This window comes from Hemiscyllium ocellatum, chromosome 28, assembly GCF_020745735.1.
Source record: "Hemiscyllium ocellatum isolate sHemOce1 chromosome 28, sHemOce1.pat.X.cur, whole genome shotgun sequence".
In the NCBI taxonomy this organism is placed as follows: domain Eukaryota; kingdom Metazoa; phylum Chordata; class Chondrichthyes; order Orectolobiformes; family Hemiscylliidae; genus Hemiscyllium; species Hemiscyllium ocellatum.
Window position 1 is genome coordinate 4,584,876 of NC_083428.1, and position 144,179 is coordinate 4,729,054.

The 144,179-nt window shown below is 45.3% G+C and overlaps 3 protein-coding genes across 6 annotated transcripts in view; 1 reads left to right on the plus strand and 2 right to left on the minus strand.

Moving 5' to 3' along the window:
* Positions 1-26,923: 26,923 nt before the first annotated feature.
* On the plus strand, positions 26,924-31,261 carry c28h6orf120 (chromosome 28 C6orf120 homolog). Its single transcript, XM_060846414.1, has 2 exons — positions 26,924-26,992; positions 28,232-31,261. Exon 2 carries the CDS (start codon positions 28,278-28,280, stop codon positions 28,824-28,826), a length of 549 nt encoding a protein of 182 aa, XP_060702397.1. The 5' UTR covers positions 26,924-26,992; positions 28,232-28,277; the 3' UTR covers positions 28,827-31,261.
* A 4,763-nt stretch (positions 31,262-36,024) lies between these two features.
* On the minus strand, positions 36,025-82,554 carry cilp2 (cartilage intermediate layer protein 2). 4 transcript variants are annotated; one of them, XM_060846508.1, is made up of 9 exons: positions 82,330-82,554; positions 76,509-76,616; positions 72,110-72,379; positions 70,855-71,037; positions 68,275-68,433; positions 59,774-60,088; positions 57,919-58,027; positions 56,003-56,151; positions 36,025-47,663 (listed from the first exon to the last, which is right to left on the minus strand). In XM_060846508.1, the coding sequence occupies exons 1-9, from the start codon at positions 82,400-82,402 to the stop codon at positions 45,283-45,285; spliced, it is 3,747 nt and encodes a 1,248-aa protein (XP_060702491.1). In that variant the 5' UTR covers positions 82,403-82,554; the 3' UTR covers positions 36,025-45,282. The 4 variants fall into 4 exon arrangements, with proteins under 4 accessions (XP_060702491.1, XP_060702490.1, XP_060702492.1 ...); XM_060846507.1 differs by having other exon boundaries at positions 76,509-76,619; XM_060846509.1 differs by lacking the exon at positions 68,275-68,433 and having other exon boundaries at positions 76,509-76,619.
* Positions 82,555-101,177: 18,623 nt separating this feature from the next.
* The window catches only part of yjefn3 (YjeF N-terminal domain containing 3), a 51,744-nt gene continuing 8,742 nt past the window's right edge, over positions 101,178-144,179 (minus strand). Inside the window, exons 3-6 of the mRNA XM_060846427.1 lie at positions 112,375-112,485; positions 105,127-105,240; positions 104,418-104,565; positions 101,178-101,377 (exon numbers count right to left, since the gene is read on the minus strand). Of these exons, the coding sequence (XP_060702410.1) occupies positions 101,178-101,377; positions 104,418-104,565; positions 105,127-105,240; positions 112,375-112,485 (573 nt within the window). The remainder of the gene's footprint in view (positions 101,378-104,417; positions 104,566-105,126; positions 105,241-112,374; positions 112,486-144,179) is intronic.

Sequence of the window (144,179 nt, forward strand, 5' to 3'; positions counted from 1 at the left end):
TGTTAGGAGAAAGTGAGGACTGCAGATGCTGGAGATCAGAGCTGAAAAATGTGTTGCTGGAAAAGGGCAGCAGGTCAGGCAGCATCCAAGGAGCAGGAGAGTCGATGTTTTGGGCATAAGCCTTTCTTCAGGGATGAGGAGAGTGTGCCAAGCAGGCTGAGATAAAAGGTAGGGAGGAGGGACTTTGGGGGGGGGGGCATTGGGAATGCGATAGATGGAAGGAGGTTAAGGTGAGGGTGATAGGCCGGAGAGGGTGTGGGGGTGGAGAGGTTGGGAAGAAGATTGCAGGTCAAGAAGGCGGTGCTGAGTCCGAGAGTTGGGACTGAGATACGGTGGGGGGTGGGGAAATGAGGAAGCTGGAGAAATCTGCATTCATCCCTTGTGGTTGGAGGGTTCCTAGGCGGAAGATGAGGCGCTCTTCCTCCAGAAGTTGTGTTGCCATGGTCTGGCGATGGAGAGGCCAAGGACCTGCATGTCCTTGGCGGAGTGGGAGGGGGAGTTAACGTGTTCAGCCACGGAGTGGTTGGGTTGGTTGGTCCGGGCGTCCCAGAGGTGTTCCCTGAAACGTTCCGCAAGTAGGTGGCCTGTCTCCCTAATGTAGAGGAGGCCACATCGGGTGCAGCGGATGCAGTAAATGATGTGTGTGGAGGTGCAGGTGAATTTGTGATGGATATGGAAGGATCCCTTGGGGCCTTGGAGGGAAGTGAGGGGGGAGGTGTGGGCACAAGTTTTGCATTTCTTGCGGTTGCAGGGGAAGGTGCCCGGAGTGGAGGTTGGGTTGGTGGGGGGTGTGGACCTGACGAGGGAGTCGCGGAGGGAGTGGTCTTTCCGGAACGCTGATAGGGGAGGGGAGGGAAATATATCTCTGGTGGTGGGGTCTGTTTGGAGGTGGCGAAAATGACGAAGGATGATACGATGTATCTGGAGATTGGTGGGGTGATAGGTGAGGACCAGTGAGGTTCTGTCCTGGTGGCGATTGGAGGGGTGGGGTTCAAGGGCCGAGGAGTGGGAAGTGGAGGAGATGCGGTGGAGATCTTCGTCAACCGCGTCTGAGGGGAAATTGCGGCCTTTGAAGAAGGAGGCCATCTGGGTTGTCCGGTATTGGAATTGGTCCTCCTGGGAGCAGATGCGGCGGAGGCAAAGGAATTGGGAATATGGGATGGCGTTTTTACAGGGGGCAGGGTGGGAGGAGGTGTAGTCTCAGTATTTTCTGTTAACCTGATTCCAATAAAGTCAGATGTCACATGACACCAAGATATAGTCCGATAGGTTCATTTGAAATCACAAGTTTTCAGTGTGCTCCTCCTTTGTCAGGTAGATTATAACCTGGTGCTATGTGACCTCTGACTTTGTCCACCCCAGTCTAACATCGGATAAATTGCAACTTTGTGTGCTTTTCTTAAATCGTTAACATTTTGGAGACCCCAGAAACAGTGGGGCTTGAGAATTAGTGTACATTCCTAAGTGGGTTGAAACAATTTTTAAAATCTTGTCTGTACTGAGTTCTAGTCCATTAATAGTTAGTAAAGTAGGTGTATCATCTTTATGTCCCCTTCCAGGTATAGAGCTGAAAATGTGTTGCTGGAACAGCGCAGCAGGTCAGGCAGCATCCAAGGAACAGGAGATTCGATGTTTCGGGCATAAGCCCTTCTTCCTGAAGAGGGGCTCATGCCCGAAACGTCGAATCTCCTGCTCCTTGGATGCTGCCTGACCTGCTGCGCTGTTCCAGCAACACATTTTCAGCTCTGATCTCCAGCATCTGCAGACCTCCCTTTCTTTCCCTTCCAGATACATGCTAAAATTCAAAATGGACCTTTTGCTAACTGACATGAAATGTTTAATGGTTCGCTCCTGACTCTACACCTATCCTTATCTTGAAATGTTTTTAATATCTTTATGTGCACTACCTAATATGTTATAGTTACTATTCAATCAAACCAATATTTATAAACAGATTGTTAAATTTATTACTCTACAATATTTAATGTTGATACAATCAGCCATTGAATTCATTCAACGTTCAATTTTTTGACTCTAAGAGAATCAAACATTTTGAGGAGCAAATGAGAAAATGAGATGGTTGTTAAAAATCAGTCATGATCTTCAATGGAACAGGTCCAAGTGGCTACGTGATCTCCTCAAATCCCTACAGTATGGAAGGAGGCCATTCAGCCCACTGAGTCCACACCAACTCTCTGAAGAGCATCTTACCTAGACACACCCCTCTACCGTATCCCTGTAACCCTGCATTTCCCATGGCTAACCCACCTAACCTGCATATCCCTGGACACAATGGGGCAATTTAGCATGGCCAATCCACCTGACCTGCACATCTTTGGACTGTGGGAGGAAACCAGAGCACCCGGAGGAAACCCACGCAGATGCAGGGAGAATGTACAAACTCCACACAGACAGTTGCCCGAGGGTGGGATTGATGCTGGTGCTGTGAGATAGCAGAACTAACCACTGAGCTACCGTGCAGCTCCCTCTTACTGTATTTCTTTCCTTCGCTGAAGAACCTAACGTCTGTTTTAGACATCCACCTTGGATGCTTGAAAAGTGAGTAAATACATTTAGCAGTGGTGCCAGTTTCCGCACAGATACATATCCCATTTTCTGCCCCATCAGGTCTGATTTACTCAAGGGAAGATGAAAAAACATGGCTGATTGCAGGAAGCTATAGAAATTGAAATTGAAAGTTTCTTAAGTGAGGCAAAACTGACATTAAAATGGATAAGTTACATCCTCTAACTACAGAAAATTGATCACAGTTTAAACAGCCGTTGGAATCATGGTTAACTGCTGTCAGGTTAGATGTGGAGGGGCCTTGGACAAAGTTAAAAATCACACAATACCAGGTTCTAGACCAACAGGTTTATTTGGAAGCACTAGCTTTTGGAGCATCGCTCCTTCATCAGGTAAACCTGGGTGGGATGCTCATCAACGGATTGATGCAGACGCATAGAATTCCTGACCGGCTGAATGACCTCTCTCTCCAATGTGGGGATTCTATGAATGAATAATTTATCCATTAGTCAGAACTGTTAATAACAGATAACCCGGTCAGTGTTATCCTGCTTTTGCTGGGAACTTACTGTGTGAAAATTGCCTGCATTTCAACAGCACCCAGTAAGTAATAAATTGCGCTCGAAGCCATTTGTGACATTCTGATATTGTGAGAATAGGTTCTCTTTCACTTTTCATCTTAACTTGTTAATTTGAAATTGAAATGCTGGATGTTTTGATTTTAATGACACACTGCCTCATTCTCAGCCTCCTGTTTGAGACAGACTGCCCAGAGTCATAGAGATGCACAGCATGGATACAGACCTTTCAGTCCAACTCATCCATGCCGACCAGATATCCTAAATTAATCTGGTCCCATTTGCCACCACCCGGCCCATATCCCTCTAAACCCTTCCTATTCATATACCCATCCAGATGCCTTTTAAATGTTGCAATTGTACCAGCCTCCACCACTTCCTGGGCAGCTCATTCCATACACGTACCACCCTCTGTGTGAAAACCTTGCCCCTTAGGTCTCTTTTATATCTTTCCCCTCTCACCCTAAACCTATGCCCCTCTAGTTCTGGACTCCCCCACCTTGTCCCTAAGCCATTTACTAATGGCCCTCTTTGCCTGTAGTCTCTCCTTGGACATTCCAAAGGCTAGCTGAATGCCGTCGGAATGTTTTCTTTTACCCAAACTAAGCAAATGCTGCACTTTTCAACTTTGGTTCTTTATTTTTTTCTAATTCAAACGCAACATTTGGTACCTGGGCAACTTTGTACCTCAGATGGTGCCTGGAATGGCCACTTTGCACACTTTTCCCTGTCCTCCTGTGTCCCTGTGCTTGAGTACGTGTGACAATAAACCGAATTTTAATCTAATTCTAAGAGCGATTTACTACTCCCAAGTTTTTCTCTGTCACAAGCAGTTCTCCAGCCAGCTCTGACATCCAGTCAAATTAATTCACCCTTTTATTCAACACCCCTAGGCCCCTTTTGAAAGAAGGTTACTTTCTGATTGCAACAGGAAGGATTTTGATCACACAAACCATCCTGAGCAGCGGAGAGCTACTTCTGGAGTCTCTTGCCAAATAACCTCATTCCGAGTTAGCCAGAGGCCCCTGTGGAGCTTGGCAGCTGTGCAAGAATCTTAATGAACCCAGGGCTGGGTGCACTGCAGCCCAATCTGATTTCAGCTGGAAAAGGCTTGCAATGAGAAACCTGCTGACTTGATTCATATTTCCCTGACCTTCTGCAGAAATTTTAAGATTTCACATCCCAGGTGTTTTTTTTTTAACAAATTCTTGCATAATTATTTTGGTGTCAGACTGACAAAGTACTGGAAGAAAGTGAGCACTGCAGATGCTGGAGATCAGAGCCGAAGAGTGTGAGGCTGGAAAGGCGCAGCTGGTCAGGCAGTGTCCGAAGAGCAGGAGAGCTGACATTTTGAGAACAAGCTCTTCTTCAGGAAACTGACCGTGTGCTGTTCCACATGTGTTTTGTGCTGGATGATGTTAACAGCTGGGGATGGGTATCAGGGTGAATTTAGTGCTGAGGGCACACGTAATGGACAGAGGGTGGCATTCCCCACCCTACCACCATCCCATCAATCATGCTATGGCCTGTGCATGGACCTTCTACCCTACTACCTCACTGCTGGGGGACTTTAAACAACCCCAGGGGCTTCATTCTGCTGTTACTGGCATTCACCCTGTGAATTTCTTTTATTCACTCATGAAAGGAGGGCATTGCTGGTAAGGCCAGTGTTTATTGTTGAAAATGTGTTGCTGGAAAAGCACAGCAGGTCAGGCAGCATCCAAGGAACAGGAGATTCGACATTTCGGGCATAAGCCCTTCTTCAGGCCCGAAACGTCGAATCTCCTGTTCTTTGGATGCTGCCTGACCTGCTGCGCTTTTCCAGCAACACATTTTCAGCTCTGATCTCCAGCATCTGCAGACCTCACTTTCTCCTCCAGTATTTATTGTCCATCCCTAATTGCCCAGAGGGCAGTTAAGAGTCAACCACATTGCCTGGAGTCACAATGTGGGCCAGATGGAATAGGGATTGCAGCTTCTTTCCCTAAAGGACATTAGTGAACCAGGTGGGTTTTGCTTCACCGATTGGCAATGGATTCACAGTCATCATCAAACTCTACATTCCAGATTTTTATTGAATTTAAATTCTGCCATCTGTCATGGCGGGATTTGAACCCAGGTCCCCAGGACGTTACCTGGGTCTCTGGATTAACAGGATCAAAAAGTATGGCGCTGGAAAAGCACAGCAGGTCAGGCAGCATCCGAAGAGCAGGAGAGTCAACATGAAGGGCTTATGCCCGAAATGTCAACTCTCTTGCTCCTCGGATGCTGCCTGACCGGCTGTGCTCTTCCAGCACTACTCTCTCTCCAGCATCTGCAGTCCTCACTTTCTCCTAGTCTCTGGGTTAACGATCCAATGACAATACCACTAGGCCATCACTTCTCCTAAAGGGGCCTCCCTCCTGCCCTGTTTCTAAAGGGCATTTGGTGCCTGATTAAAAGATTGGGAAGGATATGTTGGGTGGGGGTTGGATGATTAGCAAGTGCTGCCCTTCCCCTTGCTGCTGAGCCCCCTCCTCCAATAAACACCCACCCTCCCCACCCTTCGTGCTGTAGTGAGCTCCTCTCTTCCCACCATTGTTCTCCTGTGCTATGGCAATCCAATGGTAATGGTGTCCAAACAGCAGCACCCACAAGTGCCAATCATTGGAGCTGCTGGATGCTGATTGGCTGCTGCCTCTTAGAAGGTGGGACATCTAATCCGGGGTCCATGACGCTGGGCAAGGAATGTTCTTGGTTCCCACCCACCTCGGGGAATGGGGTGGAGTCAGCCTTTCCTAAAGAGGCAATGACAGTGAGGAAGATCTCTATCACCTCCCCAGGACACCACCCATTGGAACAGGGGAGGCCAGTCAGGTCGTTTAACTGCTCCACTAATTAATTAGATTACAGCTGATCTGTATTTCAACTTCATCCACACTCCTGGATTTTGAGGCTTATGGCACACTTGTTTAACAGTAAACTATCAATGTTAAGTTGACCTATATTCTCAACAGCTCTTTGTGGGGAATGAACTCCAGATTTCCACAGCCCTGAGTCTGGAGAAGTGCTTGTCAGGGGGCAAACTCTCTGCTGGCTGGAGTCATACCTGACACACAGGGAGATGGTCACGGTTGTTGGAGGTCAGTCATCTCAGCTCCAGGACATCTCTGTGGGAGTCCCTCAGGGTCGTGTCTTAGGCCCAATCATCTTCAGTTGTTTCATCAATGACCTTCCCTCCATCATAAGGTCAGAAGGGAGGATGTTCACCGATGATTACACAATGTTCAGCGCCATTCTTGACTCCTCAGATACAAAGGCAGTCCATGTTCAAATGTAACAAGATCTGGACAATATGCAGGCTTGGGCTAACAAGTGGCAAGTAACATTCATGCCACATAAATGCAGACCATCACCATTTCCAATAAGAGACAATCTGACCACTGCCCCATAACATTCAATGACATTATCATCACTGAGTACTCAATTGTCAGCCCAATTCTGCAGTTTATCCAAGTCGCCCTGCGACCTGCAACATTCTTCCACACTGTCCACCACTCCATCGACGTTAGTGTCATCTGCAAACTTACTAACTCATCTATCTATGCCTGTGTCAAATCATTTATAAAAATGACAAACAGCAGTGGTTCCAAAACAGAGCCTTGTGACACATCATTAGTAACCGGACTCCAGGCTGAATATTTTCCAAGAACCACCACTCGCTGCCTTTTTACACAAGGCCAGTTTCTAATTCAAACTGCTAAATCACCCTCAATCCTATGCCTCTGAATTTTCTTCAAAAGCCTGCCACGTGGAACCTTATCAAATGCTTTACTGAAGTCCATGTATACCACATCAACTGCCCTACCCTCATCTACATGCTTGGTCACCTTCTCAAAAAACACAATGAGGTTTGTGAGACACGACCTGCCCTTGACGAAACCATGTTGACTATCTCAAATCAAATTGTTGCTTGCTAGATGATTATAAATCCTATCTTTTATAATCCTTTCCAAAGCTTTTCCTACAACAGATGTAAGGCTCATGAGTCTATAATTATCTGGGTCATCTCTAATGCCCTTCTTGAACAAGGGCACAACATTTGCAATCCATTTGCCAGCACACTCCTGTGACTGTAAGATCCTGTCCGTATCCTCCCTACTCATATCTTCTTGTGCACTGAACTACATCAGAGGTTCCCATCCCCCTGCTGGGAACACCACCCCGTGCAAGTTCCCCTCCAAGCCACTCACCATCCTGACTTGGAAATATATTGCCGTTTCTTCACTGTCACTGGGTCAAAGTTCTGGAATTCCTGCCCTAATGGCATTGTGGGTCTACCCACTGCAGGTGGACTACAGTGGTTCAGGAAGGCAACTCACCCCCGCCTTCTCAAGGGGCAACGAGGGACAGGCAATAAATTCTAGGTCTAGAGAATGACACATGCATCCTGTGTGTGAATAAAAAGCAAATCCTGGAATTCCCTCACCAGAGGAATTCTCTCTATTGACCCTATCAATTCCTTTAATCAGTCTAATCCAGATGATTCAGTTTTCACAGAATACAGGCAAGTAATGCAATCTACATCCCTGCACAATGGGTGCTCAGGTGTCCGTGGGGATTTGGGTGTCTGTGAGGGGAGTGGTCTCAGGGTAATGGGGGTAGGGACCTGTGTCCATTGTGGGGTGAGAGGAGTGTAGGAAGGATTTCAGGGTGGCTGGTTAAGGTGTCAGTTTTATAGTTACCCAGGAGTCGTAGTCCCTCAAAGCCTCTGATTCAGGTTCAGTGGTGGGCAATCTGTCGACGGTTCTGGCTGCTGGGTAACTGCCCATTGGGGTCTGTCTGCTCACCAGTAACCAGGAGACTGAGAGTTAATGCCCAACACATCCAATAGTGACTCCTTTAACCCTAGAGGCTCAGTCAGAATGTGGAACCTACATAAAGAGGAGCTGAGGGAATTTCCACAGGGATTCATTCATAAGTGAGTGAGGAGAGGGGAGAGTATGTTAATAGGGTGGTGTGAAGCAGGTTGGGAGAAGGCTAGTGTGGGACATGTAATATGGACTCGATGGACTGAATGTCCTCCTGTTAGCATTGGCTCTGTGACTAAATAGTGGAAATATTCCATGAAATGTGAAGCTGTGAAAACAACAGGAACCTCATCAACAGGCGGCTGCAGTAGGTGGGAAAGCCCACTATCCCCGATTGTCAGCTTTGTCTCAAGTCAGTTCCTGATATGTCTGTTCAAAGGGGAGGTGGTCCTGACACTGTTTATGAACCAAGCTAAACGCTGGGAGTTCCCCATTTGATCCAACTCAGTTACTATCCACAGGCTGCAAGCACGAATGCAAAGTATGGTTTGATTTCTGGGAAGGTTTCTGTAAGTGGGCAAGTGCAAGGCAATGTAAACAAAACTAAACCTTCCACGGTGTCAATCAGTCTTCCCTGACATCGATCTTCTTTGAGGCAACCTCAGCTGAATCTTTAGCAGACGGAGCTTCGTGCTGCTACAGAGGGAATACCGTCCCTCAGGCTGGACCGGCCAATGGAATAAGCTGAATAAACCAATACCTGTCTGCCTTCCTGAGGAAGGGGTTTTGCCTGAAACATTGAGTCCCCTCCTCCTCAGATGCTGCCTGACCTGCTGTGCTTTTCCAGCACCACACTCTCGACTCTAATCTCCAGCATCTGCAGTCCTTACTTTCGCCTATCTGCACATTGCAGAGGGGTGTTCATTCTCCTGTAGCACTATCCTGAGAAAAATAGGAGTCACACGACACCAAGTTATAGTCCAACAGGTTTATTTGAAATCATCTGACGAAGGATCGAGTCTCTGAAAACTTGTGATTTCAAATAAACCTGTCGGTCTATAATTTGGTGTCATGTGACTTCTGACTTTGTTGGAATCAAATTAACAGAAAATACTGACTAGGCTTGTGTACTTAAAAATAACTGCTGAAAATGTGTTGCTGGAAAAGAGCAGCAGGTCAGACAGTATCCAAAGAGCAGGAGAATCGACGTTTCGGGCATGAGCCCTTCCTGAAGAAGGGCTCATGCCCGAAACGTCAATTCTCCTGCTCTTTAGGTGCTGCCTGACCTGCTGCGCTTTTCCAGCAACACATTTTCAGCTCTGATCTCCAGCATCTGCAGTCCTCACTTTCTCCTATTTAAAAATAACTGCTGTTTATTCCAAATGAGTAAAATTGAGGGACCTAGGGGTGCAGGTTCCTAACTCCTTGAAAATGGTGTTGTATATAGACAGGGTGGTAAAGAAGGCACTAGACACCCTTGCCTTCATTGGTCAGAGCACTGAGTACAGGAGTTAGGACATCATGTTGCAGCTGTAGCCACTTTGGGAATGCTGTGTACAATTCTGATCTCCCGACTATAGGAAGGATGTTATTAAACTGGAAAGGGTACGTACAATATTTACAAAGCTGGAAGATTTGAACAATAAGGAGTGCACCTGATGAAGGGGCAGCAGTCCAAAAGTTTGTGATTTTGGACTATAATCTGGTGTCTTGTGACTTCTGACTTTGTCCGACCCAGTGCAACACCGGCACCTCCAGGTGAAAGTGAGGGTGGGCTGGAAATTGGAAGCAAAACTGATAAATGTTTCCAGAGGGAAGCAGCAATGGTGATATCATTGATATACCAGAGAAAGAGTTGAGGGTTGGGGGCTGGAATAGGACAGGGATAAGGAATGTTCCATATACCCACAAAGAGATAGACACAACTTTGCATAATTTAAATGTCATTTAGGTTTGAGATGAGGATTTATTTTTACTCAGCGGTTGTGAACCTACTGCAGAAGGTTGGGGAGGCTCAGTCTTAGCGTATATTAATTGTGGAAATTGGTAGATTTGATGCACAGGTTTACAGGCTGAGACAAAGACATTGAAGTGTTTGATCATCATTATCACCTTGAATAGCAGGGCAGATTCAGTGGGGCTGAATGGCCTACTCCTGTTCCTACGTTCCCACATGAAGAATGTTTCTTGTATGAAGTGCCAAAGAGAATCTACTGAACACAACTCACTCTCTAATTGGTCTCTAGGTAATTACCATTGCTACACCAGTCATCCATTCTTCATGAGGTCTACACGCCTTTCTAATTGTCCTAGTGAGGGATTAACTAGGAGAGAGTAATAATAATTACCTAGGAGAGAGGCACAAGTCTATATAACAAGGTAAAGTCTATTGTACGAAAGCAATGAGTATAATTAACATTAACTAGTTAGGCATTGTGACAATTGTCAGGAGTCAGGAATATCACATCTGTCTCTATCAGGACCTTATGTAAAATTAACTGTTTCTCCATCCAAGGTCTGAGTGATATTGTTAGATTGAGTGGAGCTAATGTAACTTCAACATTAACTCTTTCAGAACCATTATCTTAGATAGCAACAGCCAACAGCATCAAGTGAGTGGAGGGACTAACAGGAATTGTAGCATAGCTAAAGGTCTCTAGAGCAGACCCTTCTGGGTGGAGTATTCCTGATGGCTCTGTATTGTTGGGGTTAAGTTCTGCCTTGTGCTTTCCCTGAAAGTGTGAACTGGTAACGCAGTGACACAGACAATGGGCAAGCCATAACCTCAGTGAATGCTGCCAGTAATATTCTGGACCTAATTTAAACTCTCTTGGACAGCGGTAATGTAACTGGACTAGTAATCACAGAATCCTACAGTGTGGAAACAGGCCATTCAGCCTGTTGAGTCCTCACCAACCCCCTAAAGAGCATTCCACCCACACCCACCCTTTCCCTGTAACCCTGAATTTCCTATGGCTAAGCCACTCAGCCTGCATATCCCTGGACACTATGAGCAATTTCCCTTGGCCAATCCACCCTAACCTGCACATCTTTGGACTGGGGGAGGAAACTGGAGCACCCGGAGGAAACCCATGCAGATACAGGGCTAATGAGCAAACTTCACACAGACAGTCGCCCAAGGCTGGATTCGAACCCAGGTCCCTGGTACATTGAGGCAGCAGTGCAGCACTCACCCAGGGACCCAGGCTAATCCTCTGATGTGGTTCAAATCCCATCGTGGCAACTGGTTGGAATTTAAATTCAATTAATAAATCTGGAATGCAAAGGTAGTCTCAGTGGTTGTAACCAAGATAATTAGCATCAATCATTGTCTAAAAAACCCATTTGGCTCATTAATGTCCTTTAGGGAAGGAAATCAGCCATCCTTATCTGGTCTGGCCTACATGTGACTGCAGAGCCACAGCAATGTGGGTGAGTCTTAAGTACCCTCTGAAATGGCAAGCCACTCAGTTCAAGGGCAATTATTTACTGCCTTTCCCTTATTTCCCACAGGGCAGTCAAGAGTTACATGTAGGCAAGACCAGATAAGGATAGCAGATTTCATTCCTTAACAGACATTAGCGAACCAGGTTGTGGTTTTGACAATGGCTGTATGGTCACCTCTTCATTCTGGATAACTTTAATCATTTGCTGTGGCAGGATTTGAACTCATGACCCCATAACAGTTTAGGATCCTGAATTACTAGCCCAGTGCCATTGCCCAGTGCCACCACCTTCCCTGAATAAGACATAGGCAATAATGCTGGCCTTTCTGATGATATTCACACCATAACCAAATAAGAAAAAGTAATTGGGTTTGAAATTAATTACAGTTGATCTCTCTACCTCCAGACTAATTCTCTGATGAGAAGCTGAGGGATTAAGAAAGAAACGGAGGAACAATGGGGAAGGAAATCTGACAAATTTGATTCAATCTAGTTCAGAAAGGGAGTGGGAATGGAAGTTAACGTTATGGGAGAAAGAAACGCCAGGGAAATTTCCACAATTTAAATCCTAAATTTTAAATTCCTCTAACCACAGTGTACTAGTTTTAGGCATGAGATGTCACAGTTTCAACAATTCACTTAATGAGCTGGAGAGGTCTGGTGGCAATTGCAGGAACACGAATCTTCTTAACAAGTTCCTATTACCTGCTCTAACTCTAACTGATGTGTAAAGGAGGTTGACAGTAAGTTGTCACTTACACAGAGTGGAGCAGAGCAAAACATTGGGCAACTCATCCTAAACCTTGAGATTGTCTTTTTCTTGTCACAGCTCTCCGACTTATTTGATGCAACAACAACCACTTTCACTTATTAAACTCTCTTCAATTGCAAAGACATAAAAGGGGATTTATTTTATTTCCTCAGGAGAAGCAAATGGCCACTTGTAAATCCAGCCCTCATTGCACCAACCGCAGAACCCAGACAAAACAACACGGCTGCATTCTTTCTCAAACCGCTATATGAAGGTGCAAGTATTTTCAACAGAACTGCAATCTCTGGGCCAAAGAGCAGACAAAAGGGTTTGTTCATGTCGAGTGTAATGAAGAAAACAGAGGCACTTCCACTGTGATTCAGGGAAACACAAGTCTCCCCGGAGTGGCTTTAATCAACTTCGTGTGTCAGGTTTATTCAATCCTGTCCACTGTTGAAACAGATAATCAGGGTCCAACTCCAATTCGGGAAGCAAGTCACTGAAGAATTATTTCCTTTGAAGTTTATTCCACATATATACATTAAAAATAAGTCATTTAACCTGAAAAAAATGAATAGAGAAGGAATCTTCAATATGAAGAAAACTGTGCTTGCTTTCCAAAATATTTGACCTTCCAGTGTATTGAAATGTGACTAGACTCCCTGCATAAAGATCTACATTCTAAAAAGTACAGAATGAGGCCATTCAGCCCAGCATGCCAATGCCAACCTTTTGAAAGAGCTATCCAGTCTGTGTCATGCCTCTACTCTTTCCCCAGAGTCCTGCGAGCTTCTCCCCTTAATATGTCTCCTCGTGTGCCCGGTCTTGCTCACAATATTCCAGTCTAGCCTGAAGCAATGCTTTCAGTGTGGCAGGTTCAATGAGATGTTTCATAAAGGTTATGATTAGATTACTTACAGTGTGGAAACAGGCCCTTCAGCCCAACAAGTCCACACCGACCCTCCGAACAGCAACCCATCCCCCTACACTTACCCCTTCACCTAACACTACGGGCAATTTAGCATGGCCAATTCACCTGATCTGCACATCTTTGGACTGTGGGAGGAAACCGGAGCACCCGGAGGAAACCCACGCAGACACGGAGAGAACGTGCAAACTCCACACAGTCAGTTACCTGAGGCGGGAATTGAACTCGGGTCTCTGGCGCTGTGAGGCAGCGGTGCTAACCACTGTGCCACCGTGCCACCCATAAATGGAGACCATTGGAAGTTGAAACCACAATAATATCCTTCCTATAACTGGGTGATTAGAACTGGACACAGTAATACAGAAGAGGCCTCACCAATGTTCTGTACAACATCAACACGACTTCCCAACTCCTCTACTCAAAGGGCTGATCAATGAAGACAAGCATACCACCCTCTCCATATCCTTCCCATCCACTTTATCCTGGTCCCTCACAACCTTGTCTACCTCAGTCAAGTCTTCCCTCAGCCTCCTCTGTTCCAGGGAATACAATCTCAGTCCATTCAATCTTCCCTCCTAGTTGCAGTTTCTGAGATCCAGCAACATCTTTGCAGCAGGCTCTGTGTCTACATTCTCCCTGCTGGGCTGGGCTTCTCGCCACACAAATCGATTTTATCGAAGTATCTCTGAGTTACAACATGGAAACATGTCTCTATTAGCTCAGTCATCACACTCACTCCCCCTGCTCCTCTGAAGCCTTTCCCTTTATTCACTAAGACAATCTGATCACAGAAACATAAAAAATAGGAGCAGGAGTAGGCCATTCGGCCCTTTGAGCCTGCTCCACCATTCAATATGATCATGGCTGATCATCCAACTCACTCCCCTGTTCCCACTTTCTCTCCATACTCTTTGATCCCTTTAGCCCTAAGAACTATATGTAATTCCTTCACAAAAATATTCAATGGTTTGGCCTCAACTGCTTTCTGTGGTAGAGAATTCCACAGGCTCCCCACTCTCTCAGTGAAGACTTTTCTCATCATCTCAGTCGGATATGGACTACCCCATATCCTTAAATCGCGAACGGATAGTTTTTCTCACAAGCACTAATGCAGTCAGTGCAATCTGCAGCCTCATGCTGTGTGTTAAAACAGACTCTTTTTCCCAATACTTATTGGCTACAAAGAATTTTGGTGGGTCCTGGGGTTATAAAAGGCGCCATGGAAATGCAATTAATTTCAGGTTTTGCATTAAGAGTTGCCGGTAAATTGTTTTTACACCTCATGAGACAATCTGCTGGATGTCTAATGGAACAGTGCTGCGTGATTTTTATTTTGTGAAGGAGACAGAAAGAGTTGTCTGGTCTAAAGAAGAATAGGTCTGTGACCTCACATCTGGCCTGTCACAGAACAGACAGAGACTCGAGTCAACAGGTTTGAGGATTGAAGGAAGCACTGATTGCAGTAAGAAAAGAAAACAAAAAGAATTACAACTGGAAAAGAGATGTTCACAGGAATAAATGCACATTCCAATCAGTTATCAGGATTGCCAGGAAGGAACAACAGGCTCTGACTGATGGAGGTCCCTTCTATAGGTTGGAGACCTGGGGTGTTGCAATAAGTTGTCAGATAATAGAATACAGAAGAGAAAAACTCTTGCATTTGTAATGTAGCAGTTACAAAACGTGTACAGCACAGAAGCTGGCCATTCAGTCCAACAGGTCTCTGCTGGAATTCATACAACCATTGATGGAGATCTGGGGGCAAGGTGCCTTCCTTTCTCCATCCTCTCGACCGGGTCAATGACTGACATTACCTCAACTACAACATGAGCAAATATTGTCTTCTCCGTGTGCAGCAATGCCCACGTGCCTTCCTCATGAGAACCTGGTGACTGCATCAGAGGGACAGAGTAGGAGCAGGTCACTGTAGATACTGGAATCTGTACTGCAAACAACAAACGCTGGAGACCCCAGCGGCTCAGGCAGCATCCACGGAGAGAGAGCAAGCTAACTTTCTGAGTCGAGATGACTCTTCATCAGAGCATAAGGATAGAGGTTTGTTTGAGTGAGGACTGAGTTTAATTACATTGTGAAAGTTATTTTAAACCTGTTAGTCATATTCAGGCAGTCTACTCCCACTTATAAAATGGATGTGTTTAGATCTGCTAACCCCAACCACTCCTGCCATTTTACTTCAAACAGAAAATTCCTGCCAACATAACTGTAAATGTCATTGTAACAATGTGGAGGATTGAACTGAATGAACTCAGTCTATTAATTTGTGGGCGGCACAGTGGTTAGCACTGCTGCCTCACAGCGCCTGTAGACCCGGGTACATTTCCCGACTCAGGCGACTGACTGTGTGGAGTTTGCACGTTCTCCCCGTGTCTGCGTGGGTTTCCTCCGGGTGCTCCGGTTTCCTCCCACAGTCCAAAGATGTGCGAGTCAGGTGAATTGGCCATGCTAAATTGCCCGTAGTGTTAGGTAAGGTGTATATGTAGGGGTATGGGTGGGTTGCGCTTCAGCGGGTCGGTGTGGACTTGTTGGGCCGAAGGGCCTGTTTCCACACTGTAAGTCTAATCTAATCTAATCTAATTAAAAAGATGAAAAGACCTTGGATACTGTAAATCAGAAACAAAAGCAGAAGTTGTCTGAAAAGCTCAGCAGGTCTGGCAGCGTCTGTGAAGGGAAATCAGAGTTAACGTTCAGGGTCTGGTGACCCTTCCTCAGAGTGGGTCACCAAACCCTGAAATGTTAACTCTGATTTCTCTGCACAGATGCTGCCAGACCTGCTGAGCTTTTCCAACAAATTTTGCCATTGTTTCAGTCCATTAATTCCCTCCTTCTCCCTCAACATGACCTGAACAGTAATTAGACTAGGGTGGTTCTCAAATGTCGACAGATCTGACAAGATTTCACCTCCCCTACAGACCCAGGCTGCTCAAAGATTGTGAGGGGTTTTTGTTCAGTTTGATTTCGGCATATTTTCTGTGAGTACACTGCAGCCGGGGACGACACAACACACCAGCAGGGACCAACTTGTCAATGTCCAACTGAACAGGAGAACCCAGTGATTCATTGCTAGCCTCACCTCCAGTCCCCCACACCCTGGCTGCTTACATCCAAACCATTTGCTGTTTGTGTCACAACTCTCAGGAAGTTCAGCAAATTGAGTAACTCAAACGCCTGCTCCACCACCACGGTCTCACCAACTTTTCTCATCGGTTAGCATTGCTGCCTCACAGTGCCAGGGACCCATGTTCGATTCCAGTCTGGGGCGGCTGTCTGTGTGGAGTTTGCACATTCGCTCCATGTCTGCATAGGTTTCCTCCCACAGTCCAAAGATGTGTAGGGTAGGGTGAATTGGCCATGCTAAATTGCCCCTGGTGTTCAGGGATGTGTAGGTTCAGTGCATTAGTTAGGGGTAAATATGGGGAATTGGGTAAGGGGAATGGGTCTTTGTGGGTTACTCTTCGGAGGGTAGGTGTGGTCTTGTTGGGCCAAAGGGCCTGTTTCCACACCGTCGGGATTCTATGATTCAATCCACAACCTTAACCTTCACTACCACAACTTTGTTCCTGACAAGACTTGGAAGGCTGAAGAATTTCCCAAGGCTTGAGATAGACTCAATGTGGAAGATCCCTGCTCTTAGTCTCTAACGACATTCCTGGGGAAATTCACAATCCAAGAGAGAAACAGACAATCGACACAGAAATGGATGATCAAATCACTCTAGAATGTAACAGGTCACCCAGTACAGACCAGGGAACATTTAATGATCTCCAGTAGGAAGAAGGTATCACAGCAATACTGTGCACTCTACCACACCTTAAGGCCATAAGACGTGGGAGCAGAAGGAGGCCTTTCAGCCCATTGAGTCTGCTCTGCCATTCAATGGTTGATTTGATCATTCTCAACTCCAGTTACCTGCTCTTTTCCCAGAATTCTAGATTCCATAAGATATAGGAGTGGAAGTAAGGCCAATCGACCCATCGAGTCCACTCCGCAGTCTTGTCCATTAAACATCTGTCCATCCCAGTCTTCAATATACTTAGTGACCGCTCTCTGCAGTAAGTAATTCAGCCAGATTCTGAGAGGAGAAATTCCTCCTCTTAAATAAAATAAAGAACTGCAGATGCTGGAAGTCTGAAACAAAAACAGAAATTGCTGGAGAAACTTAGCAGGTCTGGCAGCATCTTTAAAGAGAGAGAATGGAGTTAATACTTCAGCTCCAGTGACTCCAGAATTGTTTTCTTTCCACAGACATACTGAGTTTCTCCATCAATTTCTGGTTTTGTTTCAGATTTCCCCTCATCCCCGTCCTATCTGGGCAAACACCCCTTATTGTGAGATGATGATATCCTCTGGTCTGAAACTCTCTCACAAGGAGCAACCACCTCTCCACACCCACTGCCATCTGACCTCTGTCTCCACCTATCTGCTCATTCCTTTTCCCCTCCACCCCTGTCATCTTTTCCTGTCTGCTTCTAGTTCTGATGAAGTGTCATACCAGATAACTCTGATTCTCTCTCCACAGCTGCTGGCCAGATCTGCTGAGTTCCTCCAGCATCCGCTGTGTTTTTACAAGATTGTTAATACAATCCATCCAGGCTGCTGTCTCTGTTTGTGGTATTTTCTAACCAACCTGTTCAGCTGTGTTATTATGTACTTCTGGAGCAGCGGGGGTGGGGGGCACATGATCACAGGTAACTGATGCTTAAGGATGTGAGTGATCTGGATTGTCTATGATCATTCTCTCCAATACCCACCCTCAACAAGCTTCTACATTCCTCTTTGGAGGGCTTAGGGAGCTTGGTCTAGGTTTTCTTTGCATTCAGGATAACACAACAAGAATTTAAATGGGACTGCCACACGTTACAGTTAATACCTAATGACATGTTTGCTGCTACTGCTGTTGCTGTTTATCTCTTTCTGACTTGAAGCCTTCACCATGAGCTCATTATCTGCCTCCCCATCTGGATCTTGTTTAAGCAAAGATTACGTAAGATTCTCTCCTCAGCTCTCCCAGGTGATGTCTGTTGTTCCCTGCAGCCCGACAGCACAAACTCCTGCTGAAAGAATGCAATATAAAAGGGAAACGGAACACCACGGCAGCTTGCCAGAGACCACAAGAACATCAGCAAGCCTCTATTTTGCTCAGTTAGCGCTTTCTGTCTAATTGAGACCTGCCAGGATTTTAGCTCAACACAAACTGAAATTCGAAGATAAAACAAAACATTTTGAAATTGAGAAAAGAGAGAGTTCTGAAAGCACACTGCCTGACCTATGGAGAGTGAACCAAAGCTGTTTTAATGGGACAAAGTGAGGGCTGCAGATGCTGGAGTATCAGAGCTGAGAGAGTGGTGCTGGAAAAGCACAGCAGGTCAGGCAGCATCCGAGGAGCAGGAAAATCGACACTTTGGGCATAAACCCTTCATCAGCAATTCCTTATTGCTTGAAACGTTGATTCTCCTGCTCCTCGGATGCTGCCTGACCTGCTGTGTTTTTCCAGCACCACACTCTCGGCTCCATTTTAATGTTTACCATTGCTTCAAAATCTTTTTTTTTAAATTCATTCACAGGATGAGGGATTCACTGGCTCGGCCACTATTCAGTGCCCATACCTAATTGCCAAGAGGGCATTTAAGTGTTAACCAAATTGGCTTTGGAGCCATATGTAGGCCAGACCAGGTAAGATTGGTAGTTTCCTTCCCTAAAGAACATTAGGGAACCAGATGGATTTTCCCAACAATTGATTCGTGCTCATCACTGATTCTTAATTCCAGATTTTTATTGAATCCATTACCACCATCTGCCATGACAGGATTCAAACCCAAAACATTACGTGGGTCTCTGGATTAACAGTGATACAACCATCAGGTTGTCATCTGCAAATCTTCCTGTCCAACTTTCTCTCCTATAGCTGTAAAATAGGTAGCATTCTGTATCCTCCAAGGTAACTCCAAACTGGATTGAAATCCCACTCCGGAGGATTGAGCCCATGATCCGTGTTGACATTTTCAGTGCAGTAGTGAGGGGGTGCTACATTGTTGGAGTCTCTCCCCACCCACTCAGATGAGCACAGGAAATTCTCAGCCTCAGGGGTGGAGCACAAAGGGAGTTCTGCCCAGGTACTTGGCCAACGGTCATCCATCACAAACGAAAGCAGAAATCGCTGGAGAAAGTCAGGAGGTCTGGCAGCATCTTTAGGAAGAAATCAGTTAATGTTTCAAATCTTCATCTCCAGACTGGAAACATTAACTCTGCCTTCTTTCCTCACAAACCTACTGAGTTTCTCCAGCAATTTCTTTCTGTGTTCCAGATCCCAGGCATCCACAGTTATTTTACCCCACATTGAACTGGCTATTATCACTGAGATCTTTGCAGTGTACACATTTGCTTTTGTATTTGCTGTGTATGGAAGTGACTATATTATGCCGTTAAGCATGATTTTAGTACATAAAACCATAAGACATAGGAGTGGAAGTGAGGCCATTCGGCCCATCGAGTCCAATTTGCCATTCAATCATGGCTGATGGGCATTTCAACTCCACTTACCCGCTTTCTCCCCGTAGTCCTTAATTTCTCGAGACATCAAGAATCTATCAATCTCTGCCTTGAAGACATTTAGCGTCCCGGCCTCCACTGCACTCTGTGGCAATGAATTCCACAGGCCCACCACTCTCTGGCTGAAGAAATGTCTCTGCATTTCTGTTCTGAATTGACCCCCTCTAATTCTAAGGCTGTGTCCACGCCTAACGGTAAAAATTTCCTAGCGTCCACCCTTTCCAAGCCATATATTATCTTGTAAGTTTCTATTAAGTCTCCCCTTAAGCTTCTAAACTCCAATGAGAATCCCAGGATCGTCAGCCATTCCTCGTACATTAGACCAACCATTCCAGGGATCATCCGTGTGAATCTCCGCTGGACACGTTCCAGTGCCAGTATGTCCTTCCTGAGGTGTGGGGACCAAAACTGGACACAGTACATCTGGCTATACCAGGCAAGGTCGGATTTCCTTCCCTAAACAGAATTAATAAATCACTTGGCGATCTCAGAAGCCATCAAACAGGAATGGAAGTCATCTTCAGCCCCAAGAGGCTCCCTACGAAGGGGGTATGTGCTGGCTTGTGTCTGCACATATGGAATTAAATCACTGATATCTTATACTCTTTCACATCCCTGTTTCAAATTCCAACTCCAATACATACATCTTGTAGAAAACAAAGCTTTCACCAGTGTCCAAAATTGTTCTGATTTCAACTTTAGACTTTCAGCATGTACCATTCATTCAAAAAGCAAAAATACTTGAGGAAATCTGAAATAAAAGGAGAAAGTGTTGGAAGTGATCAGCAGGTCAGGCAGCACCTGGGGAGGGAGAAAGATAATTCATGTTTCTGGTCACTGACATTTTCTGACAGAGCAATTCTGGCAAAATGACATAGATCTGAAATATTAACAATATTACTCTTGTTCACAGGTGTTGCCTGACCTGCTGAATACTTCTAAGATTTTCTGTTCCATTCTAAGCTGTGCCTTCACTGTTTTATTCGGCAGCTGTTGGTCCGAGTGTCAAAAGTTATTTTATTTTATATATTGTGTGCAAATCCCTGGAGCCTGCTCATTTGCTGAGTTTAAGGTAATTAGACTGTCACTGGGTCTGTAAGAAAGGGAGTGTGCAGTGTTGTTTTGTCTGTCCCAGTGCATAACAGGATTTATACTAAGGCCCCAGGAGTTGCACATTTGCTACATTGTGCTTGTCCTGAACCTTTCACTCATGCCATGATAGTTAAAGCATCTTCCACTTGACAGGTGGCATTGAGCTTGAGAATTTTCTCTTGTCTTCTCAATTTTAGTCACTGTGACTTCCAGCTAAGTTCTCGCCTGTAGTTTTATAAGGTGACCCACTCTCGATGGCTTTGATCGGGATCTTCCTTATTTCCTTGGTGCTTCCTATACTTGAGCATGGACTGACTGCTGATACTCACTCACAGAATCTATCGAACAGAATCCTACAGTCTGGAAACAGGGCATTTGGTCTAACAAGTTCCACTCACCCTTTGAAGAGAATCCCAACCATATCCATCCCTGTAACCCGGCATTTCCCACAACGAATCCACCTGACCTGCATATCCCTGAACACTACGGGCAATTTAGCATGGCCAATTCACCTGACCTGCACATCTTTGGACTGTGGGAGGAAACCAGAGCACCAGAGGAAACCCACACAGACATGGGAAGAACATGCAAACTCCACACAGACAGTTGTCCAAGGCTGGAATCAAACCTGGGTGCCTGGCACTGTGAGGCAACAGTGCTAAGTACTGAGCCGCTGTGCCGCCAATATTCCCATCGGTTAGCCTATTCTGTGTTAGCCTATATCACATGAACATACAAATTAGAAGCAGGAGTAAGTCATACATCCATCAATGATGCTCTGTCATTCAGTTAGATCATTGTGGCCTCAACTCTAGATTATGATCTGCCCAATAGCCTCTCAGAGCCTTGTTAATCATCTGTGTGGAAACAGGCCCTTCGGCCCAACAAGTCCACACCGACCCGCCGAAGTGCACCCACCCAGACCCATTCCCCTACACCTAACACTACGGGCAATTTAGCATGGTCAATTCACCTAACCTGCACATTTTTGGACTGTGGGAGGAAACCGGAGCACCTGGAGGAAACCCACGCAGACACAGGGAGAATGTGCAAACTCCACACAGTCAGTTGCCTGAGGCGGGAATTGAACCCGGGTCTCTGGCGCTGTGAGGCAGCAGTGCTAACCACTGTGCCACTGTGCCACCATGCCGCCCACTTTAATCACTTCCTTCGAGTGGGTCAGAGTTCCAAAGACTCATGACCTGAGAGAAAAGGTTTTTTTATGAATATGAGTTATTTATTGTCACATAAATGTTTTAAACATCAGTGAAAAGTGTTTTAAACATAAGAACGAGGAGCAGGAGTAGGCCGTCTGGCCCCTCAAGCCTGCTCCACCATTCAATAAGGTCATGGCTGATCTTTTCATGGCCTCAGCTCCACTCACCCGCCCTCTCACCATAACCTTTACTTCCTTTACTGGTCAGTGTTTGACACCACCAATCTGGTGCCATTTTAAGTTAGAAAAATAATAAAAAGAAATTGCATGAACAGAGTTCATCCTCTGTACAACGGAGTCTTCAAACACAGCTCCGGGGTTTCTGCAAGATGTCCTGGGCCTCACAGAGTCCCTGCTCTCTGTACAGCAACGACAATCTCGCCATGGTCCCCACTGTAACTGTAGCTGGGAGTTCTCGCTCCGGGCACCACCTCTGCCACAGTGACCCGCCGCTGCTGCCAAGTGTCCCTGCTCTGGACACCACCACCACCACAACTGATGACCTGCCGAGTCCACACTCCAGCTTCTCCACATCATCAGAAGATGAAGCAAAGAAAAGAAAAGAAAGAAAAAGACAAAAAAGGAGAGAGAAGGATGCGGCCAGTTTGGAGGAGATGGGCTCAGGAGCCCCAATACCATGCCAGAGCCGCCATCTTTGTCCTCACCTTCACCTTCAACGGGCCACCCTTTATTTCTAATTTATTCTGCTCTAGTTCTAGCCTCAGCATCTAATGTTCTGCATGTGGACTCTGCAGCTTTTGGGACTCAAAGTCAAGTTCAATAATTTTAGGGTCTGAGGACCATCTCCCATGTCTTTACCCCAGCCCCCACCCACCGGGCCTTGTCATCACATGAGCTACCACCACAAACAAACCATTGTCAGCCACTAATGGTCACAATTAGCAGTTACTGACTCCCCCAGGCTGATCTTTATCCATTTTCTTCCAGTCTTCAGCCAATTCAATTCACTCCACATAATATCAAAAAATGGTTGGAGGCACTGGATACTGCAAAGGCTGTGGGCCCTGACAACATTCCAGCAGCAGTGCTAAAGGCTTGTGCTCCAGAAATGGCCACTCCCCTAGCCAAGCTGTTCCAGTACAGTTACAAGAATGGCATCTACTCGACATTGTGGAATGTTGCCCAGGTATACCCTGTACATAAAAAGCAGATCAAATTCAACCAGGTCAGTTACCGCCCCATCAGTCTACTCTAGATCACCAGTAAAATGATGGAGGGTGTCATGTATCACTGCTGAAAATGTGTTGCTGGAAAAGCGCAACAGGTCAGGCAACATCCAAGGAGCAGGAGATTCAACGTTTCGGGCATAAGCCCTCTCCTGTTCCTTGGATGCTGCCTGACCTGCTGCGCTTTTCCAGCAACACCTTTTCAGCTCTGATCTCCAGCATCTGCAGACCTCACTTTCTCCTGTCATGTATCACTTACTGGTATGACAACTGTACCATTCAAGATGGGAGATGGTTACAGAGAGTGGTGAACTTGGCCTGGACAATCACAAAGGCCAACCTCCCATCTATAGAAGCCATCTACCAGGCCCGCTGTCAAGCAAAGGTCGCCAGCATTCTCAAAGATCCATCCCACCCTGGCAATGCTTTTCTATAACCTCTACCATCGGGGAGAAGGTACAGAAGCCTGAACACACGCACCAGCCGGTTTCAAAACAGTTTCTACACAACTGTTGTTAGAATACAGAATGGATTCACAAACTCTTGCATTCGCCTGTACCTGTGTTTTGGTTTTTTGCCACTGTTTACCTATTATTTACGATCTGTGTTACTTAACTCTGTGATCTGCCTGTATTGCTCACAAGACAAAGCTTTTCACTGTGCCTCCATACAAGTGACAATAAATTCAATTCAATTCCATTCGATCAGCACCTGCTCAGTTTATGTTCCACCAGGGCCACTCAGTTCCTGACCTCATTCCAGCCTTGGTTCAAACATGGACCAAAGAGCTGAATTCTAGAGGGGAGGGGAGAGGGACAGCCCTTGACATCAAGGCTGCATTCAAATAAGTGTGGCATCAAGGAGCCCCAGCAAAACTGGCATCAATCAATATCAGGGACAAACTCTGTATTGGGTGAAGTCATTCTTGGCACACAGGAAGGTAGTTGGAGATCAGTCACCTCAGCTCCAGGGCATCGCTACAGGAGTTCCTCAGGGTAGTATCCTAGGGGAGAAAGTGAAGACTGCAGATGCTAGCGATCAGAGCTGAAAATGTGTTGCTGGAAAAGCGCAGCAGGTCAGCCAGCATCCGAGGAGCAGGAGAATCGACATTTCGGGCATGAGCCCTTCTTCAGGAATGAGGAGAGTGTGCCAAGCAGGCTAAGATAAAAGGTAGGGAGGAGGGACTTGGGGGAGGGGCGTTGAAAATGCGAGAGGTGGAAGGAGGTTAAGGTGAGGGTGATAGGCCGGAGTGGGGTGGGGACGGAGAGGTCAGGAAGAAGATTGCAGGTTAGGGAGGTAGTGCTGAGTTCGAGGGTTGGGACTGAGACAAGGTGGGGGGAGGGGAAATTGGGATGGGGTTTTAAAGGGGGTAAGTTGGAGGAGGTGTAGTCTAGGTAGCTGTGGGAGTCAGTCGGTTTGTAGTAAATGTCCGTGTTGATTCGGTCGCCCGAGATGGAAATGGAGAGGTCTAGGAAGAGGAGGGAGGAGTCTGAGACAGTCCAGGTAAATTTGAGGTCAGAGTGGAAGGTGTTGGTAAAGTGGATGAACTGTTCAACCTCCTCGTGGGATCACGAGGCAGCGCCGATACAGTCATTGATGTAGCGGAGGAAAAGGTGGGGGGTGGTGCCAGTGTAGCTGCGGAAGATGGACTGTTCCACATATCCTATGAAGAGGCAGGCATAGCCGAAAAGACCATTCCCTCCGTGACTCCCTTGTCAGGTCCACACCCCCCACCAATCCAACCTCCACTCCGGGCACCTTCCCCTGCAACTGCAAGAAATGCAAAACTTGCACCCACACCTCCCCCCTCACTTCCCTCCAAGGCCCCAAGGAATCCTTCCATATCCGTCACAAATTCACCTGCACCTCCACACACATCATTTACTGCATCCGCTGCACCCGATGTGGCCTCCTCTACATTGGGGAGACAGGCCGCCTACTTGTGGAACGTTTCAGAGAACACCTCTGGGACACCGCACCAACCAACCCAACTACCCCGTGACTCAACATTTTAACTCCCCCTCCCACTCCGTCCTTGGACTCCTCCATCGCCAGACCATAGCAACACGATGCTGGAGGAAGAGTGCTCAACTTCTGCCTAAGAACTATAAGGGATGAACTCAGATTTCTCCAGTTTCCCCATTTCCCCTCCCCCCACCTTGTCTCAGTCCCAACCCTCAAACTCAGCACCGCCCTCCTAACCTGCAATCTTCTTCCTGACCTCTCCGCCCCCACCCCCACCCCGGCCTATCACCCTCACCTTGACCTCCATCCACCTATCGCATTTTCAACGCCACTCCCCCAAGTCCCTCCTCCCTACCTTTTATCTTAGCCTGCTTGGCACACTCTCCTCATTCCTGAAGAAGGGCTCATGCCCGAAACGTCGATTCTCCTGCTCCTCGAATACTGCCTGACCTGCTGCGCTTTTCCAGCAAACACATTTCCAACTAGTATCCTAGACCCAACCATCTTCAGGTGCTTCATCAATGACTTCCCTCTATCATAAGGTCAGAAGTGTTCGTCAATGATTGCACAATGTTCAGTACCATTTGTAATTCCTCAGATACTGAAGTAATCTGTATTTAAATGCAACAAAATTTGGGCAATATTCAGGCTTGGACTGACAAGTAGCAAGTAACATTCGCACCACACAAATACCAGGCAATGGCCATCACCAATAAAAGACAATGTAACCATTGCCCCTTGATATTCAGTGGTGTTACCATCACTGAATTCCCCACTATCAACATCCTGTGTGTTATCCTTGACTAGAAACTCATCTGAACTTTCCATATAAATACAGTGACTACTACAGCAGGTCAGACGCTAGGCATGCTGCAGTGAGTAACTCACCTCCTGAATCCCCAAAGCATGTCCACCACCAAAAGGCACAAGCCAGGAGTGTGATGGCATACTCCCCACTTGCTTGGATGAGTGCAGTCCCAAGAACAGTCAAGAAGCTTGACACCATCCAGAATAAAGCAACCAACTTGATTGGCAATACTTTCACAAGCATTTAGTTACTCAACCACTGATGCTCAGTAGCAGCTGTGTATACTATCTATAAGATACCCCTCAGAAAATCACCAAAGATCCTGAAACAGTGCCTTCTAAACGCACAACCACGTCCGTCAAGAAGGACAAGGGCAGCAGATACATGAGAAAACCACCACCATCAAGTTCCCCTCCAAGTCATTCACCATTCTGAATTGGAAATATATCACCATTCTCTTAGTGTTACTGGGTCAAAATCCTGGAATTCCCTCCCAAAGGGCACATAGACTGCAGCAGTGTAAGAAGACAGCTCAGTATCATCTACTAGGGACTAGTAGAGGGAGGGGGATAGGGGATGGGGAGAGGGATGGGGGGAGGGGGATGGGGATGGGGGATTGGGACTAGGCAACTAGGGACAGGCAATAAAGGCTGGCCACCAATGAACAAAATCCCTCTTATAACACATGAAAGTACTGACGACATGGTCTCTCATGCCAACCTGAAAGTGTGGACTTGGTTTTAGTTTGCTGCCATATCTGAAACACAGCACCTCAGACAGTGCAGCACTCTCTCAGTGGGTGTGTGAGCTTGGACAATGTGCCCAGGGACCTGGATGTGGAAGCTGCGGTGACCGTCCTGGAGTATTTTACAGTTGGGACCTAGTGGTGGCCGAGTCACTGATATTCCCCTTCCCCATTTCCCCCTCCCCTGAACATCCCCTCAGCCCCTCACCCACACCCCCAACACCACCCCCTCCCCCCAGTCCCTAACAATATAACTACTGCAGTGGTGACCTCCGGCCGACAGGTGGAGCCGGTTCACGGAGGCGGCAGCAGTGACGGGCGGCGCCGCTCTTGGCCTCCGGCTCCTTGATGCAGGGAGCGGTTCCGGGAAGCGGGAGCGGAGCGGCCGCGGGGGTAAGGCCCGGGGCTCCGGGGCGACGCTGCTTCCGGTCAAGGCCCGGCCTGGGGCGACGCTGCTTCCGGTCAAGGCCCGGGGAGGGGGCGGGGCAGAACCGGGGGTTTGAGAGTTGATTACGACCACACCCTCCCCCCACAACACCCTTCCCCCTCTCCCCCATTCTCCCCCTCCCCTTCCATCCCATCCCCCCTCCCCTTCCCCCCTCATCCCCCATCCCCCTCCCCCCTCATCCCCCCATCCCCCTCATCCCCCTTCCCCCCTCATCCCCCTCCCCCCTCATCCCCCCATCCCCCTCATCCCCCTTCCCCCCTCATCCCCCTTCCCCCCTCATCCCCCTCCCCCCTCATCCCCCCATCCCCCTCATCCCCCTTCCCCCCTCATCCCCCTTCCCCCCTCATCCCCCTTCCCCCCTCATCCCCCTCCCCCCTCATCCCCCCATCCCCCTCATCCCCCTTCCCCCCTCATCCCCCATCCCCCCTCATCCCCCCTTCCCCTTCCCCCCTCATCCCCCCTTCCCCTTCCCCCCTCATCCCCCATCCCCCTTCCCCCGTCATCCCCCATCCCCCGTCATCCCCCATCCCCCTTCCCCCCTCCCCATCCCCCTTCCCCCCTCCCCATCCCCCTTCCCCCCTCCCCATCCCCCTTCCCCCCTCATCCCCCTTCCCCCATCATCCCCCCTTCCCCCATCATCCCCCCTTCCCCCATCCCCCCTTCCTCTTCCCCCCCACCCCTCTTCCCTTATATACCCCACAGTGCCAGTCGCCTTCCTTATCCCCATGTCCCTGCACACCATTTCTATTCAACTCAACATGAAATGTTGACTCTACTCCTTTGTCCAGAATGTTCTTTGACCTGCTGAACTTTCTCAGCATGTTCTCGATTTATTTCAGATCTCTAGCTTCTACAGGAGTTGTAGATGCTATACACCTAGATGCTATTGGTATAGTAATAGATGCTTCTATTACTATACACCTCCCTCCAATGTGAAGGCACCAATTTAAGGACCATTTACTATCTGCTTTCTGTCCCCTCAACAGCTCACCCAGTTACTATTTCACAATCTTCATTTTTATTTTCCACAAGGCAATCAATAGCCATTTGTATTTGTACAGAGAACATTTGGGAGGGATAAAGGGCAAGGTTTCTCATCTTAAGTTCCATCTTGCCTTTCCCCAACCTGGCTAATGCAGCAGAAGGGAAGGAGTTAACACAAGTCTCTACTGTTATTTCCACAGATGCTGTACAGATGACACTGGCTGGTTCATCATTTCTGACAGAGTCATGTCTCTGGTGTGCGGGGTGCTTCTGACGGTGTTTCTGTGCCAGCTGGTGCTGGGTACATTGGGCGGATCCTCTGCCAGCGAGCCAGTCTCGGACGACTGGATCCTACTGTATGTGCACCACGACCAGATTACACCCGGAAACTACACCTACTTGTACCTCGAGGACGCTGGGCGACTCGTGTTGCGGATAGACAGTTACCGGGGTGATGCTGACCTCTATGTCTCCGACTCCACCCGATACCCCAGTTTCGATGACTACGAGCTGCAGTCGACCACATGTGGCCCGGACTGGGTGGTAGTGCCCCCCAGGTTCCACCGTCCGGTGGCTGTTGGTGTCTACGGGCACCCTTCACACCTGGAGACGGAGTACGAGATAAGGATCTACCTCGACCAAGGAGTGATCGAGGACCCCTTTGCTGAACTCTCCTATCCCACTGATGAGGGCACTGGCGACGGGACCCCGGGAAAGACAGTACCAGAGGAGAAGTCAGTAATGTGGACCATAATGATTGGGATTCTTAAGCTGGTGCTGGAGATCCTGTTTTGACTGTGTCCCCTCACAGTTTGTGTGTGATGTGGACGGGAAGACAGCCATTTTCAGCTACAGTGCAATCAGAGCTTTTCTAACATCCGTCCCTCCTTCCTCGCACAACTCGGTTGAGTTTATTGTTTCTTTGATTTCAAATCAGTCAAGTTTAATTTTGAAGGAATGGTTTGTTTTTCATTTGTTCTCTCCTTGGAGGGATGATCCAGACTTTGTGTTAATGTACTGTGTCGTGTTATTGCCAGATGGGACACCAGTTCTTGTACTTTTGTAGGATACCCAATCTCCTGTCTCCATTGTATCCATTTCCCATAAAATGTCTTTTCTTTCAGTACCACGTCTGTTCCCAGGATAGCCTATCTCCAATGTCCCCTCTTTTATTAGGCACATGTTATTATCATAAAGTGTGCAGTACTTTAATTTGTTTTGTGAGGCCTTTGCAGGAGCTGGGCTGGGTGTTTTTCCAGAGGAGACATTATCCCTCACCTTTTTGTCCTGTGTTCCATTCCCCGGGGCATTCTCTCATTCTATCTGTGCTGCATTTGTGTTCTGGGATTCTCTCCTTGCCTGTCATTAGCCTGCTTTGTGGGAATACATATCTAAACTTGTCTGGTTTTTTGGCATAAGTTCCCTCTGTTTGCACCATATCCATGCAGATTTTGGTGCAAAGGTACTGTACATTTTCTACATGAACAGAGCAGTGCAACAATTCATTTAGAGTGGGCTTTGATTTCTACTCCGATATATTGCAAAGCGATTCCTTTACACAGGCCATGTTGCGGTAAAGACACTCAGCAAATTGGAAATGGATATTTTTATAGAATTCGTTGGAATTATGACTTGTCAGGTGTTCGTTGCCGATTGGTAGGCAATTATTTTTCATTTTTAGAGAGTGAAACCTGGGAGAAATTGAATGGTGGTGGGCATTCTTTTTGAGAATGACTGTCAATAAACACGATGATTGCATTGACCCTGGAGGAGGGTATCATGTTTCTTAATCATTTGACAAAGTCCCCGGGGAAATGGAAATCATTGAAGACCCGAGTTTGAGTGCTGTCTAGTAACCTGTGGATGCCGGATAAAGAAGGGTCATTTCTGAACTACCTTTTATTCATAACCAATGAAATATTTATGAAGTGCAGATTGCTCACAGCAAGGTCACCCAGGGAAATGGTCGCCTGTGCTGCCTATAGCTCAGCTGTCTTGGTATGACTCTGTTTTGTCCCATGTTCACTAATCCAGTGCAGTTCATCTATGACACCCATCTTCCAACTTCACCTAGACCAATCTCTCTGCTGCCTTATTTAATGAATAATCAGTTTTTTTTCATGGTGTTGGTTGAGGGAGGAAGGTTAGCTGAGACATCACGATAATCTCCCTGCTCTTCAAGTAATCTCAGGGAATTTCAAAGGACCTCAATTTAGCATCTTATTTGAAAAGTGGTACCTTTGCCAGTGCAGTCCTGCCCTGGGATTGTGGACTGGAGTTACTGGAGTGGGGCTTGAAACTGTGACCTGACTGTGGGACGAAGGTGCTATCCACTGACCCAAAGAAGACAAGGTGGAGATAAGGCCGTCTCTCTCTATCTGAGCTTAGAGTTGTACATTGACAATTTTGGGATGGGCATTTGAAGTAACCAGTGTCCATTTAGTACTTTCAAATTCAGCTTCTTTGACCTAGTGGGATATCCAAAACATTTCAGAAAACTGCTAGTGAACAAAACAAATAGACTGCAGCAGTTCAAGAAGGCAGCCCCTCAACACCTTGTCAAGGGCAACTAGGAGTGGGCAGTAAATGCCCACCCAGCCACTGATGGCTGTGCCTCACGGGTGAATAAAAAACCCCATAAAACTGCCAAATACAAGATGACCAAAAAGAGTATAATGACGAGGTCGAGAGAGAAAGACATAGAGGAAAAGAATTGGAGAGAGTAAAGATCCCAGAGAACTCAACACAATTAATTCCTTGTGCCTGAACACTAGGCTACTTCACCAGGTGTGACTCAATTGCAATTGAATTTAGATTTCCAAAAAACAGATTCTCCTGCCAAACTGTTTGCTAAGCTGTGTTTTTAAGACTTGAGGAATTTGAAGACTACTCTCCGTGGTGTTGAAGTTGTGGAATTTCAAGAACGCTGTTACCCAATTGGCTTACGGCGAGTTGTTTCGAAGGTTTGGTATTTGAAGATGAATAAAGGTCTAGTGTTCTTTGGCATGTAGTATTCCACTCTGCAGCCCAGACAGTATGCCTGTGTTTCTCATTAACAGCGTTAACCTTGAAGAATTAAAGATGATGAGTCAACTTGTCACTGACCCCTCTCACCACAAGGCTCCCAAGTGTCTTCCCTTCAAAAGAACAACCTGTCCTTATTTTTATTCCTGTAAAGTGAATGTATCACGTACTGGAAATAATCAAGATTAAACATGTTTTGTTATTGAGATGTGAGTAAGGCGTTGACATGATCAGTTCACCAAATGCATTGTTCGCTGACCACGGCACGATTTTGTGCGATGAATGTTAATTTGTTTTGTGTAGAGGAATATCTTGCCAAACCACCCGCCTCGAGGAGTAAATGCAACTCCCGTTGAATAGCACGAGTCCCATCCAAGACTGTATAGGAGTAACTGGCTTCAGCTTAGTGATTCGGAGCTATGTGGGGAATGGAACGGGGTGTGTGAAGATTACAGGTTTCTTGAGTTAACATTAAAAATAGAACAGGAGTGGACTATACAACTTTGGATCCTTTATCTTCATTCAGTAGAATGTTATACTTTCTCCCAACTATCAACTCCTTCCCTGTCCTTAACAATAGTCTGAGGCTACACTTGACTCTTTCCTTCTATCCACACCATGACTAAGACAACGTGTTTTCATTTCTACAACATCCATGCCTTTCCCCTCTCTCTGGCCCCATGTTGTTGAAGCACCTATCTGTAAACTTGTTACCTCTGGACTCGACTATTCCAGCACAGTCTCCCACGTGCAACCCTCTAAATTTGAGATCATTTGAAACTGTGTTGTCAGGTCTTAACTTGCAGTGTGTCCCATTCTCTTCTCATCCCTGTGCTAACTAATCGTGACAGGCTCTCGGTCAAATATTCTCTTGATTTTAAAGCTCTCGTTGTTGTTTGCAAATCTCTCTATGGTCTTTCTCCTCCCATGTTCTATAATTTTCTTCAACCCAACCGGCATCCAAGATGTCCTCTATTTCTGGCCTTTGTGCATTCCCAGTTTTAATTGCTCCACTGTTTGTGCTGTCAGTTTTCTGGGCTAATGCTCTAAAATTCCCTCACTTTCAGCTCTCTACCTCCCAACTTCCTTTTCTTCTTTAAGACACTTAAAACCTACCTCTGTTTAAGCTTTTGGTTGCTTGTCCTAATATCTCCTGCTGTTTTATAATACCCCTATGAAGAGCTTTGGGCCATGTAACTATGTTAAAGGTGCTGTATTAGTTTAGCAACGGCCCTTTCCACATGGTTAAAGCAAGCAAGATGTCCCTTCATCTTTCTTCATCTAGTGATTCTTATTATCTGCAAGGTGCACTGCAGAAATTCTCTAAAGATCCTCAGACAGCACCTTCCAAACCCATAACCACCTCCATCTAGAAGGACAAGGGCAGCAGATACATGGGAATGCCAGCACCTGCAAGTCACCGACTTGGAAATATGTCACTGTTCCTTCACTGTCACTACGTCAAAATCCTGGAATTCCCTCCCTCAAGGGATTGGGGGTCATCCCACAGCACATGGACTGCAATGGTTCAAGAAGGCAGCTCACCTCCACTTTCCCACTGGGGCAACTAGGGATGGGCAATAAATGCTGGCCAGGCATAAATAAATAGAAACAATAAGTAAATGACCCTGATCCAGCTTCGCATGTAGAAACCTATCACTCTTCCCCTTTATAACCCAAGATCCAGGGTTATTGTAAGAAATGGTTGAGGGGGGATGTAGGGTGGATGAGAATGTAAATTGTATGTGTTCTTGTTTGTAGCATCTTGTGGATCTTATCTTTAAATTCCATGATTTGGTAATTGACAGAAGTGCCAGAGGCAAATAAATAGTTTTACACGGCGAGCTCTTGTGATCTGAAATTCGCTGCCCGAGTGTATGATAGAGGCAAATTCAATGTATGAGGACCCGAAACACTGAAATATGCAGTTATGAGGCCATCGTGCTAAAAAGCTTGGACTTTCTGACCTTCGTTTTTATTTTGTTACAATAAACATCTTCCTTTAACATCTCACTCCCTCACCATCCAGGACAGCCATCCACTTGAGGCTGCTACATAAGGAAGTTTTCAGATTTAGAGTCGTAGAGCTGTACAGATCCTTCAGTCCAACTCGTTCATGCTGACCAGATATCCCAACCGAATCTAGTCCCACCTGCCAGAACCCGGCCCATATCCCTCCAAACCCTTCCTATTCGTATACCCATCCAGGTGCCTTTTAAATGTTGCAATTGTACCAGCCTCCACCACTTCCTCTGGCAGCTCATTCCATACATGTACCACCTCTGGATGACAAAGTTTCCCTGTAGGTCTCTCTTATTTCTTGCCACTCTCACCCTATACCTATGACCTATAGTTCTGGACTCCCACACCCCAGGGAAAAGATCTTGTCTATTTACACTATCCATGCCTCTCATGATTTTATAAACCTCTGTAAGGTCACCCCTCAGCCTCCGTGCTCCAGGACAAACAGCCCCAGCCTATTCAGCCTCTCCCTATAACTCAAATATTCCAACTTTGTCAACATTCTTGTAAACCTTTTCTGAAACCTTTCAAGTTTCACAAAATCCTTCTGATAGGAGGGAGAGCAGAATTGCACACAGTATTCCAAAAGTGGCCTAACCAATGTCCTGTATAGTGTATCATGACCTCCCAACTCTTGTACTCAATACTCTGACCAACAAAAAGCATACCAAACGCCTTCCTCACTATCACATCGACCTGCGACTCAGCTCCTTGAAAGTAATGAATCTGCACTCCAAGGTCTCTTTGTTCAACAACACTCCCTAGGACCTTACCATTAAGTGTCTAAGTCCTGCTAAGATTTGCTTTTCCCAAAATGCAGCACCTCACATTTATCTAAATTGAACTCCATGTGCCACTGGATGGCCCAGCTGATCAAAATCCCGTTGTAACCCGAGGTAACCTTCTTCACTGTCCACTACACCTCCAATTTTGGTGTCATCTGCAAACTTACTAACTATACCTCTTATGCTCACCTCCAAATCATTTATATAAATGATCAGATTAGATTTGATGAAAAGTAGTGGACCCAGCACCGATCCTTGTGGCACTCCACTGGTCACAGGCCTCCAGTCTGAAAAACAACCCTCCATCACCACCCTCTGTCTTCTACCTTTGAGCCAGTTCTGTATCCAAATGCCTACTTCTCCCTGTATTCCATGAGATCTAACCTTGCTAACCAGTCTCCCAAGGGAAACCTTGTCAAACACCTTACTGAAGACCATGTAGATCACATCTACCGCTCTGTCCTCATCAATCCTCTTTGTTCTTCAAAAAACTCAATCAAATTTGTGAGACATGGTTTCCCAAGCACAAAGCCATGTTGACTATCCCTAATCAAGCCTTGCTTTTCCAAATACATGTACATCCTGTCCCTCAGGATTCCCTCCAACAACTTGCCCACCACCAAAGTCAGGCTCACTGGTCTATAGTTCCCTGGCTTGTCCTTACCGCGTTCCTTAAATAGTGGCACCACGTTTGCCAACATCCACTCTTCTGGCACCTCACCTCAACAATACAAATATCTCAGCAAGAGGCCCAGCAATCACTTCCCTAGCTTCCCGCAGAGTTCTAGGACGCACCTGATCAGGTTCTGGGGATTTATCCACATTTATGCATTTCAAGACATCCAGCACTTCCTCCTCTGTAATATGGAGATTTTTCAAAATGTCGTCATCTATTTCCCCAGATTCAATATCTTCCAGGTCCTTTTCCACAGTAAACCCCGATGCAAAATATTCATTTAATATCTCCCCAATTTCCTGCTGCTCCACACAAAGGCCGCCTTGCTGATTTTTGAGGAGCACTATTTTCTCCCTCGTTACCGTTTGTCCTTAATGTATTTGTATTCTTTGGATTCTCCTTAATTTTATTTGCCAAAGCTATCTCATGTCCTCTTTTTGCCCTCCTGATTTCCCTCTTAAGTATACTCCTACTGCCTTTATACTCTTCTCAGGATTCACTCAATCTATTCTGTCTATACCTTATAAATGCTTCCTTCCTTTTCTTAACCAAACCCTCAAGTTCTTTAGTCATCCAGCATTCGCTACACCTACCAGCCTTCCCTTTCAGGAATATACTGTCTCTGGACTCTCATTATTTCATTTCTGAAGGCTTCCCATTTTCCAGCCATCCCTTTACCTGCAAACATCTGCCCCCAATCAGCTTTTGAAAGTTCTTGCCCCTGCAGTCTCTAGAACAACGACCAGTTCTTGACCTCCGGATTTCCGAAGTTCCGGATTTCCATCGTCCTCTGTGTGAAGGACATGAAACTTGTTGGGTCAGCCATGATCCTATTGAATGGTGGAGCAGGCTGAGGGGCTGAATGGACTATTCTGGTTCCTTTTCTAAGGACTGCTTACTGTTTGGGCTAAGATTTAAAAAAAGTTTACAATGACCAGATGATCTGTTGTGTACTGGTTAGGGGATAAACATTGCCCACTTCTCCCCGCCATTTCTTCAATATTTTGCATTGGGATCCTTTACCTGAGAGGACCTGGATTTAATATGTCAGTTGAAAGGCAGTATCTGATTGTCACTAGACGTGGCATCAGTCTGAATCTTTTCCAAGTGATCAGGTTTAGAATGATCTGATGGGCTTGTGGACACAGATTCAATTGTAGTTCTCCAAAAGGCATTGAGTAAGTGCTTGAAATAAAAAAAATTGTGTGGAAGTGGGGAAAGATCAGGGAGTTGGGAATAACTGGACTGCAGATTGAAAGAGATGGTAAAATCCTGTGCTGTATTCTATCATTTTACTGCTCAAGCAGAGAACTTGCATGTACGATATTCTCTCTCAGGTGAGAGTGTAATCTTGGATGGGAGTGTTCTGATTATTGCTCCGAATGAACTGAATTCAAACGGGGGATGAGATGCAACCTTGTGTTCTCTCATGTTCGTCCTCATTCACTGAAGGATCAACAGCAGACATACTATATGGACACTGTAAGGTGTTTCCCTCTTCTCTTTATTGAACATATTTCAAAGTTACCACGGTTCAGTAAATAACATGAGATTGAGCAACTGGCTGAGTATAACAATACAATGGTGATAGGTGCATCAGGAAACAGAGCAAGTCACAAGCAAACCACCAAGTGAACACAATGGGTCCAGGGAAACAGTACCGTGACAATGTGGGAGCAATCCCCTTCACGCAAAGTTAACTGGCCTAAAAGGAGCCAATCTCAGTCTTGGAGGGACTGGAGAGGTGAATAGCAAAAGAATGAGAGGGAAGGGTGAGAGAAGCTTTTACACACTGATCTGGAGTGTGCTGCCTAAAAGGTGGAAGTCAATTCAGTCATATCTTTCAAAAGGCAATTGGACTATCACTTGAAAAGGAGAACTTTGCAGGGCTGTGGGAAAGAAGCTGGTGAATTGGGCTGCTGTTAAACAGCAACTGTCATCAGACTCTAGGATTGGAGCAGACCATCTGGCCCCTGGACCATTGACTGTGATCTGATGTCTGATCTACCTCTGCTGTCATATTGCTTGAGAGATATGGACGCCTCGAGTTTAGCTCCCAACATGTGCTAATCTGTGTTCCTTGCATATTGTCTGCAAGGGGAGTTATAGAGTCATAGAGTCATACAACACGGAAACAGACCCTTCAGTCCATCTTGTCTGTGCCGACCAGAAATCCCAATCTGATCTAGTCCCTTTGCCAGCACTTGGCCCATATCCTATTAAACCCTTCCTATTTATATACCCATCCATATGTCTTTTAAATGTTGTAATTGTACCAGCCTCCACTACCTTCTCTGGCAACTGGTTACATACATGCGCCACCCTCTGCATGTGGGAAGGATCTCGTGTTCTTCAAGGCCAGATCAGGCGTTCAGCCCCTTTTGTCCCAGTAAACCCATAGTACCTTGATTAGCATGAGTGTGCAAATACTAACAGGTATAATATGTGCGTATGGTTGTGGGTGTGTCTCTGTGGCTGAATAAGTTAATAAGGGTGAAAGTTTCAAGCAGAATTGTAAATTGTTTCTACAAGAGTAAAGACAGGTCAATGGTATTCCTTACTCGTACATTACAATACACAGTTCAATACATTTCTCATAAAAATGACAAAATAAGCTGAAGGAATAGCTAAAGAACATAAACATGCAGTAAATAAATTATACAATAATTTACATGAAATGCTGGTTTAAGTTCCAAGTCCAGTTGAATGAGATAATCATATTGGGATTACCTCAAAGACTGCCAAGAGAAATGAAATAAACAGTGTTTCCAGCTGGACAATTTCTTTCTTTTTTTTGCTGCAACAGATTGTGTTTGTATTTTTTTGTTCTGGCACCGTACTATTCCTTCATCTCTGAGACATGGATCAGATCCAGTATCTTTCTGATGGTAACAGCTTGCTGCATCCTAATTGAATTTAATCCAAACAGATCAGTGATCCCCATCATCCCTGTCTCTGTAATCTCCCCCTACCCTGCAGTTTTCCAAAATCTCTGCATTCCTCTGATTCAGTGATTCTTACACAGCCCAGACTATTGTTCACCTTATCATTGGTGGTTCTACCTTCACTGAAGTCTGGAATTTCCTCCCTACCTCTCAGCTGTTTAAGATTCTGATAATATGTCCTTATATCTCCTGTGTCTCAATTTTTGACAATAATCTGAGAAGTGCCTTGGGATATTTTGCTGTGTTAAAGGTGCAATATAAATGCAGGTTGCTTTTGTTGAATTACCATCTTTTTGCTAGTCGGGCCCAGATAAAGTATGGATGGCGTAGTCATATTGTATACTTAATGTATGTGCAAAGCTAAAGTTGCTTCTTACTGATGTAAAACTTTTCAAGTTTTGTGTGAAGATCCAAACCTGATTCTAAAATTGGCTTCTATATCTACAGATGAATGATTAGATCTTCCAGTGCGATTTGACATTGGCAATAGCTATTAGAGCAAATGTGGTAATGAAGCATTTAACATTAGCGAGTTTTGAGAAGATTTGTAGTTTAGGTTGAGGTTCTGGATGTAGGTTTGCTTGCTGAGTTGGAAGGTTTAGAAACCTAAACACACAGATAAAAAGTGGGCCATACCACCAGTGCTTCATCCGGAGGCTCACTGATGATGTGACCTAGTATGGTGACGAAACATTTGAAACCAATTCTTCCAGCTCAGCGAGCAAGCCTACATCTAGAACATTTAAACTTCTTGGCAGTATCACCAATGCAGAGGCTAGTTTTTGGTTTATCATGTTAATACTTTTGAAAGATATTGAAATATACATTTAAGGTCTCCGTGTTGTCGGGTTACACAGGCTCAGAATCAGCCCATGCAGGTGTTTGTGCTGCACTCAAGCCTTTTCTGCCATCTTTCTGCTTCTAAATCTAAATCATAATTCTCTATTCTCTTCTCCTTCATATGACTGCCTCGCTTCTCTATAAATGGTCTATAATATTTTAAACCATAAGAAATAGCAGCCCCTTGGGCTCGTTCCACCATTCAACAGGATCATGGCTGATCCGACATCCCTCACATCCACTTTCCTGCCCATTCCCCATAACACTTGATTCCCCGACTGATCAAAAATCTACCTCTCTCAGCCTTAAATATGCACGAGGACTCTGCCCCCACAGCTCTCTGTGACAAGGAGTTCCAAAGACACTCAACCCTCAGAGAGAAGAAATTCCTCCCCATCTCAGTCTGAAATTGGCATCACTTTTATTGAGATGGTGCTGTCTGTTTCTAGACTCTCTCATGAGAAGAAACATCCTCTGAGCATTTACATCCTCTGAGTCAAGCCCCTTAAGAATCCGATATGTTTTAATGAGATCACCTCTCCGGCTTCTAAACTCCAGTCTATTTAGCCTTTGCTCATACGACAATCCCTCCACCAGGGATCATCCTAGTGAATCTTCTCTGAAGTGCCTCCAATGAAATGCTACCTTTCCATAAATAATGGGACCAAAACTGCTCACTGTACTCCAGATGTGGTCTCACAACACCATGTACAGTTGTGGTACGGTTGGGGAGGTGACACCCTAGTGGTATTATTGCTGGATGTCAACTCAGAGACACAGGTAATGTCTGGGGACCCAGGTTCGAATCCTGTCATGGCTACTGGTGGAATTTAAATTCAATAACAATGTCTGGAATTAGGATGACCATTGTTGATTGTTAAAAAGCCATCTAGTTTGCTAATATCCTTTAGAGAAGGAAGCTACCATCCTTACCTGGTCTGGCTGATATGTGACTTCAGACCCACAGCAATGTGGTTGACTCTTAACTGCCCTCTGGGCAATTAGAGATAGGCGATAAATACTGCCTGGTCACCATTACCCTCAGCTCTTGAATGAATAAAGGAAAAAACAGACTTCCCCACCCTTACAGTCCAATCCTCTTCAACTGCTCCCCTGGGGTTGAGCTTTCCACATTCTTAAGACTGCTCATGTAAAGAGAATGTTTTCCACGTTTCCTATTGGATGGATAGCCTCTGATTATGCTCTTACACAATTGCTTCATGTTGAGGATGACTAAACGTCTGGGTTGATAAATACTGGAGTGGAGTGAGGGAGTGAAACACTTTCAGAACAATACACACCAGGACAAAGTCGAGAGTGTGGTGCTGGGAAAGAACAGCAGGTCAGGCAGCGTCCCTGGAGCTGGAGAATCAATGTTTCAGGCAGAAATCCTTCATCAGGATGAAAGGCTTATGCCCGAAACGTCAATTCTCCTGCTCCTCGGAGAATTTTCCAGCACCATACTTTTGACTCTGATCTCCAGCATCTGCAGTCCTCACTTTCTCCTCTTCAGAATAAATGCTGACCTAGTTACGATGTGATATTAATCTCATTGTTCTACCTTTCATGTTGCTGCAACAGCCATTAAAACTCAGCCAGCACATTTCACAATCTCACACCGTTCCTAAGCTTTTCAAGACTGAGATACCGTTGCTGCAGCGTAGTCACTGTTGTAGCACACAAACAACAATGCAGTGATGACCAGATAATGTATTTTAGGTGTTGATTGAGGGATAAATATTGGCCAGGGGAACTCCAGAGAAATGACAGGCTTCAGATCTCCTTTGATTGATGGCACCCCTGACTGTGCTGCACTGTTCTAACTGCACTGGTATTTCCGTCTGGATTATGTGCTCAAGGTTCTGGAGTGGAGCTTGAACTCAGAGTGACTCAAATGTGGGAGTGAAGTAGTTATTGAGAAAGGGGTTCAATAAAAGAGAATGGCCCAAAGCACTTGATGCACAAAAACTGAGAAAAAATGGGAGTAAGGTAGTTAAAATAGCTAGATCCAGTCAAAGACTTAACTGAATTACATTTAAAAGGCGTCTGGATAGTATGTGAACAAGAAGGCTTTATAGGGATATGGGTGAAATGCTGGCAAATGGGACTAGATAAGTTCAGGATATCTAGTAGGCATGGATGAGATGGACTGAAGGATCTGTTTCTGCAATTGTATGAATCGATAAAAGAGAGGAAAGAAATATAGCATCATGTCTATAAGATCGGTAAGTGCTTTGCAGCAAGTGAAGTAACTTGTGTAATATGAAAAATATTAAATTCTGTAATAACACAGCAATCTCCATTGTAGAACCCCTTGAGAAAATTAAACAAAAGCCATGTTAAAATTTCAGTTATTAATAACTTTCGCCTCAGAGGTTAGATTTCAGTTGTTTCTTGGCAGCAATGACAACGCTGGAATAAAACATGAGCTTCCTTTCCTAAGATCTTCCAGTGTTGTTGGCCCAACTTGCTGCAATTATCTGGTTGGAGCGCAGTTTATGATGCAGTGTGGTTTCTCATTCATATTTATATCAGAAAACCCAGGGAAAAAGGCTGAAAGGACTACACAAGAATTGGCCCAGTGATCGATAGTGATGGCTGTCAATAGTTTGATTGAGTGGGCGGAAAATAGCAAATGGAATTCAGTCAGGAGAAATGCAAGGTTAGGCATTTGGAAAGACTGAATAAAGCAAAGGAATACACAGTAAACAGGAGGGATTGACAAGGATAGAGCAAATGAGAGATCTTGGAGTGCACAGGTCCCGGAAGGTGGTAACGAAGGTGTATGGGATGCTTTCCTTCACCCAGCGAGAGATTGCGTTATCAGGGATGTAATTCTAGAACTACATAAGACATTGGGTGGGCCACAGCTGGGTTTTTGTGCACAGTTCTGGTCATCACATTGTAGGAAAAATATATTTGCTCTAGAGAAAGAACAGAGGAGATTTACAAGAATGGAGTCTGTTGTGGCTGTCACCAGGTCAGCCAGGTGAACCTCATAGAATCGGAGCTCCCTGATTGGGGCTGTTAATCTGGACCAGTCAGGGAGCCCTGGCTGACAGATATAAAACAGGAGTGTCAGGACTCTCTTGCAGCACAGTGGTAGTGTCCAAATCCTTGGACTGAGAGAATTGGGTTCGAGTCCCACCTGCTCCAGTGATGTGTTAGAATATCTCTGAGTATGTTGTTTAGAGAAATCAGTTACATTTTTAAAAAAGTATCAGAGATTCTGTTCACTCCAAGAGCTGCTGAGAGGGAGCTGGATCAGTGTCAAGGACTGTCCAAATGTAAATAAAGGTGGACGTGGTGATAGGATGCCAGAGTTATTTCAGTGTCAGAGTACTGAAAACTGTGGCTTTGAGGAAAGGTTGGGTCAGGTCAGAAAGGTTTTGGGTGAACTTAAATGAGGTGTTAAAAATATTGAGGGTTGGGAGAGAATCTCCTAGCGGAGAGATTTATTACCAGGGAGCTCGTACTTACAATATTCATATAGGAGCAGGAGTAGGCCATTCAGTCCCTCAGGCCTGCCCCATCATTCAATGAGGCCTGATCCACCCTAGGCCTCAAACCTTAGGATTTGGCAGGGGGAGTCAGGAGAGTGGCGGGTGTCTGCAATTCGCTGCCTAGTTTGGTGGTTGAAACAGAAACTCTTAGTTAAAAGTGGAATCAGGGTGCGTGGCTAATTCATTCAGCTGCCACTAACATGATGGAGTGAATGGCCTCTTCCTGTGCTGTAACTTTTCTCTGGTTCTCATTGGAAAGCAGGTTTATATAGGAAAGAATATATAGCCAGTGTAGACACTGTGGGCTGAATGGCCTTCTTTTGCTCCTTGGAGAAAGTGAGGTCTGCAGATGCTGGAGGTCAGAGATAAAAATGTGTTGCTGGAAAAGCACAGCAGGTCAGGCAGCATCCAAGGAGCAGGAGAATCGACGTTTTGGGCATGAGCCCTTCTTCAGGAATGCTCCATAACAATTATGCGATGAATCAAAGATTAAACGAAGAAACATGAATTTGCAGCATACCTTTCACATTCTCAGGTTCAAAGCATTTTACAGCCACTGCTGTAAGTTGGCAGGTGAGATAAGATTTTGACTTATGCAGTACCTAAACTGAAAGGAAAGGTTCCATATATTTGAGAGAAAAGATTGATGACAGGTTTGTGTTATGGTTTGGAAGAACAAATTGCAATCCTGACTCGATTAACCCTCTCAAGACTCATTATAGATTTTCTAATTTGTTTTTCTTTGGTTTTGGCGGCATGGTGACTCAGTGGTTAGCACTGCTGCCTCACAGCGCCAGGGACTTGGGTTCAATTCCTGCCTCGGATAACTGTCTGTGTGGAGTTTGCACATTCTCCCCGTGTCTGCGTGGGTTTCCTCCGGGTGCTCCAGTTTCCTCCCACAGTCCAAAGATGTGCAGGTCAGGTGAATCGGCCATGCTAAATTGTCCATAGTGTTAGTTGCATTAGTCAGGGGGGTAATAGAAGATAGGGTAATGGGTGTGGGTGGGTTACTCTTTGGAGGGTTCGGTATGAATGTGTTGGGCTGAAGGGTCTGTTTCCATACTGTAGGGAATTTAATCTAATCTAATCATATGAGAATCACTGTGTGATTTGCCCAACCTCAAGACCCCAATTAAAGTTATCCCTCCGTCTCCAGCCTGACAACTCTACTAGATCTTGTATTTTTCTCGCATCCAGCCCACCCTCATTGGCAGCCAGACGTTCTGCTTTGAGGGCCCTAAGTTCTGGAATTCCTTTCCTAAATTATTCCAAACCTCTGTCTGCTCCTTTAAGACATTCCTTAAGGCACGCTTCTTTGAGACAGCTTTTGGTCATTTTCCCTGAAATGTCTGAAAGTGCCATGCTATCCAATTTTGTTTTCTAACACTCTTGTGACATGCCCAGGGATGTTGTACAGCATTAAAAGGTGCTATATAAATGTAAGTTTTTGATGTGATTTGATACAAATCTAACTGGACTGCTTGAGAAAGCAGTTGTGAGTTAACCATGTTAGTGTGGTGTTAGAGGTCAGACAGCTATGGATGTCACCTTTCATTCCCCTAAAGGGAAGGTGGGGAACAACAATCTAACCACTTCATGGTCACTGCATTGATACCAGCTTTTGAATCCTGGAATTTCACTGGGAGAAGGTGGACTGGAATGAAGGAATTGCTTGACAATAAAAGAGCAAACTCTATCTGGTTCACCTTCTATCATCCTGATAACTGCGTGATACAATGAGATTAGAGTTATTGATCAATCTCCATCAGTGAGTTCCAATCTCTCATTTCCACATTAGGAAACATCCTCTCTGATTAAGTGACTGAGTTTCACTTGTGTTACTGTCCTGCAATTAGATTTGCGATTACACTTAATGGGTAGTCAACTTTCTGGACAGAAAGTAGGAGTTTCCAATATAAAGGAGCTGTCATGTGCACATTTCTGTTTTATACTGGTCTCTCTGCTCCCATAAAACATGTTAAACTAAATTGGATTACTTCCTAAACAGAATGCTGAACAGTTTTACCATTGCACCTTGTAAAATTCAAAAAGGCTACTTCCTCATGTGTCCAAAATTGATTGCTTCTCTTCTCTTCCTCACCTCCAGCCACTCGCCTGATGCTGTGAGACTAAAGTCAAACAAACTCAGAGCAGGTAAAGATGGCTACCTCATTCTTATAAAACCATTTCTGATCAAGTTGAGTTTTAAGAAGTTTTTTATAGATTGATGATCAGATTTTTCTTTCCACACTAAAAAATAAAACTGAGTTCAAGACCTCCAATTTCCATCGTGGGGATTTGAACTCTTGCCAGGTGAATTACTCGTTTAATGAAACAGCCACTGCACTAGACTACCATTTACTAAGGCATCCTTTACTCTATCCAACCTGCTTCCATTTAGCATGACATTGCAGACTAGAATATCCTGGTCTTTGTCACTTTCATAACATCAAAGTAAACGGAAGCCAGTTTAAACATGATGCTACTCTAGAAAGCAGGAACATTCAATGTCAAAAGTCGTTCATAAATCCAAAACAAAAAGGGTTGGCCAAGCCCAAAAAAAAGTGTTTTTATAAAACTGAATAACATTCCGAATGACTATTAGTTTGAGTTTTGAGATGAGAATCTGTGTCTGGTCTGAAGTGGATTCTGAGCTTGGAGCTTTGGGAGAGAGAAAGAAAATTGCTGCTAAATTGTTGACGGAGGTTCCTAAGGGTATGGCGATGGAGAAAAAAGCAAACAAAGCATTGCTGAAATGAGGCCAGAAAAATAATGGAACTCATACAATAGCAAAGGAAGACAAATGGAGTTCTCCAGTAACGTTCTCTGTGTAGGCAGCTTATTAACACAGGAAGCATAAATACACAAACAGCAAGAGATCACCCCAAGACAACATCGAAGACTTGTTTCAGCTGAGTTTCTACAACAAGTGCATCCACTGTTGCAATGTTTGGATGCTTTGAAAAGCATGGTCAGCAGAGCCCCATGATGACCACTCTGTTCAAACAACACATCGTGACCAATAGCATCAGACGACCTGCACCCCTCCCTGACACCTTCTGGAACTCTGAGAGTCAGTGTCAGTGTGGGCCAAATCCTGGAGAATTTGGCGCTCCAAGACCAACTCTGCCAGGGACTGCCTGGAAGGACCCTGTGCCCACCTTCCTCAGTTGATCTGTGAGCAATATGGAGCAGGAACCTCCATCCATCAGTTTGATGTGAATTCCGTTCTAAATCCCAGAGGTGAAAGTCCAATACATTAAAGTGCCTCAAACAGAATGTGCAATAAACATAGCTGAGCCTGACCTTGAAGGATTATATTTGATGCTGAAGAATGCCTCACATGTTGACCTAAAAAACTGTCCCTTAGTAAACAAGAATATGACTGTTGAGTTCCCTATATACAGATTTTAATATATACCTCTCACTTCAGGATCAGGAAGAGTCCATTCCAATCTACTGTCTGGGCAGTTCACTCCTTCTCATGTTCCGGCTGGGAACCCGGGCCCTGCGACTCCTTTGACCTGAGGGATAGGCTACAATCCGGGACTGAGCGGGTCGCATTAGTGTCTGTCTCCTCATTTCCGCCCCAATCTCCGTCAGGGTCTCAGCCGGAGAGCTCTGCAGCCGCTGGAAGAGGCTCTGGTGAGTCACCAGCTTCTCCTGGCAGCTGAAGGTCAAGGCGTTTCCCACGTCCACCTTCATTTCTCGGGAGAAGCCGTCCGAGGTACCGTCAAAGCAGCGGCCAATGGCAATCTCCTTGGCCAGCCTGGGGTTCTGATCAGTGACTGTGTAGATGCCGTAGTTGTGGCCCAGTGGGTCCACAGGGGCGAGCATGCTGAAAGCTGACGTCTCGTTGTTGACGGCCGAGGGGGGGTGTCGCCGAAGGTACTCCTGCAGCAGGGTATTGATCCCCGTCCGCCGGCAGCTGCCCTGGGGGATCACGGTCACCAGAGTGCGGTCAACTGAGCTTTGGTCAAATAGCATGCCCCCGCATTTGAACTCCAGGCACGCAGCTGACACGTTGTGGTTGGTCATATCACGGACACTGCGGGCATCCCGGATACCGTACAGCTGACCCGCCGTCTCAGAGTGAGTACCCCCAGCGTTGCGTGACCTCACCATGACCTCCAGCGGCCCGTTGACTTTCACTTTGATGTAGCAAGCCCTGAACTCCTGAGGATTAGGCCACCAGGAGAGGTAGTTCCCCGTCCAACTGGTCAAGTCGTTCTCCTCGAAAGGAACCACGTTGTACTCGTATTTGTCCTTCTCCACTTTGTAGAACCTGAAATGATTGGCCGAGATCGGGGCTTCTTCGCACTCCCTTACATCTTGGTAGGCATATATTGGCCCGTTGGTCTCGTCGATGTTGTTCGCATTGGGCTTTGCAAGATTAATTTTGAAAGCAGTTTTCTTCAGCTGCTCATCCTCATGGTCCGTCCTCCTGTAGTCCAGCTTCCCCAGGAAGGGCTGAGACACCCCAATAATGTTGGGGTTCATTTTTGGGCTCGAGGCAGCGGCTTCTAGCTCCTCTGCTCCCAAGGTGGCTGTGACATAGGCCGTGTAAGCGTCCGGCCTGACTGCATCACAGAAAGCGGGCAGGCAGGCCCCGTTAGGCCCCGTTATCACACTGTCAAAACGGCCCCATGCCCGTGGATTGGCTGTGTATCCCGGTAAAGGCTCCAGGTTGATCAGAGTTACCACCACTCCCTCCAGCTGCTCACTGGGCAAAAACTTCTCACTCATGTAGGCCCTGACTTTCACATAGCAGCGCCTGCCTTCCGGGACATCCAGGTTGAAAAGCCGGCGTTCCCGGATTTCCATATTACCGATCAGGAATGTCCTCTCCTCGCGTTTGTTGCGCTTTCTCTTCTCAACGTGGAAAAGACTCTCTTCCTCCCAGAACCCGGTGTCCGGGTTCAAGGACCACAGCTTCATCTTCTCCACGTGCTCCGGCATCTTGACACTGTTGGTGTCGAGGTAGACCTTGACGTTGGACGCTTCGAGAGCCTCGTTCGATAACTCCTCCCGGAAATCTGCCGAGAACATGCCGTAGGTCCTCAGAGGCAGGATGTCTCCCTCTTCGTCAACAAAGCTCAGGTCACTCGATGCAGTCATGGCGAGAGTGATGTTCCTCGGGTCCAGAAACGTCACACTGGCTTTGACCTTCCCTTGGTAACTTTCCCCACTGCTTCTGCGAAAGGAATTGGGTGCAATTTCCAGCTTTCCAATCGTGTCCTCACCTTCCATTTCTCCCAATGGAATGGTGATGCCTTTGGTGGAGTCAATCTCAATTGGCTTGGATTTCCTCAATAACTTAACCTCAAAGTACACAGCCCCGCTCTTTCGGTCAAAGGGAAAGACTTTAACAGTGTCGACAAATTTGTTTGACTTGTCGATAAACTGGACAACAAGCCTTTCTGTTTCTTGAGGGACCTGTATAGTGAAGGTCCCCTTGTAGCCTGTTAGGCCAACTCTCTCATTACCCACAAAGATCTGTCCAAAACGCAGTGGCTCACCATTATCTGCTGCCACTGCCCTCCCTCTGATCAATACCTTGGGCTCCAGGCACTTCTTGCAGCTGCAGCTTGCTACCACCTTGACGGGAAGGGTGTATCCCTCACACGCAATCTCCACGTCCTTCATACGCTTCACTCCACAGCAATACCGTTTGCTGTCCTTGCAACGCAGATCAAAGTTCAGGTTGCCTGCACACCCACTGTTCGGACACTTCCCGACGTTGTAGTAAAAGGATTTGGTTGCTTTCTGGAAGCAGTTCTCCGGCAGTTTGACGAAATGCTGCAGTGGTTGTGACTTGCAATTTGGCCGCCCTTTGGCTGAGGAGAAAGGTGAACAAGAAAGTTGACAAGATTAGACAAAGTTCATCTCAAGCCCGTGCTGATGTTTATTCTTCACACTTGTCGCAGCCCCTGTTCACCTCAGCCCCTCTCCCTATCCTGAAAACAACAAATGCTGGAGATCCCAGTGGATCAGACAGCATCCATGGAGAGAGAGCAAGCCAACATTGAGTCTAGATGACTCTTCATCAGAGCTCAGCTCATCCAGACTCAAAGTGTTGGTTTGCTCTCTCTCCGTGGATGCTATCTAACCTGCTGTGATCTCCAGCGTTTGTTGTTTTCAGCACAGATTCCAGCATCTGCTCCTCTCCCTATCCTCCTACTCCTCTGTCCCTCATGGGTCTACCCAGTTTCCCCTTCAACATCGCAATAGTAACCCCTTCCTGTGGGAGGAAGTTTCAAGTTCTCCTAACTCCCTGGATGAGGAAGTTTCTCCTAAATTCCCCGTTAGAAGCTTGAATTCTTTGTGCTGTTGCCTCAATAAGGGATCTTCTGGAAGAACATCAGTCAGGTTCACAGCAGCTTTCTTTCTGAAAAGTTCAAAATCAATTGTGAGCATACTACACCATTAATTGCAAAAGCGTTTATTCTTAATGAATACTTCAAATGTTGTTTTGTATATATCAGGTTGGTTACCCAGCGGTATTCCATTTACAGCTCCACCTGCACTCCAAGTTTTCTGAGGACTTCTTAATTCTTTAGGCCGTTCTGCTACAAGGGACATTTTGTTCAGTTTTGGCAGGATGCTATATATCTGTCAACACCTTGAAACCAGTTGCCTTTTTCTCTCTTTTTTAATGATGTTCTGCATGTATAAAACTTGCTGGCGGTTTTGCAGGGAAACTTTATGCAGACGCTAATGTGAAAGACTCTGAAGCAGCCTTTGAAACCTTTCCATCTCAAACTGAAGTCGAGAGACATAACTACATAATCTGTGGCACTTTAACAAGATGTGCCAGGACACAGTAATGGGGCTAATTCTGGTTGAACCACTTCCAAGAGTCAACAGTCAGATGAAAACAACATTGTTTGTGGTGTTTATTATCCCAGAAGTTAAATCATTCCCACAAGTTAAAATACTGCAACTGCTAGAAAACAGAAATAAAAAGAGAAAATGCAGCATCAATCTGGTCTCCCTGCTATAGGAAGGATGTTGTGAAACTTGAAAGGGTTGAGAAAAGATTTACAAGGATGTTGCCAGGGTTGGAGGGTTTGAGCTATAGGGAGAGGCTGAATAGGCTGGGGCTGTTTTCCCAGAACTTCAGAGGCAGAGGGGTGACCTTATAGAGATTTATAAAATTATGAGAGGCATGGATAGGATAAATAGACAAGGTCTTTTCTCAGATGGGGGGTGTCTAAAACTGTACGGCATAGGTTTAGGGTGAGAGGGGAAAGATATAAAAGAGCCCTAAGGGGCAACTTTTTCACACAGAGGGTGGTACGGGTATGGAATGAGCTGCCAGGGGAAGTGGTGGAGGCTGGTACAATTACAACATTTAAAAGGCATCTGGATGGGTATATGAATAGGAAGGGTTTAGAAGGATATGGGCCGGGTGCTAGCAGGTGGGATTAGATTAGGTTGGGATGTCTGGTTGTGATAGATGAGTGGGACTGAAGGGTCTCTACTGTGTTGTACAGCTCTATGATTCTATGATTGTAATTACTAAGTTAAAAATCAAACAACACCAGGTTATAGTCCAACAGGTTTAACTGGAAGCACACTAGCTTTCGGAGCGACACTCTTTCATCAGGTGATAGTGGAGGGCTCAATCCTAACACAGAATTTATAGCAAAAATTTACAGTGTATGTAACTGAAAAATTGATTGTCTGTTAAGCCTTTCATGTGTTAGAATACAGTGATAGGTTCACTTCTTTCATGTGTAAATCACAAAACTTTTTTTTAACAAGTTGCATTCTCGAGTTAGCTGTTAACAATGGCGTTAGATAGACAATATGTTGAAGGTGTTGGCCCCCTGTGTTCTCTGTCTCTGACCTGATGTTTAGATTGATTCTAATCTAAAAAGTGAGATAACAGAGTTTTACATAAATTCATGCAGTTTTTGAGCTCAGAGTTCTACATGAATGCATACAGTTTTGGAGCAAAGTACAATGTAACCCTGCAAGTACAAATTCACCCCACAAAATATATGTGTGCATGTGGGTCTTTGTCTGAGTGTGTGTGTGTGTGTGTGTGTGTGTGTCTGGGTGAGGGTTCTGAGTGTGAGAAAATGTGTGTGTGTGTGTGTGTGTGTGTAGTGTGTGCAGAGTGTCTTAATTATGTGAGGGGGTGCATGTGTGGATGTCTGTAAGGGTGTGTGTGGGTGTCTGTGTGTGCGTCTGTGTGTATGTGTGTCCGTGTGTATGTGTGTATAGGAGTGCCTGTGTGGGTGTATAGTGCAATGGTGGTCACCTGTAATGTGACATGAACCCAAGGTTGCGGTTGAGGCCCTCCCGAATAAGGAGGGCCTCAACCGGGACCTTGGGTTCATGTCACATTACAGGAGACCACCACTGCACTACACACACACAGACACTCCTACACACAAGCAGGCATTCCTATACACACGGACACAAATACACACAGACACGCACACAGACACCCACAAACACCCTTACAGACACACACTCCCACGCACACCCCCTCACAGACTTAAGACACACACACACACACACACACACCAACCCAGACAGACACACAAAGACCCATCTGCACACATATATTATGTGGAGTGAATTTGTACTTGCAGGGTTACATTGTACTTTGCTCAAAAACTGCATACATTCATGTAGAACTCTGAGCTCAAAAACTGCATGAATTTATGTAAAACTTTGTTATCTCACTTTTTAGATTAGAATCAATCTAAACATCATGGCATAGACAGAGAACACGGGGGCTAACACCTTCAACATATTAGGTAAAAACAATGACTGCAGATGCTGGAAACCAGATTCTGGATCAGTGGTGCTGGAAGAGCACAGCAGTTCAGGCAGCATCCAATGTGCAGCAAAATCGACGTTTCGGGCAAAAGCCCTTCATCAGGAATAAAGGCAGTGAGCCTGAAGCGTGGAGAGATAAGCTAGAGGAGGGTGAGGGTGGGGAGAAATCAGCATATTGTCTAGCTATCACCATTGTTAACAGCTAACCCGAGAATACAATTTTTTTTAAAAAAAGGTTTTGTGATTTACACATTGAAAGAAGTGAAACTATCACTGTATTCTAACAGATGAAAGGCTTAACAGACAATCAATTTTTCAATGTATAATTTCAGTTACATCACACTGTAAATTTTTGCTATAAATTCTGTGTTACGATCGAGCCCTCCACAATCACCTGATGAAAGAGTGTCACTCCGAAAGCTAGTGTGCTTCTAATTAAACCTGTTGGACTATAACCTGGTGTTGTGTGATTTTTTTTAACTTTGTCCACCCCAGTCCAACACCGGCCTCTCCGAATCGTTGTAATTGTTGTCTTTCGTGCAGTGTATCTAGAGCTTTACTTCTAAATAACAATTTATTCATGTGGCTGTTGCTGGCTGGGCAGCATTCATTGCCATCTCTAATTGCCCAGGGGGCAGTTAAGAGCCAACTACGTTACTATGGGCCTGGATCACATGTAGGACAGACCAGGTAAGGATGACAGATTTCTTTCTGTAAAGGACAGTCCTGAACCAGGCGGATTTTAATGATAATCGACAGGGGCTACTATTAAACTGTCATTTTAACTGAACTCAAAGGTTACCACTGCCTTGGTGGCATTCAGACCCATGTCCCACAGTCTCTGGTTTATAAATCTAGTGGCACTACAATCACACCATTGTCCTCAGTGAGGACAGGTTTGCCCATTGTTACACAGCAACGTCTCAGCAGCATTGTCAGAATGACCCAGTCCATCCACGTCAGCTGTAGGGGGAGCAGGAGCAAACTGTACCCCCATGGGAAGCAGGAGGTGATGGGGCCAGGTGTTGGGACACACAACAAAATGCTGAAGCCTGGAAATTCCGAACTGCTTCAAGCGCCTGGCACAAGACAATTAAAGAAAATGAGGCAAAGATTCCACATGTGCAAGTTCCATAAGTCCAGGAATGTTTTTCCCTGTGCCAAAGCATTCCTGATAAATCACTGGAATATATCTTAATTGGTTCATCATGGGACCACATCTCTGCTACGACTGGTCGGTAATTGTTCAGAGTTCTCCACTTCATTAATACCTCACACCTGCTGCCTCTGCCAGTTACAAGCAGCCTACATGTGAAATACTTCAGTCGCGGTTCCCCATGGTTAAAGTGCAATTGCAACAGGGTGTAACTGAATATAACAACAGCAAGGGTTAGGGTTTTGTAAATTTGGTCTGGGTAGTGTTGGAACATTCCTCAGATTTATACCATGCCACTAGTGCATTGCTCTTTCAGTGGGTCAGCTATCATGCTTGCGCTTTCCTTGAGCTTTCCAACTTTCCTTTTCCTCTGATGTGAGGAATAGCCACTTGGGAAGGGGATGATGTGCAAAAAAAAGAAAAAGAATCCAAAAGACCATAAGATATAGAAGCAAGGGTAGGCTGTTCAGCCCGTAAGCCTGCTCCACCATTCAACAGGATCGTGGCTGATCAGTGTCCTTTCCTTCAACTGAGATGTGAGAATCCTACCGGAGGAATGTTTTGAAACTTGAAAGGGTTCAGAAATGATTTACAAGGATGTTGCCAGGGTTGGAGGATTTGAGCTACAGATAGAGGCTGAACAGCTGGGGCTGTATTCCCTGGAGTATTGGAGGCTGAGGAGTGACCTTATAGAGGTTTATAAAATCATGAGTGGCATGGATGGGGTAAATAGACAAGGTCTTTTCCCTGGGGAGTGGGGTGGGGGGGAGATGGTGGAGTCCAGAGCTAGAGGTTATAGGTTTAGGGTGAAAGGGGAAAGATACAAAAGGGACCGAAGGGGCAACTTTCTCACACTGTTGGTGGTGTGTGTATGGAATGAGCTGCCAGAGGAAGTGGTGGAGGCTGGTACAATTGCAACATTTAAAAGGCATCTGGATGAGTATATGAATAGGAAGGGTTTGGAGGGATATGGGCCGGGTGCTGGCAGGTGGGACTAGATTGGGTTGAGATATCTGGTCGGCATGGATGAATTGGACTGAAGGATCTGTCTCTGTGCTGCACATCCCTATGACTCTATGACTAAGAATAAGAGAGTGTTAAAATTTTCCATGTATCAGACAAGACGTTTCACTTCCTGAATTGTCTCTCTTACTTCCCCCAACCACACAACCTTGCAGGGTGTCTGCACCCATTCCCCTTTGACCATCACTGGATTCATTGGATCCACTGGAATTAGACTTGTACTCACTGGGATTTAGAAGAATGAGGGGGATATCTCAGAAACATATAGAATCCTGATGGGACTGGACAGGCTAGATGTGGGGAGAATGTTCCAAAATGATGGAAAAGTTCAGAACTAGGGTCACAGTCTAAGAATAATGGATAAGCCATTCAGGATTGAGATGTGGAAGAATTTCTTCGCTCGGAGCTGTCTCCACAGGAAGCTGTTGGGGGCCAGTTCATTAAATATATTCAAGAGGGAGCAGGACATGGCCCTTGCGGCTGCAGGAACCAAGACAGATGGGGAGAGAGCAGGAGTGGGATACTGAGATCGCCTGATCAGCATTAATCAGGTGGTGCAGAATGAAGGGCCGAATGGCCTACTCCTGCACCTATTTTCTATGTTTCTGTGTTTCTATTACCAATTTTGATTGCTCCATTATTGTCAGCCAAGCCTTTAGCTGTCAACACCCTGAGCTTTGAGATTTACTCCCTAAATCCCTCCACCTCTCTCACTCACTGAGAAGTTAGGGAGAGATGAATTGCAGGGTCGATAAGGAGGAGGTATAATTGGAAGGTGAAGAGCAGGAGGTTTAGAGGGGATTTCAGGCGCTGGGAATGTGGAATGTAGGTCCCCCAGTGTGTTGCCAGAGACTAACCAGAGTGGCACTACTCCACCTCTGGCACGGGAGACCGGCAGGCTCCTGTCCATCAGACAGATTTACACGTTATCACAGAAAGAAAAGGACCATTTTCTCAAAATTTTTCATCTCTCACTCATTAGGATAATTTGCAAAAATTTCAATCTGAGAGGAAAACCAACATTTGTGCTGCACAAGAGGATAGTATTAATTATTTGGCATGAGCACTCTAATAGATGGAGGTGTTGCCATGGAGAATGCTGATAACTGACAGTTAACTATCACGTTTTGTTTTAACTCGAAGCTGGTCAGGCTGACTGATTGCTCAGGCTGTTACACTGAGAAATAAACAACAAATGGCTGTCATCTCTCTTGTTGAGTTGAACCAGACACTCTGTAATTTGTTTTCCCTTTGAATTGGTATTCTTGCAAATTGTCCTGATGAGTACAAGATGAAAGAGTTCAGCGACATTCCAAGTCCAGTCACCAAATGACCATTTGATTGACAGGTTGATAAGCCCCAACCAAAAGGTTCTCACCTCAGGGTCAGGATTTTATCCACTGTACACAAAACCCCACACCCCCCTTCTCTCTTAGGATGGTTCTCAGCTCTTTGGCTGAGCTCTTCAGTCACTTGTCTTAAGCTCATTCCATATCTTTTAGCGCTCTGGCGAAAAGCCTTGGGACAGCTAATGAATGTAAAGGGTGCTACATAAATGCACAGTTGAATAATGGTCACACGGCATGCTGAGCCTTGGTTATCCTGTTTCACTTCAACACCCTTGAGCTTTGTAAATTACAGAGTATTGGCATGATGCCAGGTAATTTTATTTTTCAGAAGTTGCATTAACAAAGCATTATTGCAATAAGATTATGTCTGAGCTAATCTATGCAATGATTCATAAATTAATTGTGCATCTGTCTGAATAGTGAAGAAAAATCCTTTCAGTAATAGAATGCGATGTCAAATGTGTGATGAATGTGTTTAGCGTTGCTCATTAATTTATCCAATTTAATGCTTCAGTCTTTGGATGTTATTTGCAGCAAACACAGGGGCCAAGTGTAGAACTAAAGCTGCAGAAATAAACAAGCCTCGGGCCTGTGCTGGACTATGGCAGTGCAGGTGCGTGTCTCCTCCTCAGTACTAACGAGTGATGTTTGCTGGAAATGCAGGGGTGGGTTGACATCCTGAGGAACAATTTTAATTCTAATGCTTCTCTTTCCCACCTGTTCAATCCGGACGCTGTGAGGGAGGAGTTAAAATCAGTCCCAGTCCGCATTGTTCCCACTTGGGGGCATCTTAGCTTCAGAGAGTGAAGCAAGTGAAGGCTCATGTTTACTGAAGACAAACAGAAACCTGATTCAGTGAAGCTCAGTGGCCAAGGTTGTGATTTTAAATAACAGCGTGTAGGCGAAGCTCTCCCAGTGTCAAGTATTGCGTAGCAACAAATCTACAGGATTCAGGAACCTGACAGGAGGGAATACTCTGTTATGCGTTTGGGGGATTTCATCAGGGGTCATGGATCTTCAGGCCGAGAAAAAAATTATTGGATTTCCCTCGACTCCCCCTTCTCTCTCTCTCTCTCTCCATTCCTGACCAGTGTCTACTTTAGCAAGGCACTCCCTCACTCCACTTCCCTCATGCAGGAGCTGAACCTCTGGCAGCTCAGAGTTGGACTTCTTTCCTAATCAGCCCCTTCGCCCATCAGCTGATCTCCACTTGATGGCAGGTCTAGTGTCAACAATTCACACGAGTTCTTCCCATGACCATGGAACCAGGCTCAGGGCCTGGAGAATCTGTGAACTCTGCACTCATAACTCACTCTCCATGGACTGATCTCACACACTCATTCACCACTGGGGAATATCCTATCCCAGTGGGATAGACCAAAGACATGCACTAGATGGGACAAATGGCCACTTATAGAAGAAACTGCAAGGCTGTTGTTGGCTAGCAAGCAGCAGGAATCAACATATTTATGTCACTGGAAGAGAGAAGACACAAAAAGAATTCTGTAATGGCTGTTCATAAGTGTGTGCGTATGTACATGGGTTATTGCATGTCGAGAGAGAGAATGATTGAATCAGTGAATGTGAGAGTGTGTTTGTGTTTCCATGTGCGAGTGAGTGAGTGGCTGTTTGTGTGTGTGTGTGATAGAGAGAGTCAGTGTAGACAGTGTGTGAGAGAGAGAGGCAGAGTGAGTGGGTGTGTGTCGGTGTGTGTGAATGAGTCCCTGTGTCTGTGTGAGACAGAGAAAGACAGCCAGGACTGAGTGCCTCAGCAAAGAGTGACAGAAGGAGAAAAAAAGAGAGAGAGAGTGAGAGAGAGCTGGAACTGAATATTCCATGTACAGTCACTCACCTATAACTGTGAGCGTCGCTGGAACTGATTTGATGGAGCTGATGCCATTGGATACTTTGCACTGGTATTGCCCTCCCTGCCAGCTCTGCAAATCCTTCAGCAATAGGGTTTCTTCATTCTTAATGTCCAGCAGGGTCCCATTATGATACCTGGACAAAAGTCAAGGAGCAAGGGCAGGCATGACCAGAAAGAAAGGTTGGTAATGTTAGACAGTGACATGACACGGGGAAACCCTGGATAAGTGCTATGGGGCTTGTGTCTATAAGGTGGGGAGATTCCTCCTCCCTCACCCTCTCACACTCCCACCATTGCTCACCCCACACACCCATCCATACAGAGCCCCATCTTCCCCGCAGCCAGAAGGGGAACAGATTCTTCTTTCCCTGATTGGACCATCAACAAACAAGAGAAAAAGTGAGGACTGCAGATGCTGGAGAGTGAGAGTCGAAATGTGTGGTGCTGGAAAAGCACAGCAGGTCAGGCAGCATCCGGGGAGCAGGAAAGTCAATGTTTCAGACATAGGACCTTCATCAGGAATGCGACAGGATTAGGGTTATTCCTGATGAAGGGCTTATGCCCGAAACATCAACTCTCCTGCACCTCAGATGTTTCCTGACCGGCTATGCTTTTCTTGAGCCACACTTTGACCCATCAACAAACAGAGGTATTCAAAGAAAGCTTCAAAACCTTATCTCTTTTAGAATAAATGCAGCTATCAATCTGGTCCCTGATTGTTGGAATCCTACAGTGTTGATAATCTTGATGCAGTAATGCGTTTAATGCTCACAATCAACGTATACAGGCCATTCAGCCCCTTGAGCCAGCTCTGCCGTTCCGTAAAATCAAGGCTGATTTGATTGTAACCTCAAATCCATGTTCTCACCGACTCCTGATAACCTTTCACGGCCCCTCACTTATCCAGAATCTCTCCACCTCTGCCTTGCAAATATTAAGGATGGGCTGGCTCAGTAGCTCAATGGTTAGGAGATGCTGGAGCAGGTCATGCAGCATCAGAGGAGAAGGGGAGTCAATGTTTCAGGTCAGGACCTTTCATCAGTGGTTAGCACAGCTACCTCACAGCACCAGGACCCAGGTTCGATTCCAGCCTCGGGCTACTGTTTGTGTGGAGTTTGCACGTTGTCCCCGTGTCTGTGTGGGTTTCCTCTAGATGCTCCAGTTTCCTCCCACAGTCCAAAGATGTGCAGGTCATGTGATTGGCCATGAGAAATTGCCTGTAGTGTGCAGGGGAGGTGGATAGGGTGGAATACTCTCTGGAGATTCAGTGCAGACTTGATGGGCCAAATGGCCTTTATTTGTACTGTAGGGATTCTATGTCACTGCTTCCACAGCCTTTTCAGGTAAAAAGTTCTAAAGTCTTACCCGAAAATAAAGTTGCTTTATCTCTGACTCTAATGGGTGACCCTGGATTTTTAAATATTGAGCCTTGGTTCTCCAACAAGAGAAAACATTTTCTCACATTCAACTTGTCAAGACCCCTCAGAATGTCACATGTTTTCTAATATTATCACTTTTGAGAGGATGGTGTTGAGCTACTGGACTGAACCACTGCAGTTGGACAGGGAACCTGCTGGTGTTCCCTTGCACCTTCGAGACTTGTTCTTCTCGTAGTCATCATGAGTTTGAAAGGTGCTGTCAAAGGAGCTTTGACGAATGCTGCAGTGCATCCTGTTTATGATACACACTGCTGCTACTGTGCAACAGTAGGCAAAGGGGCTGAAGTGTTAAGGTGGCGGAGGTGGATACAGAGCAAATTGGTTTAATCCTGGATAGTTTCAAATTTCAGAAAACCCAAACTCAACTCCATCTCTGTCCAGGTCTTGCAGCTGCAGAAGGAAGTGGATTGGTTTCGTGGGCAGCCAAAACAGACAAAGAGAAATCTTAACAAAGTGCCTCACCACACATATTGAAGTGGAGATGGAGATCCAGTGGCCTTGCAGCAGAAGTACACCCGCTCACCTTCAAATCGTACTTTTGTCTCGGGGTGTTTCACAAGGTAGGGCTTTTCTGTTGAAGAGAGAGAGAGAAACAAAGGATGGAGAGGGCAGCTGAGATCAGAACATTGAAAAGTACAGAAACATTACTGTCCAGAACTTAATGCCCACCTCAGGTTGGACTTTCAATCAGACAAAAGACCCAGCCACCATGCCCACCACTGTCCAGATTAAGTGCCTAATGGGAAAACTCATAGATGACCATCCTGCCCTGTACCCAACTGGTTGTCCAGTGAAGGGTGTCACCCTGTCAGCAGTGGGGCACTCTCGATAAGTGCCAAGCAAGAGAAACTCAGGACAAACCCTGTCAGGGTTAATTATAGGCTTTCTCAGTTCAAAGGAACTCAGTGCCTGATTGAAGGACCTAGCTTTGGGAAGTGGGAAGGGAGTTGCTGCTCACTCTCCTTCTCCCTCATCACTCAACTGCCCCTGTGAGATCCTGAACATAGAATGGGTGCACTACCATCAGCAGCCACCTGCTCCCAGCAGCGCTACTGAGCAGCAAAGTGTTGCCCAGCCTCTGATTGGTCAACAGCTCACAACAAGCAGTGTTTTCACTTCCAGGGTCCATGTTCCTGGCAGGAGTCTGTTGCTGTCTTTAAGAAGCACAAGTCCCAATTAAGACAGCGGGTCTTCCCAAAGGGAGGGAGCTTTGGCCTCATGCTGGCCCCCTGCCACATCCATTAAATACTGCCCATTGAGGCTGGGTCATGAAATATATTCAAGGCTGAGATAGACAGATTTTTAATCAGTAAGCGGGAGGGGGTAGAATATCGAGGGTTTATGGGGAAAAGACAGGAAAGTGGAGTTGAGGATTATCAGAGCAGCCATGATCTCATCGAATAGTGGAGCAAACCCGATGGGCTGAGTGGCCTATTTCTGTACCTATGTCTTATGACTAATGGTCTTCTGTGTAACATAGAATTGGTTTTGGGATTGTTAAAACTCAAGGTTCAAATTGAATGTGGCTTTTCTCACATGATAACTGGATAACAACAACAACTGTGTTTACATAGCACTTTAGAATAATAGGATGTCTCAGGTTGCCCTGTAGGAATGTTACAAACCAGAATTTGACAACAAGCTGCAAAAGGAGTTTGTACATGAGGTGGCTGAAAACACAGAAAGATGGAGCTTTAGGGACTGGATTAACAAGAAAGAAAGCAATGGATAAAGGAAGGCAGTGGTGCACAGGCTGTGTTGCTGCCTTTGTGATTCAGAATCTGGGACCGTAGGTTCAAATCTCACCGTGGCTGATGGTAAAATAAGAAATTACTAAAATTCTCCTCTAATGGTGACCAATGTAACCATTGGTGATTGTCATAAAAAACCATCTAGTTTACTAGTGCCCTCTGGGAAGAAAACCTGCCATCTGTATCTGGTCTGACATACACATGACCCCCCCCCCGGGTGGTAAGGGGTGGATGATAAAGGCCTGTTCTAGCCCGTACACCCACACACCTGTGAATGAAATAAAAAAGGGGGTTGCTGGAATCTGGAAATTTGATTGAGGGTACTGAGTGTCAACTAAAATTTGGTGGGGTTAGGGGTGACAAGAAGGGGAGGGAAGGTAGGCAAGTACATTTGAAATAATGTGATATAACGTGTTTGAACAGTGGAATAATCTCAAGGGCCTGGGGTGATGTCTGCCACTGTCTCATCGCGTGTAGCTTTGCCTCTGTCTTTGAAGGTTTTGAGCACTGTTAGTGAAAGGATTGACCGCCCAAGTATAGATGAAACTTTTGAGATTGTTACTAACCAGCTCTCTCAAGAACTGCCTTCACCACTGATGACTCTGTTCCGTTCTGAACTGCTTGAAACACAGAGGGGGCAAACTTTGCACTTTCGACCAGGAGACGGGTCCTATTGTTGGCGCAAATGCCAGGGATCTTGAAAAAACCGCTTTTGTTGCTCATGGCGACTGTCAGATGCGGCTGATCCTCCATCGCTATCCGACTCCGGCTGATGGGGACTCCGTTTGCTGAATGCACCGTGCCCAGTAAAACATGTCGGTCACAGACACAGCCATTACACTCTTCATTGACGTGTCCCACTGTACACACGTGCTGGCAGACTGTAACATAACAAACCCACCGATTTTATGAACATTGCTCTTCTTATCGAAACATAGAAAGTAGGAGCAGGAACCCATTGAGCCTGCTCTACCAGACAACACAATCACAGCTGATCATCCAACTCAACCCCCTGTTCCCTGCTTCCTCCCCATACCCTTTGATCTCATTAGATCTAAGGACTTTGCCGAACAGAGACCTAGGGGTACAGGTGCATTATTCCTTGAAAGTAGAGTTGCATTTGGACAGGATAGTGAAGGAGGCATTTGGTATGCTTGCCTTCATTGGTCAGTGCATTGAGTACTGGAATTGGAATGTAATGTTGCAACTGTACAGGACATTGGTTTGGCCACTTTTATAATACTGTGTTCAAGTCTAGTCTCCCTGCTGTAAGTTGTTAAACTTGAAAAGGTGCAGGAAAGATTTACAAGGATCTTGCCAGGGTTGGAGGGTTTGAGCTATAGGGAGAGGTTGAATTGGTCGGGGCTGTTTTCCCTGGAGCGTCAGAGGCTGAGGGGTGACCTTAAAGAGATTTATAAAATCATGAGGGACATGGATAGGGTGACTAGCCAAGGTCTTTTCCCTGGGGTAGAGGAATCCAAAACTAGAGGGCACAGGTTTAAGGTGAGGGGAAAGATACAAAAGGGACCAAAGGGACAATGTTTTCACACAGAGGGTGGTAGGTGTATGGAATGAAATGCCAGAGGAAGTGGTGGAGTCTGGTACAATTACAACATTTAAAAGGCACCTGGATGGGTATATGAATAGGAAGGTTTAAAGTGATATGGTCTAAGTGCTGGAAAATGGGACTATATTAATTTAGGATATCTGGTCGGCATGGATGAGTTGGACCGAAGGGTCTGTTTCTTTGCGGTATAAACCTACAACTATATATTTATATTGAGTCTTTCTTGAAAACAATGTTTTGGCCTCAACCTCATTCTGTGGCAGAGAATTCCACAGGCTCCCCACTCTCTGGGGGAAGCTATTTCTCCCCATCTCAGACTTAAATGGTATACCCCATATCCCCATATCCTTAGGCGGTTCTTGATTTATCCACCATCAGGAACATCAGGGTAATGGATGGATGGATTAGTCCTGTTAAAACGTTATTGGTTACTATGAGATCTCCCCCCCCACTCCACAATTCTCCTAAGCGCCAGTGAATATAGTCCTAACAGCTCCATTCTATCTTCATACATAGATCTGCCATCCCAGCAATCAGTCTGGTCATCATTTCCATCCTCACAGGCCTCACAATCCCAACTCCAAATGATATACGTCTGGCATTCCTCAGAATAATTCAACCAATAGTATCTTGCCCAGTAACAATCACTACAGCTGTGTTTGCTGGTACTGTGATAATAAGGAACACACTCAGTCAAAGAACAGGAGCAATGAAAAGGATTTACTTTCAAATGTTTTTATATCAGTTAAAATCCACCGACTGCAATATTCTCGCAGCCCAGTTCTAACAGCCGCTACCCAGCTCCCATGTCCTCGGTTCTCTGCCCTGTTACCTCATCATTTACCATTCACAGAGTTGGACAGTAGCGGGGCAGGGAATGTGCGCATTGCTCAAGTGTACAACCATCTATGGCACATGCAGGGACCTGTGGATGGAGTTGGTGGCATGGTGATCAAGATATTGGGCCTGTAATCCAGAACTCCAGGCCAATGCTCTGGGGAATGGGCTTGAATCCCAACGTGACAGTAAAGCCAATCTAATGGCAACTATAGTTGCTGTAAAAAGAAATGTCTGGTTCAGTAAATGAAGGAAATCCGCCCATTACAGCCTGGTCTGGTCTACAGATGGGTCTCAACAATGGGCAATTAGGAATGGGGGATAAAATCTGGCCTTGCCAGTGATCCTCACAATCCTAAGGATGACTTAGTAAAAAGGCGGGCATTGATGTCCAGTTCTAAGTGACACAGAGTTCCTGTCATTCTGAATTGGCAAGAGACACGCCCCTTAATAACACAGACGTTAATAATCCACAAACAGTGGAGACAGTCCAGTACGAATGTGCAAAGAGGAATTTAACTGAGAACCAAAAGGAGCCCCGTTAGCAGTTATGGTCAAGATCCTGATCCACATTTAATTGGTTAGTTTTTAGGTGTAGTTGCTGCTGAAATTATTTCATTGGTTTGATGGATCCAGTGGATGTGACAGGTGCCAGTTTGTGCGTCCCAGGCCTTGGGTCCACGTCACCAAGCCCATACCTTCTCAAGCACGCTACTTCAACTCAAAATAAAAATTAAATGCTGCAGATGTTGGAAATATGAAATCACAGCAAAGTGCTGGAGAAACTCAGCAGGTTTGGTAGCACCTGTGAGGGCAGAAACATTTCATTTGTTGTTTCCCTTGGACGCTGCCAAACCTGGTGGGGGGCCTGGGGGTAGAGGGGTGGGTGGTGGGGGTAGGGAAATGAGGAGAGTGGATGGTTGCGGGAGTTAGGGGGGAATGGGAGGTTGGGTACAGTGATTGTGTGGGTGGGGGAGGCAGAATGGTGGTGGGGTTGGGAGATGGTATGGTTGTGGGAGTGGGGGGGATGCTGGTGGGGATGGGAGGTGGTTGTGGAGGTGGGAGATGGGATGAGGATTGGTGGTGGGATGAGGTTGGTGGTGGGGATGGGGAGGTGGTTGTGGTGGTGAGGATGGGATGTGGATTGGTGGTGGGTTGAGGTTGGTGGTGGGGATGGGAGGTGGTTGTGGGGGTGTGAGATTGGATGAGGATTGGTGGCTGGGTGAGGTTGGTGGAGGGGATGGGGAGGTGGTTGTGGGGGTGTGAGATGGGATGAGGTTGATGGTGGGGATGGGGAGGTGGTTGTGGGGGTGGGAGATGGGGTGAGGTTGGTGGTGGGGATGGGGAGGTGGTTGTGGTGGTGGGGATGGGATGAGGATTGATGGTGGGGATGGGGAGGTGGCTGTGGGGGTGGGAGATGGGGTGAGGTTTGTGGTGGGGATGGGAAGGTTCCTCCAGCACTTTGTTCGTATTTCTCTGGTTCTCAGTATGGTTATCTCTAAACTCTGGATCGGATTCTTTCAGTTCCACATCCCTCTGATCATCTTCGCTGCCTTCAAAGCCCAGCATCCTCTCTAAAACCTATTCATCTGTAAACATTTTTATGTCAGATGAAGTTTACATTTTAGCTGAAACAACACCATTAAACATGACAACCGGGTGGATTGTAACCAGACCCTGGCTCCCTTGTGACAGTAGTTATCCCAAATTGGTGACTCTCTCCAAACTAACACAAGTTCGAGAACACAAGAAGTGACCTGCATTTACATAGAGCCTTTCACAATCTCAGGATGTCCCCAAACACAATGAAATTCTTGTTGAAGTGTAATCACTGCTGTGGGAAATTTGGCTGTCAATTTGTGCATAGTGAGATCCCACAAGAGAAATTGGAGAACAAGCAGCAAGTCTGTTCTTTAGTGAAGCCTGTTGAAGGGGTGGATACTGACCAGGCCGAATGTTGATCACTCCCATTCTGCTTATCCTTGAAATAAAAGGTCAGGGGATATTTGATGACCCCCTGACCAGAGAAGTCAGATTTGTTTAACTTCTAAGCAGTGACAGCAGCACCCCTTCGCTATTGGCACTGGGAGCAGCAGCTGATATTATAGACCACAAGTTGTGGAATGGGCTTGACCTAATGAGAGGAGAAACAACATGCGACCAACAGAGCCCCAAGTGATACAAGAGGTTTCCTGTACACTGTGTGCAACAGTGCTGTCCCATTAATGAGGATTGCTCCCTGAGGGATCAAAGGAGGTGGATTCCTCTGACAGGGAGGGTGTGAAAGTGCCTCGCCTTCTGCTTAAAATTAAATTACTCCTCAGGGTGAGGAGTCGCTTGCAGACTCTAATTGCAGGGTGCTTTGTTCCCACATTATACACTGTGTTCAGCCCTGGCACTGAGTGATTTGGAAATGTATCCAAACCCTGACAGCACTGACAGATATCCAACCTCCCCACTTGTTTCAGTTTTAAAAAAACGTGAGTGAGTGTGTGTGTGTTGGGGTTGGTGGGGGTGGAGATATATTTATAGACCTCGCTAGAAACTTCCACTGCTGATGGCGATAAAGAAAAACTCAACAAAACACAAGTCAATGAAGGATCTTCCAAACACGTTTACTCAGTGGTTGGCACTGCTGCCTCACAGCGCCAGGAACCTGGGCTCGGTTCCAACCTCGGGCAACTGTCTGTTTGTAGTTGGCACATTCTCCCCATGTCTGTGCAGGTTTCCTCCTACAGTCCAAAGATGCTCAGGTCAGGGTGGATTGACCATGCTAAGTTGCCTCAGTGTCGAGAAATGTGCAGGCTAGGTGAATTAGCTATGGGAAATGCAGATAATATTGGGGGGTGGATCTGCGTGGAATGCTGTTTGGCCTTGAATTTAGATTCTCTACAGTGTGGAAACAGGCCCTTCGGCCCAACAAGTCCACACCGACCCTCCAAAGTGTCTCCCACCCAAACCCATTACTCTATATTTGCCTCTGGCTAATGCACCAACCCTACACCTCCCTGAACCCTACGGGCAATTTAGCATGTCCAACTCACCTGACCTGCACATCTTTGGACTGTGGGAGGAAACCGGAGCACCCAGAGGAAACCCACGCAGACACGGGGAGAACGTGCAAACTCCACACAGTCAGTCGCCCGAGGGTGGAATTGAACCCGGGTCCAGGGCGCTGTGAGGCAGCAGTGCTCATCACTGAGCCGGTCAGTGTAGAATATATGGGTTGAATGGCCTCTTTCTGCCTTGTTGAGATTTAATGCAGGAGCTACATTTTCAGTGTTATTACTATCACACAGGAGGAGAGAGGGAGAGAGAGGCACGAGGAGAGAAGAGAGAGAGAAACCTCAGCTAATGCGGGAATTGAACCCACACTTGTGTTTCTATCAATGCCTCACGGAAGTTGCTATCTCCCTCAACATCGCTATCAGGAGGTCATTGACCACGCTATCAGGAGGTCATTGACCAGCTTCACAATCTCAGGCAGGTTTGGCCGAATCTTAGGGTGACAATGTGGGCATAACCTGGTTTCCTGCCACCTCTGCCGTTCCAGGATGACCTGGAGTGGAGTATTTTGCATCGGAGAATGAAACATTTTCCAGTCAAAATTAAAGCTCCCTCTCAGCTGAGAGTCACAGCAAGGTTACCATAAAGGAGGAGGCCATTCAGCCCATCATCTCTGTTCCAGCTCATCAAATGAGCATTTTAACCGAGCGCCATTCTTCTGCCTTTTCCCCAGAGCCTTGCACATCGGATGATCATTCGAACAGAAACAAGGCCCTCTTGAATGCTTCCATGGATAGAAGTGTTGCCATGGAGAATGTGCCAGTTAGGTGATGAGAGACAGTTAACAGCAAAGCTTTGTTTAAATTTAAACCAGGCAGGTTGACACGGGGCATTGTCCTGAGAATTGGCCAGTGAATGGTCGCCCCCTGTTTTGTGGAGTTGAAATAGATGCACTCTGTGTACATGTTCTTTCGGTCTGCAAACAGGGGACTAAGCAATTCCGAGTACAAACCATGACTGACAATCTTACTCTGATTGCCAAAGAAATTCTTACAGTCCTCAGGTAATGCGGCATGGTGGCACAGTGGTTAGCACTGCTGCCTCACAGCGCCAGAGACCTGGGTTCAATTCCCGCCTCAGGCAACTGTCTGTGTGGAGTTTGCACATTTTCCCCGTGTCTGTGTGGGTTTCCTCTGGGTGCTCCAGTTTCCTCCCACAATCCAAAAATGTGCAGGTTAGGTGAATTGACCATGCTAAACTGCCTGTAGTGTTAGGTCAAGGGGTAAATGTAGGTATATGGGTCTGAGTGGTATGCGGGTCGGTGTGGACTTATTGGGCCGAAGGGCCTGTTTCCACACTGTAAGTAATCTAATCTAATCATTCTACACATGAACGCATCTGCCAGTTTGAGTTCATTGTCAATCAACCTATCAACATTACCTTCTCATATAGTATAAAATGTTGTTTCCCATTTACTTGCAAATTGGCCTGATGAGTGCAAAGTGAAAAGCTTAAACAAAATGTATCTTTTCACAACAATACTCAAGTTCTGTATCATTAAGTGACTCAGTTTTTGGATCGTGCTGAGCACCAGTGTGTTGCCACATCACAGCAGGTACCATACTTTCCAATAACAAGACCTTCAGGGACGCGAAATGCACTAGGGGTGGCCTGAAGGAAAGAAAGAGGCTACAAGACCAACCTTGTCCATACGGTCACAGAGTCATACAGCACAGAAACAGACCCTTCAGTCCAAACAGTCCATGCCAAACATAATCCCAAACTAAACTAATCCCATCTGTCTGCTCCTGGGCCATATCCTTCCAAACTGTTCCTATTCATGTCCTTATCAAATTGTCTTTTAAACATTGTAATTGTACCCATACCCGCCGCTTCCTCAGGAAGCTCAGTCCACACACAAACCGCCCACAGGCCCTCAAGTCTTCTTAAAATCTTTCCCCTCACCTTAAAAAAGTGCCCCCTAAACTTGAAATCCCCCATCCTAGGCAAAAGATGCTGAACACCATACTGTGATGATGAAAGAAGGGCTGTAGATGTCATATACATTGGACTTCAGTAAGGTGTTTGGTAAAACTCCCCATGGTAGGCTGATGGAGAAAGCGAAGTTACATGGACTCCAGGGTATACTAGCTAGATGGATAGAGAACAGGCTGGGCAACAGGAGACAGAGAGTAGTAATGGAAGGGAGTTTCTCAAAATGGAGAGCTGTGAGCAGTGGTGTCCCACAGGGATCCGTGCTGGGACCACTGCTGTTTGTGATATACATCAATGATCTGGAGGAAGGTATAGATGGTCTGATTAACAAATCCACAGATGACACTAAGATTGGTGGAGTATTAGGTAGTGAAGGGGATTGTCAGAAGATACAGCAGAGTATAGATAGATAGGAGTTGGTTGGAGAAATGGCAGATGGAGTTCACTCCAGGCAAATGCGAGGTGACGCATTTTGGAAGATCCAACTTAAGAGCAAACGATAGGGTAAATGGAAAAGTCCTGGGGAAAATTGATGTACAGAGAGATCTGGGTGTTCAGGTCCATTGTACTCTGAAGGTGACCCCGCAGGTCAATAGAGTGGTCAACAAGGCATATGGCATGCTTTCCTTCATCGGATGGGGTATTGAGTACAAGAGTTGGCAGGTCATGTTACAGTTGGATAAGATTCTGGTTCGGCCACATTTGGAATACTGCATACAGTTCTGGTCACCACATTATCCAAAGGATGTGGATGCTTTGGAGAGGGTGCAGAGGAGATTCACCAGGATGTTGCCTGGTATGGAGGATGCTGGCTATGAAGAGAGGTTGAGTAGATTAGGATTATTTTAATTAAAAGATGGAGATTGAGAGAGACCTGATTGAGGTCTATAAAATCATGAGAGGTATAGACAGGGTGGATAGCAAGAAGCTTTTTCCCCCAGAGTGAGGGACTCAATTACTCGGGGTCAGGGGTTCACGGAGAGAGGGGAAAATTCAAGGGAGATATACGAGGAGTGGTCTTTATGCAGAGGGTGGTGATTGCCTGAAATGCGTTGCCAGTGGAGGTGGTAGGGGCGGGAACGATAGTGTCATTTAAGCTGTATCTAGAGAGATACATGAATGGGCAGGGAGCAGAGAGATACCGATCCTTAGAAAATAGGCGACAGGTTTAGATAGAGGATTTGATCGGTGCAGGCTTGGAAGGACCTGTTCCTGTGTTGCAATTTCCTTTGTATTAACCCTATCTATACCCCTCATGATTTTATAAACCTCCATAGAGTCATTTCTCAATCTCCTACTCTCCAGTGGAAAAATTTCCCAACCTTTCTTTATAACTCAAACCTTCCATACCTTCTTCGGAACCCTCGCCAGATTAATACCTTCCTTCCTACAAATGGGAGACCAGAACAGGGCACAGTACTCCAAAGAGGCCTCACCAATGTCCTGTACAACCTCAACCTAACTTCCCAATTCCTGTACTCAAAGGACTGAGCAATGAAGGCAAATGTGTTAAATGTCTTCTTAGCCACCCTGTCTATTTGTGATGCTAGCTTCAAAGAATTATGTATCTGCACCCCTAGGTCCCGCTGTTCTACAGCACTACACAAGGCCTCACCATTAACTGTACAAGCCCTGCCCATGTTTTTAGATCATGTTCTTTACCTGCACAAGGAGTGTGGCTGCACTTCTGGACTTCAACTGGCCGGCCAATGCAAGTCGTCCTTTCTGGGGTTTGGACGCAGCTTCGGCGACGCAGGATGTGACCTGTTCCACACGAGACCGAACACGCGCTCCATGGGCCCCAGGCTGTCCAATGGGCCTCTTCAAGATCAGAGGGTGGTGTCAGAGGGCAGAGGGCAGAGGGAAGGAAAGTGAAATCAGCACATCGTTTCAAAACAGTACTCATAAATTTAATCGAGGGGGCTAGGGAGGAGGGGGTGCTGGATACGTCATAGCAGCAAAACAACAATGTGCATTCATGTGGCACCTTGAAATGTAGTAAACCACCCCAGAGCATTTCACATGAGCAATGAGCAGACTAAAGTTTGATACTGAGCCACGCAAGGTGACCAAAAGCTTGGTCAATGAGTTTTAGTTTAGAGGAGCTGGTGTTGGACTGGAGTGGGCAAAGTTAAAAATCACACAACACCAGGTTATCATCCAACAGTTTTATCTGGAAGCACTAGCTTTCAGAGCACTGCTCCCAAAGTTAGTGCTTCCAAATAAACCCATTGGACAAAAACCTGGAGTTGTGTGATTTTTAACAAAGAGTTTTAAAGAAGTCTTATAGAGGGAAGGAGCAAGATCTTAGAGCCATAGAGTTGTTACAGTACATAAAAAGAGGTCATTCAGCCCATCAAATCCATGCTGATCCTTGGTGCAGCGCTGCTACTCTCCTGGTAATTGTTTCTGCCACTATGTGGAGATCTGTGTCCACAACAGGACACCATGCTGCTGGGAGCAGAGCATTGAGCAGCCATACAGTGTAGAGGGAGCACTATGGTCCCACACTCTCCATGTAGCTTGTTTTATTCATTCATGGGTTGTGGGTGTCAATGGCTAGGCCAACATTTATTGCTCGTCCTTAATTATCCAGAGGGCAGTTAAGAGCCAAACACATTGCTACGGGTGTGGAGTCAAGTGTAGGCCAGACCAGGTAAGGGAATGGTTGAACCAGGTGGGTTTTTCCCCCAATAATCGAAAACAGTTTCATGTTACTGTTAACCCATGACACCAGATTTTTTTAAAAATGAATTTAAATTACACCATCGGGCCAACTCAGGTCCCCAGAACATTGCCTGGGTCTCTAGATGAATGTTGTAGTGATCATACTACTAGAACATCACCTCCCTTATTGAGGTCCCCCAGTGTTCATCCAGTTTCCTTTTAAAAATCAATTATCGTCACTTCCACCACCACTAAACACCACTCAAGGTCATTCCCACTCACTGCGTAACAAAATCCTTCCTCATATCGCCCTCCTCACCCAAAGCCTGACATCTGTCCTTCCCTCATAATCAACCACTGAGTACAATTTCCCTTAGACTATTTTATCCATACCTGCCATAGCTTGTACATTTCTGATTTCTCCTCAATCTCCAACACTAATGTCTCCAAATTTAACAGGGATAATAATGATGAAGTCAGAATCCTCACATTCAATGTGAATGGGAAAGAGAAAGGGGAGCAGGTGGACAGTGGTGAGTTTAACCTGAGGGCCAGGCAAGAGGAGCGGTTCAGAAATTATGAAAGCAGTAATTGAGTGCGGAAGCCTCAGAAAACGTACTAAATAAAACACAGACAGCCCTACACCCTGAGGAAGTCAGAGGCACGGAGTAAATCCTTTAGATGAAGGAGGTATTACTTCTCTCAGAGGACCTTCAGAAAATGGGAGGTTGGATTATTGAGTCTAATCAAGGCAGCATTAGGCAGGTTTTTGATTGATAAGGGGGACAAGGGTTATGGGGATAGGTAGGAAAGTGCAGTCAGCAATGATTATATTGAAAGGCAGATGGTCTTGAGGGCCTGAATAATCCTTTCCAGCCACTAATCGTGATGTTCTTAATTCCTGAGTTTAGGACCTAGGCCGGGAGAGAAAAGTTAAGATTTTGTTTACCTGGTGGTTGGTTACCTGCCCACGAGCCTAGAGTGAACTGTGTACAAGATACCCAGTACACCTGTGCTCCAGAATAACTGTTCATCTTTAACCAGTAAGAGAATCACCCACATACTGAATGTAGCAGCAGGTTTGAGGGGCTGAATGGCCTACTCCTGTTCCTATTTCTTATGGTCTATGGTCTAAATTAACCCACTCAGTCCCTTCTCAGAGTCTTACCTACCTGTGATGTATCTACCAGGGTCAACACAGTGAGAACTTGCACAGTGCTTCATGCTGGCCCGAAGTTACCGATTCGATTGTAAAAGCTGGGACAAGAAAAAGATTGGCAAAGGCAGGTCCCTTACAGTCAGAAAACAGGAAATCAGAATGCAGTTAGTTAAAGGTGTGAAGGAATGTGAAACCCTGGCGGGTAGATGGAGTTAAGTTCCAAAATAAGCAGGAACTGGTTGAATGGTGGATCAGGCTGGAACCTGAGACTGTGTGTCAGAGGAAAACTGTCACTATGGTTTCTCTAATTCTGACACATCGCTCTGAATGGATGGGCAAACGGATAGTCGGATGGGTGGATGAGTGAATGGGTGGGTGGACAATGGCTCAGTGGGTGGAGTGTGCTTAGCTCTTACCCCGACAAGGTTCGGTGCTGCAGTCTCGCCGCTCAATGGCCTTGCCCTTGCATTTCGGAGCCATGATGAAACGGAACCGCATGTTGTTTGTGCAGGTGCGCTGGCGAGCTTGGATCCCCGAGTGACCGCACGCGGTCACTGAGCACGAGCTCCACGCTGACCAGTTTGACCAATAGGCTTGAACTGAGAAAAAGAGTTCACAAACAAGGCGGTGAGGTCAAGTTCTAACACGGAGCCAGCCATCATAGCCGCTCCCCCCATATCAGTGTTCACAACATCTTCTAATCAGCTCCCTCAAAGACACTGTTACACACTTCTGGAGTAGTTGGGACTTGATCCCCTGTTTCTCAGCAGGTTAGGCAGCATCCAAGGAACAGGAAATTCGACGTTTCGGGCCAGAGCCCTTCATCAGGAATGGCCCGAAACGTCGAATTTCCTGTTCCTTGGATGCTGCCTAACCTGCTGTGCTTTAACCAGCAACACATTTTCAGCTCTGATCTCCAGCATCTGCAGACCTCACTTTTTACCCCTGTTTCTCATCCAGAACACACACTACCACTATACCACAAAAGTTTAAACTGCATTGTTTAATATTGTGTCTCCTTGGGTCTGATTAATTAAGTTGAATGAACTCAGAAATAAAGAAGCTGTAGGAAGAGCTGGAAGCCAGAACTGTAGCATGGAGCAGACATGATAAAGCATTGAGAATAAACATGATATATGTAGAGAACTTAGTGTCAACTTTGTATTGAGGAGAGATGTAAACTATGCACCACCTTGATTTGATTTATTAATGTCACGTGTACTGAAATACAGTGAAACGTATGGTTTTGCCTGCTCACCAGACAATTCATATCTTATATAAGCACATCAGGGAAATAGAACAGAATGCAGAATATAACAGAGAAGGTGCAGAGAAAGATCAATGTAATCTATAAGAGGTCCATTCGTAATCTGATAATGGGGAAGAAGGTGTTCTTGTACAGCTGCAACCTAGAAACTGTAAAGTTGGAAATATCACCCTCAGCATATCATCACACAAAGTATCCAATTATTTTATTCAATTAATTGATTCAAACATAACATTCATAATTCATGAGTAAATGTAGTTGCTTTCTTTAAAAACAAGTTGTAGAGAGATGATCACGGCAAGGAGCTGGGGATCTTAGGTTGGGCAGAAGAAGGAAAGAGAGAGAAAAGGACATTGAAAAGGAATGTTGGTCAGGGTTCTGGGATCAGGAGAGATGCCACCTACCCACAGGACATTGGAAGCGGATGTGGTAATTGGAGCAGATCCTGCCCTCTGGCTGCTCTTTGTTGATGCACCAGAAGCCCTTGTCTGGGCTGTAATGGACAACCTCGCCAGTTTGTTCTGCCTTCACCCATTCCGTCGTACGGGCCTCGATAGACCGTGGCCGGGCGCACACCCGTTCCCGGTAATAAAAGCGGATGGCTTCCAAACGTTCAAAGTCTCCATTCCCACCGGGGTGATCGATGTTGAACCAGGACGTCCACTCCGTCACTTCTGTGCCCAAAGCAAAAAATGCCAAGTTGTTAAGACTTGCATTTCTGTATCGCCTGTCACCACATCTTGAAAGTGCTTTATAGCCAATCAATCGCTTTGGAAAGAGTCATCATTTTTGTAAGCAGGAAACGAGGCAGCCAAGGTGTGCACAACAAGATCCCACAAACAGCAACATGACAGCAACCAGACCATGTCTGATTTTGAGACATTTGATGAGGGATAAAAAAGAAATTGTTGGGAAACCTCAGCAGGTCTGGCAGCATCTGTGGAGAGAAAGCAAGGTTAACATTTCAGGTTCAGTGACTCTTCCTCAGAACATTGGGTTTTTTTTTGCTGCAGGATAAATATTGGTCAGGACGTGAGGGAAAAACCCCAGCTGTACGATAAAATACTGCCATAAGGATATTTCACATCCACCTGACTGCCCTAGATTTAACAGTTCACCCAGGAGCAGGCAGGTGGGACTAGTTTAGTTTGAGATTCTGGTCAGCATGGTCTGGTTAGACCGAAGGGTCTGTTCCTGTGCTGTATGACTATGACTCTGTGTTAGCCTTGAACCTTACATTTACAATGCTGGATTAGGAGTTGAACCTAGGACCTTCTGATGGCAAGGAAAGGAATAGTACCAACTGAGCCACAACGAAGGAGAAACTAAACCCTGTCCAATACACATTAGTTTTTCTCAGTGGTTATCACAGACAGATCTTGGTGTGATCCAATGAGGGGAGTGCTGCACTGTCTGAGGCACTCTCCTTTTGATGAGGAATTAAACCCAGACTCCCTCTGGTGTTCCAAGTGATTATGGCACTCTAAGATGAAATTCTTGGGAAGCTCAAGAGTGTCCTGGTCAATATTCCACATGCAGCCAACTTTACATAATCCTGATGCGGGATCAGCCGTGTACAGAAAGGGCTAGTCACATTCATTCAAGTACAAACGAAATGTCCTTCAGTGTAGGGAGCTGTGATACTAGAATCATAGATAGGTACAGCACAGAAACAGACCCTTCAGTCCAACTCTTCCATGCTGACCAGATATCCCAAATTAATCTAATCCCACCTGCCAGGACATGGCCCATATCCCTCTAAACCCTTCCTATTCATATATCCATCCAGATGCCTTTTAAATGCTGCAATTGTACCAGCTTCTACCACTTCCTCCGTCAGCTCATTCCATACACATGCCAACCTCTGTGAAAAAGTGTCCCTTACAAATATTTTCCCTCTCATCTTAAACCTACACCCTCTAGTTCTGGAGTCCTCCACCCTGGGGAAAAGATTTTTTTTACTCTATCTATGCCCTTCATGATTTTATAAGCCTCTAAGGTCACCCCACAGCCTCCAATGCTCCAGGGAAAACAGTCCCAGCCTGTTCAGCTTCTCCCTGTAGCTCAAACTCTCCAATCCAGCAACATCCTTGTAAATCTTTTCCAAATCATTTTGTGTTTAATAACATTCTTCCCATAGCAGAGAGACCAGAATTAAACACAGTTTTCTAAAAGGGGTCTAACCAGTGTCCCGTAATGCCACAACATACTCTCCCAATTCCTATACTTAAAGCACTGACCAATGCTAAACGCCTTCTTCACCACCCTGTCCATCTTGTGACTCCACTTTCAAGGAGTACGCACCCTATGGTCTGTTTGTTAATCAGAGAAACAAGACGAGAGTCTGAAAACATCGCACTGAATGCTCCAGGAGGGCGACACATTGAACAGGGACAGAGAGAGAAGCTCAAGGTCAGGGACTCAGTTCAGTCTGCAGGAGCCTGTCCAATTCAAGTGACAGATATTGAAGGACAGGGTATGGGACTAATGTTTAGGGCTCCAGACTGGGCAACAAAGGGGAAAGGAGGTGAAAACAATGACGGCGGATGCTGGAAACCAGATTCTGGATCAGTGGGACTGGCAGAGCACAGCAGTCTCTTCCAGCACCACTAATCCACAAAGGGGAAAGGACAGTGCAGAGCTGGAGAGAGACCCAGAGATTATAACAACATTAGCTACAGGTAAAGCTCTCTCTACACAGTATCCAGACACTCCCAGGACAGGGCCAGCACAGGGTTAGATACAGGGTAAAGCTCTCTTTACACTGTCTTCAAACCCTCCAAGGACTGGGACAGCTTGGGATTAAATTTATTTAAACGTCTGTGATCAGAACAACATTCAAAGTGCTATCTGCAGTTCTTTGTTTTTCTGGGGATTTTTTCTCCTCGAAGTGATTTGATTTTTGTTTTCCACAATTTCTAAGCAGAATTGCTCTTTTGGCATTGAAATGTCAAGTGCTTGTGTTTGGCTAAACATTTGAATGGCTGATGTATAATCACAGTCTCAGGTGACGGGTGAATAATCGAGACGTGCCCCAGCTGGGAGTCAGAAAAACAAAATAAAGACAGAAGAAATGAAGGGAAATGTAGGTCATTGACTGGGCATGCTGACGACACCATCACCGGCTGCCGTCAGTACTGGATACAGTTCAAAGCGAGGGGGCATGGTGTGGTAGCCCAGCGACCTACTTTGCTGTTGATGGGCGAGTGAACTGTTAGTGTATGGGAGCTGTCAATCTGTCACACTTCCCAGAGATATTCTCTCCCTCTCTCTGCTGCTGCTCTTTCTCTGCCATGAAAACTGAAAACATCTCAGTGAAGCAGCCTGGGCTGAGTCACTGCTATTGTCAAGAAATCCTTGTAGAAATACTCCGAATAAAATCCTGCACCTAGGAGTAGGAGCTAAAATTTAAACCATGTCCCACATTGTTTCAAGAGCTCAAATAATGGCCACTATTCCAAATCCCACCGTTCACACCTCCTGTAGACACTGTTTCCCAGTCACTCAGCCATGTTTACCCATTTCCTATACTTCTGCCCTCACGCCCTTAAGGGTCCTCTGGTCTTCACCTCTAACCTCGCCACCTCAGCATCTAAAGGTCATCAGCCGCCATTGCTGCCATCTCCAGCAAGATGCCACCACCAGACATATTCCACTCCTTCTCCGTTACCAACACCTCCCCCACAGCACCTTCCCCTGCAATCGCTGAGGATGTAACACCTGCCCATTTACCCCCTCCCTCCTCAGTATCCAGGGGCCCCAACTTTACCTGCGCTTCACTCAATCCAGTTGAATGTATTCACTGCTCACAGTGTGGTCTCCTCGACACTGGGGGGGGGTGAAACACCAACTAGGCTACCACTTTGTGGAATTGTACCCTCACTCTGTGAAAGTGATCTGAAGCTCCCAGTTCCCTGCCTCTTCAACACCTCCCACCGTGTTCCCTCGTCAGCATCTCTGTCAAGCTTACTGCAGTGCTCCAGAGAATCTCAGTGCAATTTGGAGGAGCAACAGCCAGGGAGTGGTGAATCTATGGAATTCACTCGCCACGGAAAGCTGTGGAGGCCAGGTCATTGAGTATATTTAAGATTAGATAGATAGCTTCTTGATTGTCAAAGGGTTCGAGGGAGACAGGGATAAAGCAGGAGAATGGGGTTGAGAAAGCTAGCAGTCATGATTGAATGGCAGAGCAGACTCTTTGGGCTGAATGGCCTGATTTCTGCTCCTATGTCTGGTGGTCTTAACACCTTATGCTCTGCCAAGGCACATTACAGCCTTCAGGAGTCAACACCATGTTTAATAATTCCAGAACGTGATCACCCTCCTCTATGTCACTTACCCTCCCCATTAGCAGCCTACTGAGTACTTACCTCTCTCAGCTTATCATCAAGACCATCTCTCTCAGCTGATTTTTAATCAGTAAGGGTTTAAGGGGGAAAAGGGCAGGAAAATGAAGTTGAGGATTATCAGATCAGTCATGATCTCACTGAATGACAAAGTGGACTCAATGGTCTACTAAAGCTCTTCCACCTTTAAGGGAATATTTCCCAGTTATGATCCCACACAAACATTAATTCTGTTTCTCTTTATAAAGATAATACCTGCTAAGTATTATCAATATAGTTAGTCTTAATTTCATCCTTCCAGAATGTGCAATATTTAGATGTCGTTTTGTTTTTTTGGATTTCCTGTTCCCATGCTGCCTGCTTCCCAGGTACAGTGGCTGTGCGTTTTAGTGAGGGTTGGAATCTGGGGCTGGGATGTTGATAATGGAATAGTGAGGGAGCTCGGGATTGCCTTTACCTGGGTTCAGGTGCTGAACTTTATTGTCACCTGGTTTCCGATTCCTCCTCCGAACCTGCTCCCATTTCTGGATTCTGGCCTGATTCGGTTCCGCAGCTGCAGAAACTGCTGCTAGAAATAGAGAATTTCAGAAAGCGTTGATTAAGATATAAGACCCACGACAGAATAGGATCACCCACACAGCTGTAAAGTGACCAGGAGCTGGGGGTCACAACCTCTGCACATGTTGCAGGTGGAAGCTTTAAAACATCCTCCAAAGACTCGATTAAAATACCAAGAGTGTCTTTTAAATTCTTGTGTACGGATCGACATATATCCTCACGTACAAATAGTTTTACTCTGTGTCTAACCCTGTGCTGTCCCTATCCTGGGAGTGCTTGATGGTGGAGGGCATTGTATCTAACCCTGTGCTGTATCTGAATTGCTCATTCAGAAAACTGGTGTAAACAATGAGCCAAATGGGTGAAAGTGAGGACTGCAGATGCTGGAGATCACAGTCAAGATTAGAGTGGTGCTGGAAAAGCACAGCAGGTCAGGCAGCATCCGAGGAGCAGGAAAATAGACGTTTCGAGGAAAAGCCCTTCATCAGCCCTTCATTAGTCAAATGGCCTTTGTCAGTGTTGTAATCATTCTCTTTGAACCCAGTGAGTTTCTACCAGCTCAGAAATAGGACCAAGTGAGTAAATTAACATCTTCACAGATTCTTTCATGAGGAGGCCATTCAGCCTTTCATACCTGTGCTGGTTCTTTGAAAGAGATTCCAATTGGTTCTCCTCTTCCCTGTTCTTTTTCTCATAGCTGTGCAAAATTTGAACTTCAAGTATTTATCCAGTTCAGTTGTGAAATTTTCTCTTGAATTGCTTTCATCCCTAATTCAGGCAGTACATTCCAGAACACAACAACTCCCTCTGTAAAAAATAAAATTCTATCTCCTCTCTGGTACTTTTGCCAAGCACCTAAAACTGATTGTACATCTGGCGACTGACCTTCCTTCCAGCCGAAGTAATTTCTGGCTAGGCCCTTTCAAATTCCATCCTGATTTCAATCTGCTCAGCAGTCCCTACTATAAGGGAAACAGTCCTATCTCCTCGCAGTCTCTCTGCTGCTTATTGAGCAGTGCATTTTGTAGATGGTACACACTTGGTGTCAGTGGGTGGGTGGGGGGGGGAAGTGGATGTGGTGGTCTGCTTTGCTTTGGATGGTATCAAGCTCCTTGAGTGTTGTTGGAGCTGCCCCCATCCAGGCAAGTGGGGAGTATTCACCACACTCCTGACTTGTTCTTGTAGATGGTGATGATGTGGAGGTGCTGGTGTTGGACAGTAGAATCCCTACAGTATGGAAACAAGCCATTTGGTCCAGCAGGTGTAACCCTCCCAGACCCATTCCCCTCTGACTAATGCACCTAACCTACACATCCCTGACTACTACAGGCAATTTAGCATGGCCAATTCACCTGACCAATACATCTTTGGACTATGGGAGGAAACCTACATAGACACAGGGAGAATGTGCAAACTCCACACAGAAAGTTCTCCAAGGCTGGAATCGAACCCAGGTCCCTGGTGCTGTAAGGCAGCAGTGCTAACCACTGAGCCACAATGCCACCCTATAACCTGGTGTGGGGTGATTTTTAACTTTGTAGATAGTGGACAGACTTTGGGGAGTCAGGAGGTGAGTTACTCACCAGAGAATCCCTAGCCTTTGATGTAATTTTGTAGCTCAAAGTTTGGGAGAAGATTTGTAGCTCGTGTGCTCGTTGTTGTGGTTCTGTTCGCCGAGCTGGGAGTTTGTGTTGCAGACGTTTCGTCCCCTGTCTGGGTGACATCCTCAGTGCTTGGGAGCCTCCTGTGAAGTGCTTCACAGGAGGGTCCTACGTAATTTTGTAACTGCAGTATTTTGTGGTTGGTCTAGTTCAGTTCTGGTTATTGGTGAACTCCAGGATGTTGTTAGGGTCTGATTGGACAAGAGCAGCCTTCTCTAACAAAGAGGCATGACTGAAGCATTTGAATGTGAATAAGACGGATTGCTTTACGGTCACCCTCATCCAACTTCTTATTTCTCCATCTCCTGACCCAGCATTTATTGCCCATCCCTAATTGCCCTCAAGTAAGTAGTGGGGATGATTTGCCTCATTTCAGAGATTTGTCACCTTTTGATCTGGCTGAAGGGTCGCTGTAGGCAGACAAATGCAAAAAGATTCCAATTCCTCCTCTATCTGAAGATTTCCCGCTATTGGAAGGGTGTTGAAACGTGAAAGGGTTCAGAAGAGATTTACAACGACGTTGCCAGGGTTGGAGGGTTTGAGCTATAGGGAGAAGCTGAACAGGCTGGGACTGTTTTCCCTGGAGCGTCGGAGGCTGAGGGGTGACATTATAGAGGTTTATAAAATTTTGAGGGGTATGGATTGGACTTTTCCCTGGGTGGGGGAATCCAAACTAAAGGCATACGATTAGGGTGAGAGAGGAAAGATTCAAAAAAGAACTTAAGGGACAACTTTTTCACACAGAGGGTGATGTGTGTATGGAATGTGCTGCTGGAGGAAGTGATGGAGCCTGGTACAATTGCAATATTTAAAAGGCATGTGGATGGGTGTATGAATAGGAAGAGTTTAGAGAGATATGGGCCAAATGGGACTAAATTGATTTAGGATATCTGGTTGGCATGGATGAGGTGGACTGAATGGTCTGTTTCTGTGCTGTACAGCTCTATGACTATTTCTGATCCATCCTGATGGTGGAGCTGATCCTGGAATTCCCACCATTGCAACTGCCACTTCCTCAGCCACCATCCCACCCCAATGTGGCTTCTCCCATCTGCTCAGTCTCTGGGAGGAATCTCCTTACTCTCCCAGTGAGAGAGTATCTTCGGCAGAACTCAAAACGAAGCGAAAACACTCTAGCCACCATCTCCGTGTGAACTGAGCTTGTGTGAGTGTGATTAACCTGTACCCACTGGTAATACATGGTTGCACTGCCAAAGTGCTCCACTATACAACAAGTATGAGCGTTCTGTCTGGTGACCTTTCTGCCTCATTGTTTCCAGCTTCCTTCTGACCTGCAGCTATATTTATATAGCACCCTGTGTGCAGCACAAACTGTAACCTCCGCACCACTCCAAGCAGATCCAAAAGAGTATAAACACGTAAATCAAGTAAAAGAGAAAGAGTTGCATTAATATAGCACCTTTCATGAACCTAGGAAGCCCCCAAGTGATTCCCATCCAGTTAAGGAGTTTTAAAAGTGCAGGATTCTAAATTGATTATTCAACTTTGTCTGCACATCAGGCTTTATTTCATTCAGCAAACACAGCTCTTTCTGCCAGAATAAACTCAAGTTGAGAGTTCAAGCTCATTTTAGAAATGGGGTTCAATTCAAATTTCTAGCAAAAATAGAAGTTTCTGGAAAAACTCAGCAGACCTGGCAGTATCTGTAAAGAGAAAGCATAATTAACATTTCAGGTCCTGCGACTCTGCTTCAGAACTAAATCCTAAAACGTTAAATATGCTTTCTCTCCACATTTGCTGCCAGACCTGCTGCATTTTCCCAGCAATTTCTGTTTTCGTTTCTGATTTCCAGCATCTGCTGTTCTGTATCTTTTTTTGTTTAAAATTCAAATTTCTAATTGGTTATTGCTTTTTGCTCAACATGACCAACTGCCCACTTTAAACACAGTTAAAGACTGCAGTTACCCCACAAGGAACTGAACTAAGAGCTTCTCTATAAAAAGGTTGTTCCGACATATCAATCCTTTGAGTGATCTGGGCCCCATTAAAACAGTAAGTAATCAATGCGTTTAATGGTTATTAATCTGTCTGATCATAATCTAATTGCTACTTGTGGGATCTTACTGTTTGCAAATTGTTTCCTGCATTTTTCTACAGTTTCCACAGTAAATGTGCTCCGTAAAAATGACAGCAGTATCTGTGAAAGGTTTTGGGACCTCCTCAAGGCTCTGTGAGAACCCAAATTCCTCTTCTTTAGAAAACTAGAAACAGAGGGCTGAGAGACAGCGCAAGTTTAACTGGGACATTAATTCCTCCTGTGTCCCTTGTAAGAAATTTGAACCAATGACTTGCAGGTTACCAAAATATTGAGAGACTGACACTGCAATGTGAAAAAGAGAACCTCAAAGATTGGCGATTTGGTTGATTGTGGCTAATTTTGACTTGGAATTCTGAAGGTTGGAGATTCAAATTCCACTGGAGACTTTGAGCTAGTAATCCCAGAACTGCACTGTGGGAGGCGCTGTCTTTCAGATGAGACAGTAAACCCAAGGCTTTATCTGCCCTCAGCTGCAAATGTGTTGCTGGTCAAAGCACAGCAGGCCAGGCAGCATCTCAGGAATAGAGAATTCGACGTTTCGAGCATAAGCCCGAAGGGCTTATGCTCGAAACGTCGAATTCTCTATTCCTGAGATGCTGCCTGGCCTGCTGTGCTTTGACCAGCAACACATTTGCAGCTGTGATCTCCAGCATCTGCAGACCTAATTTTTTATCTGCCCTCACACTATTTGATCAGGTACACTGGAGTCTCCCTGCTGGCCTGACAAATATCTATATTTTAATGGTGTTGGTTTAAGGATATGAGCTCGTCATGTTGTGCACAGAATGGTTGCTATTTCCTTGTATTGCAACTGGGACTGCTCATCAAAAAGTATCCCGCTGCCTGTCATTATTCTGACCTATTTAAAATCCATTCTAATTTTGACCAAGTCAAATTATTACCCTTGCGACTTCCTCAAACCAAAACAGATCTAATTTATGGCAAGTCAGTGTTACGCTTAAGCCCTTTTTTTTAAAAACAGAAAATGCTGGAGAAACTCAACAGATTTGACAGTGTCTGTGGAGACTGACATCTGTGAGTTAGCCCCATTTTTTAAAAAAAAACTAACCTACCCGTTATTACACACAATTGGAGCAGGTGGGACTTGAATCCTGACCTCCTGGATCAGAGATAGGGACATTAATGATTTATTGCTGTCACCGAGGTAAGTGCAAAGTGTATCAGGGTAACAGAATACAGGATACAGTGTTACAGCCTCCCAGAAGGTCCAGAGAGAGAGAGAGATCATCATGAACATGACCATGGGCTGGTACAATGGCTCAGTGATTAGCACTGCTGCCTCGGGGACCTGGGTTCGATCCCAGCCTCAGGCGACTGTGTGTATGGAGTTTGAATGTTCTCCCACAGTCACCCAAAGATGTGCAGGTTAGGTGGGAAATGCAGCGTGAGAGGGCTGGGGTTTTGGGAGGGGGGGATGCTCTTCAGAGGGTCTCCCACAACCTAGGGATTCTCCAGTTAAAGAGATCCATTCAAATGTCTGATAATACTGCCACAGGAACCCTACATCCCGGGTGTGTCATGTGCATCGAAGCACCTTTCCCCAGAGCTTATTATTCACGCGCTAGTCCCAGGCGGCTATTTGACTTTGGAAGGCATCGCAGAGCAGTCAGATCCTGCCCTGAGCCGGGCACATTTTCAGCAAAGACTCTCTCAGCCAGCCCGGGCTCACTGGGAAGGGAAGAAAGCTCGGTGTCTCCTGGATTGAGCTCTGCAGCATCCCGGTCCCAGTGAGCAAAGGAGCCGGGGAACAGAGCTCCCAGTGAACCCCCGGGAGAGGGGGGTTGGAGAGGAAGCGATTCCCATCAGGTCAGGGAGCCTGGGAAGGGAATCATTGATGAGCAATTAGCAATAAGACACCTTGAGCTGGAACCTTCCGGGCTGGCCTCAGATATCCGAGGAATTCAGGATCCCCTTAAAGGGGATGAATGAGTGAACGTTCAGGATTCTAAAATCACTTCAAACATTTAAAGTTTCCTTACCTTGAGCTGAAACAGATTGCTGGAAGACGAGGAGGGAAAGGAACAAGGGAACTTTTCCCAGTTGCATTCTCATCTCTCCCACTGACTCTTTATTCTAATGTTCTAGATTTTTTTGGGGTTTTCCCCCCACCACCAAACTTTGTAAAAAGTGTTGTCGCTGTCCGGCGGTCAGGAGATGTTGTGACTGGCCCAGGACTGGGGGTGTATGAGCTCTGACTGTCTGCTCTCTTCACTCAGCTCTGGCTTTATATTGCTCTCTCAGTCCGTGTGATTGGCCCAAGGGTTGGGTCCACATTCCCAGCTCTGAGAAGGCGGGGGTGGGAAGTGGAAATTAAAACCCAGCTTCCACCAGCCCCCCACCCACCCCCACCCACCCCTACCTCCCCCGCCCAAATGTTTTGAAGAAAAAACATAGACAGTGTTTTTCTTTGCCACCTGGCTGAAGTGAGCCAACTCTTTTAGGATAAACTCCAGGAGTTTGGCACGGTTTGGGGTTTTTTTTTCTTGTTACAGTTGGCTGTGCCTCAGTGGTGCCCATTTGCATGAACTGTTGGGATGGAGTTGATTTATAATGCCCTGCATGTATGTGAGTGGAAAACAAGAACTAAATTCCAAAGGGGTACTGGAGTGTCGGGTGAATTTCTGACCCCCACTTCTCCCTCAGAAGATTGCTAGTGGATCCAGATGTCAAGCTGCTGTGGCTATTGGCATGCTGTTCAACTGTGAAGGTGTAAGCTTTGGCTCTCGGCTCGATGCTATTGTAGGTTCAAGCCCCACTGCAGGTACATGCGGATGCTCCAGGGTCAGTGCTCAGGAGGAGCTACACTGTCAGAGCTGGGGTCTTGCCCTGAGGGTGATGTATTAAACTGAGATGTACTGTGCGAGTAGACATGAAAGAACACACATTGCAGATGCATAGAGGCATTCTAGTGCCCGGGGACCAATATTTATCCCTCAACCAGCAACACTGAAAACAGCTGACTTGGTGATAAATCGCATTGCTGCTTGTGGGATCTTGCTGTGTGCAAGTTGGCTGCCACATTTCTTACCCAAAACAATGACTACACTTTGAAAAAATGCTTCATTGGCTGCACATCGCAAAAATGTTTGTTCCCTCCCCATCCCGTGTTCCTTTTTCACTTCACCTTTCACTTCATTTATCATTGTAAAGTCAGTGAGTTTGTAATTGTGATGAGCTCACGTAATCGCCTTGCTAACCTCCTGAAAACTGCACAGGGGTTTATATAAATACAGGCATTTCTTTCATGACCAGGTTCTTCCAAAGACTGCTCAATTTGTTTGTGGTGCCTTGTGATGTAAAGTTCCAAGAAAAGAACCAAGCTCTATATTTACTTGAGAAGATTTCCATTTTTGAATGATTTTCGGGTTTGGAGTCCGTGGTTGTTCCCATGGAACAGGGGACTGTCAGAATGAGCCAATACTGGCCCACAAGCCTGTGACCATCCCTCAAACAACATCACCCCCTTCCAGCCCATTCTGACCTCACCAGTTCTCCGTTGGGTCTGAGGGATTGGCCATTCGGGCCTTGCCCAGGGGTGGAGAAGATTAGGTCTGAGATTTGGTTGGGGCCCTGGACTAGCTGTTCCATTCTCTCCAGAGCCCAGTGACTGGGGCCTCAGCAGGAAGCTCCAATCCAGCTGATTCTGACTGGTTGAGCTGTCATGTCATGAAGATCCTGTGTGTTTAGCTCTCAGGTAGGACTCTCCAGCAGTTTGAAGTTGCCTGGACCTCACTTAGCTGATTAAGTTCAACCTTTTCCCCTCCTCTCATTCAACATCCATCCTTCCCAGACAGTGGGAAAATGGCACTGTAGCAGATGACCAAGAGGCTGGTATCCTGTCACCAAGTCTCCCTTTATTTACACGGGGAAAGTCCTTGACACTGATCCAGCTCCCTCAGAGCCAGCTCTCAGAGTGAATCAAACCTCTGACACTCCTGTTTATATCTGTCAGCTAGGGCTCCCTGATTGAATCAGATTCACAGCCCCAATCAGGAACTCAGATTCTATGACTTCCACCTGGCTGACTTCATTACAATCACTACATTCCTCCTCCTCTGAGTCCCATTATTTTTCTTGTAGCTCCTCCTGGGGGTGTTTCAGCACCAGGTCAGGCTCCTCTGACTCTGCCTTGGATATGGGTGGTGTGTAGCACACAGGAGATCACTTCTTGAGTCTCGGAAGAAATTCGTTCTCCTCTTCAGGCGACCAAGGCATCGAGGCAGCGATATCCCTGGGTTCATCTCCGATTCCGAGGTACCTTCGATGCTTGATGGAGAGGGAGAGCCCACAGGTTCGGAGAACAGTTGGAAAGGCTGTCGAGGGGCCAGGCATGTTTTGTTCCTGCACCGTCTGTGAGTGTGCAGCTTTCATATGGTCCAGGTGCTTGGTCGGGACCATCTCACTGACTCGAACTTTATACACCACTGGACCTGGCCTCACATCGACCATGCTCCATACCCATGCAGGGCCATTCCTGTGGTTCCTACACCAAACTCTGTGCCCTGAAGTAAACTGTTTCTCTCACTTAGCAGGGTCTGGTGTCTGGTTAGGGTGCTCCCAATGTCATTTCACCCTCTGCCCCAGGTCCAGAAAGATCAGATTTAACCTGGTGTGGAGTCTTCAACCCCTTAGCAACTCTGCTGGAGCTATCCTTGAGTTTGCCTGAGGGGTGGTCCTACAATCAAATAGAAACCAGGACAGTTTGATATTGAGTGAAGCTGTTGGCTGGTTCTTTAAGGCTGCCTACAAAGTTTAGACTGCTCTTCCTGCCAGACCATTGGACCATGGATGGTATCGAGCTGTCCTTGTATGGCAAATATTATTTGACTTTAGGAAATACTCAAATTCCCACCTGGTAGACGATGGCCTGTTATCTGTGACCAACACTTCCAGGAGTCTGTGTATTGCAAAAGGTGTGCTCAGTTTCCCTCCCATTGTCCCTGTGTTTGGTGAATGAACTCTCTGCACATCCAGCCACTTTGAGTGGGCATGCACAGGAACTAAGAACATTGAGCCCATGAGAGGACCTGTGCACCCGAGTCCAGGGTTTACCCGGCCATTCCTATGGATGTGGGGGAGCTGCTGGCAGTAATTTCTGTCCTTGGTGGCACTCTGGGCACTGCCCCACCAATGCAGCTATGTCTGCATCCAAACCAGGCCCCCAGACACAACATCTCACCAACATCTTTATTTTAGAAACCCCTGGATGACCCTGGTGGCATTCAGCCAGTATCTGGCAGCAACCTTTGCTCAGGACCACCACTGTTGCTCCCCATAATAATGTGCCGTCCTCCACTGTGAGCTGGTCTCTCCAGGTTCAAAAAAGCCTTCGATTCTGGTTGTGACTGCCCTTTGGTTTCCTGTCATTCCCACCAGCTGTTTCCGTTTTGCCAGGACCGAATCTTTCTGCGTCCAAACTCTGATATTGTCAGCCGTGACTTGCTCAGAAAACGCAAGACTATTCCAGACTCTTCCAGTGGTAGTGGTATCCCCGGGATGTATCTGCCAGCGAGAGCGGGCTCAGAGCGTCCGCATTTGCTACTTGGCCTTTTGGACGGTGTTCCAAGCTGTAATTACACACACTCAGAGTTAGAGCCCACCACTGAATTCAGCCTGAAGCCATAAGTGGCACTGCCTTCTCATCTTCAAGTAGACCTAGCAGGGGTTTCTGGTCCATAAATCTATGTCCGCAAAAGTAATAGTGGAACTTCCTGACTCCAAATATGACCATCAAACCTTCCTTCAGTATCTGGGCATATTTCCGCTCTGCATTAGCCAAAGCCTTGGACACACTTGCTATTGTGTGCTCCTCTCCATTGGGCTAATCTGAGCTAATACCACCCCATGCTGTATGGAGAGGCATCACATGTCAATATCAGATCTCGCTTAGGATTAAGGTTTGCCAACACCTTCGAGGATGATTGCTGTTTCTTCACTTCCCTGAAAGCTGCAGCTTGGCTACACGACCATTTCCAAGGCTGACCCTTTTTTTCAGTGTTGATGGAAAGGTGCCAGGATGGAGTCAGGTTGCGTGTGAACTTCCTGTAATAGGTCAGCAGCTCAAGGAAAGCCCTCAGCTCCGGTACAGGCGTGGGATCACTTTCTCTTCCAATGGGTTTAACCTGGTCTTGTCAACACTGTAGCCCAGAGAAAACATTTTCCCCTCTCAGGTGTACCCCTGCCTGGGAGAAATGTCTAAGGATATTGTCCAAGTTGTCTAAGTGTTCCTTATTGATCTTCCCTTTTATTAGCACATCATTCAGATTAATGGCGACCTGCAGTAGATCTTGCAAAACGTTCTCCATCACCTGCTGAAAGATTATAGAGGCTGACAACAACCCAAATAGCAGTCACATATTATTGGGACAAACCCTTATGGATTTTAATTGTCACATACTTCAGGGAATCCTCCTCCAACCGCAAGTACACGTACGCATGGCGAATGTCCAGCTTCGTGAAGGACAGCTCCACCCAACCCCCCCCCTTACAACCCTCCCCAACACAACCACACCACCCTTCACCACCCCCTCCCCTCCCTGCCACCCTCCCCCAGCTGCCAGCAGTATGCAGTCTCTGTGTGAGGGATTGGGTATTTATCCAGCCGCGAATAGCAGTTTCCCATTTGTTAAAAATCCCCACAAAGGCAAACTGACCCATCAGGCTTCACAATGAGGGTAAAAGTGAGGACCGCAGATGCTGGGGATCAGAGACAAGATGAGAGTGGTGCTGGAAAAGCACAGCAGGTCAGGCAGCATCCAAGGAGCAGGAAAATCGACGTTTCAGGCAGGAGCCCTTTATCAGGAATTCAGGCCTCCTGGGTCTCTTTTTGCTGTCTCGAATCTGCATACCGGCAGCATTACAATGGCTCGCCAGCCTGGATCCTGGAGAGAATGTCAACCGTTTAGCCGAGGCTTGGCTTTGTGTTGGGGTTTTGCTGTGGGCTGTCCTGGAGTCCCTCTGTCCAGGGTGTGTCCTGAGTGAGGCTGTGCAATTGCCTTCACTCCAGTGGTGTTCCCCAGCCCAGTCAGTTTGGTAGGGGATGTCCACTTCAATTGGAATACCCTGCAACTCATATGGTCCACTTTCTGCATTTTCCAATGATAAAGCCAGATGTAGTGCCTGTTTGAAATGCAGTTCAGCTTCAGCTAGTAGGCAGTTTTGTGTGGTTACAACATTAATCCTATATGCCAAATGGTCTCTTAGTATCTCATTGAGGGTTAAACCAAAATCGCCTGCCTCTGCCATCATCTTAACCTTAACAACAATCCCAATCCCAGTTCTCAAATTGCTGAGTAAAACTGATAGTGTCTCAGAACTGGAGAAGACTTGGGGTCGTAATGCCCTTTAACTGAATCCATCAATCCTTCAAAGGATTTGGTATCTGGTGCCTCAGGGAAATAATCAAAAAAAGTGGGAGTCCACAGAATTGCTTGTTGCTTTTCCTCTGGCCCATTGTCATTTGTTTCATATACTGGGCCCAGGCTTTGATGGCAGAATTGAACTAGTCAAGTTTCCTGATGCCAGATATGCTTACCCCAACTCAAAGACAACTATTGAGATCAGATTTCTTCAAGACCGTACTTTTCTCTCATTGCCAGTGAAATAACTCCACAGAGGCCGGTATCCCATCACCAAGTCCTTCTTTATTTACACGTAGAGAGTCCTTGACACTGATCCAACTCCGTCAGAGCCAGCTCTCAATGTGAACAGAATCCTTGACCCTCTTCTTTATACCTGTCAGTCAGGGCTCCCTGACTGACCAGGCTGACAGCCAGGGCTCCCTGATTGGCCCAGGCTGACAACCAGGAGTCCCTGATTGGACCACGTTAGCAGCCCCAGTCAGGGAACTCAGATTCGTTGCAATCACTATGGAATGGTGGATTTGGCTCGAGGGGCTGAAAGACCTATCCTGCTTCAATGTTCCTGGGTGGCAAGCTGATAGCTGAGGGGAGTCATCAACATGATATATGGCAGGGAATAAAGGTCACCTATACATTTAGTGCCTCATAAAATACAGGCACCATTGCAGTTAAGTGGCAGCCAATTTGCACATGAGAGCCCATAATGGGGAAAGTCTCCATGACCAGCTAAACCCATCCAATGATGTTGTTTGAGGGTTAACTGTTGGACTGAGACAGTGTGACCGCTCGTGCCCTTCCTTTAACACCTCACCTGAAAGATGGCATCTCCGACCGTGCGTCAGACTGGAGTCATGTCATTCTTGTGCTCAAGTCTTTGGAATGGAATTTGACAAGTGTTGGCCTCTTCAATTGTGTGGGGACACAAACATTCAGAGGCAATCGGGTGACAGCACGTCCTTTTATAAGATACAGTGCATGGCTGGTTGAACAAAAACATTTTATGATACTGTGAATGTAAACTGTTATACGGACTGCATGCAACAGAAAGGAGCTGGAGTGACGATCAGATTTGACTGTAAACCCATCAATAGCACTGAGTCATGGCTGAAAGTTACTAATGGCCCTCACTGGGGGCAAGAGCAGAGGATCTCCCCCCATCACTTTCACATTTACCTGTGCAAAAGCAAACCCGCAAAGGTTGGAATTTGGCTCTTACAGCCAGAAAGGTAAACATTTTGTATCCTTCAACAAAAATATACATGTTGTTTCTGAAAGGTGCGGATGATGGCTTACACAGATGGTGCATGAATGGGAAAAGAGAAGTATTTTATTAAGAATGGCCTTTAGGTTAAAAGAGTTAAGGATGATTACAAGTGCAGACAGACTCCAGTAACCTCATTCCCAACGCACCGAGAGACTTATTTCTTGGACACAAGCATCCAGTTTACATGTTCTGTCTGGTTTAGAACTTCTGTGTAATGGGAAGTGATTTGGGAGTTTGGAATTTTAATGCTCAATTCATGAGGATTGCAATATAATGTGAAAGAATGGGAAGTGATTTGGGAGTTTGGAATTTTGTCGTGTGTGTTGGGCTGGAGGGCTTCCATTGTCTGATTCGTAAGTTTTTGGCAGATATTGTCCTGTTCAAAGTAAAGTCATCAAATCATTTCGGACAGACCATTCATCCTATTGAGCTAATGCCAGCCCCTTGAAAGAGCTGTCCAGTTTGTCCCATTTCTCTGCAGTTTGCCCATGGCCTTGCAATGTTTTCCTGTACAAGTGTGATGTTAGCTGTGATGTACTGAACAGCAGTCTAGCATCTCAATCAGCCACTTGTGAGTTCAAATCCTACTTCAGAGACTTGAGAATCTATCTTCATTCAGTTCAGTGAATTTGAAGCGTTTCATGTTGAAAACCAATGGCAGAAAACAACAAAAATTTCTTAAGATCTAGGTCACATGTTATGAAATAAATTCATGAGAACCCTGGTGCAAGATCCTCTAACGAGAGAACTATTAAATCTCAAAAAGAACTAGTTATGTTTATTTCAATGGAATGCCATTCTTCCTGGGATTGTTTAGTACATCAGCTACTTGCGTGAAGATGAAACTGAGATTTTAAGCCTATACACAATTTAAAAATGTGTGGGAATTTCATCTTTAAAGCATTCTGTGTTTTTGCCAGTTTAAATGCCACCAAAATCTGATAATTTGTATAAAAGAGCTTTGAGATGCAGATAGTCACAGTGTGGATGAGATGCATTCAGAAGGTTTCCTTTGAAGATGGGCCAAGATTGATTAGAATATTTAAAAGAGTACATTAAAAGTATCGGAAGTGGCTCAGATTTATAGATAAATAAACTCTAGGTTTGCTTTTAGGAAGAAGAGATAAAGGAGAATGCAGAGGGGTGGGGTTGGTGTTGTTAGAGAGGCATAAACAAAGGCTCTTTGAGGTGTGCACTCCATTTCTTTCCTCGGGACTTTGACACCTTGTCTCTATTACAACCTCCCAATCATTATTTATCGATAAAACAGCAGTCCATTCACCTCTGAGCCTTGCACTGTTTCCCCTCCTGAGCGACAAGTACCTAGGCCTAACACTCCACCCCTGCCCTCTGGTGAAATTTTGGCATCATCTCCAATTTTAAGTATTTCTTTCTTGTGACCTAAAAATAAGGAAATAAAAAATTCAGAGTAACCATCCTTCCATGATATTATAATGATGGGCAGCATGGTGGCTCAGTAGTTAGCACTGTTGCCTCACAGCACCAGGGTCCCGGGTTCAATTCCTGCCTCGGGCGACTGACTGTGTGGTTTGCACATCCTTCCTGTGTCTGTGTGGGTTTCCTCTGGGTGCTCCAGTTTCCTCCCACAGTCAAAACCTGTGCAGGTCAGGTGAATTGGCCATGCTAAATTGCCCATAGTGTTAGGTGCATTAGTCAGAGGTAAATGTAGGGGAATGTGTCTGCGTGGGTTGCTTTTCGGAGGGTCAGTGTGGGCTTGTTGGGCCGAAGGGCCTGTTTCCACACTGTAGGGAATCTAATCTAAAGAGAGAATTTAAGACAAAAGTCCACTTAGTCCATTCACGGCTCTGGGCTTGAGGACCTGACCACTCTCCCCTTCCCCCACAGAATCCTACAATGTTGAAGAAAGCGCCGTGTTCAGTGACAGACTGACTGAAGCCACTGCAGGGACCCCAGACCAGTGCTGATGAAAACAGCAACTGGGGAACAGGAGGAGCTGAATGTCATTCAAATGGACACTGCAACACAGAGGGATCTGGGAGTCACCATGCATAAATCACCAAAAAAGCTAACATCCAAATTCAGTAGATAATACGGACGGCAAATGGAGTGTTGGCCTTTAGTTCAAAAGGAATGGAGGATACAAACAGGGAAGACTTGTTAAAAGTATATAATCCACTAGTTATACCAAACCTAGAATATTGTGAACAGTTTTGGTTCCCTTACCTAAGGAAAGATATACAGAGGGACCTTGATTATCTGGCATCTGATTAACTGAATTTCGGATTATCTGAACAAGATTGCATGGTCCCGATGCCTTGGCCAACTCTGTTATCTGGCATTGATTATCTGGCATTGATTATCTGGCATTTGATTAACTGAACAAAATGCTCCCTGATCGTGTCCTTCAGATAATTGAGGTTCCTCTGAGTTGGCCTTGGCTCATTAGGTTGAGTCCAATTATGGAGGGTCTGACTTATAGAGTCATAGAGATGTAAAGCATGGAAACAGACCCTTCGGTCCAACCTGTCCTTATGAGGGGTGGTTGAATAGATTGGGCCTGTACACATTGGAGTACAGAAGAGTGAGAGGTGGCCTTAGTGAGCTTGACAGGGGAGATGAGAAGAGGTTGTTTCCTCTTGTGGAATAGTCCAGAACCAGACAACATAATCTCAATTAGAGGTCACCTATTTAAGACAGAAATGAGGAGGAATAGCTTGAATATTGTGAGCAGTTTTGGGCCCCGTATCTAAGGAGGGATGTGCTGGCCTTGGATGAGGTTTACAAGAATGATCCCGGGGATGAAGGGCTTGTCACATGATGGGTGGTTGAGAACACTGGGTCTGTGCCCGATGGAGTTTCAGGAGATCTGATTGAAATTTACAGAATACTGAGGCTTGAATAGAGTGGGAGAAAGTGAGGACTGCAGACAATGGAGATCAGAGCTGAAAAATGTGTTGCTGGAAAAGTGCAGCAGGCCAGGCAGCATCCAAGGAGCAGGAGAATCGACGTTTCAGGCATAAGCACTTCTTCAGGAATCCTGAAGAAGGGCTTATGCCTGAAACGTCGATTCTCTTGCTCCTTGGATGCTGCCTGACCTGCTGCGCTTTTCCAGCAACACATTTTTCAGCTTGAATAGAGTGGACATGGAGAAAATGTTTCCATTAGTAAGAGAGAATAAGACCCAAGAGCACTGACTCAGAGTGAAGGGACTGACTTAAGGGTGAATTTCTTCAGCCAGAGGGTGGTCAATCTGTGGAACTCATTGCCACCAAAGGCTGTAGAGGCCAAATTATTAAGTGTCCTTCAGACAGATAGGTTCTTGATTAGTAAGAGGATCAAAGACTACAGGGAGAAGGCTGGAGAGTGGGGTTGAGAAACATATCAGCCATGATCGAATGACAGGGCAGATTGGATGGACTGAATGGCCTAATTCATGGCTCCTATTTCTTATGATCCTGTGGTTTGTTAGAGGGTAGTGATTCTGTGACAATTCCTTACCACAGAGAACTGTTGAAGCTGGGTCATTAAGAATATTCAAGCCTGAGAGAGATTTCTAATCAGTAAGGGGAATAAGAGTTACAGAGAAAGGCAGGAAAGTGGTAGCCAGTTACGGAGTTTATTTTCCTATCAGAATCTGATTGTGACTTTGTGTCAGACCGAATGAAAAATGTATTTTTGCAGAGCCACTGTCATGGGATGACAGGATGATGTGTCCTTGTCACATAGAGAGCAAGTGGTTATATTTCCCTGTGTTTCTGCACATTTTCCCATCTCTAAGCTATAGAAGGTGTTCAGGAGAATCCGAGAATCCCTACAATGTGTAAGCAGGCCATTTGGCCCATTGAGCCAGCACTCATTCTCCAAAAAGCATCCCACCCTGACTGTATCTCATAACGTCATGTTTCCCATAGTCAATCCACCAGACCTGCCCATCTTTGGACTGGGAGGAAACCCACACAGACACGGGGAGAACATGCAACTTCCACACAGGCAGTTGCCCAAGGCTGGGATCGAACCCAGGTCCCCGGTGCTCTGAGGCAGCAGTGTTAGCCATTGAGCCACTAACTTCCTTTTTCAGCAAGAGCTTAAGGCCTGTGATCAGTGTGAGGTGAAGGGAGGTTCAATCAAGGTTTTCAAAAGGGAACTGGATAATAGTTTGAAGAGAAAGAGTTTGTAAGGTTAGAAGGAAAACGCAGGGGAGAGGGACTTTATAAATTGGTTTGGAGAAAATGCGTCACATGGTGGTCTGTGTCTGTGCAATGGAACCCAGTGAGGTGAGCTAGAGGCATGAGATGTCCCTGAGCCAGAAAGCAGCTCTCTGTGTGAACGCTCAGTGACACCATATTCTGTGTGAAATGGTGTCATCGTCTGAGCGTGTGCAGGTGGATACACTGAGGTCAAGTTTCGTCAGTGGACCCTGGTATGGAAGATCCATGAGGGGGGGTAAATTCTGGGAGTTGGGGGAGAAGGGCAGGAGCAGAGGCAAAGACAAGAAAGATGGGGTAAATGCCAAGAGTGGGGGCAAAGGTCAGGAGTGGTGATAAAAGCCAGAAGCCGGGCAAATGTCAGAAGCAAAGGTAAGTTCTTGGAGTGGAGACAAAAGTCAACTTACTCCATTAAAGACTCTCTCCCTCTATATTATATAATATCTACATGTGTCTGCAAGTTGTTTGTAATTTCATGTCAGTAAAGGTATCAAAGGGTGTTACAGAGCAAAGGATGGAAATTGGGGTTTGACGTAAAGGTCAAACATCACTAGATTGAATGGTGGAACAGGCTTGAGGGGCTGAATGGCCTCCAACATGTCGCAGTGAGTATAAATGGGCCTGAGCTGAGGATTATTCGAATGGAACTGCAGCAACACGGCTCCTTCTGAAGCCGATGAAATGTAGAAACATCAAAGCTTCTGAAAATTTTCCTTTGGTTCTCTGATAAATTCCCCTAGGCATTTCTGACAGTCCCAGGAGATCCAAGAAATACAACCAAATGGCAAAGTGTTGGAATGTCAGGCAGCCTCTCCGTCACTCCCTCCCGTTAATCTTTATTTGAAATGAAAGTGTTTATACATTTTCAAACAGGCCGCTTGTGTCGTGTGCAGCACATTCACTGCAGCAGTTTCAAAGTGCAGGAAGCTACTGTCCAAGGGAATCACAAAATACATCTTCATTCTCATGGACAACAGCTTAGACATAGGACTCAGCTCTGCACGGTACGGCAGAATAGGATTGCAGACCGAGATTAAATGGGTTATTTAAAGAAAGGAAAAACAGGTGTTTTGAAGTGCACGTTGCATTACTGAGAGATGCCTATTTGTGTGTCTGGGTTTTTGTGCTTAGGTTTAGAACGGGCTGCTGATTACTGTCAGTTGAACTTGCCTGAAGCTGTTACCTCAGACAGCTGTAGGTTTAATGGCTGGAAAAATGCTGTTCCAGTGAATCAGAGGAGCAGATTTAGGGCTGAGTTGAGGAGGAACTTCTTCACTCAAAGGGTTGTGAATCTATGGAATTCCCTGCCCAGTGAAGCAGTTGAGGCTACACTGTTGAATATTTTTAAGGCAAAAATAGGTAAGTGTTTGAACAGTAAATGAATTAAGGGTTATGGTGAGAGGGCGAGTAGTGGACCTGAGTCCATGAAAAGATCAATCTTATTGTATGGCAGAGGAGGCTCGAGGGGCCAGACGGCCTACTCCTGCTCCTAGTTCTTATGTTCCTACGAATCAGTTGATGTGGGCCCCACGTGCTCCCTTCTGCTGAAGGTGTGTTGTACCCTGGCTGATGTACTGTGGCAGGTTTCAGAATGGATCAGGGGCTGAGGGAGAGTGGGTGTAGGTTCTCATACCCAGCCCTTAAGGAGTAGTAATGGATCAAAATCTTACTGGACAATCAGGGTGCTCTCTCATTAGAGAGAGAGAGAGAGAGGTGACTGGTGGTGCTTTAACTTGAGGATGACCACACCTCAGGCAAGGGGAAAGGTTGAGAAGGAGAGTCCTTCATGACAACTGAGAAAAGGCAGATGGAGTTTAATTCAGATAAATGCAAGGTGTTCATGTTGCGAAGACAATCCAGGGCAGGACTTAGGAGTATGTTGCTGAACAAAGAGACCGAAGGGTGCAATTATCTAGTTCATTGGATGTTGCATCACAGGTAAGTAGGGTGGTGAAGAAGGTATTTGGTATGCTTGACTCCCATCAGTTAATTCCTAATAATGTCTTTCACAAATGTCATAGAGTCATGCAACATGGAAACAGACCCCATTCATATCTCCTTGAAAGTAGAGTCACAGGTAGATAGGATAGTGAAGAAGGCGTTTGGTATGCTTTCCTTTATTGGTCAGAGTATTGAGTACAGGAGTTGGGAGGTCATGTTGTGGCTGTACAGGACATTGGTTAGGCCACTTTCAGAATATTGTGTGCAATTCTGGTCTCCTTCCTATCAGAAGGATGTTGTGAAACTTGAAAGGGTTCAGAAAAGATCTACAAGGATGTTGCCAGGATTGGAGGATTTGAGTTATAGGGAGAGGCTGAACAGTCTGGGCCTATTTTCCCTGAAGCTTCAGAGGCTGAGGGGTGACCTTAGAGAGGTTTACAAAATTATGAGGGGCATGGATAGGATAAACAGACAAAGTCTTTTCCCTGGGGTCAGGGAGTCTAGAACTAGAGAGCATAGATTTAGGGTGAGGGGGGAAAAATATAAAAGAGACCAAAGGGGCAAACTTTTTCACGCAGAGGGTGGTACATGTATGGAATGAGCTGCCAGAGGATGTGGTGGAGGCTGGTACAATTGCAACATTTAAAATGCATCTGGATGGGTATATGAAAAGGAAGGGTTTGGAGGGATATGGGCCTGGTGCTAGATGGGACTAGATGAGGTTAGGATATCTGGTCAGCATGGACAAGTTGGACTGAAGGGTTTGTTTCTGTGTGTACATCTTTATGACTCTAGTCATCATGGAATCCCTGCAGTGTGGAAATGGCCAATTGGTCCATTGAGTCCACACTGACTCTCCAAAGAGCATCCCACCGAGAGGCACTGTCCTAACCTATCCTTCTAATCCTGCATTTTCCATGGCTAATCCACCTAGCCTGGACATCCCTGGACACTATGGACAATTTAGCATGGCCAATCCACCTCACCTGCATAACCTTGGACTGTGGGAGGAAACCCACATAGACACAGGGAGAATGTGTAAACTCCACACCGAGAGCACTGCAGGCCGAGAGGGTGAGTTGGCGATCACTTTCTATAGCGACTGATGATGCAAACTGTGGCCCCTTGGCATTCACCAACACCTCACATTGAAAGGAAGCAAGGCAGGGCCCTGAATTTGGCTGATAGGTCCCACATTCTCAATCATTCAACCCCTCCAACACCCACGCCCTGGTAGCAGCAGTGTGTTCCTTCTGCAAAAAGACCATAAGACAGAAGGAGGCCACTCAGCCCAGTGAGCCTGCTCTGTCATTCAGTGAGATCATGGCTGATCTGAAAATCCTCAATTCCTGCCTTTTCCCCATAAGCCCCCAATTCCCACTTACTGATTAAAAATCTGTCTATCTCAGCATTGACTATCTTTAAACACCCAGCCTCGACAGCCCTTTGTGGTAAAGAACTCCCCAGATTCACTCCCCTCCAAGATAAATAAAATCCTCCTAAACTCTATGTTAAATGTGTAAACCCTTTTTCTGAGTTTATACCCTCTGGTCCAACCTTTCTGCATCTACTGTGCCAAGTTCCCTTAGAGTCTTGTGTGTTTTGATAAGGTCACACTGATAGAAGACACAGTGCAGAGATCTACTGAGGTTCCTTGGGCAGTGCCCTTCAAACCCACAACCTGTTCCTTTAGAAGGACAAGGGCAGCAGATACATGGGAACACCATCATCTGCAAGTTCCCCTCCACGCCACTCACCATCCTGACTTGGAAATACATTGCCGTTCCTTCACTGTCGCTGGGTCAGGGAACTCCCTCCCTAAGGGCACTGTGGGTCAACCCACAGCAGATGGACTGCAGCGGTTAGAGCTTACCCCCACCTTCTCAACGGGTCAACTAGGGATCGGTAATAAATGCTAATCCAGCCAGCAAAGCTTTTATCCCATGAGAGAATATATTTAAAAAGAACTAGTCTGTATCATCCACCATGTTCTTTTAACATCAATGAGATACTTGTCAAGGGTGGGCATTTAAGGAAATGATCCAAAAACCTGCCTCCTGAACAGATTAACTTTCACTCATAACCAGACGTCACCAGGTACACACTCAAGGTGATTGGCAGAAGAACCAGAGAAAACATGAGGAAACATTTTTGAAATAGGAAGGGTTTAGGATTTGAAATAGTCTAGTGAAGGTGGAGTTTTATCTGTGTGCGTGAGATGTGAACATCATTGGTAAGGACCAGTGTTTGTTCTCCATCCTTAATTAGCTTTGAGATCCAGCAATAGTCTCTGAGAGAGAATTGGATCAATAATGGAAGGAAAGAATTTTCAGGGATATGGAGAAGAGTTTGGAGGGGACTCTGCATGGATTGCGTTTTAGAGAATAGGATGGAAGTTTGATCTGTCTTGAATCTGTGACAAAGGTCTTCTTTCTCAGATCTTTCCTCTGTCGCTTAGAAGTTGATTCTAACTTTTGGACACTGGGTGAATGGGACTTAGTACAAGTTAGGATGTAAGGCCACAGAGTTTGTGATGAGCTGAAGTTTACAGAGATTAGAAGTTGGAAGCAGACAAAGTCTTATCCCTGGGGTTGGAGAGTCCAGAAATAGAGGGAATAGGTTTAGGGTGAGAGGGGAACGATATAAAAGATACCTAAGGGGCAACATTTTCACACAGAGGGTGTTACGTGTATGGAATGAGCTGCCAGTGGATGTGGTGGAGGCTGGTACAATTGCAATATTTAAGAGGCATTTGGATGGGTATATGAATAGGAAGGGTTTGGAGGGATATGGGCCAGGTGCTGGCAGGTGGGACTAGATTGGGTTGGGATATCTGGTCGGCATGGATAGGCTGGACCGAAGGGTCTGTTTCCATGCTGTACATCTCTATGACTCTATAACTTGAGCCTAGAGATAACAAAAATGAGACACAGTCTATCACAACAAAAGTGCTGAGCATAGCTTATATTTATTATAGGTATCAAATTGATTCAGCAACACTTCAAGACCTGGTAGAAGAAACAACATTAAAATTAATCTGACTTTTGTTTCAGTAGTGTGCTTGCCTCAGAGCTGGGTAGAGTTCACAGCAAATAACTAGTGTCTGAAAGTAATAGACTATCACAATATATCATGATCCCCAGAGCACAACAGAAAGATGAAACAAGCATGGGTTTAATGTTAGATTAGTGGGTCTGTCAGCTTTGTCTCAATGTTTGGCGCAAGATGGAATGGTGCGTCATGAGTAGTACACATTAGAGGTGTAAATATGGATAACACACTGAGTAATTTCATTGATAGCTGTGAAGTTTGGAACTTAGCTGGAAAACATTTCTTACAACCCATAGTTAGGGCTGGAAAACACATTCTACCCAGCACTTAAGAATGCAGCATAAATAGTATAACAAACAATACAAATACCCATTTATATGAATCTATCTACCTATATATATATTATATATATATCTGTAATTATATTAAATCTTATATTAGCATACTGTTGACATTTTTCTCGAAATCTTATGCCCACATTTACAATGAGGAATTTGTATGTAAACTTGTCACGCAAAATCACATTGTCACCCTGAGTGGAGGCACTGCAGCGCCACCACTGACCCAAAGCTATAATTACAGCACGACATGTTTATATAGGCATTGTGAAGAGTATGACGCTACAATGAAAACTCTAAAATTAATGTTTTAATCAGTGACTTTAAATCGAGGGGTAATACAAACACCTGCATATATCTGGTCTAACTAGCCCCATCCCCCCACCCCACCCCCGCTCTCTATGCCCATTTCACCCAAAGCCACACTTAGTTATGAGCAGCTCCATAGGACATCTATCAGTGATCTATTTTAACCCGTACAACAAAAAGGCCCCTAATCAAAATGCAACAAACTCACAAACTAAAATGGTGATCTGAAACAGGAACAGGAAATGCTGGGAATATGGGCAGGTCAAACTGTCTCAGGGAGAAATGAGAAGGTAACATTTCTGAATCTTGGCCTCCTCAGAATTAATGTCCTTCACGCTTTTATTTTTTAAGGTTGGCAATCCCTCTCACACAGAAGCTTGAAATAAATGAAGGTCATTCAGCCCATCCAGTACAGTCTCCTGCATGCTACCTTGATCATGGATATCCCTCCCTCCCTCCCCACAGCCTCCACCATCCCAGCGGCTCACCATTGCCTCTCCCTCCTCACTATCTGAATCAAACAATGCATTAAACAACTGTCCCAGGGGTCAGTATGGCAGCTCAATCTGTGCTGCTTGGTAAGAGGAAGATTATTTTAATCCCCAAGCTTGCTCAGCATGTATATGTTTATAACCTTTACCTTCTGAGTTACTCTGTAAACTAACGACCTTCACTTCAGTGGTACCTTTCCCTAAGCGCTCTAACTATGAAAAACACCCTGACCTTTTCTCCACATGAAATCATCCAGATATCTCTTCCTTGAGCCATCTACACCTTTTCTTGTGAAGTAGGATGGTCTGAAAAACACATCATACTCCAAAAATTAATTACATTTCATAATTTTGTCCATGATGTGTATATTTTTAAACTGCATCTCAAGCTCAATGTACAATGTGCATGGTTGCATGTTTTTATTTGGGCCTTTCTTATTTTTTCACCATGCACAGATTACCTGTAGCAGAATTAATGCAGGAATCATCATTACTAACCCCAATATGACCTCTCTCCATTTCTCTTCCCCACCAGATAGGATGGTGGGCAGTAACTTAACCATTTTATGTCCCATAACAGTCAGAAAGACCAGCCATTCACCATGGATGATGCACAACACAAACACAACTATTGTAGCACTGAGAATTGGAGTGGGGGGAAAATCGAAGGGAAGGTCCATTATGTGGGAGATAGTGAGCACTCTGAGCTAAGAATTGTGTTCCTCGTCTCCATGTTTCCTTCCTCTTTTTCCCAATCCTGCTTCCATAGAAGCTAGTGCCTTGCTCAAATGTGCTGTTGTCTGTGACCAAGCAGAAGCAAAGAGGGTTGACATGTTTATTGACTGTGAGATGTATCATATTTAAGGCTAATCATGTCCTGACTTAACTCCCTTACACCCATATGCTTTCCAGCAAAAACTAGAAAGGGTGGATGATTGGATCACGAGCTAACTTTCAGCAATGGGGACCAATTTCCAACTGTACGCCCCTTGTCACTTGGTATATCAATGGAAACCAATTGTGATGCTGCCTAGTTTTACCCTGACTGGGATCTAGTATCCCAGCAGATGCTCAGGTCAAAGTGGGATGCCTTGCAATCAGCTGAGTGTTTCTCCTGCCTCCATCTCCAAAATGAACACATCCATACACACAACCCCACACACACATATACACACACACCCCCACACACACATACACACACCCACACCCACACACACACCCACATCCACACACACCCACACACACACACCCACACACACATATACACACACAGCCACCCACACCCACACACACATACACTCACACACACACACATCTACAGGTACACGCATGAACACATGCATACACATTCGTGCATATGCACACATGCCCATGCACACACAAGTGCATACACACACACACATACACACATACACACACACACCAACTTCTCCAGGGCAACTGGACAGGATCATTCGCAGATGCAGGTATTCATCAGTGAAATATCCTGGTCCCTATCTGATAATATGGGGAACAGGAATTTTTAAAAATCACAAGTACATCTAACCCGGACTTGGTCATCATGCTGCATAAAAAAACATTCTCTACAACAAACTCACATTTATGGAACTTAAAAGAAAGAAAGAAAGGTTAAAATTCTGAACAGAAAAAAAGCCTGTACACAATCTTGATGAGATAAACAAAACTGATTGGTGCTGATGCAAATCTGTTTCTGAGGAGATGCATTTTCCAGGACTTTTCACAAGGAACCTGTTATGTTGGTTCCGTGATTTCTGGAGAATGCAGCTCCTGTCACAGGAGTCGATGCCGTGTATTATTCACTTTCAGTTTTAATTCGGTCAATTTTCATCTCGTTTGAATCCATTGTCTCAAAACCAATCTCTTCTTAAAGTTGCACAATGCAGTCGGTTCCTGGGTAATCCGGGGGATTCAGCTCGTATTTCTTCTGAAGGTCATCAGGAAGGTAACGACCAGCGAGAAAATGGAACTTTCCGGAAAATTGTGTGGCGCATTTCTTCGGTGCTGCCAAGGAAACAAGGACTTCTGGATTGATGCCCTCAGTGTTGCCCTTTTCGACATCCCAGCCTGTTTGAAAAATAATTTGTCGTTAAAGTCAGGCCTGATGTGGACTTTTTAAAAAATTAATGCTAATCCTTATTTGGGTCCTTAATCTGACTGGCTTGCTAGGACCATTTCAGAGGGCAGTTAAGAAACAACCGTGATGCTGTGGGTCTGGAGTCACATGTAGGTCAGACCCAGTAAAGATGGCTGATTTCATTCCTTAAAGGACATTAGTGAACCAAATGGGTTTTTGTGACAATGGTCACCTTTAGGCTAGCTTTTAATTCTTCTTTTTATCAATTGAATTTAAAATTCATCATCTACCATGGTGGGATTCGAGACGTGTCCGAGAGCACACTTAGCCACCACCTCGCCAATCCCATTTAGACGTACAGAGTTGGAAACCTTCTCTTTGTCCAAGTTTCAGAGTTGCTGGATCAAGATCCTCGAAACTGGGGGAGCATCTTCTCCATTCAACCTACGGTTTCCAAAAGCTGACTCGTTACTAACTTCTCAGACTATGTTTGAATAATGAAGCCACATCCAGAGTACAGGTTAAAGACAAAGTGAGTATTGACATTTTACATGGTGTTGGTGAGGCTACAGCTGCTATGTACAGCTTTGGTCTCCTTAGTTAAGGAACAGCATGCAGGAAGTAGTTTGGAGAAAACCCATTACACTGATTTCTGAGATAAAGGGACATCTCAGGAAGTTGAGAAGATTAGACCTGTTATTGCAGGAGTTTTGAAGATTGAGAGGTATATTATTGAAACTTGTGGATTCTGAGGGGACTTGAGAGGGTACATTCTGAGAGGTGCCTACCTTCATGGAGAAATCTAGAGCTGGGGTAATTTTTCAATCAAGCTGCAAATGAGGAGGACTTTAGAACCCTCCTTGGACATCTCAAAGAGCAGTGGAAGGTGAGTTATTGAACGTATTTTTGGCGAATCTTAAGTCAGGTGTCCTGGGGAATAGACAGGGATGTGGAGTTGAGGTCAAGATGGTGATGATCATAATGAATAACAGAACTGGTTCAAGGGGCTGAATAGCCTACTCCTGATTCTCTTCTGTTCTAATGACACTGCTCAGCCAGCCAATGAGTTGGAAGCATGGTCAGATTTACATTAGAACTCACTACAAACAGTCCAATTGCAGCAAACAGAAACTATTTAAAGAATCTGTACAAATCACATCAAATGGAACTCATACTAAAACTACAACATAGTGAGAAGCGGTCGGTGGTGGACAGGAACAGAAAACCAATTGAATATATGAGGTTACTCCCAGAGACTGACAGTAGAGTTCCCTCCAGAGGAGAATTAGAGCTGAAAGTGTATTGCTGGTTAAAGCACAGCGGGTTAGGCAGCATCCAAGGAACAGGAAATTCGATGTTTTGGGAAGGGCTCTGGCCCGAAACGTCGAATTTCCTGTTCCTTGGATGCTGCCTAACCTGCTGTGCTTTAACCAGCAACACATTTTCAGCTCTGATCTCCAGCATCTGCAGACCTCACTTTTTACTGGGAGGAGAATTAGACAGCCATCTCCACTCTGCCTGGGAGTGATGGTGTCACAATATACAGCTTAAAAAGCAAAGAAGCTGAGGCAGGCAATGAGGAGATTGGTATAATTGGTCAAAGATAGCCCAGGGGCTGTGAGGTGGAAGGAATCTCTCCCTGGACTTCTGGTCGGGGAAGCTGTCTGGGCTCAATGATCTGCTGCTTTTCTCAAGCTACGAGGAGATTGTTTTAGATGGAGATGAGGAAAAACCTCTTCATTCAAAGGAGGCTGCAGAGGCCAAGTCACTGAATATATTCAAGAAGGAGGTGGATAAATGTTTAGACTTTAAAGGCATCAAAGGGTATGAAGAAAAATGGAACCGTAACATTGATATAAAGGATCAGCCGTGATCATATTGAACAGCAAAGCAGGTCAAAGGGCTGAATGGCCTACCCATAGTTTCTAGCTTGTGAAATTGAAAGGAAGAGGTGATCAGTCCTAAAATCATCCTCATTGACCTTCCAAAGCAGCCCCCTCTCCCTGAATATCATTGGCCAGCCAAGCCAATTTGGAAAAGATGGCAGCTGGAGTATTGAGTCTGGTTTGATCACCGTACCACCTGAAGAAGGATGTTCCCAGACGGGCCAATGCCATTGCTCTTAACCCAAGAGACAAAGTCTTAGAAATCAAGAGGTTTGGCATAAAAAAATCATGAGTTATATTTTTATTCTAACATTCACAAATAAAGAACAACAGTTGGATTTCCGAATCTCATTGGCAGCTTGTTTAATCTCTCATCCAATCAGGACTCTATACAAACACTGTGACTAAAAATGCTTCAAATAAAAAGCTAAATAAAAATCTATTTCACCAGTTGTGTGTTCTGTTTGAACAGATGGAGGGCAATGTTTGTGAATGAGACAGGTTTCTGGGCACATTCAATTGAGATTGACAACTCTGTAGTCACAAGCTTTCTAAAATCACTAAATGCCATTAGTCATAGTACCCCCACAGTGCAGAAAGAGGCCATTCAGCCCATTAAGCGTGCACTGACCCTCTGAATGGAATCCCACCCTAATCCTGTATTTTCAGTACAGTGTGCACATCTTGGACCGTGGAAGGAAACCCACACAGACACAGGGAGAATGTGCAAATGCCATGTAGGCAGTCATAGAGTCATACAGCACAGACACCAAGAGTGGAATGGAACCCAGGTCCCTGATGATGTGAGACAGCCGCACGAACCACTGAGTGACTGTGCCACCCTACATTTGGGAGGAACAACAACATCAGCCCCCGTGTGGTTTGTACAATGTCCCGGCTCAAACAGTCCCGGATCACTGGTTGTTTCAATGGACTGAGGATATATAGAGACAGATCAAAACGGACTGTCGTTAACTATAGACACATTAACGATAGGAACAGACAGGGAGGAAAAGACAAAGGGAATCGGATAGATATGTGAAGTGGATAATCTGCACAAGGCAGTGGGAAATGTGTGCAATTAACTCAACCAGTCTACTTCGAGTCCAGAACAGATACAATGGACCAGATGATTTTTTTTCACCTGAAGGGACATCAATGCTAATTATGGGAATTTTCACGTGTTTCATAGTTGCCAGGATGTTGGTGTACAGTTCCTTCAGTCCAGCCTCGTCTGAGAGTCCCAGCACAGCATCTATGATCAGGTTATAGGCATCATTGATCAGCTGGACCTACAGACAGAAGAAAGCAGCTTTAATGACAAACCCCATTTCATCCTTGACAAAGCTTGAGTAAACCAAACTGAGTCCCATCCTTAGACTTCAGCTCATCTGAACTTCTGCAGTTCCGTGTCCTAACAAAATATTTCACTTAGAGAGAGCTTTGCACTGTATCTAATCCCGTGCTGTCCCTGTCCTGGGAGTGTTTGATGGGGACAGTGTCGAGGGAGCTTTACTCTGTATCTAACCCCATGATGTCCCTGTCCTGGTAGTGTTTGATGGGGACAGTGTAGAGGGAGCTTTACTCTGAATGTAACTTTAGATTCCTGAAATTGTATCTCCTTACTCCCATTTAACACTCAGCAACCCACATAAGGTCAGAGGTGACTTGTGATGTGCCTATTTTCTGGGTGTAATATGGAAACCATGGGGTGCAATTTCTATCAGTCAGTTCAAGGAACAGGTGCTGAAATGAGTGTTCCTGTGTTCCTGAGAATAAGGGGTTTTTAAAAATCATTTTTTTTGTATCCCTCTCACAGTGTTAATGAAATTGATCATCTCAGTTTTGATTACCTCAGCTGGAAGGTAGGACAGGAATGGAATATCCATTTTCTCGCATTGAACTGTGAAGTCCAGGAAGATGGGTTTGCAGGAACGTTTTGGGTAATAGATGGTCGGTTCGTAGTTCTGTCAGAAAACCAAACCATGGTTTGTCAGCAAGTTATTTTCCAGGAGTACCTTTCATCTTCAAATTCTCATCCACGCGCATACAGAGGAACCTGGATTATCCCACACTCGATTATCCGAATATTAGATTATCCGGCAAGATCGCAAGGTCCCGATGTTCGACTAAACTATGTATTCCAGCATTCGATTATCTAGAATTCAATTAACCAAATGAAATACTCCCTGCCAGTGCCCTTCAGATAATTGAGGTTCCTCTGTAAATCTCTCCATGGTCTCGCCCCTTAATCTCTCTCCAACATCTTCCAGTCCTTCAACCTTCTGAGCTATCGCCCCTCCATCAAACTGGACTCTGTTTGCAAACCCTCCATCGATCGAGGCTCTGTGTTAGTTGCCTGACCCCAAACTCTAGAATTCCCTCCTTTCTTACTCTCTACATCTCTCTACTTCTTTATGACCCTTCAAATTGTACCTCCTTGACCACGGGTTTTGGTCACCTGTCCTAGACATCTCCTTGTATAGCTCAATATCAAAGTTTTGTCAGTTCCTGTGAAGCACCTCAGGATATTTTGCTCACCCAATGTCCTGTATACATGTAAATTATTTCTGAATGATGGCGCCTAGAACATAATGAGAGGCCAGGCATGGCATCATATCCATACCAGAGCAACGGGAGCTACGCGTTCTAATTCCAGAACTCTTGCCTTTTTCCCATAACCTTTCATTATCTATTCCTTTCAAGATACTGATGCAATGTTCTTTTCAGGAAAGTGATAGCTACTGCATTGACAGCCCCTTGTGCATTAACACCACTCTGCGTGATAACATATTCTTCAAACATTCTCTTTGTACCACAAGCTCAGAGTCTTCCTGCTGTCCAGGATTGACTGTCCACCATCTGGTGAAAAGATGGTTTGACTCATGGTGGGACAGTTTTCACCATGATCTGTCTGAGAGTGAGTCAGTTTTATAGCTCCCCCAGGAGCTCAGTGTAAATTTACTGCAATGATACTCAGACACCAAGTGGTCAGTTACCAGAGAGAATGCACAAACTAGAACTGTTTTCTCTACATGTTAACTGGCTAGGAAGTAACAGATTTCACAATGTTCTGGGGGAACATTTAGTGTGGGTCAGAAAAAGCAATTTTTACTGTCTGGGGAGTCGAGGACTTGGGGTCAGAGTCTAAAAATTTGAGACGGAGCTTTCGAAATGTATGCAAAGGTTAGTGCAAGTTTGGAACTCTCTTCCACAAACAGCACTTGTTGGTAGATCAGTTGGTAATTCTGCATCTGAGATAGATCTGGTCAGCTAACAACGTTAAGGAATGTGAGGTGAAGATGGGTTTATGGCATGAGATTGCATTGTGTGTGCAGAGGAGGCAGGAGGGGCAGAATGGCCTCCTCCTGTTCCATAACTTCACACTCTGCCCTCCGAGGGAAGAGAGCAAAGACAAAAAGAGCAAACACTCAAATTGAAGAGTAAATTGCCGGGGAAGACCAATGGGGGAGGGGGCATTCAGTGAGTGTCCAGAGTTGGTATGCATTATGTGAAATGTCGTGGCTACAGAGGGTCAGAGACTGCAAACTGCGCAGGTTATTGAGTGGAGTTCAGTCCTATCAGTGAAAGACAGAATGACTTCTGATCCCTTTGCAATAAAACTTCTGTGCCTAAGCTTGAGCTATGTATATTCTTTTTATGGTGGGTTGATGGATCTATATTTCAACTCAGGAAGGGTTTGCATATTTTGTTTGCTATGAAGTATGTGTGTATTATTAAAATGTGTCCTGACAGCAGTTTTCAATTTCATATTTAACCCTGACCAATAATTCCCCTCCCCTCCCAGCCTGTTCAGCCTCTTCCTATAACTCATACCCTCCAGTCCTGTAAATCTTTTCTGCACCCTGTCAGGTTTAACATCCTTCCTATAGAAGGGCGACCAGACTTGTATGTAGTAACAAAAGTGGCCTGACCAATGTCTTGTGCAGCTGCAACATCACATCCCAAGTCTTATATTCAATGTTCTGACAAATGAAGGTAAGCGTGCCAAATGCCTTCTTCACCACCCTGCCTACCTGCACCCCTCGGTCTCTCTGTTCAGCACCACTCCCCTGCATTCGGTACTGATGGATGTGATAGCAAACTGTGGGCACCCAGACCATGGGGCAGCCTGGTACATCCAAAGAAAAGCACATCGAGTGAGCATCTCTCCTGGTGCTTGCCAGCTCATGAGGAGGTCCACACAGCACAGTCAATTCAATCTAAACTCTTCTCTGCTTCATTGAGTTAAAGAAAAGGGATCAGGTCTGTCTCATGCAAAACAATAGCTGATTTTCCAGTAATGTAAAGAAAGTTTTTGTACTGTGCTTCAAATACGTTTCACACTGAACCTCAGATCTGTAGCTTCTTGACAGACTCTTGGAATAGTACAGCAGGGACTGAGACTATTCAGTCCATCATAGAGCCATAGAGATGTACAGCACAAAAACAGACCCTTCAGTCCAACTCGTCCATGCTGACCAGATATCCTAAATTAATCTAGTGCCATTTGCCACACTTGGCCCATATCTTTCTAAACCCTTCCTATTCATATACCCATCCAGATGCCTTTTAAATGTTGTAATCGTACCAGCCTCCACCACTTCCTCTGGCAGTTCATTCCATACATGCACCACCCTCTGTGTGAAAAAGTTACCTCTTAGGTCCCTTTTAAACCTTTCCCCTCTAACTTTAAACCTTTGCCCCTTAGTATTGGACTACGCTACCCTGGGGAAAAGACCTTGGCTGTTCACACGATCTGTGTCCTTCATGATTTTATAAACCTCTATCAGGTCACCCTTCAGCCTCCAATGCTGCAGGGATAACAGTCCCAGCCTATTCAGCCTCTCCCTGTAGCTCAAACCCTCCAACCCTGGCAACATCCTGGTAAATCTTTTCTTAACCCTTTCAAGCTTCACTACATCTTTCCTATAGGTCATTGCTGTGCTAAGTATTTGAAAGAAGTAATCCAATTAATCCCATTCCCTAGCTCTATCCCTAATGTCCTGTAAGTACTCACCTTCATGTATTTTCCTTCAACCAAGGGGCTCAATTGCAAATAGGAACTGCATTGATTCATTGGGAAAAGGGCAGGAAAGTGGACATGAGGAATATCAAATGAGCCACGATCCTACTGAACGGCAGACTCAAGGGGCCGAATGGCCTCCTCGTGTTCCCATTTCTTATGGTTGAGGGAGAAGAACCAACCATTACCTCCTCAAGGGGCAGGTTCAGAATTGGGGATGAAGCAGCAAGTTTAACATTGTTACCGTTATCTACATCCTGGGAAGTAATTAAAACAAGATTTGTATTCGTAACAACCGCTGAGAGATTGAATCTATCCTGATGTTGCAAATCAGTGACAACAAGACGACAGAATGAAGCTGAAGGTATTATTATCAGTTTGTTGGTTTGGGTTCTTCGCAAGGAGCTGAGAAACAGAACTCTCGGGTGGTTTTCAGAATCCTGACTCTGACAGGGGCTAACATCTGCTGTTTCACAGAAGGAGGAGGCTGGCTGGTGGCTGTGAATCTTCTCTCTCCTGCAAATCTGACAGGCATCGGCAATAAATTATTTAAACTACTACGCCACAGAGAAGCATCAACGTTGGAAATTCTAGTTCAGTGCTGCTAATGAGCAGCGTCACTTCAAACACGTCCAGAGAAATTTCAAGTGTATTTGTTAGGCCTGAGTGCCTGGCATTGGGCAGCCATTTTGGGTTACCATAGGAACCCCCTCAGAACTTCCAGTCAAATGATATCGGACCTGTCCACCATCAACAAGGCACAAGTCAGCAGTATGACGGAATACTCCTCACTTGTCAGGATGGGTCCAGCTCCAACAACACTCAAGAAGCTCGACACCATTCAGGACAAAGCAGCCCACTTGATTGGCACTACACATGAAACAACTCCAGAGAGGCTGGTATCCCATCATCATGTCACCCTTTATTTACACATGAACAGTGCTTGACACATCACATCCTCTGGCAGCTCATTCCATACACGTACCACCCTCTGCGTGAAAAAGTTGCCCCTTAGGTCTCTTTCATATCTTTCCCCTCTCACCCTAAACCTATGCCCTCGAGTTCTGGACTCCCCAACCCCAGGGAAAAGACTTTGTCTATTTATCCTATCCATGCCCCTCATAATTTTGTAAACCTCTATAAGGTCATCCTTCAGCCTCCGATGCTCCAGGAAAAACAACACCAGCCTGTTTAGCCTCTCCCTGTAGCTCAGATCCTCCAACCCTGGCAACATCCTTGTAAATCTTTTCTGAACTGTTTTAAGTTTCACAACATCTTTCCGATAGGAAGGAGACCAGAATTGCATGCAATATTCCAACAGTGGCCTAACCAATGTCCTGTACAGCCGCAACATGACCTCCCAACTCCTGTACTCAATACTTTGACCAATAAAGGAAAGCATACCAAATGCCTTCTTCACTATCCTATCTACCTGCGACTCCACTTTCAAGGAGCTATGAACCTGCACTCCAAGGTCTCTTTGGTCAGAAACGCTCCCTAGGACCTTACCATTAAGTGTATAAGTCCTGCTAAGATTTGCTTTCCCAAAATGCAGCACCTCCCATTTATCTGAATTAAACTCCATCTGCCCATTGGTCCATCTGGTCCAGATCCTGTTGTAATCTGAGGTAACCCTCTTCACTGTCCACTACACCTCAAATTTTGGTGTCATTTGCAAACGTACTAACTGTACCTCTTATGCTCGCATCCAAATCATTTATGTAACTGACAAAAAGTAGAGGGCCCAGCACCGAACTTTGTGGTACTCCATTGTTCACAGGCCTCCAGTCTGAAAAACAACCCTCCACCACCACCCTCTGTCTTCTACCTTTAAGCTAGTTCTAGTTAAATTCTAGTTCAGTGCTGCTAATGAGCAGCGTCACTTCAAATATGTCCAGAGAAATTTCAAGTGTATTTGTTAGGCCTGAGTTCTCCCTGTATTCCATGAGATCTAACCTTGCTAATCAGTCTCCCATGGGGAACTTTGTCGAACGCCTTACTGAAGTCCATATAGATCACATCTACTGCTCTGCCCTCATCAATCTTCTTTGTTACTTCTTCAAAAAACTCAATCAAGTTTGTGAGACATGATTTCCCACGCACAAAGCCATGTTAACTATCCCGAATCAGTCCTTGCCTTTCCAAATACATGTACATCCTGACCCTTAGGATTCCCTCCAACAACTTGCCCACCTCCGAGGTTAGGCTCACCAGTCTGTAGTTCCCTGGCTTGTTTTTACCGCCCTTCTTAAACAGTGGCACCATGTTTGCCAACCTCCAGTCTCCCAGCACCTCACCTGTGACTATCAATGATACAAATATCTCAGCAAGAGGCCCAGCAATCACTTCTCTAGCTTCCCACACAGATATCCTAAACTCATCCAGTCCCATTTTCCAGCATTTGATCCATTGCCCTTTAAACCCTTTCTATTCATGTACCCATCCAGATGCCTTTTAAATATTGTAATTATACAACATATTACCTGGGAATGGCACGATGGCTCAGCAGTTAGCATGGCTGCCTCCGAGCACCAGGGACCTGGGTTCGATTCCCGGCTCGGGTGACTGTCTTTGTGGAGTCTCCCTGTGTCTGCATGGGTTTTCTCCAGGTGCTTTGGTTTCCTCCCACAGTCCAAAAGGTGTGTAGGTTCGGTGAATTGGCCATGCTAAATTGTCCATAGTGTTCATAGGTTAGGTGCATTAGTCAGGGGTAAATATGGGATAGGGAGAATGGCTCTGGGTGGGTTACTCTTCAGAGGGCCAGTGTGGACTTGTTGGGCTGAAGGGCCTGTTACCACGCTGTAGGGATTCTATAAAAAATACCATCCACTACCACTTCCCTTGGCAGCTCATTCCATACACGCACAACCCTCTGTGTGAAAAAGTTGCCATTTAGGTCCCTTTTAATCCTTTGCCATCTCATGCTAAATCTATGCCCCCTAATTCTGGACTCACTGACCTTGGGAAAAAATACCTTGTCTATTTACCCTAACCATACCCCTCATGATTTTATAATCTTCTATAAGGTCACCCCTCAGCCTCTGAAGGTCCAGGGAAAATGGCCCCAGTCTAGTCAGCCTCTCCCTAAAGCTCAAACCACCAATCCCAGCAACACACCTGTAATTCTTTTCTGAACCCTTGTTAGAATGCGGGCATTGATCTCTCCACCACTCACACTTAAAGTGTGTAGTCGAACTTGAGTACAGAATCGAAGCCTGTATCCCGGGTGCAGTAAATGTGCTGAAGTTATCCAGCCCTATCAGCCTTTCAGGTAGTTAGCTCCAAACCCTTACACCTTCTAAATGAAACGAGGATTTCTCCTTATCTTCTTGTCTCATCTTCTACCAATTCTGTTTACTCTCTGCCCCCTGATTATTGAGCTCTCTCTTCATGGAAACAATTACTTTTTCTTCACTCGATGCCATGTTTCTTATAATTTGATCTACTCAAAGTACATTTCCTTTCACTTTCCTCTGTGCCCTTGATCCAATATGTATTTCAGAACCACCCCATCATTGCAGTTAAAAAAAACCTATCTGGTCATTTACAGGTTGTTGCTTGTGGGATCCTACAATACACAGTTGGCCGCCATAGCTCAAGATTGACAATTTATCAGAAGTACTTCATTAACAGTAAAATTCTTTGGGTTCTTTAAGGTTTAAAAGGTATTACAGAATTGGAGATTACCACCATCCACAGTTCCCTTCCAAGGCACTCCCCAACTTGATTTGGAAATGTATCACTGTTTCTTCAGTGTTGCTGGGTCAAAATCCTGGAATTCCCTCTTTAAAAGGCATTATGGGGTGTCCCTACAACCCCAGAACTGCAGCAACTGAAGAAGGCATTTAATCATGGCCCAGAAATGGTGACTTTGCCAGCAATGCGCATGTCCAATTAATTAATGCAACGTCTTTGATTCCATTTTGACTATGTTGATAATAATTTATGAATCATTTAGAAGCAAGTCTATTTCCATTTGCAAATCTGCCCTTCTCAGGGCAAGGACATCAGCATCACTCAGTGAAAGCTGCCCAACAGCCAATCGCACAGACCCTGCACCCTCCCAGATACCTACAAATGCACGCAGGTGTCTTGCACATGTCAGACCGATGGCTCCATTCTGCTCCTGACCACAGATCACCAATATCGTTGGCTGTTTCTTTGACAGTGAGCTCCGCGGAAAAGCCTGAGGAGGAAAGAGAAAGATCATCAGTGCCTTTGCCAATCCTAACCTTAGAGGAGGTGATGGTCTTGTGATATTATTGCTGGAGTGTTAATCTAGAGACCCAGGTCATGTTCTGGGAACCTGGGTTCAAATTCTGCCACAGCAGATGGTGGAGTTTGAATACAATAAGAATCTGGAATTAGGAGTCTAATGGTGACTGTGAATCCATTGTTGGGGAAGGAAACTGCCATCCTTACCTGGTCTGGCGTAGGTGTGACCCCAGTCCCACAGCCAATGTGGTTTACTCTTAACTGCCCTCTGAGTAGTTAGGGACGGGTCTAGCCTGTGATGCCCTCATCCCCTGAACTGATAAACAACTTAGCGTGCCAACTCGAATTCTTTGTTTATCACTTAATCAGAAAGGAAGTTTTGAGTTTGTAAAGCACATCTAACAAGCCCAGAATGGCCCCAGACTATTCTAAGACCATAAGAGTACAGATTGCTACTGATATAATTTGCACACAATAAAATTCCAACCTTTGGACAAGGGCAGTGGGAGACTCCATTGCAACTCGTCAGAGTCCCATAGTGCCCTGGTTGTAATCACCCCATCCCACCCTTCCACCATTGATCCCTTGACACATCCATCCTTCCAACCAATCAGAAAGAGAACAGGCTGTTCATAAACCACTTAATGATTAAACATAACTCTCAGTCAAACACATTTATTTCCTTTCCTTCTCCAAAACTATGGAAGTCTTTCAGACAAAAAAAAATGTACAGTGTTTCCAGCATCAATGCAGATCATTCTCCCAAGTCAGTGCTTGGAAATTAATCTTTAACTTCTGGAGAGTTTGCAATCACCTGTAAAAAAAATCTCGTAAAAATTAGAGATAGAGTGAGGGAGAGGTAGACTGAGATGCATCCAGTAATGTACGTCCATCTGGGTCCACAGCAAGTCAGGGCAAATGGTTTCCTGAATCCCAAGTCAGGATAAGTGTTTGCCTGAATCCCATGTATAATGTCTGTCTGTAGAGACCTGAATCTTATTAAGTGAGGCTGATATTCCCAGTGCAGTACTGAGGGAGTGCTGCTCTGTCAGAGGTGCCATCTTTACAATGAACTGAGGCTCTGATTGGTCTCTGGGGTGAATAGAAGAGACCTCATTACCCTGTTTCGAAGAGGAGCTATGCCTGATATCCTGAACATTCAGCTGTGGGGAACATCACCGAAACAGATTATTATTATTATTATTATTCTGTTGGTTTGAGTTTGCTGTATGCTAATTGGATGCTCTATTTCTTCTGTTACAACAGTGATTACATTTCAAAATGAGTTTCGTTGGCTGTGTAGTGCTTCGGGATGCTCTGAGATTGTGAAAGGTGCTTGAGAAATGCAAGTTCATTCACTGCAGATAAATAAAAGCATCATTAATTTCTAAGTTTCAAACTATAGTCTATGTTTGATAGCAAGCCTGCCCTGTCTAGTCGTGCCAACCCCTATGTGACATGAGAGTTTACCTTCTAGTCCTGCACTCCCTGTTGGGAGCTGGCGTTGAAAGCTGTAATGTAAATACCATTGTTGGATGGCGGCCTGTGATTTTCCACTTGTTAAATTAATGAACAGAAATTTCTGATCCATTTCCAGTAACTGCTTTTCACAAGGAGGTGAGGGGGTGAGGGGGTTCGACGCTGAGAGTCTGAGGCAGTGCCGACAATTGATAGCACACGCACATCTCTGTCTGTGCAGGCTTTGTACAAATCACCAACCAACAGAAAAATATGGATTGATGTAATGAGTTGTTGGTAAATGCCCACTGTGTGAAAATTCTAAAACTCTGATGTCCCACTGACTCAGTGGAAGAGCCCTGCTGTGCACATCACTGTGCCAAGTCTGATTGCTGGTACATGTGGTCTCTGTTAATCACAACACTACGGCAGAACCCAGCTCCAAGCACCAGATGAGGTCGAGGAGGATCGCGGGCATATTTGAAATGAGTGATGTGAATGAGCACATTGAAGTGAGAAGGAAATAGAGAGACATTAGCCATGGAGCAATAGGAGATCATTGACAGTTGTTCACACACGTGACCCTTGTGAGGCTGGAATCATACTGCTTTGTTTCCTGATGAAGGACTTATGCCTGAAATGTTGACTCTCCCGCTCCTCGGATGCTGCCTGACTAGCTTCGCTTTTCCAGCGCCACACTTTTCAACTCTGACTGTGGCGGTACAGTAGCTCAGTGGTCAGCACTGCTGCCTCACAGTGCCAGGGACCCAGGTTCAATTCCACCCTTGGGCGACTATGCGGAGTTCTCCCTGTGTCTGTGTGGGTTTCTTCCGGGTGCTCTGGTTTCCTCCCACAATTCAAAGGTGTGCAGGTTAGGGTGAATTGGCCATACGAAATTGCTCATAGTGTGCAGACTAGGTGCATTTATCAGGGGCAAATGTTGGGGAATGAGTCTGGGTGGGTTACTCTTTGGAGGGTCAGTGTGGACATGTTGGGCCGAAGGGCCTGTTTCCACACTGTAGGGATTCTATGTTCTATGACTGTGCAACATCTGCAGTCCTCACTTTCTCCCTAAAATCATATGGCATCAGATCGTAGTCCAACAGGTTTATTTAAAATCACTGCCCCTTCATCAGGTGAAGTGGAGAGAAGTGCACAGGACGGAATTTATGGGCGGAGGGATGATGACAAGTTAATTCTGAGTGATGAAGAATACCAACAGAGAAGTACAAATAATATGAGTAGAGTGTCAAATGCCTGAATGGCACGTTTTTACAGGTGATCCTTGCAAAGGAGTCTGGCAACTAACAGGTTAATGTAAGCAGCAACATTTTTGATTCTCTTTTTCAAACCAAGAATAGAAATATGTGACTTCAAAGTCAGCTATTGAAGAGTGTTATCACTTACCAATAGCCAGACTGAAGAAAATGGAGTCCAGGTGAGGATGAAAGTCATTCCCATTCATCGTGTCCTGACAGGGAAAGATCATCAGCTTCTCCTCCCCCCCCCCCATAACCACCTGGTTTCCATTTCAGATGTCAACCAAAATTGGAAAACATCAATGTTTCAAATTGCTAAACCAATATTCCTGCCATTAAAACCAAATAACTAAACTAGACTCATCAACTAGATCCTTTAACTCGATCACTTGATCATACAAGTCACATCAGCAATAAGCAACAGTGATCAACTGTTCAGGATACTTGAAGATCCATTATTCGATGAAGCTTCCTCATCTTCAATGGACTTGTCAAAGCCGAGGATTGGAGGAATGAAGGGAATGTCGTAAGGTTACTTTTACTATCTGCATTTCTCATGTTACAACAATGATTGTAATTCAAAGTGGGTCTCTATGTGCAAGTGTTTGTATACCTGTGTGGTTTGAGTTCTGAGGAGAGAGTGATTGGAGGAACTGGAATCAGTCCTGACTCCAACACAGTCAGGAGAGAGAGTGACAGTGAGGGGAAAGAGTGACAGTGAGGACAGAGAGTGACAGTGAGGGGAAAGAGTGACAGTGAGGACAGAGAGTGACAGTGAGGGGACAGAGAGTGACAGTGAGGGGAGAGAGAGTGACAGTGAGGGGAGAGAGTGACAGTGAGGATAGAGAAAGTGACAGTGAGGGGAGAGAGTGACAGTAAGGATAGAGAGTGTGACAGTAACGAAAGAGAGAGTGACAGTGAAAATAGAGAGAATGACAGTGAGGAGAGAGAGTGATAGTGAGGGGAGAGAGTGACAGTGAGGAGAGAGAGAGTGACAGTGAGGGGAGAGAGTAACACTGAGGGGAGAGAGAGAGACAGTGAGGGGAGAGAGAATGACATTGAGGGGAGAGAGTGACAGTGAGGATAGAGAGAGTGACAGTGAGGGGAGAGAGTGACAGTAAGAAGAGAGAGTGACAGTGAGGAGAGAGAGTGACAGTGAGGGGAGAGAGTGATAGTAAGGGGAGAGAGTGACAGTAAAGATAGAGCGAGTGACAGTGAGGGGAGAGAGAGAGTGACAGTGAGGAGAGAGACAGTGAGGATAGTGAGAGTGACAATGAGGGGAGAGAGTGACAGGAGAGAGAGAGTGACAATGAGGATAGAGAGAGTGACAATGAGGGGAGTGACAGTGACAGTGAGGGAAGAGAGTGACTGTGAGGATAGAGAGAGCGACAGTGAGGGGAGAGAGTGACAATGAGGAGCGAGAGTGACAGTGAGGATAGGGAGAGTGAAAGTGAGGGGAGAGTGTGACAGTGAGGAGAGAGAGAGTGACAGTGAGGATAGAGAGAGTGACAGTGAGGAGAGAGAGTGACAGTGAGGGGAGAGAGTGACATTGAGGGGAGAGAGTGACAGTGAGGATAGAGAGAGTGACAGTGAGGGGAGAGAGTGACAGTAAGAAGAGAGAGTGACAGTGAGGAGAGAGAGTGACAGTGAGGGGAGAGAGTGATAGTAAGGGGAGAGAGTGACAGTGAGGAGAGAGACAGTGAGGATAGTGAGAGTGACAATGAGGGGAGAGAGTGACAGGAGAGAGAGAGTGACAGTGAGGATAGAGAGAGTGACAATGAGGGGAGTGACAGTGACAGTGAGGGGAGAGAGTGACTGTGAGGATAGAGAGAGCGACAGTGAGGGGAGAGAGTGACAGTGAGGAGAGAGAGTGACAGTGAGGATAGAGAGAGTGACAGTGAGGAGAGAGAGAGTGATAGTGAGGGGAGAGAGAGTGACATTGAGGGGAGAGAGTGACAGTGAGGGGGGAGAGAGTGACTGTGAGGAGAGAGAGTGTGACAGTGAGGATAGAGAGAGTGACAGTGAGGATAGAGAGAGTGACAGTGAGGAGAGAGAGAGTGATAGTGAGGGGAGAGAGAGTGACATTGAGGGGAGAGAGTGACAGTGAGGGGAGAGAGAGTGACTGTGAGGAGAGAGAGTGTGACAGTGAGGGGAGAGAGAGTGACAGTGAGGGAAGAGAGTGTTTCAGGAGGGCACTCTGAAAGTAACATGACAGGAAAGTTCAAAGAAGTGAAGATAGCAGAAGTGGTGATGATACTTTGAACCAAGAAAGGCTGAGACAAAGGGAAAGGTCAAAAGGTGAAGATGGTGGTGTCATCGGAACTTACGAAGTCAGAGCCGAATTAGACCATTTATCTCCATCTCCTCTGGTTCTTCAACAACACAAGAGCAGCTCACTGGCCCACCAAAGCCTGCAGCAATTCCCAGAATTCAATGCTCAACCTCCTACCTCAACTCTAGATTGCCCTTAATTCTCAAAGTACCCAAAAATCTACCAATCTTACCCTTCAACATATTAAACAATGAACCTTCCATGGCCATCTGAGGTAGAGAATTCCAAAGATTCGCAGCCTTTGTGTGAAAAGGTTTCTCTCTGTCTCAGTCCACATTTGCCAGGCCACTTATACTACCTGCATTTATTATATTGCAAAAATGGTCACAATTCAGAAATACCTCATTGAGTGATAAATACCATGTGTGCATGCGCATGTGTATGAGTGTGTGTATCTGTGCACGTGTCTGTGTGTGCATGCATGTGCGTGTGTCTGTGTGTGAATAGGTGTGCGTATCTCTGTGTGTGTTTATGTGTGCATGTATGTGTCTGCGTGTAAATGTGTGTGTAATTGTGTAAATGTATGTGTCTGTGTACATGTGTTTGCATGCCTCTGTGTATGTCTGTGTGTAAACGGGTATGTGTGTATCTCTGTGTGTAAGTGTGTGTGTGCTTGTGTCTATGTGTGTGTATGTTTGCATGTCTGTGTGTGTGTGTGTGTGTGTGTGTGTTTGTGTGTCTCTGTGTGTAAGTGTGTGTGTGTGTGTATGTTTCTGTGCCCCTATGTGCAAAGCAACCTGGTAGAATCCTAACCCTATCACAGAAGCATGTAAATCTGATCTGTCCCTGAGCTCTGGGGGAAATGCTGAGGGACTGTCATGGTGTGGGGATGATTCCTGAACTGGTTCGATGATGATGTGGCTGGGGCTGGGGGGAACTGTCAATGATGACCTGTGTGGGCAAGGTGTTGAGGAGGATGGGGACCCTGGCCAAGCTCCCGGTGAGCTACAGCCTCCGGATCCTGTCAGATTTCAGGGATTTGCCCCGCCACAGTCTCTCAGGGAAGCAGAGGAAAATCAGAAGTGGTGTAGAAATAACAAGTCAGAACTTTAATGAGATTGGAACCAGAGCAGTCCCTGCTCAGTGGGCGAGTTTTGAGGGTGTCCTTTAGGAGTAGAATTGGAAAAATCCTTCTCAAGCTCAAGGTTCTGATACTTTTCTGCACCTTCCCACCTTTCTTGTCATTGTTCACATCACATCAGGGAAGGGGTGTTGAGGGGAAGACTGCCTCATGACTCCCATTCTAGACCTTCCACTCAGGAGAAACTGTCCCTCAGCACTTATCCTGCCAAGCCCCACTCAGATAATTCAATGCGATCACTGTTCATTCTTCGAAACCTCAGATAATATATTGTTGCTCTCTTCAATGGAAATCCTTTGAGTCCTAAAATTAATCCCATGAACTTGCTTTACACCCTCTCAAACGCAGTTATGTGCTGGCTTGGAAAAGTACAACTTTTTTCGAAGTGCACACTCTAGTTAGTTCAGCTCAATGCTGGGCAAATGATTCCACACCCTCTTACCCAACAGCTTTCTCCAATTATCCCATCCAGCTATTTCACTTCCACATATCCTCCCGCCTCCAATATTCTTATAGATCATTCACAAATGTGAAGTCAAACAAATTGTTTTTTAAAAAAAAAATGCCTGCAATTTCTCTCAACCAGGGAATATCCAGAAATTCATCTTTAATTCCTGGTAACTCCTGGCCAAACCTGGATGATCAGCAACTGGGGGGAGTTCAGATTGATAAAACACTGAGCGGGGGTCACAGAGTACAAGAACACTGACATGATGCTAATCTTTGCATCAAACAGATGTCAGCCACATCATATCAATTTAGATATCCCTTTATAAAAGCCACATTAAAATGACTGAGATTGTTGGGTAATATTGATGCCAAGGAAGCAAACCACAGTTTGGAGAATAATATTGGGATTTTTAATGCATAACAGATATCTCTGAGAAAGGGTGACTGGACCTGAAACGTTAACTCTGGTTTCTCTCCCCATATGCTGCCAGACTTGCTGAGCTTTTCCAGCAATTTCTGTTTTTGTTTCTGATTTACAGCGTCTGCAGTTTTTTTTGTTGGTTTTTAACTGATATTTGTAAATGAGTTGGACTGTTACAGCCTGCTGCCCGTGGTGGCACTGCGTTACAGTGTGACATATTTACATAGGAATGTGGACACAATCTTTATAATGTGGAAAGCAATTGAAAGGAAGTCGATATAAGATTTAATATATTATAGATAACTCTATCATGTCAATTCTAAGATATATGCATATTTGCATTGCTTTTTTTGTGCCATTTAAAGTAAAGGACCTGTAGCCATGAAATAACACCCTGTGTCACATCATGCAAAGATCAAAGAGACAAAACCTGGTATTGAGCAAGTTGAATGAAATAATGGAAAGATTTAACTGTGCTAATTAGGCAGTTTTCATGCAAAGATCATTGTTTATAAGTACAGAGTAGAGTGTGCTGCCAGTTCTACCATGGGTTACAGACTTGTTTGTCTCCACAGATCACGATGAAATTACTCAGTGTGCCGTCACATTTATAACTTTTAACATGTACTACTCATGGCCCACCCATTCCTCTGCACCAAGTCACAGTCCTATACAGGTATGGCCCGTTATCCGAAAGGAAACCTTTCGTAAGCCAAAAATAACATAAAGCAAAGGTGCATGATTTAAATGGGAAAAAGTTTGTCGCTTTTCGTAAAAGCCAGAATCTTCTTGCGATTCACGAAAACAGGTACTAATGCAGGTCTTTCATAAAAGTCAAGCAGTATAAAGCAAATGTTCAAAAAGTGGCAGATACCTGACTACACCTGCTATTCAACCACAAGTAGATGGAGGTAGCTCAACATGCTCTCTCATGATAGAGCCTGTGTTTCAACAAATGGGTTTTGTACTGAGTGTCTACAAAAAGATGTGAAAATGTGACGCTGTTTTACACAATTCCAAGTAGCAATGTATGGATTCCATGGTAAAGTACAATGACAAAACACAACAGGGCGATTCAGGTTGTTTCTGAGCAAGCATTATTCTGTTATTATCTCCTGATAGATACCACAAAACAGTGCAGTGTTGGATGGGCAAGAGTAGATAGGCTTCATTCTGTATATAACCCTGTGCTATCCCCGCCAGAGGGAACATTACCCTGTGCTATCCCTCCCCGAGGGAACATTACTCTGTGCTATCCCCGCCCAAGGGAACATTACCCTGTGCTATCCCCACCCGAGGGAACGTTACCCTGTGCTATCCCTCCCCTAGGGAACATTACCCTGTGCTATCCCTCACCCGAGGGAACATTACCCTGTGCTATCCCCACCCGAGGGAACATTACCCTGTGCTATCCCCACCCGAGGGAACATTACCCTGTGCTATCCCTCCCCTAGGGAACATTACCCTGTGCTATCCCTGCCCGAGGGAACATTACTCTGTGCTATCCCCACCCGAGGGAACATTACCCTGTGCTATCCCTGCCCAAGGGAACATTACCCTGTGCTATCCCTCACCCGAGGGAACATTACCCTGTGCTATCCCTGCCCAAGGGAACATTACCCTGTGCTATCCCTCACCCGAGGGAACATTACCCTGTGCTATCCCTCCCTGAGGGAACATTACCCTGTGCTATCCCCACCTGAGGGAACATTACCCTGTGCTATCCCTCCCCGAGGGAACATTACCCTGTGCTATCCCTGTCTTCGGGGTGCTTGATAGAGATAATGTAGAGGGAGCTTTATTCTGTATCTAACACCATGTTGCCCCTATCCTGGGAGTGTTTGATGGGGACAGTGTAAAGGGAGCTGTAAATTGTATCTAATCCCAAGCTGTACTTGTCCTGGTGATGGGTGACTCTGTATTTAATCTCGTGCTGTACCTGCCCTGGGAATGTTTGATGGGGGACAGTGTAGACAGAGCTTTACTCTGTATCTAACCCCATGCTGTCTGTGTCTGGGGAGTGTTTGATGGTGGTCAGTGTAGATGGAGCTTTATTCTGTATCTAACACCATGCTGACCATATCCTGGGAGTGTTTGTTGGGGGATAGTGCAGATAGAGCTTTACTCTGTATCTAAAGCCAAGCTGTCCCTGTCCTGAGAGTGTTTGATGGGGACAGTGCAGAGGGAGGTTTACTCTGTATCTAACCCCATGTTGTCCCTGCCCTGGGAGAGTTTGATGGGGAACAGTGTAGAAGGAGCTTTAGATTAGATAACTTACAGTGTGGAAACAGGCCCTTCGGCCCAACAAGTCCACACCGACCCGCCAAAGCAGCAACCCACCCATCTAACACTATGGGCAATGTAACATGGCCAGTTCACCTAACGTGCAAATTTTTGGACTGTGGGAAGAAACCGGAGCACCCGGAGGAAACCCACGCAGACATGGGGAGAACATGCAAACTCCACACAGACCGTCGCCTGAGGCGGGAATTGAACCTGGGTCTCTGGCACCATGAGGCAGCAGTGCTAACCACTGTGCCAGTATCTAACCCCATGCATCCCTATCCTGGGAGTGTTTGATGGGGACAGTGTAGAGGGAGCTTTACTCTGTATCTAACTTCATACTGTCCCTGTCCTGGGAGCGTCTGATGGGTACAGTGTAGAGGGAGCTTGACACTGTATCTAACCCCGTGCTATCCCTGTCCTGGGAGTGTTTGATTGTGACAGTGTAAAGAGAGCTTGACTCTGTATCTAACCTTGTGCTGTCCCTGTCCTGGGTGTGTTTGATGGCGATAATACAAAGTTTGGAAATCAAGTTTGAAATCTGTTTCTCGAAGTGAATTGCTCCTTTAACACAGGGGAGGTGATGACGTACTGGTATATTTGCTAAACCAATAATCGAGAGACCCTGGTAATGTTCTGGGGACCTGAAATTGAATCCCACCCCACCCCACACAGCAGATGGTGGAATTTGAATTCAATACATATCTCTTATTAAAAGTCTGATGATGACCATGAATCCATTGTCAATTGTCAGAAAAACCCATCTGATTCGCTCATGTCCTTTAGGGAAGGAAACTGCCATCCTTCCCTGGTCTGGCCTACACGTGACTCCAGACCCACAGCAATGTCACTGACTCTTAAATTACCCTCTGGGCAATTAGAGATGGACAATAAGTGCTGCCTGGCCAGTAATGCCCTCACCCCATGAATGAACTGGAAAAAAAAATAAAGAATCATAGAATTCCCTCCAGTGCAGATAGACGCCATTTGGACCATCTTGTCTGCACCGACCCTCCGAAGAACATTCCATCCAGATCCACCTCCCATAACTGTATTAAATATGTTTGAACAAACATGTTATTTCTCCGTGAATCTTAACCATGAGATTCAAGTTCACCACCCTGTTTAATAGCAGAGGGACAGTCTGCCATTTCAGGTGGAGGAAAAGAATATGTGGGGGCTTTCACTCAGTCAAACACCTGAAACTGTTTCAGTTGAAACCTTGATGCAGATGTAGAAGGTTTTTCAGCTCAACTGATCTTCTATCTTTTAGAATGCCCTGTGTATTAATTGCTGACTTATTCCATTCACGGTCCTGGCAGGAAAATGTTTGGCAGTAACCCCCAGGCTGTTCAATTATCAGCTCGATACACAAGAAAGAACTCAACAAAAAATAAAATCCTTTCTCAAAATACCCAGGACAATTTGTTTGTTTTTGACACAATTCCTCCAGAAATATCATGAAAGTGTGGGAACTGTTTTTGACTTCAATAACAAGATTGTAGCCTCGAAGCCCTCTGGACCTGTTACTAGAAAAGATGCTTTCTTTCCTAGAATCTGAAATTGAGGGGAATTGATACTATTTTACAGTCAGTGCCGTGTTATCAATAGGTCGAGTCAAGAGCTGACTGAAAGTAAGAAGAAAAACAAACTGAAAAATGTTCATTTTTCATCAGACCTTCCTGAAGCATAAACTCTGTTGCTCTCTCCACTTGCTTCCTGACTTGCTGAGTTTTTTCAGCTCTTTTTGTTCCTGACTTTCAGCACCTTTACCTTCTGCTGTTGACTAAAAATTAGACTGAGGGGGTTAAAGGTGATGATTCACTCAAGTTCCCCTCCAAGTGACATTGAGTCAAAGACATTCACAAAATAGTCAACTAATTCCAGCTCACGTCCCCTTTTAAAATGTTTGAGTGGCCTCTGCAAAGGACATTGGAGTTTTGGAAATGAAGGTTCACAAGAATTGGGAGAAATAATGTTGATGGAATTGCATCCATTGGAGGACAGAAGATTGAGGGATGAGAGATTCAATAAGGGAGTTCAAAGTTCTAAAAGGGCAAATTGGAAATAATTCTTCCTCACAATGTCAGGGGAGCGACCTCTTAGATGAATATTGGAAAAATGAAGGAAGCGTTTTGGAGCTGTCGGTTAATGGAAAGGGTTATCAGAATCTGGAATGTTTCACCATCAGCGCTGAATGGCTTAAAGAGAAAACAGAGATGGGGACAAGGATGAAGCAAAGGGATGGTGTAGAAAGCTGAAGCCACGATAACGAGTATAAAAGCAGCCTTGAATCCCAATGTTTCCTTAACAGTGCTCTTTGTGGTCGTTTGTGAGCTGGATTCCATGAGATGATAGGAAATAGGAATAGAATTAGGCCATTCAGCCCCTCGAGACTGCTGCACCATTCAATAGGATGATGCCCCCTTCCTGCCCTTTCCCTATAACCCTCTATCCCTGACTGATCAGCAATCTATCTCAGCCTTCAACATGGACCAGAACTCTGCCCCCACAGCTGTCAATTGGAAGGAATTCCAAAGACTCTCAACCCTCTGACAGAAGAAATTCCTCCTCATCTCTGCCTTAAATTGGTGGCCCTTCATTCTTAGACTTAGATCCTAGACTGTCCCAAGAGGGGAAACAGCCTCCCAGCGTTGACTCTATCAAGCCCCTTAAGAATCCCATATGTTTCAATGAGATCACCTCTCTTTCTTCCAAATTCCAGAGAGTAGAGTCACAACCTGTGTAACCTTTGCTGATAAGACAATCCCTCCATCCCAGGGATCATCCTGGTGAACCTTTTCTGAACCGTTTCCAATGAAATTACAACTTGCGTCAATTAAGGGAGACCCAAAATGCTCGCAGTATTCCAGATGTGACCTCACCAGTGCGTTGTAGAGTTGCAGAAAGAATTTCCGACTCTCACACTCCAATCCCTTGAATTAAGGGCCAATGTTCCATTAGCCTTCCTGAACACCTGCTGCCCTGTTTACTAGCTTTCTGTGTTTTGTGCAGAAGATCTGCTATGTCCCTTTGTGTTGCAGCTTTTCTCCATTTAAATAATATTCTGTTCTTTAGCTGTCCCTTCCAAAATGGGCAATGATTCGTATTGGTTGGGTATGTCTTGTGGGGAGGGAGTGTAGTGGATGGTGAGGAGGGGTAGGAGGGAGATGGGTTGTGACTGGATCGGAATAGGGCACAGGTTGATTGTGACAGCTCTATGCCTCATGTTAAAACACTCATTGACCAGACTCAAACACAAAGACTGAAGGTTTGTGTAAAGATCAATGGATGACACATTTTCAAAATGTTGCAACATAGAAAAATGGAATTCCAGAGTGGAATAATCTGCTTCTTGTGATGTTGGTTGAGGGATAAACAACATGCCAGGACACCTAGGAGATCTGTTCTTTGAAAAAGTGAAGATTAGATCTATTCTGCTCTCTGAGAAATTGGGCGGGACCTAAATTTAATGTCGCATCTGGACAACAGCTGCTTTGTCAGTACAGCTGTCCTTCAGGATGGCACAGGCCGTGCCACTTTGTGCTCCAGTCGCTGGTGTGGGGCTAGAACTCACCATAGACTCATAGAGATGTACAGCACAGAAACAGACCCTTCAGTCCAACCCATCCATACCGACCAGATATCCTAAAGTAATTTATTCCCATTTGCCAGCAATTGGCTCATATCCCTCCAAACCCTTCCTATTCATATACCCATCTAGATGCCTCTTAAATGGTGCAATTGTACCAGACTCCACCACTTCCTCTGGCAGCTCATTCCATACACGTACCACCCTCTGTGTGAAAATGTTGCCCTTTAGGTCCCTTTTAAATTCTTCCCCTCTCATGCTAAACCTACGCCCTCTAGTTCTGGACTCCTCCACTCCAGGGAAAAGACCTTGTCTACTTACCCTATCCATGCCCCTGATGATTTTATAAAACTCTATAAGCTCACCCCTCAGCCTCCGATACTCCAGGGAAAACACCCCCAACCGATTCAACCTCTCCCTGTAGCTCAAATCCTCCAACCCTGGCAACATCCTTGTAAATCTTTTCTGGACCCTTTAAACTTTCACAACATCTTTCCAATAGGAGGGAGAACAGAATTGCACTCAGTGTTCCAAAAGTGGCCTAACCAATATCCTGTACAGCCACAACATGACCTCCCAACTCCTGTACTCAATGGTCTGTCCAATAAAAGAACACATACCAAACGCCTTCTTCACTATCCTATCTACCTGCGACTCTATTTTCAAGGAACTATGAACCTCCACTCCACGGTCTGTTTGTTCAGCAACACTCCCTAGGACCTTACCATTAAGTGTGTAAGTCCTCCTCTGATTTGCTTTCCCAAAATACAGAACCTCACATTTATCTGAATTAAACTCCATCTGCCACTTCTCAGCCCATTGACCCATCTGGTCCAGATCCTGTTGTAGCCTGAGGTAACCTTCTTCACTGCGCTTTTCTAGCAATGCTGCCTGACCTGCTGCGCTTTTCCAGCAACACATTTTCAGCTCTAGCCTTCTTCACTGTACATTACACCTCCAATTTTGGTGTCATTTGCAAACTTACTAATTATACCTCTTATGTTCACATCCAAATCATTTTTATAAATGATGAAAAGTAGTGGACCCAGCACCGATCCTTGTGGCACTCCACTGGTCACAGGCCTCCAGTCTGAAAAACAACCCTCTGCCACCACCCTCTGTCTTCTACCTTTGAGCCAGTTCTGTATCCAAATGGCTAACTCTCCCTATATTCCGTGAGATCTAACCTTGCTGATCAGTCTACAGCAAAAATATTCCCATTGTAATACTAACGAAACCAGACAGTCGGGAAAAGTGCTTTACAAGCTAATTTGTTTTCTCCTGAATCCTGTAAAACACAAATTGCTGTCTTGTAAAATATGACAAGATAATGTTTGGAATGAAATGAAGAGGTGGTCTGCATTTTTGGAAAAATAAATGTAATTTGTCTCATAGAAAACGAGCTGAAAGTTTTATTCATTTGACTTTTAGTAAATGGTATAATTGCTCATTTTAAGTTTTAACAGAGGCTTCTGACAGCATCAAAACAGAGCACTATATTTGGCAGAGCACCTGAAAGAAACCAATGCAGACACAGGGAGAACATGCAAACTCCACACAGACTGTTACCCAAGGTTGGACCTGAACCCAGGTCCCTAGTGTGGTGAGGCAGCAGTGCAAACCACTGAGCCACTGTGGTGTGCCATGAGTTCTCTCTACTGGAGTTGAGAAGAGTATGATGTGACTCGAGTGAATTGTGTGTAAGGCCCAGAATGTTAGAATCATACAGAACAGGCCCTTCAGCCTTCTGAGGAGAAAGTGAGGTCTGCAGATGCTGGAGATCAGAGCTGAAAATATATTGCTGAAAAGCGCAGCAGGTCAGGCAGCATCCAAGGAGCAGGAGATTCGCCGTTTCGGGCATAAGCCCTTCTTCAGGAATGAGAAAACACTTTCCTCATTCCTGAAGAAGGGCTTATGCCCGAAACATCGAATCTCCTGTTCCTTGGCTGCTGCCTGACATGCTGCGCTTTTCCAGCAACATATTTTCAGCTTCAACCTACTGAGTCTGTATTGACAGAAAATACACCGCTACCTCCACTCATCCCACTATCCTGCATTAGATCCACAGCCAACATTCTCAACAAGGTAGATGTGGAAACGATGTTTGTTCTTGTGGGTGAATCCAGAATGGGAACGGGGTGGGGGGGTTGGGGGGGTGGTGGGGGGCGGGGGCGTTCACTGTTTTGAAATCAGAGCTCACAATTTCAGGACGGAAATTAGGTGATTTCTTTTCTCTGAAAATTTGGAACTTCCTGTCTCAGAAAGTGGTGGGAGTGAGGTCACGGAATACTTAGCAGCAGTAGATCGATTCCTCTTAGGCATGGGGGTCAAAGGTTATCAGGCATAGATGAGAAGATGGAACACAAACAGATCAGTCATGAATAGTGGAGCTGACCAGAGGGGCTGAATGGCCTATATTTGCCCTTTATTCCTATGTTAATGTAATCCCAACCTGTATTGTTCGAGCCAGTGCGATGGATTTGGAGTCTGTCATATTGGGACATTAGAATTATTCATTAGCAATCATGATGTGGTCTGATTTCTGGGCCAATGCTTTAACAAAAGTCTCATTTTAATAAAGCTCAGAAGCAATCGACAAGATGAAACATGTAAAGATGTAGACCAGACTGACCCTAATGACTTTTCCACATGGAACTGCAACTTTCCCCAAATTCCACAGATTATTATAGGTCCAGTAATACATTTAACAAATGTGGCTGCAAATTGATGAGCTTTTCTTTTAGAATTACTTTACCCTTGTCTTCTTCTGACCCAAAGTCTATCCATTTAGCGAGCCGGGAGCTTTGGATAATGAGCCTTTGCTTCTCTGAAGTCTGTCCTTGGAATCCATTCACCAGATTCTATGCACATTAAACTCAGACCTCCTCCTATTCCACTGCTTTGTTTTACTTTACAATTTAGTGGCTGTGTTGTCTTTATTTGGGCCTCTGGAGATGGTTGACATTTTTTTGGTGAGGTATTTAAGACTGAGGCCCGGGGATCAGGATCACTGCTGCTGAGTCTTGCACAGTAATGAGTTCAAGTCAGTCTGCATGGCACTCAGAAGGCAGAATGTTCCTCTCTCAACAATTGCAAAGTTAACTCTTTCAACATACCACACAACAGAGGTTCAACCGAATGGTACAGGGTAAAGCTCCCTCTACACTGTCCCATCAACACTCCAGAACAGGCATAGCACTGGTTGAATATAGAGCATTACGACAATAGATTATAACCTCAGATTGCCCATGGACATATCAAACTGCTAATTCCAACATGTGTATTTTAAAAGGGGATTGCTATAGTCAGCTAAATGATTGTAAATTCAATGTCTGTCTGGAAAGAGAGACCCTGGAGTATTACACCTGATGAGATATCAAAGAAGGTTCAAAAGGTTGGACTTAAAAGGAAGGAATGTGTTACAATCTGAACTGTAATGTCCTGGCAGCTCTCCCAGGCTGTGAACATGCTGTGAGAAAGGACAACATCTGGGTGACAGACATGTTTTGTCCCTTCCCCTTTCAGAATACACAGGAACAGGAGCTAAAAAACAGTTCAACACTGGTCGATGCGTGCTTGTGGAAGAAGGTGTGCTCGTGAGGCGAGATGCTCATTTGTGCCAGAAGGTCAAGATTATGGTGTGCATTAGCTTGGGTTCTAGAAGCACTGAAAATCTGAATCACGGTACTAACCACTAATCACCCCTGCATCACAGGTAAATATCTCTCTCCTGTGCCCTCTCTCTCTCTGCGCCTCTCTCTGTGCCTGTCTCTCTCTGTGCCTCTCTCTCTGCGCCTCTCTCTGTGCCTGTCTCTCTCTCTGCACCTTTCTCTGTGCCTCTCTCTCTCTGTGCCTCTTTCTCTCCCCCTCCCTCTCTCTCTGTCTCCCCTCCCCCCGACCCCCTCGCTCTCTCCCTACCTCCCTCTCTGTCTCTCTCCCTCTCTCTTTCAGGGCTGAAAGAAGCTAGGTAGCCAGTCAATGGAAACGGGGTGTAAGAATTCCAAACAATTTACACGGTCAAGAATCTCAAAATCAACTTAACTATCAGTGTTTGATGATGCATGCTTCAAGAACCATCCAGAACCATGTATCTGTTAATATCTTCTGTATTTTTGGACTCACTGCTTATTTCTAGCCTGTGAGTTAGTGTGTTGCATTATTATTTCGTTTTGTCCTTACTAACTAATAAACTCATCCTTTCCTTAATTCAAGAAAGCCTGGTTAAATTGGCTTATATTCGAACAAAAATTCATCTGGATCTGGGAGGACGTTGTCCACAAGAGAGAAGATCCTTCCTGAAGAAGGGCTTATGCCCGAAACGTCGAATCTCCTGCTCCTCGGATGCTGCCTGACCTGCTGCGCTTTTCCAGCAACACATTTTCAGCTCTGATCTCCAGCATCTGCAGACCTCACCTTCTCCTCCTTTGTAAATTAACCTTGTTTCAACCAACCGAGGGGGTAAGTGAATAAACAAGGGGAGCCAGGTCACGCCTCTCCATCCAGGAGATTGAAACTTCGGGCTGTCTGATCTGGAGCCAGACAAACTTTGGGAAATTGGAGTACCCTCCTTCTGATGAGCTGGGAAAGTAATCAAAGTCAGACGTCAGACAACTCCAGGTTATAGACCAACAGGTTTTTTTGGAAATCACAAGCTTTCGGAGCGATGCCCCTTCGTCAAGTGACCTGTTGGACTATAACCTGGTGTCATGTGACTCCTGACTTTGCCCATCCCAGTCCCATTGGCAGCTCCACATTATGGAAAGGTCAGTGGAAGCTGATTCAACAGGAACTTCTAAAAAAGGAATCGGATTTATCCCTGAAAATGATTCATTTGCAGGGCAACGGATCAGAAGACCAAGGGAATGTGTGACCAAGAGAAAAGTTCTTTCAAAAAGCTAGCATAGAACACAATGTAGTGAGTGGTCGCTTTCAGTTTTCCAACTGGTGATTCTCTCTGTATCATTTCTGTTTAATGATGTCTATCTCTGCTTTTTCAAGATACTGAAAGTGCTTTATGTGAAATCTAATATACCCAGTAGATATTCAACTAAATTAAGAAACTCTCATTCCAATGAATACAAAGAATAAATGGCCCATGCTGTTCAATATAGATAGAATATCTTAGAATAGCAGCAATATTAATAATTCTCTGACTACCACAGAAGGATTTTACAATACATGCCCATTGTTTCTAAATTGGTTCTGTCTTTCTTCATGACCTCCAAGTATTTTTACTTTCCCCGTCCTTTTTGCGAATGGAACACTTTGTCTCCTGTGTGTGATTGCGAGGGCAGAGAGACAGACAGAGCATTGTCCAGCACAGCAAGGGGCCAATCAACCCATCATTCCTGTGCCAGCTCTTGGCAAGGAGCTATAAGTAATCAGTGCCAATCCTCATGCTCCTTTCCCCATCGCTGCTGGGGAGATAATGGTCTAGGAGAAAATGAGGACTACAGATGCTGGAGAATAGGAGTCGAAAAGTGTGGTGCTGGAAACGCACAGCAGGTCAGGCAGTAACGGAGGAGCAGGAGAGTTAATGTTTAGAGCATGAGCTCTTCATCAGGAATGTGGTCTAGCGATGTTATTGTTAGACCACTAATCCAGATTACCAGGTAATGTTCTGAGGAGCTGAGTTCAAATCCTACCACTGCAAATGTGGATATTGAGTTCAAAAAAAATCTGGAATTAAAGGTTGAATGATGACCACAAAACCATTGGTCAGGGAAAGAAACCATCTGATCCTTTAGGACAGGAAACCCCTGTCCTGATGAAAGACCCTGACCCGAAACGTCGACTCTCCTGCTCCTCGGATGCTGCCTGACCTGCTGTGCTTTTCCAGCAACACAGTTTATTGACTCTGACTATTGTGGTTCTGTTCGCCGAGCTGGGAATTTGTGCTGCAGATGTTTCGTCCCCTGTCTAGGTGACATCCTCAGTGCTTGGAACCCTCCTGTGAAGCGCATCTGTGATGTTTCCTTCGGCATTTGTAGTGTTTGTCTCTGCCGCTTCCGGTTGTCAGTTCCAGCTGTCCGTTGCAGTGGCCGGTATATTGGGTCCAGGTCAATGTGCTTATTGATTGAATCTGTGTATGAGTGCCATGCCTCTAGGAATTCCCTGGCTGTTCTCTGTTTGGCTTGTCCTATAATAGTAGTATTGTCCCAGTCGAACTCATGTTGCTTGTCATCTGCATGTGTGGCTACTAAGGATAGCTGGGGTCGTGTCATTTCGTGGCTAGTTGGTGTTCATGGATGCGGGTTGTTAGCTGTCTTCCTCTGTGTCCTATGTAGTGTTTTGTGCAGTCCTTGCATGGGATTTTGTACACTACATTGGTTTTGCTCATGCTGGGTATCGGGTCCTTCGTTCTGGTGAGTTGTTGTCTGAGAGTGGCTGTTGGTTTGAATGCTGTTATGAATCCTAGTGGTCGCAGTAGTCTGGCTGTCAGTTCGGACGCACGCAGATGACAAGCAACATGAATTCGACTGGGACAACACTACTATTATAGGACAAGCCAAACAAAGAACAGCCAGGGAATTCCTAGAGGCATGGCACTCATACACAGATTCAATCAATAAGCACATCGACCTGGACCCAATATACCGACCACTGCAGCGGACAGCTGGAACTGACAACCGGAAGCGGCAGATTCAAACCACAACAAACGCCGGAGGAAGGATCACAGAAGCGCTTCACAAGAGGCTCCCAAGCACTGAGGATGTCACCTAGACAGGGGACGGAACGTCTGCATTCCCAGCTCGGCGAACAGAACCACAACAACGAGCACCCGAGCTACAAATCTTCTCCCAAACTTTGACTCTGACTCTCCAGCATCTGAAGTCCTCACCTTCTCCAAACTCCCATCTTTACCTGGTTTGGCTGACAACAAACCCAAACAATGTGGTTGGTATTCAACCATCCTCCAAGCAATTAGGGGTGGGCAATAAGTGTCAGCACAGCTAACAATGCCCATGCACCCTGAGTCACCAAAAAAGAGGTCTCTTTGCATCTGTTTCCCTGAATATTCCCATTGAATCTGCTTCCATTGCCATCTCAGACTGTGAATTCCAGATCACAATAACTGGCTGTAGCTAAAAGATTTTTCCTTACTTCATCCCGTGTTCATTTGCCAATGTTAAATCTGTACCTTCTGATTATTGGTTCTGCTGCCAGTGGAAACAGTGCCCAGGCAGAAATATAAACAGCTCCTGCACTTGAGCATCTGAATGGGTAAGAATTAGTAGCTGTAAACCTTCCAGCATTGACCTAGTCCTTCAGAAATTGAAGATTAAATTATCTGCAGTTGCTGGGATAGGGGTGGGGAGAAATTCCCAAGGACAAAAATCATAAAGACATTAAAAACTGTGTTATTTTTCATCTTTTTCATTTACTATTTTTCTGACTCTAGGTCTGTGACCAGTGTTCTGCAAGAACCTCTGCTGTTTGTATATACAGAAATGGATGGAAATGTCAGTGGTGTGATTAGTAGGTTTGCAGACGACACACAAATTGGTGGAGTTGTGGATAGTGAGAAAGAATATCAGAGGAGATAGCGGAACGTAGTCCAATTGGCATGTTGGGCAGAGATATAGCAGATGGAATTTAATCCGGACAAGTGTGAGGTGATACACTTTGGGAGGTCAAATGCAGGAGAAAGTTTACAGTAAATGGCAGGACCTGGAGGAGCATCGGTATACAGAGGGATCTTGGGGAGCAAGACCATAGCTCCCTGAAAATGGCAGCACAAGTGGATAAGGTGGTAGAGAATGCACACAGCATGTTTGCTTTCATTGCAGCTGTATAAGACTTTACAAAAAACCGAATGAACCGCACAGGCTGGAAATCAGAAACAAAAACAGAACTTGCTGGAAAAACTCAACAGGTCTGGCAGCACCTGTGGAGGGAAACCAGAGTTAACATGTCAGATCCAGTTCTGAAGAAAGGTCACTGGATCCAAAATATTAATCATTGAATTCCTACTAGGTGGAAGCACGCCATTCAGCCAGACCCATACCTCTACCCTATCCCTGTAACCCTGTCTGCACATCCTTGGACGTGATGGGCAATTTGACATGGCCAATCCGCCATAACCTGCACATCCTTTGGACTGTTGGAGGAAACCAGAGCACCCGGAGAAAACCCGCAGACACAGAGAGAATGTGCAAACTCCACAGTTTCCCCAGGATAGAATTATCCCAGGTCCGTGGAGCTGACAGGCAGAGGTTGGGAGGTGCCTGGAACGCGCTGCCAGGGGAGATGATAGAAGCAGGGATGATAGCAAAGTTTAAGAGGCATTTAGACAGACACACAAACAGACAGAAAATAGAGGAATATGGACCATGGGATTAGCACAGAGCTGGTGGGCCAAAGGGCCTGTTTGTATGATGTATTGTTCTAAGTTCTGTAACAATATTGGAGACAGCGGAAAGGGTTTTTGTTTGGGTGAAGTCAAAGGTCATGTGATGGAACCCACAAGAATATTCCAGAATTCCATGAATTGTCAGAAAAGAGTAACAGAGCTTCATGGGAACACCATCCATCTACAAATTCACCTCCAAACCACACACCATTTGGCTTGGAACTACATTGCTGTTCCTTCAGTGTCACTGGGTTAAAATCCTAGAAACTTAGAAACTAGGGGCTGCAGTAGGCCATTCTGCCCATTGAACCTGCCCTGACATTGAATATGAACATGGCTGACCATCCAGGTTAGTACTCTATTCCTGCTTTCTCCACCACATCTTTTGATCCCTTTCGCCCTAGGAACAATAACTAACTCATCTCTGGAAAATCCTGGGACTGCCTTCCAACCATTACTGTGTGTCTCCTTCCACCACATTCACTGCAGTGGTTCAAGAAGGCAGCTCACCACCCCCTTCTCAAGGATAACTGGGGATGGTCAATAAATGCTGGTCCAGCCAGTGACACTCATCCTGTGAAAGAATAAATGTAATAAAATTTGTCAAATTGTTAAGTATTAAAGGAATATAATTCTGGGAACTCTCACTAGAAACAGTAAGGAGCCCATGAAAATGTATCTAACACTTTGGTTCCTAAGACTCTGCAAGCTGAGCTCATTAGGGAACGTGCAAAGTCATAAAGTGTGGTGCTTGAAAATCACAGCCGGTCACGCAGCATCTGAGGAGTAGGAGAGTCAACATTCCAAGCATAAGCTCTTTCATTTATGTCCAGAACATCAACTCTCCTGCTTCTCAGATGCTGCCTGACCGGCTGTGCTTTTCCAGCACCACACTCTCAACTCTGATCTCCAGCATCTGCAGTCCTCACTTTCTCCCCGGGGACCTGGCAAAGTGGATCAAAGCAAATCAAATAAAATAAAGAGACAGATTTAAGGTGAGGAGTTGGAGCAGGTTAAGAGTCCAAGCTGGACCTTCTTAAACCTCTTCATTGGAAGCTTTGCAGAGAGATTACTGGAAACCTGGATGAACTGGCACAAAGAGACATTTTCGTTCTGTCTGGATGGATTCTATTGACTTTCCATCAAAATGAGGCGAGAGAGAAGGACGACCCTCAAAAAATCCAAACTCAGGAACTTTAAGGGTTTAGAATCCCAGTTCAGACCTCCGTATTAAAAAAAAGAAATATAAATGTACTAAAGAATGTGGAAAAAAGAGATTTAACAGAACAAGGAATCCGAACTATTAGGGACAGTTAGGTCAGGGCTATTTTTTCTTGAATCTATAGAATACTGATGAGACCTTATCTAAAAATGTGTGTCCAATTATGGACAAGGCAGTTTAGCACAGAGACCAGGAACTCTTGAGAAAGGTGAAAGCTGATGGATGACCCAATGTCTTAAAATTACGAAGGATAGATGCACAGAAGATGCTTCCCCTTGGTATAGCTGGATTGGGGAGACCAAAGTGAGAGAACATAAATTAAGTTAAAAATCACACAACACCAGATTATAGTCCAACAGGTTTAATTAGAAGCACACTAGCTTTCGGAGCGACGCTCCTTCATCAGGTGATAGTGGAGGACTCAATCATAACACAGAATTTATAGCAAAAATTTGCAGTGTGATGTAAGTGAAATTATACATTGAAAAATTGATTGTCTGTTAAGCCTTTCATCTGTTAGAATACAGTGATAGTTTCACTTCTTTCATGTGTAAATCACAAAACCTTTTTTTAAAAGTTGCATTCTCGGGTTAGCTGTTAACAATGGTGATAGCTAGACAATATGTTGAAGGTGTTAGCCCCCTGTGTTTTCTGTCTATGCCTTGGTGTTTAGATTGATTCTAATCTAAAAAGTGAGATAACAGAGTATTACATAAATTCATGCAGTTTTGAGCTCAGAGTTCTACATAAATTGCAGGGTTACATTGTACTTTGCTCAAAAACTGCATACATTCATGTAGAACTCTGAGCACAAAAACTGCATGAATTTATGTAAAACTCTGTTATCTCACTTTTTAGATTAGAATCCATCTAAACATCATGGCATAGACAGAGAACACAGGGGGGCTAACACCTTCAACATATTGTCTAGCTATCACCATTGTTAACAGCTAACTCGAGAATGCAACTTTTAAAAAAAGGTTTTGTGATTTACACATGAAAGAAGTGAAACTATCACTGTATTCTAACAGATGAAAGACTTAACAGACAATCAATTTTTCAATGTATAATTTCAGTTACATCACACTGCAAATTTTTGCTATAAATTCTGTGTTACGATCGAGCCCTCCACAATCACCTGATGAAGGAGCGTCGCTCCGAAAGCTAGTGTGCTTCCAATTAAACCTGTTGGACTATAACCTCATGTTGTGTGATTTTTAACTTTGTACACCCCAGTCCCACACTGGCATCTCCAAATCATAACATAAATTAAAATAGTCTCCCAATAAATTCAATAGGGAATTCGGGAGAAACTTTTTTCATCTGGAGAGTGCTGAGCATGTGGAATGTGCTCCTACAAGGAGTGATTAAGGTGAACGGAATGGATGCATTTAATGCTGGGTAGATACATGGGGAGAAAGGAATCCGAGAATATATTGTTGGGTTCGGTGAAGAGAGTGGAAAGTGGTTCACTGGAAACAGGGAAACCAACATTTGGTGCAGACACCATGGGTTGAATGGCCTCTTTTTGCACTTTAAGGATTTGACCATTCTTCTATGAAACATTGATCAGATGAATTGTAAAACTCTCTCTAAAATAGGGATTTTTCAATTTTCAACAGAACAATGAGATAAGTTGCAAAGAAAAATATAAGACAGTGGAAATGAGGTCCAAAAAATCCAAAGTATGTGCAGGAAGAGGAGTGGGTGAAGCCACTGATAACTCAGTCTGTGCCCTGTGTTCAAACAGACAGACATCTGCTCATTATTTCTACTTGATATAGCAGGTTCAGGTTCAAAAAAACTTTAATCATTTGGGTGTAATTAGCAGTAACTAATTTAACCATTTGAGCCCAATTTGTAGCTTGGGCATAATGAACTATTATCGTCTAATTAACTGTAACTGGTCCTAATTTAACCATTTGAGCCCAATTTGCAGATTGCGTCTAATTAAATATTACTATCTATTCAATCTTAACTAGTCTGAATTTTAATCATTTGAGCTATTACAGTTTGGCCAGTGGCCTCATGTTCAAATAGGTGGCACAGTGTCTCAGTGGTTAGCACTGCTGCCTCACTGCACCAGGGACCCTGGCTTGATTCCAGCCTCAGGCGACTGTCCGTGTGGAGTTTGCACATTCTCCCTGTGTCTGCATGGGTTCCCTCTGGGTGCTCTGATTTCCTCCCACAATCCAAAGATGTGCAGGTTAGGTGAATTGGCCATGCTAAATTGCCTGTAGTGTTCAGGGATGTATAAGTTAGGGGTAAATATAGGGTATGGGAATTGGTCTGGGTGGGTTACCCTTCGGAGGGTCGGTGTTGACTTGTTAGGTCAAAAGGGCCGATTCCCACACCGCAGAGATTCTATGAATCTTCTTCAAATGTAAATCGACAGCATCAGAGATCACATAACGCCAGGTTATAGCCCAACAGGTTTTTTTGAAATCACAAGCGTTTGGAGTGCTGTTCCTTCATCAGGTGACTCACACCTGACAAAGGAGCATCACTCCGAAAGCCTATGATTTCAAATAAACCTGTTGGACTATAACGTGGTGTTGTGTGATTCCTGACCTTGTGCACCCCAGTCCAACACTGGCACCTCCGTATTAAACCTGTAGTGACCACACATGGAAGCAAATCTTTGTATTTGAAGCCCTTTAAGAAGTTCTTGAAATGTGGATCAGGGCACAATGATAATGACAGGGCCTGCTTTCTCCAGGTAAGACAGATAAAAGCCCTGGTTTAATGAGGTCAGCAAGATCCCATGGGTAGAACCAAAAAGGGTTGGCATTGAGGGCTGGGCCTATGAGAGGGCTGTCAAATGGATAGGATTCTACCTGTCAATGTTCACAATTCATAGCATCAAATGGAAGTAGCTAATTGTCCTCCATTAGGGTTTGTCTTGATGGGTTAACAAGACCGTGACGTGAGTGGGTGTTTGGGTTGTGTCTTCTATGCAAACAAACTTTTCCATGAATGTTCCTGGTGTCCTGGGTCCTCCTGGATTCTTGGTAGTGTTCTGGTTACTCAATGTGACCAAGTGTTAAGTCATCCAATTTGGATCTTCATGGATAAAATAGGAATATATTCTAAGAGGGGACAACGTTAGAACCACTGAAGGTCCAAAGTGATGCATTGATGTATGTCGATTGTTAAAATGAATCTGAAAATAATCAAAAAGTCAATTAGAACACCTCGATCCTCTGCCACCCAGGAGATCAATGGACAGAAGACACATGGAAACATCTACGACCACAAGTTCCATTCCAAATCACAAGCTTCATCCCTGGGAACTATATCACAGTCCCTTCAAAATCCTGTGACTCCCTCCCTGTCAGCACTTCAGATGCACCTCCACTCCAAAACATGCAGTGGGTCAAATAGGCAGTTCACAATCACCCTTCTTCAAGGTAATCAGGAACAAAACAATATATGTCAATGACCCTCACATCTTGATATCTATATAACCCGGTAAAAATCATGCTTCAATCGACAGAACCCAGATGAGACTCATGATTAGAACACTGGGCACCTCAGCTTAGAAAAGAACCTTGGGGAGAGTAAAGGTGAAAAGTAAATTCACCGAAGGCCTGCTCTCTGAGAGACAACTGATGATAGCTTGACCTGAAGGTCACCACCCCTCAGGCAAGGAGACAGGTTGAGAATGAGGGTCCTTCATTGTAATCACAGTCAATACTGGAACCGAGTCTATCCTTTTGGTATCACTCTATCAGCCATCCAGCTAACTGAGCTATATAGCTTCACCAGAACAATGTCTGAACTGTAAGGGTTAAATTACACAAACCTGGGGTTGTATTCCCTGAGATTTGTAAGTGATGATTTGATCAAAGTTCTCAGCTTTTGAAGAGGAGCAGATAGAGTGAATGGAGAATGAGAGTCACAGGACTGGAGCCATGTTCTTTCTCAGGAAACCCTGAGTAATGGGAAGGGTTTGGAATTCTCTTCCACAACCTGCAAGTGATGTTAGATCAATTATTAACTTTAAGCTGTGATTGATAGAATTTTATTCATCAAAGATGTCAGGGTCTGAGGTGTGATGGAGTGAGTTGAGGGAGTTCGATCACAGACCAGCCATGAATTCATAAATGTCATAGCAGGCTTGAGGGGATGAATGGCCTTCTGCTACTCATGTGTTTTCAGATGAGTGATCCATCATTCTGTTTTGCCTTGAGCATGATTTCCAATAGAAGGGATGATTTCTTGAATCTCACGCACAGCAGCAGGACATCAGTTTGAAAAGCATTCCAGAGATTTTCAGAGGGAAACACTGACAATAAGTTATACTTAGATCTGGATTTAATACTGGCTTCTGCTGCCCTCCCATTGTCATTATTAACCACAGTCTCTAAACAATGTCTGTTAGTCAGGCTTCAACCTTTCAGGAGAACAGAAACAGCAAAGAGCAAGAGAAAGAGAGATAACCAGAAGCTAAAATAATAGCCTGCTAATGATCTCACCAGTAAATATACTCATGGGTGGGATACAAAATGATTCAGACATCCTGGTCCCAGTCTCACTCCTTACCCAGTGCTGAGTTACTTAGAATACACAACACAAAAACAGGCCTTTCAGCCCAACACATCTGTACTGGTATTTGTGCTCCACATTTTCATTGGATTTGAGAGTCAATGACATATATGTTTTGTTCCTGATTACCTTGAAGAAGGGTGATTGTGAGCTGTCTATTTGACCCACTGCATGTTTTGGAGTGGAGGTGCATCTGACATGCTGACAGGGAGGGAGTCACAGGATTTTGAAGGGACTGTGATATAGTTCCCAGGGATGAAGCCTGCAATTTGGAATGGAACTTGTGGTAGTAGATTTTCCATATGTCTTCTGTCCTTTATTCCCCTGGGTGGCAGAGGATCTAGGAGAAACGGGTAAACTCAGTTGGCTGGATGGCCAGTACAGACTGATACTAATGGCATGGGTTCAATTCCCACATTTCCTCAGGTTACTATGAAGGACTCTCCTTCTCAACCTCTTCCCTTGCTTGAGGTGTGGTGACCCTCAGGTTAAACCCCCATCAGTTGTCTCTCTCTCTCTTCTCCAGTGGGATTATGGCTACTTTACCTTTAAGAGGTTCCAGTTGGGCAGACATTGTTACTGAAGGTTAGGACAGACTAACATAACCAGAAAGTACATAAAACAAAAAAAATCAATCCTAACCCAAAATACAATCTGGAATGAAAGGTGGAAATGAGTAGGAGGGGTGTGTGAAAACAAATTGAGAAGACCTTTATAGAAAATCATAGAAGCCCAGCTCGAAAGGAGGCCATTGGGCCCATGTTCTGTCTGATTCTGTCCAAGAGAAACTCATCCAATCCCACGCCCTTTGTGAATGTGACTCTTAATAAAAAGAAAGTGGGACCATTTTAAAGGAAAGAGATTGCAAAGGTGAGTAACAGTGTGGCAGTGTGGCTGACTTTTACATAAAAGTTTAATTTAGAAGTGTTTCCTTTTAATTGTGCTCACTAGTGTTCCATCCTGCTCAATGCTCCTCACAGAATTTGATGGGGAGGAAAATCAGATAGAAAGTAACATTCCATCCAGTTTCATCTGTTTTCTGAAGGTGAGACTGCCAGGCCTGTGTGGAAATTAATGACTTTAGTCATAGAGTCATTAAGATCTACATCACAGAAAAAAAGCCCTTCAGCCCATCGATTCTGCTCTGGACGAAACAACCACCTGACTGTTCTAATCCCATTTCCTAACACTTAGCAAGTAGTCTTGTCTGCCTTGACACTACAGGGAGAAAGTGAGGACTGCAGATGATGGAGATCAGAGCTGAAAATGTGTTGCTGGAAAAGCGCAGCAGGTCAGGCAGCATCCAAGGAACAGGAGATTCGACGTTTCGGGCATAAGCCCTTCTTCAGGGGTGTACATCTAAAAACTCCTGCAATGTTCTGAAGGCTTCTGCCTCTCCCACTTTTACAGGCAGTGAGTTCCAGATTCCTACCATCCTCTGGGTGAAGAAGTCCCTCACATCTCCTTTCAATCTCCTACCCCTTACCTTCGATCTACGTTCCCATAGCATTGCTCCTTCTACCAATGGGAACAGCTTCTTGCTGTCTACCCTGTCCATCCCCCTCATAATGTTATACATCTCAGTCGTGTCTCCCCTCAGCATCTTCTGCTCCACGGAAAACAACCCCAGTCTGTCCAATCTCTCTTCCTAACTAAGACTCACTGGACCAGGCAACATCCTGTTAAATCTTCTCTACATTCTCTCCAGTGCTATCACATCCCTCCTGTAATGTGGATTCCAGAACTGTGTAAATTACACTCGCCTAACCAATGTTTAATACAGTTCCCAGCATAAGCTCTCCCTGCTCTTAAACTCTATGTCTCAATTAACAAAGGCATGTGTCCATATACCGTCTTTATTCACCATAACTTTAGGAAGTAGTGTACATGCATTCCCACGTCTCTCTGAGCCTTGGTGCTTCCCTGCATCCTTCTGAAAATTCTGTATTTGAAACAAGTCCACAGAAGCCGGCATCCTATCCACCAAGTCCCCCTTTATTTATACGTGGAGAATCCTTGACACTGATCCTACTCCCTCAGAGCCAGCTCTCAAAGTGAACAGAACCCTGACATTCCTGTTTATACCTGTCAGCCAGGGCTCCATGATTCAACCAGGCTAACAGCCGTAGCTCCTTGATTGGGCCAAGTTAATAGCCAGGACTCCCTGATTGGACCAGATTACCAACCAGGGCTCCTTGGTTGGATCAGATTAGCAGCCCCATTCAGGGAACTCATGAGGTCCACCTGAGTGACCACCTTTACAATCACTACATCGCTCCCCCATGAGTCCAAGGACGTAGGCCTATTATTTTTATTCTAGTTCCTCCTGGGGGTGTTTAGGCACCATCAGGTTCCTCTGCTTCTGCCTCAGATACACGCGGTGTGTAAAATACTGGAGATTGACCCTTGTGTTTTGGAAGAAATTCATTCTCTGCTTCAGGGGCCAAGGCATCGAGGCAGTGGTATCGCTGTGTCTATACCTGATTCCGAGGGACCTTCAACGCTTGATAGAAAGGGAGAGCCCACAAGTTCCGGAACAGTTGGAAAGGCTGTCTAAGATCCAGGGCATGTTTTGCTCTCACACCTATTGTGTATTTACAGCTTTCATATGGTCCACATGTTTATTCAGGACAATCGCACTGACCTGAACTTTGTTAATGAGGTTTTGATGGTGTGAGTATGTACAGAGAGAACCTTCCCTTTTATGAGGAAGAGCCTTGTTGGATGCCATTGTTTTAAGATGTTCATTGAGAACTACAATTGGAATTCTTTACCCAGAGAGCAATGAAATGTGGAATCCAAGAAGTGGTCAATGGGAACAGAACAGATACATTTGGGGAAATTAGATAAACGTGAGCGAGAAAAGGGGGCGTTATGATGGGAGATTGAGATAAGGACAGATGGGAGGAGCCTTGAGACATGAACACCAGTGTGCCCTGAATTAGGCTGAACGGCCTGTTCCTGGGCCATGTAGTGTTTGAAACCTTACATAAGTTAGGCCAATGTGTGCCATAGATTGGACACCATATTCCAGGTTACAGAGCAAGTAGGAACCTATATGCAGCTCCCCAAGAGGCTTGGTTGAGAACTGCACTTCAGTACATTGGAAGGTTGAACCTATTTGCTTATATCAGCTAAATGCCTCTCATGCATTCCTCAGATTACTTTCTCCACCATTACAGCCTTCAGCTGCCTGACCCCAAACTCTGCACTGCTCTCTCTGCACCTCTTCACCTCACAAACTTTCTTCCCTCCTTTAAGACTCCCTTTAAATTATGGCACGGTGGCTCAGTGGTTAGCCCTGCTCTTTCACACCACCAGGGACTTGGGTTCATTCCAGCCTCGGGCAACTGTCTTTGTGGAGTTTGCATATTCTCCCCGCGTCTGTGAGGGTTTCTTCTGAGTGCTCTGGTTTCCTCCCACAGTCCAAACATCTGCAGGTTAGGTGGATTGGCCATGCTAAATTGCCCATAGTGTCCATGGATGTGCAGGATAGGTGGGTACGCTGTGGGAAATGTAGAGTGGGGTCTGGATGGGAAGATTTTTGGAGGATTGGTATAAACTCAATGGGTCAAATGGCATCTTTCTGCACTGTAGGGATTCTATGTTTGAAATGTACCTTTCGACCAAGCTGTTGCTTGTCTGATTGAATCTCTCTCTCTACATGGCTTAGTGCCATACTTTAATAAGGTTCATTTCTGGACGTTTCATCACCATACTAGGTAACATCTTCAGTGAGCCTGTGGATGAAGCACCGGTGGTATAACCCGCTTTCTATTTATGTGGTTGGGTGTCCTTGGGTTGGTGATGTCATTTCCTGTGGTGACATAATTTCCTATGTTGATGCCATTTCCTGTTCTTTTTCTCAGGGGGTGGTAAATGGGATCCAAGTCAATGTGTTTGTTGATTGGGTTCTGGTTGAAATACAGCACTTCTAGGAATTCTCTTGCGTGTCTCTGTTTGTCTTGTCCTAGGATGGATGTATTGTCCCAGTCGAAGTGGTGTCCTTCCTGATCTGTACGTAAAGATACTGGTGAGAGTGGAGCATGTCTTCTTGTGGCTAGGTGGTGTTCATGTATCCTGGTGACTAGTTTTCTGCTTGTTTTTCCAACGTAGTGTTTGTTACAGTTCTTGCAAGATATTTTGTAAATGACATTCATTTTGCTTGTTGTCTGTATAGGGTCTTTCAAGTTCATTGGCTGCTGTTTTCGTGTGTTGGTGGGTTTGGGGGTTACCCTGATGCCAAGGGGTCTGAGTAGTCTGGCAGTCATTTCCGAAATGCCTTTGATGTAGGGGAGAGTGGCTAAGGTTTCTGGACGTGTTTTGTCTGTTTGTTTGGGTTTGTTGCTGAGAAATTGGCAGACTGTGTTCATTGGGTACCCAGACTTTTTGAATACACGGTATAGGTGATTTTCCTCTGCACTGTGTAGTTCCTCTGTGCTGCAGTGTGTGGTGGTTTGTTGAAATTCCAATCCTGTGAAATTGTTTTGAACATTTCATCACATTAAAGGAGTTATATAGATATGAATTGTTGTTGTCGTAAAGAGCTTTGATTTAGCCTGAGGTCTTGAAAGGAGCTATAGAAATGCAAGATCTTCCTCTCTGATTGAAGTTCAGTCACTCCATCTGCAATTATATAGTGGGTTGGAGGGCTGGGTAATATCAG

Bases quoted from the DNA above. Each gene is read 5' to 3' on its own strand.
- c28h6orf120 (XM_060846414.1), top strand. From the start codon at position 28,278: ATGTCTCTGGTGTGCGGGGTGCTTCTGACGGTGTTTCTGTGCCAGCTG.
- cilp2 (XM_060846507.1), bottom strand. From the start codon at position 82,402: ATGAGAATGCAACTGGGAAAAGTTCCCTTGTTCCTTTCCCTCCTCGTC. The intron at 60,089-68,274 runs GTAAAGAACATG...GTTATGTTACAG, and splicing joins CAGCCACACTCCTTGTGCAG to TCTGCCAGCACGTGTGTACA. The intron at 58,028-59,773 runs GTTAGTAACAAT...TCTCTTCAACAG, and splicing joins GGCAGTTCTTGAGAGAGCTG to AAAAGCCCTACCTTGTGAAA.